Source organism: Triturus cristatus, chromosome 2_2 (genome assembly GCF_964204655.1).
Source record: "Triturus cristatus chromosome 2_2, aTriCri1.1, whole genome shotgun sequence".
Lineage (NCBI taxonomy): Eukaryota > Metazoa > Chordata > Amphibia > Caudata > Salamandridae > Triturus > Triturus cristatus.
In genome coordinates this window covers 733303618-733447796 of record NC_140582.1, presented here as the reverse complement: position 1 = coordinate 733447796, position 144179 = coordinate 733303618, and positions in this window count along the sequence as shown.

The following is a 144179-nucleotide window of genomic DNA, read 5'->3' as shown; positions in this document are numbered from 1 at the left end:
GGCCCCCAACCCTGGAAAATGAAAAAGAAAACGAAGCCAGGCACCAGGGCTGGGGTACCCAGGGCCAGAAGTGGCCCAGGGGAGGGAGACCACGCGGCCCCCTTCCTGTTTTTTTTTAAAGAAAAAAATGCTCAGGCCCTGGGGGATGGGGTCTTCAGGGCCCAAAATATACTAAAAGAATGGGGGCCACAAGCCCCTATTCTAAAAATATTTTTTTTAAAGAAAAGCCGGCATCTCGAAGGAGGCCCTGCCCCCTCCCTGCACCACTCTGCAAATGCGCCACCTGGTGCGCTCTAAATTGAGGGATTAAGTCCCCTTGAATCCTGAGGGTCCACTCTGCAAATGCACCACTTGCGCACTGCTGGTGGGACGATGAGGTCCTCTTGTGTCCTGAGGACCTCAGGACTAAAGTGGACTTCATCCCCCGAGCAGCAGTGTGCCAGGAGGTGCGTTTGCAGAGTGGAGTAAAAAGGGGGTTTGGCCTCAAACCACGCTCATCAATCCAGCTGTATGGAGCTTACTAGAGATAACAGGAGGGCTAGTTGGCCCCCAGGGACCCTCAGGAGGCAAGGTGACCTCATCCCCTAACCACGAGGGCACCAGGAGGCGCATTTGCAGAGTGATGGAGAAAGGGGGCATGGCCTGTGTCCACCTCTCTGCAATCCCACTATCTGGGGCTTACTAGAGGTATCAGGTAGGCTAATTGGCCCCAAAGGACCCCCAGCAGCGAAGGGGACTTTAATTCCCATCGAAGAGCACGCCACGGAGCACTTTTGCAGACTGGTGGTTAAAGGGGGCGAGGCCTGCTATGAGTACTTACCATGCTGCTGTGTGGGACTTATTGGAGGTAATAGGAAGGGTAGTTGGCCCAAGGTTGTCCTTGGGGGCCAACTACCCCTCCTGTCACCTCCAGTAAGTCCCACACAGTGGGATTGCTAAGAGGTCTTTAGAGGCCACGCCCTCCCTTTGTCCACCACTCTGCAAATGCACCTCCTGGCACACTACGGTTGGGGGACGAAGTTCACTTTACTCCTGAGAGAATTTCGGGGCCAAGAAGCCCTCCTGGTTCCTCCTGTAAATCCTACGCAGCAGAATATCTGAGCCCTGGTTGGAGGCCCAGTACCCTTTCTCCACCACTCTGCAAACGCGACTACCTGTTGAAGAAGCATTTGGAATGTAATAGGTTTCGCTTTTTCAAAAGTTAGAGCTATTGGCATTGTAAATGTACATTTTTTTTACTAATGTTTATGATAGTCTGTGTTGTGGAGTTCTAACTTCAGGTTTAGTATTCCTTGTTTCCATAGAAGCTAAACTATAAACTCAATGAGACAAAAAAAAGAGGAACCACTGATGAGTACTTCTGGACCTAGTCAGAGATATGAGCAGGACCACTAGAATCATGTGACTGTTTGGCTGCACCGACCTTTGCACAATTATACATTTTTCGCATTTGCCACATAATCTATCGCTTCTGCATAATCTGCAGATTTCAAGCTCAAACGGCTCAAACGTTACCAAAAATGCAGCAACAAGTGTTACAGCTTGGTGGAAGGCCCTTTGCAAACCTATAATAGTCACCTCTTACTTATTGCTAAATGTGGATATTAAATTGGTACTAGTGATGTAATAAGTGACTTCATCACCAGTGCATTGCGGGCGCGCGAGTTATAGTTAGCTCAACTAATTATAACGGGCACATTTTTCTGGTTTTATATGAGTCAAATCTCAAAGTAACTATAACGTGCCTGACCCCAAGTCCGTGGCAGCGACCACAGCAGCATACTCTCTTTAATCAGTTAGGCATATTTCCATATCAAAGGCCGGCGACACATGGTGCCACTAACCCTGTTCAACACAAGCCGATCCCACATGTGGAACTGTGTCCTGAGTCCTGAATGGCAGTGACCCCAAGTCTGTGGCAGCGACCACAGCACCAGACTCCCTTTGATCAGTTAGGCATATTTCCATATGCAAGTCCAGCGACACGTGGTGCCACTAACCCTGTACAACACAAGCCGATCCCACATGTGAAACTGTGTCCTGAGTCCTGAATGGCAGTGACCCCAAGTCCGTGGCAGTGACCACAGCAGCATACTCCCTTTGATCAGTTAGGCATATTTCCATATGCAAGGCCGGCGACACATGGTGCCACTAACCCTGTTCAACACAAGCCGAACAATCCCATATGTGGAACTGTGTCCTGAGTCCTGAATGACAGTAACCCCAACTTCGTGGCAGCGACAACAGCACCAGACTCCCTTCAGTTTTATTTGTTGTTGTTTTCTTTAAATAAAATATTTTATATGTAAATCTATACATGACTAAGATTCTTGTTTGTCCAACCGCACAGGGATAATTCTGGGCCCAAGAAGGTTGTTTGGGGTATGTTGGTTAGGTGGGAAGAGGGTGTGTTACCTGCTGATGTGAAAGGGGTATCTCTCACAGAAAGAACTCCGGTATGTTTTCAGAAATGCCTCGGACAGATGCCAGCTGACGGAGTGAATCACAAAATGGCTTTTCAATGGTTATGTAGTGTGACTTATGAACAGTTCGCACCCAGGCTCGCAGAGGGACAACTGCGGCCCGTCCAGACTCACAGATGCAATACTACGAGCCGTCCGCTCCCAAAGGAACAGCAGCGTAGTAGATCGCAGAGGTACAGGCACAGCAGCATACTAGCTCGCAAAGGTAGAGAGCTGCGACCCGACGGACTGCCTTCTGACGAAATAGCTGCGAAGTGGTGATGTTGGGAAGAGAGAGCGTGAAAGGGTTATCTCGCACAGACAGAGCTCCGGTATATTAAATTGCCCCCGGGACCTTTCTTTTATATTTTCACTCGATGCAAGAAAGTGCGCTTTCTGGACCATGACCTTTCTCCCTACCAAACTTGGCGTAATTCTGTTCAGCAGTTTGACCTGTGGCCTTGTCTAAAGTTTCCTATGGAAAATCCATTGAGAAAACATGTTTTCACACCCCCACATAGCTTCCTGATGCAGGTGTACTCACTGTTGGTGTGCAGGTCAGTGCTCTAGTTGTCAACATGTCACGGCCACTCCCTGAGGGCAGGTTTGCTTACACACCACACCCATCCGGCACATACATCACAGACCATGTGACCACGCAAATATGCATCGACAACGTCACATCCTTTATTGCCGGTGGTGACTGGATGGTCGACACTCCACGGGTCTCAATCATAAAGAGTCCATGAAAAGTTGCGCAGAGGGTTTGTCGCACCCTGAGCTGCATGGCTGTCAGGGTCCTATTACCACGTGGCGCAGACTTGACTTGCACAGGGTTAGTGCCACCCGAAACTGATGTGGCTGTCAGGGCCTACCACCACCTGGCGCGGACTTGAGTTACACAGGATTAGTCGCACCCTAAGTTGTATGGCCGTCAGCGGCCTACCACCACCTGGCTCTAACTTGCGTTGCACAGGGTTAGCGGCACCCAAAGCTGATGTGGTCTCTGCCATTGATGACTCAGGACTCAGCGATATGTGTGTGATCTGCCGGGACGCGGAGAAGCTGATGTGGTCTCCGCCATTCATGACTCAGGACTCAGCGGCATCTGTAAGATCTGCTGGGCCACGGAGCTTTGACGGGCACGTGGAGTGCCCACTGGTAAACACTCCGGTGGCAGCAGGTAATTATTTGGTCATAGATGCGCAGGGACGGCAGTATCTCTCTCTCTCTCGCTCTCTCTCACACTTCCCTCTCTTCACGCTCTCTCTCACTCTCTTCCTTCCTTTCCTTTTCTTTCTCTATCTCCCTTCTCCCTTTCTCAACTCCCTTTCTCTCCTTCCCTCTCCTTCCCTCTCTTTTTCTCTCTGGCTTTTTTTTCCTTCTCTGTGTCTCGCTCCTTTGATATGCGCATTACACACGTCCTTATTTTGTGCTTTATTTTCCAGGGTGTGTCGTCGACATTCATGCTCCCGATAGGAGTCTTCCGCCTTGTTGTTTTGTGTTCATTTTGTTAAATTTACTTTATCCTTTATATATACATTTAAGAAAAAATAAAGTTTGGAAAAAAAAAATCAATAGAGTTTTTGGTTGTTACTTAAGTGCTGTGTGACTCTTTCTCGTTCCTATTACAGTTATTTGGTGGTGTCCACCATGGTGTTAAATTTTGTGGCAGTTATCGCGGGAATACTGGTGATGTCTGCAGTTTGCACCAGCTTCTGAATAGTGTGTTAGATTTATCTCGTCTGTAGTTGCATTAAAGTGCTGATAATGAGATGCAGAGTAGGCGTTCCCGTGCAAAAACACACAAGGTGCACCTTTGCGATTTATTCTAAATACAAAAATCCTGTATTGAATTGCCCTGTGGTAGTGGCTGCATTTACAGTGTACACACTAATTCAACGAAGAAAACTCATTTTATTTAATTTGATTGTGAATAGTGGGTCAGGTGATGGATCTGGATGGGATACACTGCCCAGTTCATTTATTTTTCTGTACACGAAAAAACCAAATCACAACTTTCACAACGAAAGGCAAGAACTGCGATGTGAAACAAATTCCGACGATAAGCCGTGTTAGCACCAGAGATTTTACACCTGCTTGCTACTGGTGTTAAGCAGGACCACTACCTGCAGCATGAAAGGGAACCCAGCCAAGAGCCACACCTGAACACCCACAGGTGCCATAGAGTCAATGAGCATGATACACGGATACCCATGAGGGCCATAACACTCATCGCAACAACCCCAGGACCGCCATCGCCCCCCCGAACCCGCTTTTGAGCAAGTATGTCCGTGTGGTCATTGTGTTAGCATGATAGGCACGGGCCTGCAATATCAGTGTGCTGTCTTCAGCGGATGTTACCATGTCCCCTCAGCATTGCCAGTGAACCTGGAGATGTAGCTACGCACGCATCCTCCTGCATGCACAAGCGGCATACACATGTCCTTGTGCAAGAAGTGCGGTAAGTGTGTCTCTGTGTTTTAGTGTGGCCATCACAAGGGCCGCAGCAGTCGATGTTGTAAAGTGGCATGCACCACCTCCAAACGGCAGTGTCACAGTGTGATTGGAATCCTGCAGGACGTGCGCGAATAGCCATTACAAAGGTGTGCCATAGGAGTGCACGGGATACAACAGCACAGCGCACAAACGTGTGGGGGCCCAGTGTTGTGGCGCATTTTTAGTATGGATGTGAAGCGTAGGAAGCACTGTCTCCCGTTTAGCCATGAACGCCCTGCAGGGTTGGGGGCCCCCGTCAGCAGAGAACTTTGTTTTGTGATATTAATTGGGGGGCATGACCCGCTTGACCCACTGCAAGCCAGAGGATTTAACGGCGATAAGTGCAGTGGTGATGAGAAAGGGAGCGGAAGGGGGGTTGATACCTCCTGGTAGCAGGTTCTGGATTCAGCGCCTTAATTTTGACATTGTGCAACTGCTACGTGAACGAGTGTGCACCAGAGTTTGCCAGCAGCCATACTCACCTGTAACATCATGTCGGAGTGTGAGGTGGGATTCAACAACATTAGGACTGCATGAATATTGTCCATTTCGACTCCTGATGAATCATGGGATTTGTAGTATGACAGCAGTCCGGCAGGTACTTAACAACTATTTCTGGGACATTGCTCACGTGTTGTACCTCTGAAGAAAGCAATACGCTGAAATGCGTCAGGTGCTTCACCATAGTTGCAGTCTGCGCCAATCATAATAAAGGCCAGTTTTTCCAGAACGACTGTTGTGGCACATTTTTGGTATGGATGTTAAGCGTGGGAAACGCTGTCTCCCATTTAGCCATGAATGCCCTGCAGGGTTGGGGGCGCCCGTCAGCAGCAAACTTTGTTTTGTGATATTAATTGGGGGGCATGACCCGCTTGACCCACTGCAAGCCAGAGGATTTACCGACGATAAGTGCAGTGGTGATGAGAAAGGGAGCGGAAGGGGAAGAGAGATACCTCCTGGTAGCAGGTTCTGGATTCAGCGCCTTCATTTTGACATTGTGCAACTGCAACATGAACGAGTGTGCACCAGAGTTTGCCAGCAACCATACTCACCTGTAACATCATGTCGGAGTTTGAGGTGGGATATATATATAAATCTTATTTAAACTTTACAGAAACACACAGTCACTGGATGATGACATCAGTGATGTAATTTGAGATGTCATCAGTGATGTCACTGACCATGTCATGAATGATGTATCATGTGATGTCAACAGCAGTACATTGCGGGGGCGCGAGTTATAGTTAGCTCAACTAACTACAATGGCCACATTTCTCTGGTTTTGTACCAGTGAAATGTCCAACTAACTATAACGTCCCTGAAATATGTTCAACCTATAGACACAGTCAGCATATCACCAGAGACAAATGTGGTAAATGTCTCTCCAGAAACGAGTACAAGTACAAGGGTCGTGGAGCTGGAGAAGCACCACCCTGACATTAAGGGGGCCACTAGGTTGGAGGTAGATGTATATATATTACCTACTGGCGGTCGCCAGTAGGTAGTTATAGTTAGGACCCTGTTTCCATAGGAAAACCGCAACATTCTATTTGGAATAACTTTGGCGCCGGTCGAAATTTTTAAAACTAATGGGGCGCTACGCTCCGCTCCTACCCTGAAAGTCTCGGGGGGATTCGTCAAGCGGGGGCTGAGATAAAAGGGGGGTCCCAAAACGCGTTTTTCCCATGCATTTTTCCATAGGACCTTTAGACACAGCTACAGCCCGAAGGCTGAACAGAGTTCCTTGAAATTTGGCAGAGAGGTAGTCTACAGGTCAAGGAAGTGCCTTTTGTAGGTTTGGTGTAAATCTGTTCAGTAGATTCTGAGAAAATAGCCTTTAAATCAATATATATATCTGAGCCAGCTTACGGTGCGCTTACGGTGCGCTTACCGTACGCGCACGCCGCCGTGCGCGAACGCGATTCTGATTGGCTGTTAGATCTTAGTAAACATTCGAATTGGTCGAAACCAGGAAGCGGCGGCCGCCATTTTCTCTCTCGCAGTCTGAGAGGGGGTTAAAAAAAAAGGCCAAAAACATGTAAAGGGGCTGTTTAGAAAGCACCTAGCCATGTTCAGGGAGTCCTCAAAGATCCCCCAAGGCCAAAAACGGATTTAAATTTTTTTTGATAATTTCGCCGATTACGCTTCCCGTACGTGTACAGTAAAAATTAATGAAAAAAAAATATATATCCATACTCTCCCCACCCCATGTGCAAACGGTGCCCGAAGGGCACCATTTGTGCATGGCATATTACCTATATGGAAAATTAAAATATTACCTTTCACAACGAAGCGCATCATATGTCCTCCATGTGCGCATGGTGCGCGAAGCGCATCGTGCGTGCATGGCCCACCTAGCGTAACGTGGGCACGCGCACCGCGTGCCCACCGTGCATGCACGGCACTAACTGCGTAAAGTGGGCGCACGGTGCGCGAAGCATTAAGTGGGCGCGCACGCCACGAATGGCGTAAAGTAACTTAGCATTTAAAAAACCGTACAAATTCACTGAAAAAACCATAGGTTTCACACACGTTATAGTTAGGAATTAGCATTTAAAAAACCTTGCAAATTCAGTGAAAAAACCATAGGTTTCACACATGTTATAGTTAGCTGGACATTTCACTCGTAAAAAACCAATGAAATTCCCCCGTTATAGTTAGTGCAGGCAACTATAACTCACGTGACCGCAATCCTCTGCTGATGACATATGTGTCTTTATGAAAAAAAAATATTTGTAATATATGTATAGCTAAAATTTAATGGAAGAAGACATGGGCAAATAAGTGTCTGAATACAGTATTAGCATCAGCAGAAGATTGCGGTCGCGTGAGTTATAGTTGCCTGAACTAACTATAACGGGGGAATTTCATTGGTTTTTTACGAGTGAAATGTCCAGTTAACTATAACATGTGTGAAACCTATGGTTTTTTCACTGAATATATATATGAATAAGACTTAAGGATCTGGCTCGGATCTTGGAGACCATGCATGAGCTTGAAAATATTTGCTGTACAACAAATATCACTTAAAATATGGTAAAGTCTCTTCAAAAATTAAAAAAGTGTATTTATTTAACATGTGGAAACTTTTACATTAATAGGGCACTTTGTAGCACTGCATTGAGAAGTACTAATTAAAAGTGATAGTTTTGTACAGCTGCTGTTCTGAACTCACACATTTGGAAGAGCTTTCAAAAGTAATAATGAATAAAAAGAGTTTTGCTGAAATAAAATATTTGCCTAAGATCACACACTTTACCCGGGGAACCCACAAAATGTCCAGGTTTTCTGGTTCCACTATGTGCCAGTAAAAATATATGTATTTGTCTTCCCTTATACTAATTATTGTTTCGAGCTCATAGTACACTTTTTGAAATGTATGACAGACTCGATCCAAAGGTATTGGAGTGCTTTACATGAACACCAGTTGCATTAAACAAGATCACATGCATTGATTATATAGGCACCAGGAAATTATGTGATTTGCCCAGAATCACAGAATGATGATCCAATTTCTAGGCTCAAACCTGGGTCGCCAGTTCCCCAGTCCTAGCCGTATCACCATATCCTGGATAGAGGGAGGAAGGTGGGCAGAAGCCACATGAAAGCTCAGCTCAAGATTCCAACAGGACCTTCAGCTGAGCGAGAGCCCGGCTTGAGCCTGGCTCGAGCATTCAGTGGCTTACCCACCTCTAAATAATTCTGTGCTGTTTTGTGTGTTTAGGACACCAATGTTTTGCACGCACTGTACATATGTGAGTGAGTGTAAAGAACGCATATTCTCATGATAATGACATGTGCCCAACTTGAGTTGTGGAGGTATTTAGAGCCAATGTCTTTGTGTGACATGGGTATTGCATGCATATTTGAGCACAGGTTTATGGTGTGGTAGTGTGCAACTGTAAATATTTAGAACCTGCGACTGTTGCTGCTCTGTGGTGTGCAACTCTGATGCTGCTAGTGCAATGCAAGTGCCTTGTGTGCTCATCTTTATGCATTATGGATGCATAGACACACCCAAAGGTGGTGTGCTGGGAAGTTTCACTGTAGGGCGAGCTGTACTGGTACAGAGAGTGAGCATGTAGCTTCGTAGGAGAGGTTAGTATCATAGTGATGTCTGTATTTAATATACTCTCTTAGTATGATTATTTGTTGTGTATTGTGATGTTAGTACTGCATAGATGTGTTTGTGTTTTTTTCATGAGATAAACAGTCTGCTTTGGTGTGTACATCTTGGACCTGGCCCTTCTGGCAGGTTCACCCCTAAACTTTCTGTCGTTATCCTAGCCTTTTTCCCTATGTAGTGTTAGTGGATTTAGACCCCTAGGCACTTTAGCATTGTGTCGCAGTGTAAAGTGCGTGCGCTCTGTGTTACATTTAGTGAGACTGGCCTGCCCTCCCATAGGAATGCATGGGGGATATGTGTGTCCATGGTAATTCCTGGTGTGAGAGGAGTGCAGGGTCGAGTTTAGTATGTGCGAACTCGTGAGAATAAATGCTGTGCAATGGTGTGCGCAGATTTATTGTGGCTGGTGGAGAAGCGCCACTTTTAGAAGTTGCCATTTCTGTGTGCTGTGTGTCTGCCTGCCTGATGTGGAGTACATGTCTGGCTTGTGATTGACAGGTGCTGGATGGTGTGGGGAATTCCAGGAGCCAGGGTGAGTCAGCCCAGGGGTGAATAGAGAGATCTGAATCTAGATGGGAGGGAGGAGTTGCACCTGGGACCTGAATAGGGCTGTGTCTTCCCTCCACAATGCTGGCTCTGCCCCCTGTGGTGCGTCTGAGCACCTAACCCCCACCTGAAAATGGAGAGAGGAGCTGAGCACAACAAAGTGCTCCAAAGCTCCCCCAAACCAATTGCATCTGGTTATCCCCCAGCCCTGTGCTGGGTGAACAAAGGAAAAGTGTGTATAAAATAAGGGGCTGTCACCCCTTGAAAATGTTCTGCTGTGCCTGTCCTGACGCTGGGGGCTGCTGCTGCTGGGCTCAAGGAGGAACCGCCACAAAGGACTGCCTCCCTGCTGGAGGGCCCTGTGCGCTGGCCTGCCTGAGTCCAGCCTTTGCCCCCTTGCTCCTGAAAGAAATTTTTCTCTGGATTGAGCGCCTACTTTCAGAAAAGAGCTACCCCCTTATTGCTGAGGAACACTGTGCTTCTTGCAAGCACTTTTCTTTTATTTCAAGGAGCGCTGGTAGCCTGCAGCGCACGGCTGTAGCGTGAGGAATTTCCCTGCAGTTGCCAAATCCTGAAAGCGGGTGCCCACCCCGTGTATTTGTGCTGATTTTTGCTACTCTCTGAAGAAGCGGGTGCCCACCCTGCGTTATTGCTGTGTATTCATGCTTTTCAAAAACCGAGTGGGAGCCCATCCCGCATCGGTATCTTAAGGAGCGGGCGTCCACCCCGCATTGCAGTGCTTGGTGGCAGTAGCCCACCCCGCTATTGTCTTTATCTAGAAACGGGAGCCTACCCCGTATTGACACCGCATTGCCGAGACCTTAAAAGAAAATCACCGCCGCAGCCGGGTAAAACAGGAAGTCAGGTGCCCGGTGTTGGGACGTGGGCGGGGCCTGATGACAAAGGCGAGAGCGTCTCTGGTTCCATTTCCGCCCCCTCCGCTCCCGTGTCCGGAAGAGAGCTACAAGAGAGGAAGAGGCCGGCTTCTCCCCACGGGGCTCCTGAGAGCAAGGGAGAGCCCCATAGGGCAGCTGAGGAGTGGAGAAGTGCTGAGGTTGCAAGCGGGGCCTCCATGTGTGCAGAGAGCCCCGCAACGTGAAAGCCGACCAGAGAAGGAGGCGTTGGAACCCCGAAGTCTAGCCGGTGAGTGGGGCTGGAGACTGATTCGTAGAGAGGCCTAGTGCATAAAAGAGAAGAGCCGGTGAATAGGGCTCCTTGGTTCCTGGTTGTGAGAGGGGGTGTCGGGGCACATTGCTGGTGCCCGCCCCACCTCCTGCTGTACTGACTTTGTTTGGGCATAGCGAGTTTTAGTCCCAGAGTGGGACTCCCATGTGCCCAGTGCCCGTTGCTGGTGAGGCATTATTTGTGGCACCAGAGGCACTGTAGTGCCACAGCTTGTTTTGATTGCCTAATTTCCCCAGCTGCACCGCATGATAGAGGGCAGCTGCAACGTTGCGCATCTCTGCTACAGAGGTCACCGTGTATGCTCGTGCCCATCCTTTTGAGTTTACAGCTGCATCATGTAGACGCACAGTTCTTTGGGGGGGCAGGATTGAAGGTAGGAGTGAGACGCACTTCTTTGCCCCCATCCCTTCCCAGCTGCCCAGCAAGTAGTGGGCAGCTGCCACGTTTAGCCAGTTTTACGCACTATTCTTTTGCTGCATGCGCAGCCAGCCCTGACCCTGTTGGACAAAGGGGGTTTGAGCCCCTGTGAGAGGCCAGTTGGCCTGGGGCCAGTTTTCAGGTGTTGTGCCCCCGCTTGGGGCACACTGTGTTTATGGTGGTGATTACATGATGTGTTATACCTAACATGATCCCTAATGTGATTTATGTGTAATGTATTTATGCCCCTGAGGGTAGAGTAGGATATATTTGATCCCTAATGTGTAGTGTATGTATGCTTAGGATGTTAGGCATAATGGGATTTATGCTAAGTTGATGATGCCAAGTTCATTTCTTCTACCAGTAGCAACTGGTTGTTATTACTGATTGACTACCTTTATTATTTTATGCTACAGTTAGTATATGTTCTACATTTGCTAATTTCCCTTTGTGATTGTTCTGATAGTGGCCCAATTGGCCCTGTCAGGTGTATATAATCCCCTGTAGATACTGCCTAGTGCCAGTTGTCACAGTGTATATTATGTGATTATGTTTTTAATGTATTTATGACAATACAAAGGCTATTTTCATATATAACCTTGTGTGGAGTTCCTTTTGTGGTGTGCCTGGGGTGTTGTTGCTGGGTGCGTGCGCAAACGCTTTACACATTGCCTCCGGGATAAGCCTGACTGCTCGTGCCAAGCTACCAAGGGGGTGAGCTGGGGTTATGTTTGGCGTGTAACTTCTTTGCCCTGACTAGAGTGGTGGTTTCTGCCTGGCTTTGGCGCAAGCCTTAGCCAAGCAGAAATTCCATTTCTAACATTGGTGATCAGCGGTGGGATTAGGACTTGTCTTTGCGCAGTACCACAGCGACTACTGGCTGCACTACAAAACTCTGCATTTAGATAATCACGTGTTTGGGGATTATTGTTTCTGAATTTTATTTTATTGTTTCTCCTAAGAGTGTCATTTGTAGATTGTGTACCCTTGCTTCAGCTCAGACAGCTAGGTCCCCTGTGTGGCACATGTCTCTGAGCGTCCCGCCAAAATGGAGTCTGCTTTTAAATTCTGTGGTCTGTTTAGATACAGTATGTATGAGTTGGTAGAGTTCTGTGAAGAGAGAGACATAGCAGTGAGTGGGTCAGACACCCAGTCCAAGCTTAGAGAAAACCTAATCCAATGGCAAAAGGATGTTTGGGAACATGAGCGCAGTGAGGAGGAGAGGGCCCGGGCCGCACGCCAAAAGGGTGGTGGGTCTGAGGGGAGCACTGAAGAATCTGAAGAGGAGGATGAAAGTGACAGGACAGGGACGCCAGTAGATAGTGAAGACCCCATGGATAGGGAGTCCCTTTCTGGTTCCAGTGTCGGGGGCAGCGTCCCATCCCTTTCCCTGTCCCCAGAGGAGTGGGTAGATAGGAGGGAAGAAAGGGAGCATTAGCTGGCTTTAGAGAAACTCCAGAAGGAGTGCTATGAGCATGTGGAAGCTCAGAAATTGGAGTTGGAGCATAGGAAGTTAGCCTTAGAGGAGAAAAATGCATTATTGGCTCAAGAGTTGAGTCTCAAGGCGTTGGGCCTTGAAGAGCAAAAGCTAGAGACTGAGAGGGTCCTAGCACAGTAGAGGATGGCGGAGGCTAAGAGGGCCTTCGCCAGGGAGAAATTAGCTCTGGAGGGTGGATTATCCCCTGAGCGCAGTTGTGGTTTTCTGGATTCACCAGTAAAGGTGGGATCCAGTGGTGGCAGCAATATAGAGTCCAGTGCAGGAATTCCCAATTCAAAAAGTATGGTACCTTGTTCCCAAGAAGAGGAGTATAGGTTGAAGTTCAGGGGCAGTAAGAAACTGCCTCACCAGTCTTGGGCGGATTTTTCGGATGTATGTAATGATGGGTGACGGTTAACACAGAAACTGATTTTCACGAACTGTTCGATCTGGTGATCATAGAGCACATGCTCAGTTGTTGTGTGCCAGGGTTGCGCCAACACCTGTTGGAGAGTGGGATTTCTGATCTATTGGAGTTTATACTGGAAGCAGACCGCTGGGAAGGTGCCCAAGGTTCCGATGAGGCATGGGAGAGTGATTCCAAAAGTAGTGTCTCAGGTATCTTTCCGTCCTGTAGTGGGGAAGAGGTTCGGAATAGCTCAGCTAGGTCCCAGAGTAGTGAGAGGGGTGTAGGGGCTAATGTCCTATCTTGGTGGAGTAGGAGTAAGTGTGGGACTGAGTGTCCCCAGGTGCCCGAAACCCAGTCTCAGAACCTGGATGGTTTCTTCGGGGAACACCAGGTTGGGAGTCTAGGCTGTCCTGTTAGTCCATTTGAGAAGGATCACCTAGCGTCTGGAGAACCGGAGTGTCTGTAAATAGAGCTCCAGTGGTTCTGGTGTCTGGTGGTGCCGCTCCAGTTGGGAGGCTACAGAAGTCCAGAGAGAAGGGTGACATGGGGCTGTGTTACCCAGTGGAAGAGCCAGTGGGTCAGGGAGCGGCCGGTAGGGCTGAGTTCCCTTGGAGTGACCATGGTGACACCATGTCTGTCCTGGGGCATCTTCACGAAACTGTCAGAGGGACGTGAGCTCTGCGCCAGGCAGACTGTCACATTACACATAAGCTATGTGTCACCCTCAAGGGGGGGCATATGTACTGCCCAGGAAGTCCTGGCTTTCCGGGCAATTGTCCAACCAAAGGGTACCGTCCCTGGGTTGGGAGGCCAGGTTCAGGTGTTTTCTGACCTGGAGGGAAGGACAACTGTAAACAGTGTCCTGGCCGATGTAGCTGCTAGGGGCACCACTCCAGTTGGGAGTGTGCCGGACTCTGGAAGGGGGTGCAGAGGGAGAGAGTCCTCGCCTCTGATCCCGGTGCAACCTGAGGGGTTAAACCCTAGGTTGGGAGACCAGTTCTTGGAAAGAGGTCCTGAACTGATGGGAGAGTTGTGTTATGAGGGTGCCTCTCAGAGGAAGAGAGGACAGAACCCTAGAAAAAGAGGTAGGGGGAGGAGAGCCTCGCCCGTGACTTTTGGTCAGCTTGAGGGTGCCGACCCTAGGCTGGAGGTTCAGCGGCAGTCTAGAACTGCCCTGATGAGGGGTCGAGTGGAGAATGGCTACTATGTGCCAGGGGTTACTACCCCCACTCTGTGTATGGGCAAGGACCAGTGGCATCTGGGTGGGCTGGGGCCTGGTCCTGGCCGTGGACAGCTAGGGAGTACCAGTGGGGGAGCCCAGTTGGTCCAGAGATCTTTTACAGAAGGAACCACGTAGGTTCAGAGTGGCGTGGAACCGGAGGGTGTCCCTGCCGTTGCGGGCCCACGTCCGTGTTTTATCGCCCAAAGCCGGGAAGCCCATCACGGTGGTGATTGGCCTACCCTGCGTTCTGGCTGGAAGGGGGTCATGTTGGACCTGGCCATTTTGGCAGTTTCACCCCTAAACTTTTTGCCTTTATCCTAGCCTTTTTCCCTATGTACTGTCAGTGGTTTTAGACCCCTAGGCACTTTAGCACTGTGTCCCAGTGTAAAGTGTGTGCACTCTGTGTTACATTTAGTGAGACTGGCCTGCCCTCCCATAGGAATGCATAGGGGATATGTGTGTCTATGGTAATTCCTGGTGTGAGAGGAGTGCAGGGTTGAGATTAGTATGTGCGAACTCGTGAGAATAAATGCTGCGCAATGGTGTGCGCAGATTTATTGTGGCTGGTGGAGAAGTGCCACTTTTAGAAGTTGGCATTTCTGTGTGCTGTGTGTCTGCATGCCTGATGTGGAGTGCATGTCTGGCTTGTGATTGCCAGGTGCTGGATGGTGTGGGGAATTCCAGGAGCCAGGGTGAGTCAGCCCAGGGGTGAATAGAGAGATCTGTATCTAGATGGGAGGGAGGAGTTACACCTGGGACCTGAATTGGGCTGTGCCTCTTCTCCACAATGCTGGCTCTGCCCCCTGTGGTGCGTCTGAGCACCTAGCCCCCACCTGACAATGGAGAGAGGAGCTGAGCACAACAAAGTGCTCCAAAGCTCCCCCAAACCAGTTGCATCTGGTTTTCCCCCAGCCCTGTGCTTGGTGAACAAAGGAAAAGTGTGTATAAAAGAAGGGGCTATGACCCCATGAAACTTTTCTGCTGTGCCTGTCCTGACGCTGGGGGCTGCTGCTGTTGGGCTCCAGGAGGAACCGCCACAAGGGACTGCCTCCATGCTAGAGGGCCCTGTGTGCTGGCCTGCCTGAGCCCAGTGTTTGCCCCCTTGATCCTGAAAGGACTTTTTCTTCGGACTGAGCACCTACTTGGATTTTTGCTGAAAAGCGCTACCCCCTTATTGCTGAGGAACACTGTGCTTCCTATTGCAAGCACTTTTCTTTTATTTCAAGGAGCGCTGGTAGCCTGCAGCACAAGGCTGTAGCATGAGGGATTTCCTTGCAGTTGCCCACCCCGCGTATTTGTGCCAATTTTCGCTACTCTCTGAAGTAGCGGGTGCCCACCCCACATTATTGCCGTGTATTCATGCTTTTCAAAAACTGATCGGGAGCCCACCCCGCATCAGTATCTTAAGGAGCGGGTGCCCACCCCGCCTTGCAGTGCTCGGTGGCGGGAGCCCACCCCGCTATTGTCTTTATCTAGAAACGGGAGCCTACCCCGTATTGACACCGCATTGCCGAGACCTTAAAAGAAAATCACTGCCGCAGCCGGGTAAAACAGGAAGTCAGGCGCCCGGTGTTGGGATGTGGGCGGGGCCTGCCGACAAACGCGAGAGCCTCGCTGGTTCCATTTCCGCCCCCTCCGCTCCTGTGTCTGGAAGAGAGCTGCAGGAGAGGAAGAGGCCGGCGTCTCCCCACGGGACTCCTGAGAGCGAGAGAGAGCCCCGTAGGGCAGCTGAGGAGTCGAGAAGTGCTGAGGTTGCAGGCGGGGCCCCCATGTGTGAGGAGAGCCCCACGATGTGAAAGCCAACTGAAGAAGGAGCCGTCGGAGCCCCGCAGTCTAGCTGGTGACTGGGGCTGGAGACTGATTTGTGGGGAGGCCTGGTGCATAAAAGAGAAGAGCTGGTGAGTAGGGCTCCTTTGTTCCTGGTTGTGAGAGGGGGCGTCGGGGCACATTGCTGGTGCCCGTTTCCCCTCCTGCTGTACTGACTTCATTTGGGCATAGCGAGTTTTAGTCCCAGAGTGGGACTCCCATGTGCCCAGTGTCCGTTGCTGGTGAGGCATTATTTGTGGCACTAGAGGCACTGTAGTGCCACAGCTTGTTTTGTTTGCCTAATTTCCCCAGCTGCCCCGCGTGATAGAGGGCAGCTGCAATGTTGCACAGCTCTGCTACAGAGGGCACCGTGTATGCTCGTGCCCATTCTTTTGAGTTTACAGCTGCATTGTGTAGGCACACAGTTCTTTGGGGGGGCAGGATTGAAGGTAGGAGTGAGACGCACTCCTTCGCCCCATCCCTTCCCAGCAAGTAGTGGGCAGCTGCCACGTTTAGGCCAGTTTTACGCACTCTTCTTTTGCTTCATGTGCAGCCAGCCCTGACCCTGTTGGACAAAGGGCGTTTGAGCCCCTGTGAGAGGCCAGTTGGCCTGGGGTCAGTTTTCAGGTGTTGTGCCCCCGCTTGGGACACACTGTGTTTATGATGGCGATTACATGATGTGTTATACCTAACATGATGCCTAATGTGATTTATGTGTAATGTATTTATGCCCCTGAGGGTAGGGTAGGATATATTTGATCCCTAATGTGTAGTGTATGTATGCTTAGGATGTTAGGCATAATGGGATTTATGCTAAGTTGATGATGCCAAGTTCATTTCTTCTACCAGTAGCGACTGGTTGTTATTACTGATTGACTACCTTTATTATTTTATGCTACAGTTGGTATATATTCTACATTTGCTAATTTCCCTTTGTGATTGTTCTGACAGTTGCCCAATTGGCCCTGTCAGGTGTATATAATCCCCTGTAGATACTGCCTAGTGCCAGTTGGCACAGTGTATATTATGTGATTATGTTTCTAATGTATTGATGACAATACAAAGGCTATTTTCATATATAACCTTGTGTGGAGTTCCTTTTGTGGTGTGCCTGGGGTGTTGTTGCTGGGTGCGTGCACAAACGCTTTACACATTGCCTCCGGGATAAGCATGACTGCTCGTGCCAAGCTACCAAGGGGGTGAGCAGGGGTTATCTTTGGCGTGTAACTTCCTTGCCCTGACTAGAGTGGTGGTTTCTGCCTGGCTTTGGTGCAAGCCTTAGCCAACCAGAAATCCCATTTCTAACAGTACGTTTAAATCGAGAGCAGGTGGAGAGTGGTTGTCCATGTAACACTGGAATTAATTAATTTTCACTGTTCAGAAGTCAATAGTGTGTGTGTGTGTGTGTGAGAGAGAGAGAGAGAGCGAGAGTAGTCACTAGGCTCGGCCACTGTTCAGAAGTCAGTTATGGATGTGCGTGTGTGTTAGTAGTTATTATACACAGTAGGTGTCCAGAAGTGATGGATATATGTGTGTGTGGGTAGCTGGGTGTGTGTGCGCGTAGGAGTGTGGTGTAGTTAGTAGGTACGGTCAATGGTTAGATGTAGAGTGTGTAATTAGTAGACACAGTCAATTTTGAAAAGTCAGTTATTGGTGTGTGTGTAAATAGTCTTTAGGCATGGTCAGTGTTGAGAAGTCATGTGTTTGAGTGTGTAAGTAGTCACTACATAGATTCAGAGTGCAGAAGTCAGTTAAGGGTGCAGTTCTCAGAAGTATGCAGCAATCTTGGCCTGGAAGGATGCTTCAGATGCAGTTAGTGGTCAGGTGTCTGCATTAGGCCTGGGCTAAAAATCCGTTCCGTTCGCGGAAATTGCGATAATTCGACATTTTCGCATTCCACGAAAAGCGCAAAAATGTCAAAAATTCTGCATTCCGCAGCCTAGCGATAATTTGTTTCTTGCTCGCGCTGTAAAATAATACATTCTCGCATGCGCGCGATCGCCTTACCTGAATCCCCGCGTTCGCCGACAAGTTTTCCCGATCCGGTCGCGTTCTCCACGAGATGTTGTATTGTTGGTAGCCATTTGCGCTGTCTCGCAACAGTTCCCGCCCGCAGCAACGTCATGCGTCGCGCGATCACGTCTTTCTTCTCGCGATCATGCACCGCGAGACAAGTGAAAACAAGATGCAACCGCATGGGTAAGTTGGCGAGCCGCGACCACGCAGAAAATACCGCGAACGGGCGGGAAAAAAACTTCCGCATCTTCACGATATTTCCGCGTGTTTGCGGAGATTTTTAACATTTTCGCGATAATTTGCGAAAGTGAATTTCGCAAATTCCGCCCACCCCTAGTCTGCATGCCTTGAACAGAACTATCTGGATGTCTAACAGGTGTTCTCTAGTGATTTGCTGCTCCAGCCACAGTTCCAATCCATGTGGTATGATGCTGTCACTGAAGTAAGAATACTCCTCAGGATTGAGATGAAGAACAGGTTTCCTTTAGACATTTTTGTCAGCAAAATGGGGCACAGGAAAAAGTATATAGCTTACCTGCCACAGTTGAATCATCTGGCATTGTTTGCCGATGAGCAATGTGTAGTTAATTGCTTTAAAGGAATATGAAGTGTCAGCAAATTACAGAGTTCAGTAGATGATGTGCAAAATGACCCAGAGAGCCACGTGGCAGGTCTACAAACACAGTGAGACAAAGTTGTGTGTCAAATTCCATACACATGTGTAAAGTACCGATGCTGAAGCAGGAAGATGATTTTAAAGAATTTATTTAAATTCTTGAGCAGAGACACAGTGCATCTTAACAGGTGAAGTATTCTCATCAACTGTCTCCTCTGGAACATAGAACACAAGACATAGCACGCAGGCATGCCGTGTTCCATGCTCCAACAGGAAACAGCACGAGACTGCACGAGATAACCATGAAGCACAAAAAGAATAGGCAAAATGTAACACACTTCCCCTCCTACACAAACGAAAGGAAAAATTAAGACAGCAACCTCAACGGTAACTTTCTTTCCCTGACATTGCTCTTAACTCTGGATGCTACAGATTGTGGAGGAAGAGAAACATCAGATTGTGGAGGAAAAGGAACATCAGAATGTGGAGGAAAAGAAACATCATTTAAAACATCACAGGACCTCTGAAAAACAGAAGACTTATCATTATGTACATTATTACATTTTGCAACCCTTCTAACATTCCAGACTCTACCATCCTGGGTAATGACAGTATTCTTGCAAACCTTTACTATCTTGACAGGATGATAAAATTTGGAATAGCCTTTAACTAAGAAACCAGGTTTTCTGATTCTGACCCACTCCCCCACCACAAAATCAGGAACTCTGACCTTCATACCAGAGTCAAACCTCTTTTTCATAGCCAGTTGTTTAACCTCAACCCGTTTGGCAACCACCTTAACATCAGTGGTGTCATTGGTTCTATTGATTTTCTTTATCCACCATGGACAAATGTCAGATGAAGGTTCTCTCCCTTTCAACAATCTGAATGGACTCACACCGGTAACTGAATGTGGTGTAATACGATACATCCATAAACTCTTCCTAACCCCCTCTAACCAAGGCTCAGTAGAACTGAGAGCCAAATGAACAGCTTCCTTAAGAACCCGGTTAAATCGTTCCACCTGACCATTTTCTCTAGGCTCATACAAAGAAGTAGTCAAGTGTTTGACATTACACATTTTAAAAAACAATTCCATTTCATGCGATGTAAGTTGTACCCCATTGTCAGTCACAATTTCCTCAGGATAACCTTCATGTGCAAAAATTTCCTTAAAGAAAGTGATAATTACTTGGGAAGAAGCATTAGCCACAAATTTGACTTCTGGCCACTTAGAATGATAGTCAATCATGACCAAAGCAAAACGAGCACTTGAAGGTAAATCTCTAAAAGGCCCAGAGATGTCAAATGCCACCTTTTGCCAAGGAAAATCCGGCCATGAAACAGGTTTGAGTGGAGCAGACGAGGTATGAAGCATACGATCACTGTTGATGCATTCCTGACACTCCCTGACAGACTTATCCACCATTTTATCAAGACCAGGCCACCAAAAATTGCCTCTGATAAGACGCTTCATAGATGACATCCCTAAATAAGTCTGATGAGTAAGAAGCAAAATTTTCTTCTGCATAGACCCAGGAGGAATAATCTTGCCCCCTTTGAAAAGCAAGCCATCACTTTCCTCAATATCAGAAGATATGCGACAAAACGGGGCAAGATCAGCAGACGCGAATTTCTCTTTAGGCCAACCATTTCTGACACAATCAAGTATCTTTTGGCATAACGGATCATTACTCATCTCCACCATCCAATCATCCTCAGATAACTTCAAAAACTCATCAGAAACAAAATCTTTGATAGAAGCAACAACATCCATATCTTGTTCAACACAAGATACTTTCACGTCCTGGCATGGTAACCTAGACAGAAAATCAGCAGTAACATTGCTTTTACCAGGTACATATACCACTTCAAAATCATACTCTTGGAGACGAGAAGTAAGACGTGCAATACGAGCCGTAGAATTCCAACCACCCCCAGGAGATAAAATCCCAACAAGAGGTTTATGATCAGTCCTAAGTGTAAACCTATTCCCCCAAACATAATTACGAAAATGCTCAACCGCCCAAATACAGGCCAATAGCTCCTTTTCAATGACAGCATATCTTCTTTCCGTTTCTGAAAGTGTCCTTGACGCAAACGCAACACACCACTCATCCTTGCCAGCAGTTTGACTAAGAACACCACCTAAACCGTACAGGCTAGCATCAACAGTGATAATACACTTTTTATTAAGACAAAACGACCTCAAGGTAGGAGCATTCACAATTTCCTCCTTAATTTGCCTAAAAGCCGCTTCCTGTTTACCAGTCCAGACAAATTCAGAGGACTTCCTCATAAGCTCCCTGAGAGGTTCCATTTTAGTGGCAAAATTTTGTATAAACTTACTGTAATACTCACATAACCCATTAAAAGAAAACAGTTTTTCCCTATTATCCGGAGCTGGTGCATTGACAATAGCATCCACCAAGGTCTTCTTAGGAACCACACCCTCCCCAGAAAGTGTGTGTCCTAAGTATTCCACAGAGTCACAGAAAAACTTGCATTTGCTAGCTTTCAGTGTTAGACCAAAATCACTCAACTTAACACATACTTCCCTAAGATGATGAGAATGTTCATCCTTATTTTTGGAAAACACAAGAATATCATCTTGGAAACATTTGACAAATGAGCCCAAATCTCTAAAAATATGATACATGGCTCTTTGGAACACAGATGCAGCCGAAGCCAAACCAAAAGGCATTCTCTTAAACTGAAAAAGACCATGAGGTGTTATAAACGCTGTGTAATGTTTAGAATCATCAGTCAATTCAATTTGATGGTAGGCCGATCGAAGATCAAGAGTAGAAAACACAGAAGCACCATCCAACATACACAACATCTCATTGATGTTCGGGAGGGGATGACAATCAACAACCAAATTTGAATTAAGTGCCCTCAAATCCACACATAGTCTAATACTTTTATCAGCCTTAAGAGCTAAAACAATGGGAGAAACCCACTCAGACGACTCAATCTCTTCAATCACACCATCTTTAACCATGATGTCTAACATGTCCCTTAGTTCTGTTCTGATGCTAATAGGAACCCCTCTTAACTTTTGTTTTACAGGTACCGAATCAACTTTAACCTTTATTCTGTGGCTGAACCCTTTAAGTTTTCCCAATTTATCCGAAAATACATGAGGGAATTGATGTGAGACATCTAAACCAGACAAAGACAACGCAAGTACAGAAACAGGTTCCTTGGACCTAGGATTCAACATAATGCTAAGCTTAGCTTGGTCACGCCAGCCTAAAACATTGACACCTTTAATGGCTACATACAATTTAATAGTAGCCGTATTACCTTTAAACTCAATACATACCTCTCTGAAACCAATAAAATCAATTTTGGAACCATCAAAATTAAAAGCAACAATATCTGGCTTACATAGTGAGGTGAAATTAACAAGTTCTCCCAAACATTGTGAACAATACTCCTTGGTAATGATCGTCCAAGGAGATCCAGAGTCTGCCATAAGTTCCAACTCTCTTCCCATCACCTTAACAACACATTTGGGCGAAGCAATCTTGTCAATGTCTGAAATATCAAAGTATTCTTGAATGGAAACTACAACACCAGACTCTGTACCACCAAAGGAATGATCATTAGCAGAATCATCACCTGTAACATAAGAAATCTTCCCCTTACCACCATTAGAAGAAATTGAAAGATCTTTCCCAGTATCAGGTTTGAATTTGACCACATTCCTACACATTTTAGAGAAATGACCAGAACGTCCACACTTGTTACACTCTTTGCCCACTGCTGGACAATGAGGAAATGAAGCTATGTGATCAGGACAACCACATCTATAACAATAAAATTGTTTTGACTTGGCATCTCCTTTCGCAGTAGCATATCCCTTTGACGTGCTGGAGTATCCCTTTGACGCGCTGGGGTTGACCACATTTACCTCTCCTGAACTAGTGGTTTTAGAGTCCTTGTCGAGAGCTTTGATCCACTTATCTGATTGTTCCAATGCTTTTGCCGTGCTAATCGCTACCTCCAAACTAGGATCTCCCAAAATCCATAGTTGTTCTTGAACTTTTTTGCTCTTTACATGAACTATGATTTGATCTCTGATCATTTCATCAGTCATAAGACCAAAATTACAATGTAGCGATAAAGCTCGCAAAGCAGTAAGAAATTCGTCGAAACTCTCACTTTCATCTTGGACTCTCGTATAGAACTTAGATCTATTAAGAGCAACACTAGTAGTAGGCTTAAACCTTCCCTCTATGCGTAGAATAGCCTCGTCATAAACATTGTAATCCCCACCAGACCTTACAGGAGGAAGTGTTCTATAAACCAGCTGTCCTTCAGAACCAAGAGAGTGTAAAAAAATATTCTTTTTCCTCTCCGCTGACATGCGTTCCCCATCGATAGCCTTCAAAAAAGTGAAAAACTCCTCTTTCCACCTTGACCAGGGAATAGGCGGCTCTCCTTTGTCTTGTAAGAATTTGGAGGGTGGATCAAACTGCATTTTTTTAAATTTTTAAACGAAATGCTGGTATTAAACACAAAATATGCGACCCAAACCCAGGTCAACAGAAACACAGTAAATATAGTTGCTTTACTCGATTAGGTGCTAGTAACACAAACCCATCAGATAAATGTTAATGAAGAAAGTATGTATTATCTCTCACACGAGTAGGAACTGAGGTTAAATAGGCATGCTGTGTTAAAAAAATGTTGCTCAGAATGTACGAATACCAGAATGAGGATTATCCAGAACCTCCACTCTTCAAGCCAGTCGCAAAAGGTTAGTCGCAGCACAAACGCGTTATGCCAGATGCTCCGTTCTTCAAACAGTTGAAACAAACAGTCAAAGAAGGTACCGTAGACTTGTGTAGTATTTACTTACACAAGATGGCCGCCAGCGTGATGTCGTCACGCGTAGCCAATGACGTTATTGCTAGCACTTCACGTTCGGAGACGCGCACACGCATGCGTAGAAGATGGTGAAGCCGTTCGTTGGTAAAGACTTCGTGAAACAAGACGAAATTCAATAACTTTGCCGCTACTCGCCGTGGAAGTTTCGGGATTGCAGGCATCAATGATCCTTAACACCTGGAAGTTGCCGGTAGACCGAGAGAGACGTAGAGGTGAATTCGAAGAAATCCAACCGCACCTGTGTCTCAGTAAGTAGAAGCAGCTGGTGGATTCCTTGTAGATCGTCGCCAAATTTGTAAAGTACCGATGCTGAAGCAGGAAGATGATTTTAGAGAACCACACCCTCCCCAGAAAGTGTGTGTCCTAAGTATTCCACAGAGTCACAGTGTTACATTTTGCCTATTCTTTTTGTGCTTCATGGTTATCTCGTGCAGTCTCGTGCTGTTTCCTGTTGGAGCATGGAACACGGCATGCCTGCGTGCTATGTCTTGTGTTCTATGTTCCAGAGGAGACAGTTGATGAGAATACTTCACCTGTTAAGATGCACTGTGTCTCTGCTCAAGAATTTAAATAAATTCTTTAAAATCATCTTCCTGCTTCAGCATCGGTACTTTACAAATTTGGCGACGATCTACAAGGAATCCACCAGCTGCTTCTACTTACTGAGACACAGGTGCGGTTGGATTTCTTCGAATTCACCTCTACGTCTCTCTCGGTCTACCGGCAACTTCCAGGTGTTAAGGATCATTGATGCCTGCAATCCCGAAACTTCCACGGCGAGTAGCGGCAAAGTTATTGAATTTCGTCTTGTTTCACGAAGTCTTTACCAACGAACGGCTTCACCATCTTCTACGCATGCGTGTGCGCGTCTCCGAACGTGAAGTGCTAGCAATAACGTCATTGGCTACGCGTGACGACATCACGCTGGCGGCCATCTTGTGTAAGTAAATACTACACAAGTCTACGGTACCTTCTTTGACTGTTTGTTTCAACTGTTTGAAGAACGGAGCATCTGGCATAACGCGTTTGTGCTGCGACTAACCTTTTGCGACTGGCTTGAAGAGTGGAGGTTCTGGATAATCCTCATTCTGGTATTCGTACATTCTGAGCAACATTTTTTTAACACAGCATGCCTATTTAACCTCAGTTCCTACTCGTGTGAGAGATAATACATACTTTCTTCATTAACATTTATCTGATGGGTTTGTGTTACTAGCACCTAATCGAGTAAAGCAACTATATTTACTGTGTTTCTGTTGACCTGGGTTTGGGTCGCATATTTTGTGTTTAATACCAGCATTTCGTTTAAAAATTTAAAAAAATGCAGTTTGATCCACCCTCCAAATTCTTACAAGACAAAGGAGAGCCGCCTATTCCCTGGTCAAGGTGGAAAGAGGAGTTTTTCACTTTTTTGAAGGCTATCGATGGGGAACGCATGTCAGCGGAGAGGAAAAAGAATATTTTTTTACACTCTCTTGGTTCTGAAGGACAGCTGGTTTATAGAACACTTCCTCCTGTAAGGTCTGGTGGGGATTACAATGTTTATGACGAGGCTATTCTACGCATAGAGGGAAGGTTTAAGCCTACTACTAGTGTTGCTCTTAATAGATCTAAGTTCTATACGAGAGTCCAAGATGAAAGTGAGAGTTTCGACGAATTTCTTACTGCTTTGCGAGCTTTATCGCTACATTGTAATTTTGGTCTTATGACTGATGAAATGATCAGAGATCAAATCATAGTTCATGTAAAGAGCAAAAAAGTTCAAGAACAACTATGGATTTTGGGAGATCCTAGTTTGGAGGTAGCGATTAGCACGGCAAAAGCATTGGAACAATCAGATAAGTGGATCAAAGCTCTCGACAAGGACTCTAAAACCACTAGTTCAGGAGAGGTAAATGTGGTCAACCCCAGCGCGTCAAAGGGATACTCCAGCACGTCAAAGGGATATGCTACTGCGAAAGGAGATGCCAAGTCAAAACAATTTTATTGTTATAGATGTGGTTGTCCTGATCACATAGCTTCATTTCCTCATTGTCCAGCAGTGGGCAAAGAGTGTAACAAGTGTGGACGTTCTGGTCATTTCTCTAAAATGTGTAGGAATGTGGTCAAATTCAAACCTGATACTGGGAAAGATCTTTCAATTTCTTCTAATGGTGGTAAGGGGAAGATTTCTTATGTTACAGGTGATGATTCTGCTAATGATCATTCCTTTGGTGGTACAGAGTCTGGTGTTGTAGTTTCCATTCAAGAATACTTTGATATTTCAGACATTGACAAGATTGCTTCGCCCAAATGTGTTGTTAAGGTGATGGGAAGAGAGTTGGAACTTATGGCAGACTCTGGATCTCCTTGGACGATCATTACCAAGGAGTATTGTTCACAATGTTTGGGAGAACTTGTTAATTTCACCTCACTATGTAAGCCAGATATTGTTGCTTTTAATTTTGATGGTTCCAAAATTGATTTTATTGGTTTCAGAGAGGTATGTATTGAGTTTAAAGGTAATACGGCTACTATTAAATTGTATGTAGCCATTAAAGGTGTCAATGTTTTAGGCTGGCGTGACCAAGCTAAGCTTAGCATTATGTTGAATCCTAGGTCCAAGGAACCTGTTTCTGTACTTGCGTTGTCTTTGTCTGGTTTAGATGTCTCACATCAATTCCCTCATGTATTTTCGGATAAATTGGGAAAACTTAAAGGGTTCAGCCACAGAATAAAGGTTAAAGTTGATTCGGTACCTGTAAAACAAAAGTTAAGAGGGGTTCCTATTAGCATCAGAACAGAACTAAGGGACATGTTAGACATCATGGTTAAAGATGGTGTGATTGAAGAGATTGAGTCGTCTGAGTGGGTTTCTCCCATTGTTTTAGCTCTTAAGGCTGATAAAAGTATTAGACTATGTGTGGATTTGAGGGCACTTAATTCAAATTTGGTTGTTGATTGTCATCCCCTCCCGAACATCAATGAGATGTTGTGTATGTTGGATGGTGCTTCTGTGTTTTCTACTCTTGATCTTCGATCGGCCTACCATCAAATTGAATTGACTGATGATTCTAAACATTACACAGCGTTTATAACACCTCATGGTCTTTTTCAGTTTAAGAGAATGCCTTTTGGTTTGGCTTCGGCTGCATCTGTGTTCCAAAGAGCCATGTATCATATTTTTAGAGATTTGGGCTCATTTGTCAAATGTTTCCAAGATGATATTCTTGTGTTTTCCAAAAATAAGGATGAACATTCTCATCATCTTAGGGAAGTATGTGTTAAGTTGAGTGATTTTGGTCTAACACTGAAAGCTAGCAAATGCAAGTTTTTCTGTGACTCTGTGGAATACTTAGGACACACACTTTCTGGGGAGGGTGTGGTTCCTAAGAAGACCTTGGTGGATGCTATTGTCAATGCACCAGCTCCGGATAATAGGGAAAAACTGTTTTCTTTTAATGGGTTATGTGAGTATTACAGTAAGTTTATACAAAATTTTGCCACTAAAATGGAACCTCTCAGGGAGCTTATGAGGAAGTCCTCTGAATTTGTCTGGACTGGTAAACAGGAAGCGGCTTTTAGGCAAATTAAGGAGGAAATTGTGAATGCTCCTACCTTGAGGTCGTTTTGTCTTAATAAAAAGTGTATTATCACTGTTGATGCTAGCCTGTACGGTTTAGGTGGTGTTCTTAGTCAAACTGCTGGCAAGGATGAGTGGTGTGTTGCGTTTGCGTCAAGGACACTTTCAGAAACGGAAAGAAGATATGCTGTCATTGAAAAGGAGCTATTGGCCTGTATTTGGGCGGTTGAGCATTTTCGTAATTATGTTTGGGGGAATAGGTTTACACTTAGGACTGATCATAAACCTCTTGTTGGGATTTTATCTCCTGGGGGTGGTTGGAATTCTACGGCTCGTATTGCACGTCTTACTTCTCGTCTCCAAGAGTATGATTTTGAAGTGGTATATGTACCTGGTAAAAGCAATGTTACTGCTGATTTTCTGTCTAGGTTACCATGCCAGGACGTGAAAGTATCTTGTGTTGAACAAGATATGGATGTTGTTGCTTCTATCAAAGATTTTGTTTCTGATGAGTTTTTGAAGTTATCTGAGGATGATTGGATGGTGGAGATGAGTAATGATCCGTTATGCCAAAAGATACTTGATTGTGTCAGAAATGGTTGGCCTAAAGAGAAATTCGCGTCTGCTGATCTTGCCCCGTTTTGTCGCATATCTTCTGATATTGAGGAAAGTGATGGCTTGCTTTTCAAAGGGGGCAAGATTATTCCTCCTGGGTCTATGCAGAAGAAAATTTTGCTTCTTACTCATCAGACTCATTTAGGGATGTCATCTATGAAGCGTCTTATCAGAGGCAATTTTTGGTGGCCTGGTCTTGATAAAATGGTGGATAAGTCTGTCAGGGAGTGTCAGGAATGCATCAACAGTGATCGTATGCTTCATACCTCGTCTGCTCCACTCAAACCTGTTTCATGGCCGGATTTTCCTTGGCAAAAGGTGGCATTTGACATCTCTGGGCCTTTTAGAGATTTACCTTCAAGTGCTCGTTTTGCTTTGGTCATGATTGACTATCATTCTAAGTGGCCAGAAGTCAAATTTGTGGCTAATGCTTCTTCCCAAGTAATTATCACTTTCTTTAAGGAAATTTTTGCACATGAAGGTTATCCTGAGGAAATTGTGACTGACAATGGGGTACAACTTACATCGCATGAAATGGAATTGTTTTTTAAAATGTGTAATGTCAAACACTTGACTACTTCTTTGTATGAGCCTAGAGAAAATGGTCAGGTGGAACGATTTAACCGGGTTCTTAAGGAAGCTGTTCATTTGGCTCTCAGTTCTACTGAGCCTTGGTTAGAGGGTGTTAGGAAGAGTTTATGGATGTATCGTATTACACCACATTCAGTTACCGGTGTGAGTCCATTCAGATTGTTGAAAGGGAGAGAACCTTCATCTGACATTTGTCCATGGTGGATAAAGAAAATCAATAGAACCAATGACACCACTGATGTTAAGGTGGTTGCCAAACGGGTTGAGGTTAAACAACTGGCTATGAAAAAGAGGTTTGACTCTGGTATGAAGGTCAGAGTTCCTGATTTTGTGGTGGGGGAGTGGGTCAGAATCAGAAAACCTGGTTTCTTAGTTAAAGGCTATTCCAAATTTTATCATCCTGTCAAGATAGTAAAGGTTTGCAAGAATACTGTCATTACCCAGGATGGTAGAGTCTGGAATGTTAGAAGGGTTGCAAAATGTAATAATGTACATAATGATAAGTCTTCTGTTTTTCAGAGGTCCTGTGATGTTTTAAATGATGTTTCTTTTCCTCCACATTCTGATGTTCCTTTTCCTCCACAATCTGATGTTTCTCTTCCTCCACAATCTGTAGCATCCAGAGTTAAGAGCAATGTCAAGGAAAGAAAGTTACCGTTGAGGTTGCTGTCTTAATTTTTCCTTTCGTTTGTGTAGGAGGGGAAGTGTGTTACATTTTGCCTATTCTTGCCACAGTTCCAATCCATGTGGTATGATGCTGTCACTGAAGTAAGAATACTCCTCAGGATTGAGATGAAGAACAGGTTTCCTTTAGACATTTTTGTCAGCAAAATGGGGCACAGGAAAAAGTATATAGCTTACCTGCCACAGTTGAATCATCTGGCATTGTTTGCCGATGAGCAATGTGTAGTTAATTGCTTTAAAGGAATATGAAGTGTCAGCAAATTACAGAGTTCAGTAGATGATGTGCAAAATGACCCAGAGAGCCACGTGGCAGGTCTACAAACACAGTGAGACAAAGTTGTGTGTCAAATTCCATACACATGTCTCCATAGTATTATGTGTAAGAAGACGGCTGATTTCAATTTCACTTTTCGCACTACCATTTGCGGCAGGGAGTTTTTAGGTAGTTGTTGCTAAGAACTCAACTCTTCCAGGGGGCCCCATGCACCCCAACACTATCACATTCAGCAGAGGTGGGGCGGTCATTTTGAGTTCTGTAACTGATATGTATTATTAGAAATTAAATTTGTCCTGTTGTTTAAGGAGCAAAAAAGATCTTCCCTCTTCAACAATCGATCGTGTAAAGAGGAGACATTAGGAGCATCAAGAGGAAGCATTTTCTATTTGTATTTCACCCTTCAATGAAACAGGGGATTTTAATGGGAACAGAGAGTCAAGCAAATTGGAGCCCACAAATGCCTTCATGCCCACAAAGTCCATTAAGAGGCACTGCTCAGAGTAAGTGGTTAAGGTTGAGGGGGCATGATTCACCTTAGGAGTAGATTAGGCAAAGGAGTTTACAGCTCAGCTGTGGAGAAGTATGCAGTGGGTAGGTCAGCTGGCACCGTGGCAGGAGTAGAAATCATCCAACAAGAAGTTGAAGTCATCTGAAGAAGAGGACGAGTCTGCCCAAATTGTCAAACAACAGCCTAAAAAGAGAGTGAGCTAGAGGCAAACATACAGCAGCCATCTTATCCGTCTCTGTGTTCGTTGTTACTGTGTTGATCCTATAGACTTCACTGTAGACATAGAAGATGGCACTGGCCTGGAAGAGACCTCAAGTATCTGTCAATAGGGTGACCATGTTTGACTGTGCCTTTTGTGGCTCCTGCAAAAACGCTACACCCCAGAAAAGCTGAAAAGCTAAAGAAATTGCTAATGTTAATTTCAAACAGTAGTGCATTAATAAGGACCACTGCCTGCCCTTAAAAAATTAAACAAAAACGTTTCATTTTTATTTTTTAAAATGCATCCTGTTTTCCTTTAGGGAAAACGTGCTGCATTTAAAAAAAAAAGCTGCTTTATTTAAAAACAATCCCAGACATGGTGGTCTGCTGAGCCCAGGAGGCCACCATCCCAGGGAGGGCCTGTCATTCCCAATGGGCTTGCAAATTGTGAGAGGCTCATTAATACTCATGAGCCTCGCAATTTGTGACCCCATTGGGGATCACAAACAGTGTTAAACACACTGTTGTACATGCAGAATAGTGCCTTGCAAATTGCGAGTCGCAAAAGACTTGCAATTTGCGAGGCGCTATTTTGCACGTCGTACATCTGGCCCATACTGAGCGATTTAGTTGCATGCAATAACACTTGATAGCACACATTAAAAGCCCGTTGCCATGCAGTCCCTCTTGATTTTTCCGCAGAAATCATTTATTGTTCACCAGTTATAAATGCTGGCAGTTACTGAAACCCCAAGTAAGCACAATTTGGCTCCAGTTGGTAGTCTCGATCTGAAGACTGATCGAACACAGCTCTTCTGTTGTATGCGGGAGAAAGAAAGCCAAGAACATCCAGTCCAAATTAAGGGAACATGGGAGTTGTAGTTTCCGTTCCCGGTTTGAAGATAGCGAAAATATTAAATAAATAGTGTATTTACCGTTTGTGCTTGTGGTGCAGAGAACAGACTGCGTGTGCCATATTGTTTTGCTCGTGGAGGTTGTGGGAGCAGTAATAAAAAAATATTTCACAATAGTGGATATTAACAGTATTTCGGCTACGGGAAACTGATAATAGAAGCACATGAGGGATGAGCATTGGTAAAAGTAGGAAATATGGTACAGCAAAAAGAATTGGAGGAAAATTAAGTTACAAGCACAGGAACCAATGAGAAGCCAGAAAAGAGAGGAGACAGGATGTAAGTCCCTTTTAAGTTCATATTAAAAACAGTAGATTTCTGAAGCACAGCGCAAGTGCTGTGCAGGTATAACCTAAAAAAAGTCCCAAAAAGCCCTTGTGGAAGAATAGGAGGAGGCAATCAGAGAGGTTGTAAAGAGGCTATCCCCCTGGGGGGAGAGAGGCCTACTGGATACGCTTAAACATATAAAGCCACTGAATAGAAAGCAAGCAACTGTGAATGACAAAACACAAAGTCAGTGGTAAGCAATTGGTTTAATGCATTACTAGAGAAGTTTTCAGGATGTACTCAATACGTTTTTGTAACCAAAAGAGTCTCCAAATGTTATCATATAGACCCTATAGGCCTAATTCACGAAAAGTAGCAAATTAACACTGTAGTTGTACATCTACAGGCAAGTGCAGATCAATAATTTTTCCAGATGGAGAAATCCCTCCCTCTACACATACAACAAGCCTTTGTGTTCCCCATTGCGCTCCTGTAAGCGGAGTTATTGCTGCCCTTGGCTGGCTTAAATCTCTGATTATTTCCAGGGTGAGAATGAGACTGAGAGGAGTTTGGGAATATCAGAAAATATACGTTTGCCAGTGTATCCAAACTTCCAAGTCAAACTATAGCCTGACAAATGTCTTTTACACCCCTTCAATGATATGCAAGAGCGCAGATTTTTTTGTTACTTATGTGGAGATGGCTGCATACATACAACCATGTATTTCCACTAGGACTTCATTTGTGGATTCTTGCCAGGGAACAGTAAATTTCATTGCAAACTAACCTTTATGGGCAAAATTACTTTTATGACTCTAGCCCTATGTCATGTTTGTTTTGTTTTAGCTACAATTCTAGATACCTTGTAATGCATTTTGAATGTATTGCATGTTTCTTTAAAAGTAACATAACCTCTCTTTCTAAGTGTTGGGAGTTAAATCCTTGAAAAAACATAGATTAACAAGAAATTAATTGAAATATGTTAAGCGTGGATTGCCACACTAGAGTAATATATTAGTCACCAATTCAAAAATAATTATGATCATGTGGCTCGAACGATGAGAAATGGGTATTTAGTAATTGCAAAAGCATCTCAGTGTCGTTTTATTAAAGAAAGCTCCTAAAGTGTCTTCAAGAAGTGATTAGAAAAATAGTGCCATCATCAAATGCCTGTCAACATCTAAAAGGATCTTGGCGTTTAGATAATTGCAAAGTTAATGCATCTCATAGAATGTTAACAAATATCATATTTGAAAGTCGATTTTAGACTGTGACTGTCATTTGTTAACTTGTATTCGGATACATTAGTTTATTGACGGACCTTAGAGCTGGTAACCATGTAGCTGCTAGTAATGTAGGCAATCAAATTACCCATAAGGAAGGAAAAGGGGCATAACAATGAAATATATCAAACGCATGCAATGCCACGAAAATCCAGTAGTTAATATATAATCAAGAAAACTTACAAAGTAATAAAAACTGTTTTTCCTCTGTGATTCTTTTATACCTTCGCACGATTTCACACTAAAGAAATACCTGGAAATGCAAATACATTTATGGTTTCCAGGTTGAAATTTTAAGATATCGACATGATTTGTTACATTTAAATGACAGCTAAAAAACCTCTTCTTTTCCATAAGAGTATTCGTGCAGTGTGTTTAGAATGGCGTAAAATCACTGCTGAATGTGATTTGTAGCTTCTGAGATATATATCAATTGACCCACATTTTTATGTATCCCTATTGGAGACAGTTTGTTGCTGAATGAAATGTTATTGAGAAGCTGGTGCCTGATTTCAAGAGAGCGCTTAGATTAACCACAGAAAACGGGAAATATTGTCATGTAAAAACGCTGGAAGACATTTGGGGAAACCTGTGTTGTTTTTAGAATTGAACACTCACTAGCAAACTGTAAGAAGAAGACATCAGACAAAAATGATCAAAGTGCTTGAAGGTGTATGTTTTTGAAGGTAAGTGTTAGATCTGTCAGCCTTTGGGTGGTCTTCCCGCAAACATTTTCCTTAAACCTGTATTTGCGCAGTTCGTTTTTGTTGGCCTTAAGATGTTGCATGCTTTACTACTGCTAACCAGTGCTCATGCTTTCTCCTTAAACATAGTGAAATTGGCTTACATCCAATATGCACATGTACTTAACTTGTAAGTCCCTATTAAAGTAGTACTACCTATACCCAGGGCCTGTAAATTAAATGATACTAGTGGGTCTGCAGCATTTTTTGTGTCATCCACTTAAGTAGCCTTTTTAACTTGTCTCAGGCCTGCCATTGCAGCCTGTGTGTGCAGTTTTAAACTACCATTTCGACCTGGCAAAACAAACCTTTTCACATTAAATGTAGAGGTGCACACCTGTTTAGTATTTGTCAACAATTCATCCAAAATTAAACTACTATGCATGCAACCTTGCCAGGGTAGCTTATCCCCAAGAACTTTAGTACAATATAAATGAGTGCGGTCGTACTCGACTCCAGGATGCACAGCGTAAATCAACTCAGCCTTTCATCAAAAAGTCATCATTATGAAAAAAATAAAAACTACCAAATTATGCATGTTAAGAATATTCATTACTCATGATATGACATCATTGATTCTATTCATAATTAGCTTCACATGACACAATGAAATATGCATGTAAATACAATACAAAAAATTAAATACAAACAAGATTCAAAATAACATTTCAATGTACAGTCTTCTTTGTTTCATTAGCCCTTCCCAATGCATTTCAGAATTCGCTCAATCCCTTCTTCAGGGGCCTCTGCAAAAGTAATAAACAAATTGTGAAGCCGGCTGTTTTACAAACCCAAAGTTATAATTTTCAATGCACAGGGATAGAAAACCCGTGATATGAATATCACCATTAATGGTAAAACGAAACTAGCAAGAACCAATGGTGTAAACAAACAAAATATAACATCAAAATGTGTGTGCAAATATGAACAATGCTGAGTATGAAAGAAAGCTGTCGTGATCACCCCGACTGTTCATAAAACCTGAACCAAGCTGTACCACAGACTGTGGACTCCCGATACCAGCATGCACCATGTGCAGTTACTGAAATAATCGATACCCAGCACCTCCGTGCTTTATGGTATGATAACTAACTAAATCAGCTCACGCCATACACTTACTCAGGGCACTGTAAATCTCAACGTGATTATTCTCTGAACTCCAAAAACCGATAAGTCCTCCTGTAATGCAAGCTCAAGGTTCTTGTTTGTGGCTGAAAATTTAAGTGAGCACTACTAATATCATTAAACGCACTCAAAGTACCTCCTCACTGGAACCGTAGTTCCACTGACGACTTCTTTACTCTAGTTTAGGTACCACCTGCCTCAACGGAGCACCGCCTGTGAATATGAGAAATTTGAGCATAACTATACTGATTTCCCACTCCTTAAAAACGTAAATAACTGAAGGAAACTCATTGCTCATGATAAATGAATCTTACCATGCTTCCAACGCTCTGAACGTCATACTCCTGTCTGATTTGGAAACACTGTGCACTAATGTCAAATTTGCTTGTGCTTTTGATTGCTCCTCGCCTGAAACTGTAGATATAAAAAAGCATGTAACTCCTCTCTAGGACACGTACTCCAAAAATATAGACAAACACGCGAAACCCGCCCCAACTTTGCCAACATAGGTCTTACCGTATCTTCTAACCACCGCTCCAAAAATGATCAGAATCCGATGCTCGAAAATGCCGTAAACAAGTTCACATTGTAGTCCCTCAACCAACTTCACTAAATACCCACGCAGACAGCGAAAGAGGACTATCATAACTCTCCCCAGTGGCCATCTTGTAAGCTGCTGAAACCTCTACATTTCTCTGAATCACAAAGTGTAAAAAAACCTAAAACGTATCTACCTGAACTTTAATCATCATACGCAATGAAATAGTTTTTTAATGTTGCACATATGTTAACTGACACTACTTGTAGGTGCTACTTTCACATCGCATAAAAATAAGTCAGGAAAATGAAAAAGCGAAAAGTTTATCAACAATCAAATTGGTTTGATTGGCAGATGCAGACCGCAAGGTATGCGTTGTACTTTATGATATTTATCAGCGTTGATGCGTGCAAACGCTGACTTAATGCTCTTCGTGATACAAACTCTAACTGTTTTAATTGCTGTGTAATGGAACCTCCCTGTGCGTTGTAAGTCGATGTTTCCTGTATTAAAGCATATATCACTTGCTTATGCAGCTGTAAAAGTCTGTATATCTGCTCTATTATCAGTTATATTTGATATGGCTTCAAAAGACATTTTGTAATTTGTGTGCATTGTATATGACATTGATGTTAAAAATGGGATTTGTTCAAGCCAATATTTTATATTATATCAGTAATTGGGTCACACTTGTTCTATGTTTTACAAATTGCCGGGTCTGTAGGTCAGCACTTTTTGGGCAGGTACATGTAATGTGGTGCCCCTTACTCACAGGTGATACCCCCACAGAAGATAGTAGTCGTGGTGGTGGTGCTGAAGGGTATTTATTACGAATTTACAATTGCCAGCAGGAGCGCCGGTACGGAGCTCCGATCCCCTTTGAATCGGCGCGCTAGTCCGAATCCAAGATGGCCGCCGCCGGAAGTCCGGTGACGTCGCACGTCGTGCGCGCCGCGGACTAGACCGCAACACCACAGTACATACACTCAGATTATGAGTGGTGGTAGCAGTTTTTCACTTTGATTTCTTTCACTTTGATTGTTGATAAACTTTTCTCTGTTTCATTTTCCTGATTTCTATTTATGCGATGTGAAAGTAGCAGCTACAAGTAGTGTAAGTTAACATATGTGCAACATTAAAAAACGATTTCATTGTGTATGATGATTATGGTTCAGGTAGATAAGTTCTAGTTTTTTTACACTTCGTGATTCAGAGAAATGTAGAGGTTTCACCAGCTTACAAGATGGCAATTGGGGAGAGTTATGATAGTCCTCTTTCGCTGTCTGCGTGGGTATTTAGTGAAGTTGGTTGAAGGACTACAATGAGAACTTGTTTACGGCATTTTCGAGCATCGGATTCTGATCATTTTGGGAGCAGTGGTTAGAAGATACGGGAAGACCTTTGTTGGAAAAGTTGGGGCGGGTTTCGCCCGTTTTTCTATATTTTTGGAGTATGCGTCCTATAGAGGAGTTACATGCTTTTTAATATATACAGGTTCAGGAGAGGAGCAACCAAAAGCATGAGCAAATTTGATATTAGTGCACAGTACGACGTTCAGAGCGTCGGAAGCATGGTAAGATTCATTTATCATGAGCAATGAGTTTCATTCAGTTATTTACTTTATTAAGGAGTAGGAAATCAGTATAGTTATGCGCAAATTTCTCATATTCACAGGTGGTGCTCCGTTGAGGCAAGTGGTGCCTAAACTAGAGTAAAGAAGTCGTCAGTGGAACTACGGTTCCAGTGAAAAGGTTCTTTGAGTGTGTTTAATGATATTAGTAGCGCTCGCTTTAATTTTCAGCTACAAACATGAACCTTGAGCTTGCATTACAGGAGGACCCATCGGTTTTTGGAGTTCAGAGACTAATCACGTTGAGATTTACAGTGCCCTGAGTAAGTGTATGGCGCAAGCTGATTTAGTTAGTTATAATAACATAAAGCACGAAGGTGCTGGGTATCGGTTATTTCAGTAACTGCACATGGTGCATGATGGTATCGGGAGTCCACAGTCTGGGGTACAGCTTGGTGCAGGTTTTATGAACACAGTCGGGGGGTACACAATCAAATGAGCGTGATAACGGCAGCTTTCTTTCATACTCAGCATTGTTCATATTTGTACACACTCTTTGATGTTATATTTTGTTTGTTTACACCATTGGTTCTTGCTAGTTTCATTTTACCATTAATGGTGATATTCATATCATGGGTTTTCTATCCCTGTGCATTGAAAATTATAACTTTGGGTTTTAAAACAGTCACAATTCACAAATTGTTTATTACTTTTGCAGAGGCCCCTGAAGAAGGGATTGAGTGAATCCCGAAATACATTGGGCAGGGCTAATGAAACAAAGAAGACTGTGCATTGAAATGTTATTTTGAATCTTGTTTGTATTTGATTTTTTGCATTGTATTTACATGCATATTTCATTGTGTCATGTGAAGCTAATTATGAATAGAATCAATGATGTCATACCATCATTAATGAATATTCTTAACAAACATAATTTGGTAGTTTGAGTTTTTTCATAATGATGACATTTTGATGAAAGGCTGAAGAGTTGATTTACGCTGTGCATCCTGGAGTCAAAAACAAACCTTTTGCCATGCCTAAACCTTCCTTTTTCATGCACATAAGTCACCTCTATGGCAGGCCATAAACAATGCAGTGCATTTAAAAAGTTGGGCATGCACTTTTTTAGTGTTACATGTCCTGGTAGTGAAAAACTCCTAAATTCATTTGTCTCTACTGTACAGACTACCTCTCCCATAGGATACCATTGTGTTACCTTAATATAACAATAAGCAATAACTTCCATTTAGGAGTAATTAAGAAAGTCAAGTTTGCTGTCTAAAGAATTGTAATTTATTTATTGACGAAGTTAGATTTTAAGTCACAATTTTGAAGGCCCCTTTTAGAAAGTTGGCATTTTCTTGTTCTAACCAACTGGTGACTTCAACCTGTATCCTTGTTCACATGACTAGGTGTAGCTGCTGGTTGTTCATTGAGTATTGCACCCAGACATTGAGACAAAGGGGGAATAGTGATGTCGATGTATGCAATGATAGATGTGTGCATGAAAACAGAATCGAATCACTGTCGTTGAAATCATCCGATATGCCCTCTCCATCAACCCTGAGTCAGAAATACATGGTCAGGCAGGCCATGCAACCTAGACATAGGCAACTGATTGACAGATCACTGGTTATGTGACACAAAACCAGCAGAACAAATGTGCAAACAGGAAAAATCCAGATTATTTCAACAGATAAGCAGCGACACCGCAATGGTCCTGGAAAATTGGCCCCTATAAAGCACACATGGCTGGAGGGGCACACATTCACAAATCACCATAAAGTTAGATACCAAATGAAGTTAGAAACACTCACTCAATCAGGGCACAGCACTCACAGCACACACAGTGATCAAGCACACTCCATGCCGGACGGCTGGACATGTTACTCACTGGTCCTCGTTATGTCCACGCAAGGTCGAGACCCACCTGCATTTGCTATCACTTGGGAGAAATGCATGCCTTCATAACTAGGCCCACATTCCTCTCCCTAAAAAGGATCTATGAAGTGTTTTCTGATACTGTATATATTGGCTCTCAAATAGATTGTACTATGGGCCAGTCCTCAGACACGTTTCTGTATGCTGTACTCCCGGCCGCAGTGTTTAATGAAAACAACTGTTTCTGTTTTTTGTTTTTTTGTTTTTCCACTTTTTTTGTACAGTTTAAAAAAAAAAGAAATTCTTATCCAATAATACAAAACCAATATCAGCAAGTGTACATAAATATCAAACAAGTGGATCTAATAAACTATTTCTGTATCTGTTCCTTAAAGATAAGAAGAATCAGAGATCAGACTCGATCACTGAAAAGGTGAAAGGAGGAGGGGGAATAATGAAAAGGAGTCTCTGTGCGTGAGATGGTTCTACCCTAAGGGATCTCTCCTATTGGATAGTGGTGCCCTCACACACCCTTGCGGGTGTCATGCTTCATCATAGGGCGTTGCTCCTTGTGGGGGTGGTGCTGCAGTCCCCCTATGGGCCCCGCAGGAGGGCTCTTTGTCGGAGATCTTTTTGTAAAAAACGCCGCAGTTGTGCATGCGGGTTTGAGGGACTCAGAAAAAAGGGGAGGAGTTCGCTTTCGGCTGGGCAGGTTAATATACTTGAAGTGGGGGTGACTCAATAAACCACCCCCACTGCTGGACGAACTCGCGAGGGGGCACTTCTCCTTCCTCCTGGGGTCAAGGTTGGGACAGATCACGTACAGTGCTTTACTCTTCTCCCTACACACTTATTTTTCTTTCACTTTTTTCTTTGGTCCTGACGAAGCGCGAAGGGATCCAGTAGGGACCTGTTGAAGGCGCGAAACATGTTGACCAGTGCACACCTTTGTCACACACGGCCCTAGGAACAACGGAGTAATATCCCGTCCTCTATGCCATCTATTAATAGAGGTTCTTCTAAGGCCCTGTCTTGTTACTTTTAATTCTACCCTCGGACTGACGAATAAAATTGAACCGATGGTTCCGAAGGGTATTTTAAGACACAATCACTTACACCACCATCACTTCCCCTTTTTTCTGAGTCCCTCAAACCCACATGCACAACTGCGGCGTTTTTTGCAAAAAGATCTCTGACAAAGAGCCCTACTGCGGGGCCCGTGGGGGACTGCAGCGCCACCCCCACGAGGAGCAACACCCTATGATGAAGCATGACACCCGCAAGGGTGTGTGAGGGCACCACTATCCAATAGGAGAGATCCCTTAGGGTAAAACCATCTCATGCACAGAGACTCCTTTTCATTATTCTCCCTCCTCCTTTCACCTTTTCAGTGATCGAGTCTGATCTCTGATTCTTCTTATCTTTAAGGAACAGATACCGCATTGTGAGAAAACATCTATTTTTGGGAGTATTGGTTCTGGACCTAATCCTTTTTTCATATCCCACTCTCAGTCCCTCCCTCTCCAATTGTTGTTTGATCTAATAAACTAGCCATAATAAATAATATACAAAAATGCGGTATCAGCACAAATTCATTATACAGTCCAGTTTATTAGCAGGATCTAAAAAGCTGACCAGGGTCAACAATGTACAAAAATGCGGGAGCAGCAATAATTCATTATTGTACCGTCCAGGTTGTAAGCATGCTCAGGGGTTAAAAGTAAACACTTAATAAAATATATCCAGCCAAGTCGTTAGCACTTCCCATATCTTCCTCCCCTCCCTTTTTGCCTCTTGCCCTTACGAGTATACAGAGCCTCTTCAAATTGATATATGTGTAAAAAGCGTCCCTTCCATTGCTGAAAGGTCAAAGGTAAAATATCTAACCATGATGAGAAAATACATAGTCTGAAAACAGTCATTGCAATAAAACACATTTCCATTCCAGGACCTGAGACTGTCTTATTAACCCCCAATAACATAAGTTGCGGTGATGGGATAATTTTACATTTCAGTACCTCTCCCAAAAAGGCAGTGATTTCTAATTCTAACTGTTTTAAGCTGGGGCAGGAATAAAATACATGTACCAGATCTGCCTCTGTTGCTTGGCATCTGGGGCACCTAGTCGCTGCCATGCCACCCCATTTTGCAATCTTTGCTGGAGTTATATAAAGATCAAACAGCTTCTTATGGGGTTTTGACTGAAAATTTGATGTAAACATAATTGTTCTCCCAACTCCAGTGATTCCAGAAAGCAAGAATCAGCCAGCTCAAGTTTATCCTGCCATTTTCCACAGTGTGTCACCAAATCATTTGGGAGCAGTTCCAACAAATATCCATACAGTTGAGAAATGGAAGGGGTAGAGTTCTTAACCATCACTTCCATCAAGGGTATTTGGTCAAAGCTTGCCATTCCCCAAGTCTTTTTCATAAAAGAATCCCTGATCTATAAGTACATAAAAAAATCCAGCGGCCCAACATTACATTTTTAACAGATCACATCAAAGGGTGCGAACAAATTCCCAGTGAGGAGATCTCCGAACCTGACTAGACCACAGCCGCTCCATCTATCAAAGCAGCTGTCGTGAAATATGAAGGGCAGTTGTTCATTCTGAATCAGGGGAGTATGTCTGCTATACCTGCCTACCCCAATTTTCTTTCGAACCACCACCCAGTTTCTATATGCAGCGTACAACGTCTTAAAGCAGGTTCACTTAAAACAGTTTGGCTCAAAAAACTTCATTAAGCATTCATAGGCTGTGTTGCCTATAAATAGATCATATATGGAAGGTACATGATTGCCTATGCAGCGCTCCATAGCCTGACTATTAAACAGTATATTATAGCACTACATAGCAGCGGCAAGATAATTTAGTGTAAAAAATTAGGAAGCGCCCCCCCCCTTTACTCTTGGTAAACACATGAATATATTAGCTCTTCTAGTTTTCCCGTATGCCCAGATACAGCTTGCTACTAATACATCAATTGTCTTAAACCATTCACTGTTGAATTCCAGTGGGACAGATGAAAACACATATAGCAATTTAGGGAGGACCACCATCCTCACTAAGTTACATCTTCCCATTATAGACAATCTCAAATTGTCATACCGTTTGAAATCCTCCTTGGCTGTCTCAAGAATGGGGACCAAGTACAAATCAATTATATGCTCCACCTTAGGAGTAATGCATATACCTAGGTAAGTAGCTTCACTTGTTATCCTGCTGTCCGAGGAGAATATGTTACTGTTTATTTAGCAGAAACTCAGATCTTCTCCCAAAGTTCTCTCCAATCTTCTCAACCACCCGCAGAGCCCTTCTCTGGTTCACTGGTGACTATGGCCACATCGTCAGCATAGGCCACGGTTTTTGTGTCCCAGCCCTGTAAACTAACAGGTACAATATCCGGTGAAGCCTCTAACCTCCTGAGAAAGGGATCAATAAATAAAGCGAATAGCAAAGGGGAAATTGGACAACCCTGTCTCGTACCCCTCTCTATTGAAAAGGGCTCAGATGCTTGTCCCATTATTTGCACATAGGCTAAAGGCTTGTAATACATTGCTCGAATTGCACCACTGAAGTTACTTCCCAGACCATTGTCTTCCAGAATTTTCCACAAAAGGCCCACGACAGGTGGTAAAAGGCCTTTTCAGCATCCAATAAGGCCACCCCCATTGGTTTTACCAGAACTTCTGTTGCATCAAATAGGGATATGACCCTCTGAACACTATAAGTGGTCCCTCTGCCAGGGATAAACACATGTTGCCACTCAGACACCAGCTGTATAACACAAGCAAATCGGGTGGCAAAGATTTTAGAATATACCTTCACATCACTGTTAAGCAACGTGATCGGTCTATATGATCCCACAGCTACGGGGTCTTTACCTTTCTAAAAAAATATAATTATATTAGCAACACCCCATGACCTAGGGGGCAGGTTGCTGGTTTTAACTTAATTTAACATAACATTTCTTGCTGTATCTCTGTAAAGAATACCTTGTAAAATTCCAGAGGAATGTAGTCTACCCCAACAGCCTTCCCCGATGGTAAGGCAAACAAAGCTGTCTGTAACTCCTCAGGTAATAATACTCCCCCTAGCATCAGCCTTTCCTCGTCTGTAATATTACCGGCCTGATCTACCACACCATTATCTGAGAGCATGGACCAATGATCAGAGGGAGCTGTAACCAAGTTTCCACACAGATTCTTAATTTGACTAATACAGCCAACCGTGCTCTGTTGCTGTGCCCTTACTGCCAAAAATCGCCCAATGCGCTCATTGTACTCATAGCGGTCCTTCTCTTAAGACAAGTACTTCCCAGCAGTTTTCTCTGCACAGTGTTCATTTAGGCGTGCCTTAGTGATAGCTATCAGGTTTAAAACTGGGACTGAGTCTTTCCTGCTTTCTACCGCACTAATTATTCTAATTCCAGACCGATTCGATTTGATAAAGCTCTCTACTGCGCCCACGCTCATTTTTCTGTTTAGAAATGCTAAAACTAAGAGTTTCCCCCTTTACCCCTGCCTTAAATGAATCCCAGACTAGTCCTGCCTCTGCATTTCCTTCATTTAGCTAAAACATAAAAAACACAATCCAGGGCTTCATATGTTTGACATAGTAGGGATCCAGCAACAACCCCCTCTCAAATGTCCACTTTCTAGGTGTACGAGCCAGCCCTTTAATAGCAAACTCAAAAATAACTGGGTTATGATCGGACACCGTTCTAGGAAATAATTCAACCAGTGCCCCCTTGATCAATATGGGTGACACTTAAAAATAATCCAGCCTGGCAAAGCTGCCATGGGGAGCCGAGGAATAAGTATATCCTAGGTCCGGTGCTTTCAACGACGCCCAGACATCAATCAACCCTAGTTCTTTCCAGAGGCAACCGAAGGATTTAGACGATACCACAATAGCTTTCTTCATTATTATATAGCCCTCCTCTAGAGCCATTCAAATAAAGTCCCCACAAATGACAAGTGGCACAGGCCATGATAGAAGTTTGGCCGCCAGGAGGTTAAACACACTGGGGCATAAATTGTGCATAGTGTGAGAGAGCAACATCCGGCCTTGCATTCCATTAGGGCCCATCTTCCCATCTTATCTGCAGTATTCCGACAAGGGATAACAGAGTCCCTTCACTAGGATCGCAGCCCCTCTAGTCCTAGTAACAAACAGCTTTTAACTCATGAGTATTCAGCAACATCTTTCCTGGCAACATGGGTTTCTTGTAAACAATACACATCTGCTCTCAAAAACCTTAGCCCTTCTTGTACCCGCCTTCTTTTTACCGTATCATTTAACCCGCAGATTTAATAGATGTAAATCGCAGGCTAGCCATAGCTCTTAGAGGCTGTCAACTCCACCAAAGTGTACCACCCAAGTAGGAAATAAACCTCACTCCCCCATTCTAGCCTTTCAGGGCCTGCCAACCACTAACTACTACCCATCTTTCTCCCAGAACATCTTAAGGTCCACAGTACCTTTGTTTTTTTGACTCAAAGAAATACATCATCACTATTACAGTTAAGACTACATCCACTTGCTGTATATTGAATATCACACCATCGCACCACCAACCTTCACCCCCTTCCCAAACCTCACCCCCTCCCAGGTGCACCCCCACCCCCACCCCCACCTCACCACCCTCCCCCTTCCCACTTCCCCCTTCTCTAGTGAAGTTTCTTTGTTTTTTCAAGGTAAATTCACATAAGAGCAAAATAGGTTTTTGAGGGATGGGCCATCTCTGACTTGATGGCGAAGGGTGAAGCTGTCAGCTACCACACTTGCACATCACAAAGGCTTCCCCCCAGCACACTCACAAAGAGTTTCACACCAGTCAATTGTTCCCACAGCACAAGCTAGGGCAAGGGCAGGGAGTCAGGATATTCCAAGCACCTATAGAGGTGAGAACCTCTAGAAGCTTCTTCTACTTCAAAGCTGACACCCTAAATATTGGCTCTTCAGACCCAACTCTTCAGTACACTGCTGGACTTGTGGATACTACAGAAGGATGCCCTACTGACCTGCTGCTTCAGGCTTGCTCTGCTTGGTGAGAAGGAAGACTGGCCCTGCACCCTTCTTCCCTCACTGAAGTGGCTCCAAGGATCAGCTGACTGACCTCCTGTTTTGAGCTACAGTGACATTACAAGCTCCAGAGGCCTCCCTCCATCTTCCCAGCTGACCTGCTACCAAGAACTACATGTGGAACTGCCTAAGCCCTGCTGGCCTTTGCTGAAGTAAGTTTCTAATTCCCAAAAGGTACGCCTTAGGTCCTGGACCATTGTTGTGGCAACAATGGAGCTCCACCTTGAAGAAAGGAAAACTCCTGACATTTTGGGCTCGTCAGAACCGCAAATAGGCCTGTTTGTATCAAGCTCTTGCCACCAAGGCAAAGTTCTGGTGACCCTGACTCTTCGCACTACAGTGATCGCCAGCAAGATCTGCACTTTGCAGTACAGCATTGTGAATCTCCAGCAACGACCATCTGTGGACCCTGACAGGATCTTTGTGCTACAGCTCTGACTGTTTGTGATGCCCAGACTGCTTTTCCCACTACAGCGCCAATCATCTGTGACACTCTCCTTGCCCCTCACAACCCCCTCCACCGCGGACTGGACACTTCGCACTAGACTCTCAAGGTAAAACTTTCAGTGGGACTAACCTGGTCCCTGTATCCGGCCCACACTCCATAAAGGTCGCCCTGAACTTCTGATTTACACCCATCTTGCACCACCAGAAAGCCACGAGCAGCGCTTTGTTCTTTTCGGCATCATACTTACCTACAGTTTTTAAAAGTGCATATTTCTGGTTTTACTGATTGGATTTTTATCGTTCTGGTGTGAAATAGTTTATTAACATGTACTCTATTTTTCCAAATTGTTGTGGGATTTTTCCGGTGTTGTGTTTTTATTCTATTTCTGTTTGAAGTGCTTCATAAATACTTACACGTTGCCTGTAAGTGAAGCCTGACGGCCTCTGTGCCAAGCTTCCAAAGGGTTAAAAACATGTTAATTTGGAGTTTGTTTGTGTTCCACCCTAACAAGACCAGCCAAGGTAATAGACCCAGTTGCACATTCTAAGATAGCGTATGTCATACGTAGGTGAATAGACTTCTTTTTACCCGTTTAGATGCATTAGTGTCTTAATCATAGACAGAGACGTACTATATGTATTGGACCATCTTGAGTGTATTCCATAGGTTTGCAAACTGTAATGCGTTGCACTTTAATGCTCTATTGAATGTTGAGATTCTTGGCAGAACATACCTCTGACTCTGTGCATTACTTGCTTGTCCAAAATGGTGCTGCTTTTAATCTACTGAGGTGCCAGTAGCGGCTTGTGGAAAGAGTGCTGTGAGGCAGTGCGGTGGGGTGGGGAGGGGCAAGGTGGGGGGTTAGTAAACTACGGAATACGGACGAACAGAGGTAAGTAAACAAATAAATAAAACAAATTTCATTGCGCGCGCTGCATTGCCAAATGCGATGCAGTGCGCGCAACAAAATTATATTTATTTATTTGTTTACTTACCTCTGTTCGGCCGTTTTCTGTAGCTTACTACCCCCCAACCTGCTCCTCCCCCACCCCACCGTCCCGTAGCACTCCCTCCACAAGCCAGAAGTATTCCGTAGTTTACTACCCACCACCCTGCTCCTCCCCTGCAGCACTCCCTCCATGAGCCGCTACTGTGAGGTGCTCCCACATGTTCCAATTTTTATTTTTACATCTTTGCACACTGCACTTTACTATATATGAGGCTTGTTGTTCTCAATTGGCATCTCAATTTGGATAGAAACTTGTCACAGCAAAGCTCTTGAGTGTGTGCTTTCTTCAATGGATTGTTGATGGACTTGATGCATAAAGTATGGGTGTCTCACACCCGAGAACGCACAGCAATAGATAGGGCTGCAAGGAGGTCTTGTAATGCGACAATCTGGAAGTTGTATTTGTAAACGTGGTAACTAATACTCTGCCGTCTTTGCAGGATGATCCTTCAATCCTCGATATTATGATGTTCAACCACTCATAGAGTAGAAGTGATAGTGTACATTCATAATCAACACAAACCTTTTGAAAATGGAGATTAGTAGAAACAAACTGGTTTAGTTGTATAACAATGTATGATGCTGCACTAAACTCATAAAAACTGAAAACTTCTCCCAAGTTTTTCTTTTTACTTCTATAGCCTGCTGCTGCAAATAAAGCTTTATTTAACTCTGTATCAATAGCATAATTCTAATTATTGTATGATAATATTTAGAAAATGTATTGTGAAACAATATCTAGCAGGGCTTGACCTTGTGGATCAACACTGGATTTTAGGATGGACTGACCACATCACTGGAATGGGATTGCGATAGTGAACGTATTTTGCTGAAGAAACAAGTACAACCAGCATAGTCCTCTGGTTATAAGCTGGAGCAGATCCATGCTACTCCAAAGTATTAAAGAACATATTGAACAAATTAGCCTCTTTGTGGACTAATTCTTTCTATGTGTGAGTCCCACTCATTTAAATCAGTTATAATTAAACAAGTGAATACTGGGAATAGTTTTGGTTGTAGATATAGCATTATGAACAATAGGAAAATGTCTCTGAGAAGCAGAGACCTAGGATCACTCTTTTGGCTCATGGGTTCATCTGTTCTAGGTTGCTGCGGGCTGTGCATCAATGGTCCACTACCTTGGTTCAAGAGGCCTGACTCCGGAGCAGCCAGTACTGCCTTACTGGTACGTCACCACAAGGTGCATGTTCATTGCTGAAGGGGCACTGCTGTGGAGGGGATGGAACCGTCCAGCCAGTACACTACCACTGGGTGCAGACTTAACAAGCTTGCAGTGACCAGCTGCTGTTGGAGGTTTTTCAAGCTCACCTGATATACCACGGGGTGCAAGCTTCACAAGCTCAAGACCCCAGCCTCAGAGGGACTACTAACACTGCGTGCAATCTTCGTGGACTCAAGGGACTTGGCATTAATGCACACTCTGGAAGCATGTAAGAATGTATCATTCACAGTAATGCAACTGTTCACTTCATACCTCATCTGCCAACACTTATTTATAAAGATAGAAACCTTAAAAAAAAGAAACTCACCCTAACCTGTGGAGATCCCCAGTGCTCCATCCTTGTCCCCCAAAATCTTAAACCTCAGCATAGAACTGTGGGAGCCCTACTCACAAACAGCAGCAGCAGCATCAAAATCAATCAGTAAGCAATCAATAATCAAATGTACCAGAAAAATATCCTTTCGACCCGATATTCAAAAATTTAAATCCTGACTCAATCTAATTCCAAATTGGATGGTCTCTCACCTTGATGAAGACAGAAGGGGTGATTGATATATTGGCAGAAAAGGTACTCCATTGCATGTGGCTACACGTCCTCCAACATCCCAGTGGTGGAGTAAGGGCTGCTGGAAGTTGACTTGTATGTCTGCCCACCTAATTTTGATGAGCGGACATGCAGATCAGTTAAATATTCCCCGTCACCACCAGGAAAATCCTCCACTGTCACCAGCAGGAAACCCTTGGCAGTAAGGAGCTGTGAAAACTGCAAATTGCCTCCCAGGACATGGGAGATAACTTCCATGGTGAGGAAGTATTATAATTTTTATATTTTCAAAATAAATTCCGCTTTGGGGGATTTTGACTGCGTTACAATCAGTGGCATGAACCGCTTGTACAGAGGTTCCTGTCAAGGCACGGAATTTCCACTGGCCAGACAAAAATGTGAAAATGTGGTCATTGACACCACTGCCAGGGCGAAGGAGTAATTTACTTTGTCACCCTGGAGGAGGACAGCCTGTCTGCTAAATTCAAAATTGAGCCCAGAATTCCTTGTTTGCCAATTACAACAAATATATTCATTATGCTAGGGTGGCTCACCAAAATAAGCCTTGATGGTGTCACCCCTCAGTTGAAATCAATACAAAATCACATTGGCCAACCTCTCCTTCTACGAGTACATTGCCATTTAAAAACAGAGCATGGCATTAGCTCTGCCATCTAAAGAAAGTGACAACTTTCTTCCCTGAAAATAATTTTAGAACAGTAGTCCAGACCATTGTCTTTTTATATCTGGACAAATTTAACTCACTGATATGAGGTCTTCACACTCTCACTAACCTCACTGAAAAGCACTCGGCATGCTCCAGCATGTCTCAATAAAGGCTTGAAGTAGCTTGATAATAGCACCCCCCACACCGATAAAAGAAAATCTAACCGCCTCTACAACCGTCCACAATCTTCAAGATCAGCTGCATCATATACTGAGGACCTAATTCACAATGGTAAACTTACACTTTTGTGTATAATTTTTTTTTTCTATTCACAAACTCTGATTTAATAGTAAGTTTATGACTGTGGAGTCTCCCCACTAGGGAGCTGAGACCTGAACCATCTTTTAATGTGTGGAGTTCTCTGACTCAAAAGTGGACTCTCACCTTGTTAGAGTTCCATTGGACATGTGGCGAACAGCCAGATCTGCCTACTTTGGAACTGGGAAACCAGGTTCAGGCCCAGCGTCTGCTCTAGATACTGTGCTTCTGGGCAAATCACTTTTTCTCCTAATGCCTAAAAAATGAATCTGACCATGCTTAATGTAATCTGATGCTCACATAAAGTGCTTCATTGCCCTTGGGCTGTGTTTGAGCTATATAAAACTGCAAAAAAGGAGCAGACCAATATGGATGGGGCTTTGTTGAGTGAATGCACCTGTACTATTCACCTATCATGCTCTATCCTTTAATGCCACTGTTCACCTTTACCTTGCACAAACTCACACCTTGTACAATTTTATATTAAAAATATCCAAAAGCCTCATAGTAATGTTGTTTGCAGTCCCATTTCAGACATGTTGGCAATTGCTGTATGTGCTCCATCAAGAGGAATCAATGCCAATACTTGACCAAATGTTTGTTAGGATGAGGCATGTAAAACCCACCCTGAGAAGTTCTACCCATTTGTTTCATAAAGTCTAGCCTATTCCAAGCAGCATGCCCCAAACCCTGTTTCAACATTCAATAGATATTTAAGGCTCTGCCATCTTTTTAGGAAACATTCAATGGCAGGCATCCCTCGTATTCCAATCCCACCTGTGATGAACTATATGGTTCTCATCACCACATTGCACAAATATTGTTCTACAACCAGCAAATCCTTATATAGAGATACAACCCAAAATGCTCTGAACCCGCAATTGGTTGACTAGTAGTGCATTATAAACAAACGATGTGAACAAAATAGATACAAAAACATACATGTTTTCCTGTGCATAGGACCCATGTCAAGGGCTCCATCTACCTGATTGTATGTTTCTCTAAAGCAGAGGTCAAGACTGTACTGAACTGCAATGGCCCTCCCAAAGTGAAACCTGTAACCATGGGTGACTACAGTCCTCATAATAAAAATATGTCAGTGTTAAGTTGATACATTGGGCCAACAGTGTAGGGTGGCAGGGTGTGCAAAAGGAAAAGTAAGTACATATTCTCAGTTCCCTTTCCTGCATGCACCTCTGAGCTGCTGTATCATCTCATCCTTCCCCCACTCATGTGAAAATAGTTTTGTCAGGTGTTCTATGTCTGTTTTCAAATCACACCCTTTTAAAATGAATCAGGAAGCAGTTTTGGCGTCCACTTTTGCTGTCAATAGATCACCATGTGGGCTAAAGCAGGGGCACCTGAAACTAAAGTAGATGGCCAAGGAGATGACAAATGCAAAATGTCTTCACCATTGTTATGGGCTGTCTGCTCACCCCATCTTGTTTCCAGCTCTGCAAAGTGAGGTATCCCCTGCAGCAGCCCCTGTTTAGCTAGAAGTTGTCAGAGTCTCATACATCTACCTTGTGGACACTAGAGAATGCTTGCCATCACAAAGGCACCAGAATTACCTTGCACCTTTTAGTACACTTGAGCTGGACACGCGGGATGCAATGGTTTTGGATCCTTGCAGATATTTGAGTGTAACTGTGAAGCGAAGCATCCAACTTGTTATGGTCCAACTTCCACGGTTTCCAAATGTAAGCTGGCACAAATATAAATAAACAGAGGAAATGATAGAACTAGAAACATGAAGCTTGACTTGGCTTCTCCCTTGAATGTGAAGGAAGCATGTTACTTGAATGAGCAATTAGTCCTTCTGTTTCAGTGACCTCAAGTCAAGCATCATATGTCATGCAGAGAACCTGCCCTATTAAGGGGAGAATGACAGGCTCAAGTGCGATGTGCAGATGCTGGAGGCGGAATTTCTGTACCTCAAACGTTGTGTATAATCATTAAAAAACCCTCGCAATTGGTAGTATGGACCTCTGTCTGTCGACAAAGAGACGGGATAAGGAGCTATCATTTATCTTAGTTACCATAAACAGTGCAGTCCAATTGGGGCTTCACAGAAATAGACGAAGAGATTTACAATGAATTTAAAAGAATTTATTAACAAAAAATTTCAAAACAATCATTAGTTCAGTAAGTATTTACATTTTAGTCATCATTATTACAGATTCAAATAATCTAAAAGTCAATAATTCAAAATACAATAATATAGCACATTGGTACGGATTACAAATAGAATAAAGAACATGCAGCAAATGTGTTTCATAAAGGAAAACCCCAAATCTAAATTAATGAGGGTTGGGCATAAATAGCATTTATGTTAACCCAGTATGGAAAGGTGTCAGTTCAGAAAACCAAATGAAGGTTTCCAATGAGAGAATGGGAATGCATAAGCATGAAGCCTTCGTACTCAAGCAGTGGGGATTAACAGAAGCTAGAAAGGTCTTCGCAGTTTGCAGTCAGCAAGCATATCTCAGATCTGCTCTCTGAAATCTCTAGCAAGGTCTCCCACCTAGTCTAAGAAACACACATTAATGTACTTCAACAAAACATTAATTGTAACATTCTCCTCATCCCCTTTCCCACAAACTAATGAATCTTCAGCAAAATCTGGGAATGGGTAAACTCCCCAGTCTCTCATCTCTTTACAATGAATTCAACACATCCATGTCCTTGGTTTGCTACTACGAACAGTTGCTCTATCACTGATGTGAGGACATCTCTCAGCAAGGAGTTGTTCAAGATCAGAGACTTGTTACTATTTGCCTACACTGATAACACTATTGACGCCAGATTGAAAGAAGCTCTGACCAACATCTTCCTGACTTCCCAAGAGAAGACAAGATACATCATTTAGCCTAACCACCCAATGGCTGAGTTTTGATACCAAGGGGCAGACCACTGCCAGAGGGACAGGCTACATGATGGATTCTAGCCTCTCTCTGTGACCAGCCTTCCACATTTTGAACGTACCCCTGCCTGACACTGCTCAACTTGACAGTAATGACTGAGGGATGTCCATGCCTCCACAAACTTGTTTATTGTGATGTTGTGCAGCATTGTAGTATATGTGACATTGTGATGTGTGCCATCCCTGAAATGCTTTGATACAACCCCAGTCACCTTTTCCTAGTCAACACCGCCCTGACCATCAAGCCAGCAACTGGACATCAGTTTTGGTTTCATAAATGGACACTAAGGACTTCATCACAATTAGGGGTGGGCGGAATTTGCGGAATTAACCTTCGCAAATTATCGCGAGAATGTTTAAAATTATCGCAAACAAGCAGAAATATCGCGAAGATGCGGAAGTTTTTTTCCGGCATGTTCGCGAGATTTTCTGCATGGTTGCGGGTCGCCAACTTACCCATGTGGTTGCTTGCGGGCGCGGCCATCTTGTTTTGAGTTGTTCTCGCGGTGCATGATCGCGAGAAGAAAGACGTGATCGCGCGACGCATGACGTCACTGCGGGCGCGAACTGTCGCGAGACAGCGCAAATGGCTAAAAACAATACAACATCTCATGGAGAACGCGACCGGATCAAGAAAACTTGTCGGCGAACGCAGGGATTCAGGTAAGGCGATCGCGCGCGCGCAAGAATGTATCATTTTACAGCGCGAGCAAGAAACAAATTATCGCCAAGCTGCGGAAACCGGAATTTTTGACATTTTCGCGCTCTCCGCGGAACGCAAAAATGTCAAATTATCGCAATTTCCGCGAACGGAACGAAATTTTTGCCCAGGCCTAATCACAATGGTGGTCAGACGCTCATCGGACCACCATTGGAGCAGGATTGTGACCGCCCGACAAGTAGTGGCGGTCCCATTCGCAATATTTTGCGGATATAGTAAGCAGCCAGAAACTGTATTTTTCTGCTGCAGCCCAGAAAAGGGCGACAAAAGCAAAAGGAACAACTGATGGATGGAATGCTGAACAATGCAAACATTCACCCCCAGTCACAAAGATCTGGGTTTAATCCATCGTACATTTGCTTACTATGCCACACCAATTTGGACCTCGCCATATGTAAATCATTCTTGACCCTGTTCCTCATAGGAACAGTCCAGCCAGAACTGCCAAGCCAGGTCCTCCCTGGACCAGAAACAAGCATCCTGGGACTGGTTCTGGGGCATCACCCCTCATCAGCCAGGCTAGCTTGAATCCAGTGGTGCAGTGAGCACGGGACCCAGGACTGGGTATACCCTTCCCACTGAGGGAGACAAAAGCTAAAAGAACAATTGACAGACGGAATGCTGAACAATGCAAACATTCACCCCCAGTCACAAAGATCTGGGTTTAATCCACCATGCTTTTGCTCACCACACCAACCCAGTTTGGACCCAGCCATATTCAAATCATTCTTGATCCTGTTCCTCATGGGAACAGTCCAGCCCGAACTACCAAGCCAGGTCCTCCCTGGACCAGAAACAAGCATCCTGGGTCCCGTTTCCGGGCATTGTGTGTGAATATGTGGATGTTTCTCTTGGTTTCACTAGCATTCAGTCAGGTAATGTTACAGACACACAACTAGTAGCAAATTTGGCTCACAATAAGATCCTTTAAATGTGCGTGAGGATTTGTGAAGAGAGGTATTCTCAATACAGGAAGACGTTCCATAGGTTCCATAGGTTCCATAGGGGGCTATATTATGATTTCAGATTTTTGATAAAGGTTCTTTGTTGCACAATTCTTAACAACAATTGTACCTTTACCAACGCAAACCTCTACCTGGGTGAGTGGCTCTCTATTTTTTTAAGGTCCTAAACAAAGATGCTCCTCTTGTGTTCGTCCCAAATCATGAGGAGCACAGGTAATAGGGTGACCCAACACCAGTGCTTCATTTGTAAAAGGATACCCCAAGCTTTGTTCAGAATCCCAGAGGCAGCACCAGAGAGCTGAATGCCAAGGAGGCTGCGTAGTCTGGAGTCCACTGCATGCTGGTTTAATCTGCTACCAGACGCCCCTTTCCCTTTTAGCTGACTATGCAGGTTCCTGTGTTCTCCCTTAGTGACTTTTTTCCATCTTTCTCTATCTCCTTATTTCCCCTTTGGTCGTTTTTTCCCTCTCTTACTTCTGGGAAGTGTCCGATGAGGAAAAATAATCGCAGGCCCCACTGGAAACCCCTGTCTGAAATTAAGCACTGTCGCACACCAAAGAAAAAATGTATCCAGGGTGAAAGTTGTGTTCTGTACCTGATACAATGACAAACTGACAACATCAGTGGACTACAGATTTGATGATGTGAGTTTATTTGTCCAGACTACATGTGCAGCTTGTCTTCTTTGACACAAATGCACGGTTTGCTCATTTTGCATGAGCTGCCATTTCCATAATCACACTTTTGATTTCGAATGTTTATTTTCAAATCCCTATACTTGCCAAATATAACCATTTGTGATAATATTTCGGCGCAGAAAACAACTGTAAATTTACATCAATTTGTCAACGGTGAATAGCGAGTGATGATTTTATAGCTCCCATTGCAGAGTAATATATATCAGATTAAACAAGACTTGATCTAGAAAAGTCCTAAATCGCCACCGAGTCTATGTTTTTAAAAAGATCAGCAGTGCTACCTTTATATCAATATTATTATTCCACTCAAGGCCAGAAACTGGAATATAAGAAAAGAAATAGTCTTTTCTATCCGGCTCCTCTTCAGATCATATTCAATAGATGTTCCTCCTTCAATAAGACGGTACAATTGTCTGAACACAATAGGTGTCATCAGCCTTACCATGTCCAGATGTACCCCAGAAGTAACCCTGAGGCATAATATGTTAATCTTTAATCGAACTTCCATAGCACTTTACAATAAAAGCGATTGAAGAATAAATACATGTAAAGATTTCAAAAAGTACAGAAGAAATTATACCCCGTAGGAAACAATTAAGGTGACCGAGGAACGATATTATATTTTCAACCATAGAAAGGCATGAACAATGTTCTGAAATACACCTAGTATAATTCTGCTAGCAATTTTGAAGCTGGCGTGGAAACACGAATCCCCAAAGAATTGCAGAATTTACTAGTATTTTCGGTTCATCGCAATGCAATTTCTGGGGCAATGAGGATTTGTGAACTGATGCTTGTTTTTCCCAATACATTAGCCTGCCTGTGGGTAAATATAATGGTCCTTATTTATGAGGCCTTGCGAGAGTTTTGCGCTTCCGTTGCGCCACTTTTTGTGACGCATCGGCGGCGTAAAACATGCCTTCTGTTGCGCTCTATTTACAAAGTGACGCATCTAAGCAGATGTGTCACTTTGTAAACCCCTGCGCTACATTATACCTGCATCAGGTATAATCTATGCAGGGTGGGCATTCCCACATAAGTAAGCCTTGTAGAAGTGACGCAGTGAAATCTAAGGGGCAGATCTATGTTGGAGTTGCGCCACTTTTACGCGGCCGTTGCATGCAGCGGCGGCGTAAATCCTGCGCCACTTTGCGCCCTATTTACATCGAGATGCATCTATGGAGATGCGTCACGGTGTAAAGCCCTGCGCCACATGAAACCTGCGTCAGGTTTCATGTGGGCGTAACCACGCAGGGGGGGCGTTCCGTCGCAGGAACGCCCCTGAAAAGTGACTCAGTGAAATCTATAAGATTTCACTGAGTCACTTTCCCAACGCTGATGCGTCAAAACCCTGCGCCTGCTTGAAGCAGGCGTAAGGCTTGACGCACCATGTTAGGTATGGGGTAGGTTGGAATAGTGCTGAAGTTGCGTCGCGCTTGCGACACAACTTCAGCACTGCGCCAACCTTATGCCGGCAGATACGTCACGCATCTGCTTGTCCTTGCGCCACGATGCACCGCATTGTAAATGCGGTGCATATGTGGTGGCGCAAGGGCAAACTTGCATGACGCATCTTCGCTGGCGCATCAATGCTGATTTGCAGGGATGCGCCAGGGAACATAAAGCTGCCCCTATGAGCTTTCACTGCACCACTTCTAGGGTGCAAATGCTTCAATATTTTACGCCTGCCTCACAGCAGGTGTAAGACTGAAGCAGTCCCTTTCACATGGGGCTTGCCCCATGTGAAAGGACACATTGCTGGAGTTGCGTCACGTTTGTGACACACTCCAGCAATGCGTCACTTTTTCACCTACAGATACGTCAGAAATACTGACGTATCTGTAACTCCTTGCGACAAGATGCGTCATACAGTAAATACGACGCATCCATCATGTCGCAAGGAGGACATACTGAGAAGTGACGCATCGCTGCTTTCAGGCAGCGATGCGTCACTTCTCATAAATGAGGCCCAATGTCTTCAGGTGCCATTTTGTGGTGATTTTAGTTAATCATCTACAATAACATTGTATTCATATATTCAGGTGTCATTTTCTTGCAGTGTGTGACCGAGAAGACAGGGGTCAATGTTATATCCCTCTAAATCGGAGAAAGACTTCATATGTCAAATCAATTAATTTCAAGAGATGTATGTCGAGGTCACTGAAAAAAATGTCCTGATAATATGAAAGCTATTTTTTTTTTAAATAACAGCAGTCATCGAAAATTAGGCAAATTGATTCAAGACCATGTCATATGCATTCAATTACATTGGTTGAAATATAAAATCCGAACAAACATGAAAAAATTCACTGTACATCACTTTTTGTACGAACTAACGTAAATGTCCTCAGACAGTAATTTTTTTCAAGTGTGTCAGCGAATCAAAAGGTATTTTATAACATGACAGGCTGTAGGAGACAACTTTTTCATTTGCAACTGACGCGCCATTGAGCACCTTGTAAAAAACGGAAGCACGTCTTTTTTATTTACAATCGACATCGAATGAGAGAAACACTTCAGTAAATAGGGCCCAGAGAGACCCTGAACGAGGTGTGCCGCCACAATCTAATTGTCTCACATTTCTGCATGGCGTGCGATTTACATTTTAACATGATCCCCAGATACAATTTGAGGCTCGAATTAAACGTGTCTGTAAACCTGGATATTGTCAACTGAGGAACACTTTTTCTGTTTGTCTCGCGTATAAAGAAAAACTACTTTTAAATCTCGTGCAACATCTGGCTTTACTTATTCCCCTGAAGAGTCCCTCAATTTAAAACAGTTTGAGCAGCCTCCATACAGTCTGTGGGCTCTGGAAGTGTTCCTGCATTTGCTATGAAAGTAACGAACAGAAAAACAATGGGGCAGATTTACAAGCCACTGGCGCCACTTTTGCGTCACTTGTCCCATGTTAAAAGTGACGCAAAATTGGCGCAAGGGGCTTGTAAATCTGCTCCAATATATTATAGTGAACCATGCTCATTTTGCTCGTTACAATTTTCTGCATTTGATAAATCTGCAAACATTTTCCAAAAAAGCATAAATGTATATAGATGTGATCCATTCACTGAAAGGTGCACAACCAGAATATTGTTGTTTATATATTCAGTGACAAAATAATTGTCTCGAAATATTGTTTTAAATAATGGTGCTCCTTTGCAGGTAATAACAGAAAATGTATGCCAATGGGAGGATTTTTTTGTAAACAATATTTACAACACGTCAGACAATATTTTTGTCTATAACCTTCTGACAAACACCCCTGACATTTTTTATGTAGCTTAATTTCAGGATATCGGCAAAAATCCCCGACACATAGAAATCTTAATAAAAGTCCCATAGGGTTTGAGCCGAAATGTAACACAAAAGTTGTTGGATGGAATATTGTAATGCTATTTATATAGCTCTTACTACCTCTGACGAGGCGTTGAAGCGCTTTGTGGCGAGTAGCACACTACCCCGTAACACAAGAGGCGTGGTTAATCCAATTGTATTTGTGATTAGTCATGCATTTACTCTAATTACTTTGTGATAGAATTATATTAATATCGGTTAGGTGTGATAATTACTGTGGATATGTGTTTTTAGGTGAATGGTTTATGAGATAGATAGGCTGGCAGAGATTAGCTAAGGTTAGGTTACAGGGTTAGGATTTTCAGGAGGAGAGGTTGTGCTCTACGAAATGAGATATCAGTCAACTGCAGAACTACAAGAAGAAGGATTAAGCCAGGCAGTCAGGCCTGTGGCTGAGAGAAGGCTACACTCAGAAATTTAAGGCATGTGGAAGGTAAAGAGGGTAATTCTGGAAATTAAAATGCAGTGTAATCAAGCAGAGGTAAATCAAGTTACATTTTGTATTCATGGTTTTAAGAGTATATTGGGAGCATTCTTTCTGAGATAGCAAGCAATCAGATAATGTAAGCTGTGGAAGGATACAACATTGTACATAGTTCTCCATATGTGGGGCAGACACCTTAAATCTGTAATTCCGAGTGTGCACATAATTTAAACATTGAGAGCCCTAGCCTGTTGTGTGGTAATCTAGGACAGAGCTTCTAAACATAGTCTGAAGTATCCCAACCTTGGTACTAGGGGGCAGATTTATGTTAGACTTGCGCCACTTTTACGCCACCGTTGCGTCACTTTTGTGACGCAGCGGCGGCGTAAACCCTGCGCCACGTTGCGCCGTATATACATCGTGACGCATCTATGGAAATGCGTCACGGTGTAAAGCCCTGCGCCACATTAAACCTGCGTCAGGTTTAATGTATGCAGGGTCGGCGTTCCAGCGGAAAAAGCCTCAGAAAAGTGACGCAGTGACATCTACAAGATTTCACTCAGTCACTTTTCCGACGCTGCTGCGTCAAAACCTTGCGCCTGCTTGAAGCAGGCGTAAGGCATGACGCAGCATGTAAGGTATGGGCAGCCCCTAAACATTGCTGGAGTTGCGTCGTGCTTGCGACACGACTCCAGCAATGCGCCGCCCTTACGCCATCAGATGCGTCACACATCTGTTTATCCTTGCGCCATGATGCGCTGCATTGTAAATGCGGCGCATCTGTGGTAGCACAAGCGTAAACTTGCGTGACGCATCTTTCCTGGCGCATCCCTGCTGATTTGCAGGGATGCGCCAGGAAACATAAATCTGTCCCTCGGTCTTTAAGCTGCACAAGAGGAGTTGGTACTGAAAAAAGAAAGGTCTTCTTTAAAATTCATCCCTCACTATTCTGTAATTAAAGGGTTTTCACTCACTCACAAAAAATTATACATTTGGCACTGATTGAGAGTTCCCCAATAGTGCACAGTTAGATTTATGCTCTGTTTCTCATCTAATCCTATCAAAGTGTATGTACTGCAACTTTGTGGATGTGGGAAATGTAGGATATGCATTGTAGATATTTTATTTATTTATTTAATGCAATTTTATATACTGCGAACATTACCCGAAGGTGTCCGAGCGCTTGATAAAAGAACCAGTTGCGCTAAATAAGGACTTTGGATTACATGAGTTACATAAGAGATACAAACAGAACAAAAACAAAAAAACATTTCAAATGTACAAGTGGAGTGAAAGGAGGGAAACATTGCAAATTTACAAGTTATAAAGTCACTCAAGGAAGAGATACAAATAGGTAAACTCTAAAATCACATAGGAGTGGTAGAAAGCACAAAGGTCTACTACACATACTAGTGGTTAGAGTTGAGGGGGAAGTACATTATTTGATGAAAAGTATAATCAAAAAAGCAGAACACACATAGATAAACTCTAAAATCACATAGTAGTGGTAGTAAGTACAAAAGTCTACTACATATCCTTGTGGTTAGAGTTATATATACAAGTGGAGTGAAAGGATGGAAAAATTGCAAATGTACAAGTTGTAAAGTCACTCAAGGAAGAGATAGCAACTGATAAACTAAAATCACATAGGAATGGTAGTAAGCACAAAGGTCAACTACACATACTAGTGGTTTATATATATATATATATATATATATATATATATATATATATATACAGCTCACAGTTCCATCGGGTAATCGTACCCGTAACAGACGACAGCACTCACGGGGGAGATTTCAAAGAGATTTATTTCTAGAACTCCGGGCAAAGACGCGTTTCGGCACTTAGCCTTCGTCAATTTCTGCATAGAGACGCCACGGCCATTTCACATTAATAAAGTGCATTCAAGATTTCCGGTATAGAGACAGAAAACAGACTAATCATCATAGGACAACTAATCATAGCGCCATCTTAGAATGTCTAAAACGGAAGGAAAATAATGCAATAAATATAGCAATAATTCCACAATGGCATGCTGTTGGATTCTTATCAAGGGAGCATGACCCACTCGCCATTTCAAACCAAGGAGGAAATGCTACTTAGCGAAAGTGAAGTGGTTGAGGAAGGGATTCGGAGTGAGATGACCTTTCACTCTGATCGTGCCGGAGCTGGAGCTTGATTCACGAGGCAGACATGAAAAGTGAGCAAATGCCTAGAAATTAAAACAACTGGATGGCGTGAGTAAACTTTAGCCATTTAAACAATTGGTGCAGGAACTGAAAAAGGAAATATAAAGTGAATTTAAACGAAAACATGAACTCACTAAGACTCTGTAAAATACATTCGGATTACTTGGGAAATGCACCATGGGAATTGTATTTTTAATGCCAGCCACGTGATGTTTTTGAAGTACAAAAAGCGCGCAGAAATGCACTTGCAAATAATAATCCCCACCTGTGATCAAGGCAGAACATTGCTGAAACGCGTAAGGACAAGGGGTTTCCTTTGCGCTGCTGTGCCTGTGGAAATAAAGCCTGCATCTCTGGTATTGGGCCTCTGTGTGGTGTGTAACGGAAGTTAAATTGACGGGCTGCTCCGTGCCCGTTGTTAGAGGCCACCCTGTAGGGTTGGAGGCTCCTGGCTCGGAGGCATGCTGTTGGATTCTTATCAAGGGAGCATGACCCACTCGCCATTTCAAACCAAGGAGGAAATGCTACTTAGCGAAAGTGAAGTGGTTGAGGAAGGGATTCGGAGTGAGATGACCTTTCACTCTGATCGTGCCGGAGCTGGAGCTTGATTCACGAGGCAGACATGAAACGTGAGCAAATGCCTAGAAATTAAAACAACTGGATGGCGTGAGTAAACTTTAGCCACTTAAACAATTGGTGCAGGAACTGAAAAAGGAAATATAAAGTGAATTTAAACGAAAACATGAACTCACTAAGACTCTGTAAAATATATTCGGATTACTTGGGAAATGCACCATGGGAATTGTATTTTTAATGCCAGCCACGTGATGTTTTTGAAGAACAAAAAGCGCGCAGAAATGCACTTGCAAATAATAATCCCCACCTGTGATCAAGGCAGAACATTGCTGAAACGCGTAAGGACAAGGGGTTTCCTTTGCGCTGCTGTGCCTGTGGAAATAAAGCCTGCATCTCTGGTATTGGGCCTCTGTGTGGTGTGTAACGGAAGTTAAATTGACGGGCTGCTCCGTGCCCGTTGTTAGAGGCCACCCTGTAGGGTTGGAGGCTCCTGGCTCGGAGGCATGCTGTTGGATTCTTATCAAGGGAGCATGACCCACTCGCCATTTCAAACCAAGGAGGAAATGCTACTTAGCGAAAGTGAAGTGGTTGAGGAAGGGATTCGGAGTGAGATGACCTTTCACTCTGATCGTGCCGGAGCTGGAGCTTGATTCACGAGGCAGACATGAAACGTGAGCAAATGCCTAGAAATTAAAACAACTGGATGGCGTGAGTAAACTTTAGCCACTTAAACAATTGGTGCAGGAACTGAAAAAGGAAATATAAAGTGAATTTAAACGAAAACATGAACTCACTAAGACTCTGTAAAATACATTCGGATTACTTGGGAAATGCACCATGGGAATTGTATTTTTAATGCCAGCCACGTGATGTTTTTGAAGTACAAAAAGCGCGCAGAAATGCACTTGCAAATAATAATCCCCACCTGTGATCAAGGCAGAACATTGCTGAAACGCGTAAGGACAAGGGGTTTCCTTTGCGCTGCTGTGCCTGTGGAAATAAAGCTTGCATCTCTGGTATTGGGCCTCTGTGTGGTGTGTAACGGAAGTTAAATTGACGGGCTGCTCCGTGCCCGTTGTTAGAGGCCACCCTGTAGGGTTGGAGGCTCCTGGCTCGGAGGCATGCTGTTGGATTCTTATCAAGGGAGCATGACCCACTCGCCATTTCAAACCAAGGAGGAAATGCTACTTAGCGAAAGTGAAGTGGTTGAGGAAGGGATTCGGAGTGAGATGACCTTTCACTCTGATCGTGCCGGAGCTGGAGCTTGAATCACGAGGCAGACATGAAACGTGAGCAAATGCCTAGAAATTAAAACAACTGGATGGCGTGAGTAAACTTTAGCCACTTAAACAATTGGTGCAGGAACTGAAAAAGGAAATATAAAGTGAATTTAAACGAAAACATGAACTCACTAAGACTCTGTAAAATACATTCGGATTACTTGGGAAATGCACCATGGGAATTGTATTTTTAATGCCAGCCACGTGATGTTTTTGAAGTACAAAAAGCGCGCAGAAATGCACTTGCAAATAATAATCCCCACCTGTGATCAAGGCAGAACATTGCTGAAACGCGTAAGGACAAGGGGTTTCCTTTGCGCTGCTGTGCCTGTGGAAATAAAGCCTGCATCTCTGGTATTGGGCCTCTGTGTGGTGTGTAACGGAAGTTAAATTGACGGGCTGCTCCGTGCCCGTTGTTAGAGGCCACCCTGTAGGGTTGGAGGCTCCTGGCTCGGAGGCATGCTGTTGGATTCTTATCAAGGGAGCATGACCCACTCGCCATTTCAAACCAAGGAGGAAATGCTACTTAGCGAAAGTGAAGTGGTTGAGGAAGGGATTCGGAGTGAGATGACCTTTCACTCTGATCGTGCCGGAGCTGGAGCTTGATTCACGAGGCAGACATGAAACGTGAGCAAATGCCTAGAAATTAAAACAACTGGATGGCGTGAGTAAACTTTAGCCACTTAAACAATTGGTGCAGGAACTGAAAAAGGAAATATAAAGTGAATTTAAACGAAAACATGAACTCACTAAGACTCTGTAAAATACATTCGGATTACTTGGGAAATGCACCATGGGAATTGTATTTTTAATGCCAGCCACGTGATGTTTTTGAAGTACAAAAAGCGCGCAGAAATGCACTTGCAAATAATAATCCCCACCTGTGATCAAGGCAGAACATTGCTGAAACGCGTAAGGACAAGGGGTTTCCTTTGCGCTGCTGTGCCTGTGGAAATAAAGCCTGCATCTCTGGTATTGGGCCTCTGTGTGGTGTGTAACGGAAGTTAAATTGACGGTCTGCTCCGTGCCCGTTGTTAGAGGCCACCCTGTAGGGTTGGAGGCTCCTGGCTCGGAGGCATGCTGTTGGATTCTTATCAAGGGAGCATGACCCACTCGCCATTTCAAACCAAGGAGGAAATGCTACTTAGCGAAAGTGAAGTGGTTGAGGAAGGGATTCGGAGTGAGATGACCTTTCACTCTGATCGTGCCGGAGCTGGAGCTTGATTCACGAGGCAGACATGAAACGTGAGCAAATGCCTAGAAATTAAAACAACTGGATGGCGTGAGTAAACTTTAGCCACTTAAACAATTGGTGCAGGAACTGAAAAAGGAAATATAAAGTGAATTTAAACGAAAACATGAACTCACTAAGACTCTGTAAAATACATTCGGATTACTTGGGAAATGCACCATGGGAATTGTATTTTTAATGCCAGCCACGTGATGTTTTTGAAGTACAAAAAGCGCGCAGAAATGCACTTGCAAATAATAATCCCCACCTGTGATCAAGGCAGAACATTGCTGAAACGCGTAAGGACAAGGGGTTTCCTTTGCGCTGCTGTGCCTGTGGAAATAAAGCCTGCATCTCTGGTATTGGGCCTCTGTGTGGTGTGTAACGGAAGTTAAATTGACGGGCTGCTCCGTGCCCGTTGTTAGAGGCCACCCTGTAGGGTTGGAGGCTCCTGGCTCGGAGGCATGCTGTTGGATTCTTATCAAGGGAGCATGACCCACTCGCCATTTCAAACCAAGGAGGAAATGCTACTTAGCGAAAGTGAAGTGGTTGAGGAAGGGATTCGGAGTGAGATGACCTTTCACTCTGATCGTGCCGGAGCTGGAGCTTGATTCACGAGGCAGACATGAAACGTGAGCAAATGCCTAGAAATTAAAACAACTGGATGGCGTGAGTAAACTTTAGCCACTTAAACAATTGGTGCAGGAACTGAAAAAGGAAATATAAAGTGAATTTAAACGAAAACATGAACTCACTAAGACTCTGTAAAATACATTCGGATTACTTGGGAAATGCACCATGGGAATTGTATTTTTAATGCCAGCCACGTGATGTTTTTGAAGTACAAAAAGCGCGCAGAAATGCACTTGCAAATAATAATCCCCACCTGTGATCAAGGCAGAACATTGCTGAAACGCGTAAGGACAAGGGGTTTCCTTTGCGCTGCTGTGCCTGTGGAAATAAAGCCTGCATCTCTGGTATTGGGCCTCTGTGTGGTGTGTAACGGAAGTTAAATTGACGGGCTGCTCCGTGCCCGTTGTTAGAGGCCACCCTGTAGGGTTGGAGGCTCCTGGCTCGGAGGCATGCTGTTGGATATATATATATATATATATAAAATAAGAGATGCCGTTTATTCAATGAATTATTCGTTTGTGAGAGGATGCTACACAAATTTTATGGTAGTCAGGTGGGAGATTGTATATACATCAAAAACCCGTTTTTTTAACCTTTTTAAAGTTTACACTGATTCACTTGAAGCACTAGCACTTTATCAAAATAGTTTAATGAAGAGAAGTTGTTTACATGGAAAGCACTAGCACTTTGTAAACAGAAAAGGTATATGCACTGGCACTTTAATTGAAATCAAGTGTAAAAGTTTACATTGCTAAGCACTAGCACTTTGTAAACGAATTAAGATAATCGTCGGCACTTGCGACTAGTCGTCTTATAAAAGGTTGAGAAGTTGAGAAATTTCGAGGTTTTGATTTTTGTATATAGAAATCAATCAAGGATAAAGAAATTGCATGTAGAAATAACTGCAAGTGATTCACGCCAATGAAAATGTTATGTTGGAATAACAATTCAAAATGTCATTGTAATGATTGGGTGCCAGGCACTGACATGGAAAGACGTTCCAAAATGGCGGGAGCTTTTGACCTACCGTTCACCATGGTTGATAAAATAATTTGATAGTCCCTCTTTTATGTTTTACATGTCACATGTTTGTTTTAAAAAGAGGAACGAATGACTTTTTCATTATCGTGAACAAGGTGGCGAGAGGCCATCGAAACGCGTTGATATGAAAACTCATCAATAAAAAGCCGAATGGAATAACCCCCTGGGAGTGCAGTGTGGTTTTTGCTGAAAACGACTTGAACCGTATGCTGAATATATATATATATATATATATATATATACAGCTCACAGTTCCATCGGGTAATCGTACCCGTAACAGACGACAGCACTCACGGGGGAGAGTTCAAAGAGATTTATTTCTAGAACTCCGGGCAAAGACGCGTTTCGGCACTTAGCCTTCGTCAATTTCTGCATAGAGACGCCACGGCCATTTCACATTAATAAAGTGCATTCAAGATTTCCGGTATAGAGACAGAAAACAGACTAATCATCATAGGACAACTAAGGTCCACAAAGACATCAAGAATCCTCCAGGGAGACCCATTATTGCCTCTCAGGGTAGTCTCACGGAGCATCTCTCTATGTATGTTGACTTTTTCATTTCCCAACATGTGGTTACTTTGAAATCGTATTTGAGAGATACAAAAGATTTTTTAACACACATTGATGAAATTGAATGGCAAGCTAGTTACTGCCTTATGGTTCTTGATATTACGAGCCTTTATACATGCATTGCACACACAGACGGCCTTGAAGCCACACGGTTCTTTTTAGAAACTTGTGGCTTGAGGTTCTATGAACATAACAAGATGATTTTGGAATTTGTCAATTTTTGCCTGACTCATGACATTTTTTTGTTTCAAAAACATCTGTTTCGACAGATGTCGGGGACCGCCATGGGAACCTGCTTCGCCCCCAGCTATGCGAACTTGTTCGTTGGCTGGTGGGAGGAGCGGGAGGCCTGGGCGGAGCCTAACGCATTTTGGAACATGAGGATAAAGGCTTGGTATCGTTATATTGATGATTTGTTCATAGTGTTTGATGGTCCACCAGATTTGGCCAAATCATACATTAATGTTTTAAATTGTAACAATGTAAACCTAAAATTTTCAGGTGAAGTAAGTACTGAAGAGGTGAATTATTTGGACCTTACTGTATACGTAAATGACGGACAGTTACAGACTAAACTCTATCGGAAAACCACTGCAGGGAATTCAACCCTTTTTGCCACCAGCAGCCATCCCAAAAAACTAGTTGATAGTATTCCATTTGGAGAGCTACTTAGGCTGAAAAGGAATAACACCAGTAATAATGAATTCCGAAAGGCAGCTGCATCGAGCATGCAACGCTTTAGAGTAAGAGGCTATAGCGAAGCAGTTTTGTCTAGTGCCCTAGATAGAGTCAATAAGATCCCGAGAAGAGACCTATTTGCAGAGAAAGTTGCGAATAAGTCCAAAAATGGCACTTTCCGCATGATCACTACTTACTCTGAAAATGCCAACCAACTCAAGAGGATATTGCGAAAAAACTGGCACATCCTCCTTACTGACCACATTATCAAGGAAGACTTACCAACGAATCCTTTGGTTACGTTTAGAAAAGCTAGGTCATTAAGAGACCATCTGGTCCATAGCTATTATGACGTAGAACCCAGTAGGGCATCGTTTAAAACACTCAATGGTTTTTACCCATGTGGCAAGTGCAAAGCCTGTAAGAAAAGCAAACACACTTTAACTTATGATGTCCCTGGCCTCAGTACACCTAAAAAGATCACCAAGTTCCTTACATGCACCACTCCCTATGCTATTTACTGTTTAGTATGCCCTTGTGGGCTCCGTTATATCGGGAGCACGATTCACCCGGTGAAAATACGGATCCTCGAACACTTGAGGGCGATAAATAATGTGGATGAATCATACCCAGTAGCGAGACATTATAACAAGATGCACTGTCGAAATAAGGATCTCCTATCATATTTTTGTTTAGATCATGTACCACAAAACCCTAGGGGTGGTGATAGGATACAGAGACTTAGGCGTTTAGAGTCACGCTATATTATAGACTTGCAAAGTAAGAATCCACTGGGTCTGAATAGTGGTGAAGAGCTTGCCGTACACTTGGGATAAACTGGTTTACATTGCAAATTTATGATGATTTTCTCCTCCATTTCTTGTACTAACTTTGCTTTCTTTTTTTCGCACATAAAAATGTACTATATGTGTATGGATATTTAGTGCTGATTGATTACGTTTTTATTGAGTCCTGTTGCATAGGTAGAGCACTGGCCCATCCATGGGCATGATTTATGCATGACTCTCCTATGTGGGTGCGTTCCACCGAGTTTGGCATCTTGAGGCAGAATACCAATGCCCATCTATGGGCAAGATTTAATTCATGTGCTTTCCTATATAGGAGTGTTCATGTGGCATTAAGGATTTACATATTCATGTATTATTGTGGAATTATTGCTATATTTATTGCATTATTTTCCTTCCGTTTTAGACATTCTAAGATGGCGCTATGATTAGTTGTCCTATGATGATTAGTCTGTTTTCTGTCTCTATACCGGAAATCTTGAATGCACTTTATTAATGTGAAATGGCCATGGCGTCTCTATGCAGAAATTGACGAAGGCTAAGTGCCGAAACGCGTCTTTGCCCGGAGTTCTAGAAATAAATCTCTTTGAACTCTCCTCCGTGAGTGCTGTCGTCTGTTACGGGTACGATTACCCGATGGAACTGTGAGCTGTATATAGGAAGCGGGAACACCCCCGCTTGTCGTGCACCCGTTCGAGAGTGCAACTGGCTGGTGTTGTGGAGCAAATATATATATATATATATATATATATATATATATAAATATATTCACTTAAAAACCATAGGTTTCAGGGGTGTTATAGTTAGCTGGACATTTCCCTCGTACAAAACCCTAGAAATTCCCCTATTATAGTTAGTTCAGCTAACTATAACTCGCGCCCCCGCAATGCACTGTTGATGACGTCACATATTACATCACTCATCACATGGTCAGTGACATCACTCATGACATCACTGATGACATCTTAAATGACATCACTGATGACATCACTGATGATGTCATCCAGTGACTGTGTGTTTCTGTAAAGTTTAAATATATTTTATATATTTAAAGTGAAAGGCCTGTGGAAGAATGAGTGGGTGTACAAGTGTGTGAATGGATGATTTTCTAGGTGCGTAACTGACTCTATAAGTGAGTCACTAAATGTATCTTACTGCGGACTAGTGACTGAACTGTGTGAATGTCTGTATGTGTCTGTGTGTTGGTGTATAAGTGGCTGCATGGTTTTGTGAATAGCTATATGAGTGTCTATATGGGTTATTGATTTGTTGTCTGAGTATCTATATGGGTGCCTGAGTGCTTGTGTGGGTAGGGTGTGTGTGACTCTATGCATAGATGTGTGAGTGGGTGATTCTATGGGTGCATGGTTTTAAGAGTGCATCTGTGATCAACTGTATGGTTGGGTGAGTGTATGTATGGGTGTGTTAGGGATTGAATGTATATCTCAGTGGTACATGTGTGACTAAGTACATATCTGAAAGGCAGTATATATGCATGTAAGAGTATATAAGTGGGTATATGTGAGAGTGTTTGAGTGTGAGAGTGGCTGTATGGATGAGTGTGTGCGTGTATCAATGATTGTATAAGAGCGTAAGATTGTGGTACTATTTTTATGAGTAAGTGAACTTGAGTGTGTTTAACTGTATAGGTGAGTAAATTGGACTGTGTTTAATTACTTGTACGACTGATTAGGTGTGTCAGTACCTCAATGGATGGTTGGCGGTCTGTGAGTGTCTATATAGGTGTATAAATGCATATGATAGCCTTGTACGGAGTGACTGTAAGTATGAGTGACTGTACAGGTGAGTGAGTGGAGGTGCATGTAGACCTAAGAGTTAATGAGTGGGTATGTAGCTATTGCTATTGTAGTATCTATGGTTTTGAGGATGGACGTCTGAAATTTTGAGTTGGTGTATCAAAGGTTAAATTAGGGTGTGAGAAGATGCAGTAATTTATCACATGGATGATGTCATCAGTGATGTCATCAGTGATGTCATTTGAGATGTCATCAGTTATGTCATGAGTGATGTCACTGACCATGTGATGAGTGATGTAATATGTGACGTCATCAGCAGTGCAATGCGGGGGCGCGAGTTATAGTTAGCTGAACTAACTATAACATGGGAATTTCTAGGGTTTTGTACGAGAGAAATGTCCAGCTAACTATAACACCCCTGAAACCTATGGTTTTTTAAGTGAATTTCAAAGGTTTTTTAAATGCCAATTCCTAACTATAAAGTGCACGAAACCTATGGTTTTTTCAGTGAATTTCAAAGGTCTTATAAATGCTAATTCCTATTTATAACGCATCTCTGAAGATATCATGTTTAATGATTTTGATTGGATTTCTATATTTTTCAAATTCAGTGTGTCATTAAATTTGCTCACTTTGCCACTGGATTCAAGCAAGCCTGGCTGAAGACGGCTGTAATGCCAGAAACCGGTTCTAGGAAGCTTGTTTCCGGTCCAGGGAAGACATGGCTTGGCAGTTCGGGCTGGACTGTTCCCATGAGGCACAGGGTCAGACTGATTTGCATATGACCATGTCTGAACTGGGGTGGCAGAGTGGGCTAAAGAAAGGTGATGGATTAAACCCAGATCAGTTGACTGGGGGTGAGTGCTTGCAATGTTCAACACTCCGTCCATCATTTCCTTTGGTTTTTAATTACTTATAAGTACCAAAAACTCTCAATGAACACAACGGCTCTTTTTAGAGCCACTCAAGAACAAAACACTTAAGCTTAATCTTTATCTCCCAACAATTTCATTTTTTCCCCTTGGATCCGCGAACCCACCGCGAGAGAATCCGTGCATCCAACGCGATAGGATGTGCGCACTGTGCGCGCATTTCGCTGTTTTTTTTTTTTAAATGGAGGCCCCAGGGGGTCCTTCTAGGACCCCCTAAGCACCTCTAGAGGGTCAGAGTATTTCCACTCTGCCCCCTTTATATGTTTTACACACTTTTTCCCCTTGCTTCTTCAGCCTCGCTTCTACCGAGGCAGAAAATGGCCGCCAACAGTTCCTGGTTTCAAATGTAGAGAGACACTCGACAGCCAATTAACATTCAGCGCGCGATCGGGAGGGTGCGCGCTCGGTTCGGGGAGGGTGCACGTACGGTGTGTGTACGGTCCGCGGATCCTGAGCGGCCATAGATATTTATGTACTTTTAACTCTAATTTTCTCAGGAGCTACTGAACGGATTCACACCATATATGCAAAACGCACGAGTCCGAACTGAGGACTACCTCTTTGCCAAATTTGGTGTCATTTCGTTCAGCGGTTCGGGCTGTAGCTGCGACAACAGATCCTATGGGAAATTACATGGGGAAAACGCGTTTTGGGACCCCCCTTTTTCTCGGCCCCCGCTTGACGAATCACTGCGAAACTTTCAGAGTAGGAGCGGAGCGGAGCTGGCCAAATGTTTGGCAAATTTTGCGAAGATTCGTCAATTGGCGCCAAAGATATTCCCAATAGAATGATGAGGATTTCCTATGGAAAATAGGTCCTAACTATAACTATCTACTGGCGACCGCCAGTAGATAATATATATATATATATATATATACAAATAACAAATTCACTCAGGATTACATTTTCACAGTGATTAGGCTTGGACAATTATATATTACATATTTACAGAGCAGGAAATTCTTTCCATCGTTCAGCCAGGTGTTCAGGTGGTGTTGCACTCAAGAGTGGTGGTCTTGGGTCTGGAGGGATTCCCGAGTTGGAGATGTCCACAGGGGTAGAAGGCTGGATGGTGGTGGGGAAGCAGCATGCTGGATCCTCGGGCTGATCTTGAGGTCATGACGGGCTCCATCTTGTGGATAGAGGAGGGCGCTCAAGGGCAGATGGAACTGTGTCACAAAGTCAAGTCTCCCACCTGGCTCAAGCACCCGCATTGATGCCCCGGCAATTTTACAAATCTCGGGCAAGAAGCTGGTTTTATTCCGTGAAACCAAGGTGGTTCCACGGTTCCCAAGCCAACGGGTTTCTGCAAGTGGAATTCGAAATGGCGGCTCTGACAGTAACTACAAAATGGCGACATCTCATTGTCGGTGGGATGGCGCACTTGAGCGGAGTGTTATCTCGGATTCGGTCTTAACCAGCAGTTGTTTTGCATCACCATTTGTAGCACGAGCGAAAAACACCCCTTGATTCGTAATTACCCTCTCTGGAATGTATTCCGCACTAGCGATCTTCAGCTACCTCGAGCTCTTCTGCCTCGTCCCCCCAGCCTGTGTCACCGAGTGCTGCCGGCCCTTTTATGCGGATTACTAGGCAGCACCCGCGGGGCATTGTGTGAAGGTGCAACGGGACTCATCGACTCCGACTGCCTCGGTGCCGCCCCGGAGCGACGGAAGCATGGCGGACTTCACCTCCGATGTCCACTATAATAACACTTACTTCCCAGCATGGACTCCGCTTCTCCCTGCAGTCTTGCTTCCAACTGTGGGAGCTGGAGCACATATTGGCTTGCACGTTTGAGCAGGCAAGGGCCAAACGTATAAGCTTAGTCGCCTTGACAGAGAGATTACACACCAGGACCGGTCCCGTTTGTATGTATTGCATATAAGTGAATCAGAGTGATAGAGGCCTGTAGGTTCCATTTGAAAGACCCTGGCCTGTTCCTGTGGTACACAATGAGGTTGATGTGTTTTTTCCCAGACCGAGGAGTGTATCAGGAGAGATGTAGGAGGGAGAACACCTAGACCGTGAAATGAAGGGCAACGGAGACAAGGCCCTGATAGAAATTCAATTAGGTTCTTTTGCTGAAGGGCTCCTGATTACTCTTACAGTAGCACTGCCACTTGGCAAAGGGTGGGATGAAGGGTTCTGTGGCTCCTGTTGTTCAGAGTGAGAAGGGTCTTTTAGGTAAACCACCATTGTGTGTCTTTCCTGATTAATATCTTTGCGGCTATTCATAGAGATGTGCTAATATTTCACACTTCTCTGTGGCTTTGTTGTAAGTGCTCCAGGCTGGAGACTACCCTGCTGTGAGGAGTATCTCTCTACACAAAGGCTAAGTCTTCAGAAAAGGGTAGAGAGATAAATGAAAATTGAAGCTATCCCAAACTAGTTCCCTCCCTGCAAAATTCCTAAAAGATATCACTTCATGGTTTTCAGAGAGGGTTTTAAGAAGTTAATAGTTGACCCTTTCTGTGTGTTGGACGGCCAGGAGCCGTCCGACGTCAATCTGGGCGTGTGCGTCAGATGGCTCCCCGCCATCCTAGCACCCACCCAAGAGGTAAGAGCTGGTTCTCTCCCTGTGGGCCGCCCTTCATGCTGCCCCCAGCACCTCCCTCCATGTCATCTATTGACATCAGCACGCACCGTGCGACGATGTCATTAGGTGAAAGAGGAATTTGCTTCCAGCGCGTTCAAGGAGGAGCAGGTAAGTTTCTCTCCGGGGAAGGTGGGGGGATTTAAAAAGAGGCATCTGTGGAAAGAAAGGTGTTTTCTTTCCTCTGATGTATCTTTTCAGGATTCCTGCTGTACGATCGAGCATGGGGCGCAATCATTTAGCAGGAATGCCCACTAGAACCCAGGGATTTTCTTTTATTTTTATGTCCTTTGTGTCAGGAGTGGCCCCTTGGGCAAGGGTCACTCCCCTTTAGGGAGACATTTATTTAGCCGTTTCTGGGGCAGATCAGCACAAAAAAAATTATGCACGAGGCCACCAAGGAATTTTTGGGGGAGAATATGTTTTTGGGGTGCGGCTCCTTAGGCAAAGGTCGATCCCCTTGGGGGAACATTTATTTTGGCTGTTTCTGCCCTTTCTCGGGGGGCAGATCGGGAAAAATAAGGATTTATTTTCCTTTTTTTAAATATGTTTGTTGGGAGCGGTACCTTAGGCAAGCGTCACTCCTCTTTGGGGAGTATTTATTTTGGCCATTCCTGCCCCCCTTGAGGGCAAATCGGCTGTATAATTTTAGGCCCATCTGCCCCCGGGGGGGTAGAAGCCATTAGATACCAGTGATTGTTTTAGTGTTGTTGGGGAGCGGCCCTGTTGACAAGAGTCACTCCCCTTTATGGGGGGGATATTTTTGCCACTTCTGCCTCCCTTGGGGGCATATCAGACTCATGTTTTAGGCTCATCTACCCCCAAGGGGGGCTGAACCCATTAGCCACCAGGGATTGTTTTTGTGTTTTTGGGGAGCAGCCCCTTGGGCAATGGTTGCTCCCCTTTATGGGGAGATTATTGAATCCATTTCTACCCCTTTGGGGCAGATAGTCCTTATGCTTTTAGGTCCACTTACCCCCAGCTTGACTGGTGGATTGTGTGTGGACTAATGCATTATTTGCATATATGATTTGTTATGTTATGTTTAAATGATTTGTTGAGCGCACATACACCGGTTGGTTTCTTGGCGCTAAATATAGGAGTAGCCTGGGTCCTGGTAGGTTATTCATATGCCTGGATAAACAGCCAGGTCTTAAGAAGTCTCCTGAATGTCAAAAAGTCTGTACAAGATCTGTTGTCAAGGGGGAGAGCGTTCCAAAAGTGAGGGGTCAACACCGCAAATCTACCACCGCCTACTCTCTTCAGTTTGAAGGACGATGTGACTACGAGGTTCATGTGGGCTGAGCACAAATTGTGGGAAGGTCTATATCTCTGAATAAGATTGGGCATACATTTCAGACAGACGCCATGCAGAGAGTCAAACATGAGATACCCGATTTTGAAAGAAGAGAGTTGTGTTGTGGGGAGCCAATGTAGGTTCCTCATAAGGGGGAAAGTGTGTTGCCATCTGGGCTGATGGAATGTCAGTCTGGCAGCCTGATTTTGCACCAGTTGCAGTCTTTTGACTAGATATGACGGAAGACCGAAATAAAGTGAATTGGCATAGTGAAAGTGAGAAATGACCATAGATAAGACAGCCTGAACCAATGCTTCCCCAGTGAGGAGTCTGATGATTTTCCTTATCTTCCGCAGTTGGAAGAAGCAGGTTGAGACTACCGTCCCAATCTGGGACTTCATGGATAGATCGCAGTTGATTGTAACACCAAGGCTCTTAGCTGAAAAAGATGGAGCTGGGGAGATGCCCAGCTCAATTGGCCAGAAATTGGGGCTCAAAGGGACACTGCCTATCAAGATAAGTTTGGTTTTATCCTGGTTTAGCTTTAGATGGTTACTGATCATCCAGTTACAGATGTGCAGCATAGTGGATTGGAAATTGAGAATGGAATCATACGTGTTGTCGATGTTAAAGATCAGTTGCAGGTCATCTGCATAATTAATTGTGCACGCATTTGTTTCTTTTAGGGACAGAATCAGAGGGAGTAGGTACAGTTTGAATAGGTGTGGGGATAGTGATGATCTCTGTGGCAATCCGCAAGTTGATTTAACATTAGGGGCTTTGAAGTGGGAGAGGCAGAAAACTGGGAACGGTCCTCCAAGAAGGATGTAATCCATCTGAGAGCCACGCCCTGGAATCCTGCATCCCTGACACGGTCCACCAGAATTCTGTGGTCGACCGTTTCAAAGGCTGCGGATAGATCTAAGAGCAGCAAGGCCTGAGAGGTGCCCTTGTCAGCTTCCCTCCATAGTTCGTCTAACACAGTCAGTATTACTGTATCAGTTGAATGAGAGGGCCAAAAACCTGTGTGGTGGGGATCTAGGAATTGAGACTGTTCGATGAATGAACAGAGGCAGTTCACCATGTGAGATTACAATACCTTGACCAGGAAGGGGAGCAGAGATATGGGGCAATAGATTAGTGGGATCAGGGGGTCTGCACCAGTTTTTTTTAATAAGGGGAACTATGATAGCTTTTTTAAAAGCTCTAGGAATGCAACCCTGTATTAATGAGTCGTTCAGTGGAGAGAGGGCAGGGTCAGGGTTTGCAGTGAAAGCCTCTCTTAAAATATAAGGGGGACAGCTGTCAGCAGGTGATCCAGACTTAACTCTGATCAATAATTCCAAAAAGACTTCTCTGCTAATTGCAGGGAATTGATGCAGGGAGCACGGGTTTCTCAAAGCTGTTGTTAAAGCCTCATATACTGGGATAATGGGGATGCTGGCTTTATTTGTAGTGATTTTGTTGATGAAGAAAGGCTTCAAGGAGTTACAGAGCAACTGGGATGGAGCTAATTTTATTGTAACTTTATCAGTGTTGGATAGCTCAGTGACAATTGTACATATTTCTTTCAATATATTGGTAGAGGTCAGGATTTTTTAGGAGAACTAAGTGGCTTTAGTATGTTGGATGGATTTTTTATATTCCTTAAGTTGAGATAAGTAGATGTCTTTTTTATTAGGGGAGTAGTTCCATCTCCACCTCCTTTCAGTTTGGCGCTGGGCTAATTTTTGAACTTTTAAACCTTCTGAGAACCAACTCTGGGCCTCATGACGCCTAGCTGTTTTTCTTACCCTGAAGGGGGCATGTTCATTGCCAGTTGCTGTTAACCAAGCTATGATGTTTTCCTCACTTCGGTTAACAGATGTCTGGTTGATAGGTACCGTGTTCGCAAGTGGGCTGCAGAAGGCATTTATATCAATGTGGTTCCATTTCCTAGCCATATGCTCTTCCTACAGAATATCGAGTTTTTTCAAAGTACCATAATATCAAGTTGTAAATATCGAGGTACACGAATATCGACTGCAAGAATATCGTGGACCAGAATATCGACAGTAAGGTAAGAAATCTCTTTGTTTCTAATATCAAAGACAGTAATATCGTTTGTAAAAATATCGTTTTTAATAATACCGATGTTTATATCAGTGCTATGTATTTTAGTATGTATTTTGAATGCATGTGTTCTATATTTTTGTTTAAGTATTGTATGTATTTTGTATATATGTATCACATTTTTAGAAGTTATTAATTTATTTTTAAGTGCATTTTGCGTTTTAGTTCTGTAGCGGGTTGTGGGTTTATAGGGCAATAGGGTGGTAAGTAATTTAATTGTAATAAATGTAATCATAATTTTTAGAAGTGATTATTTTTAATTACATTTTGCGTTTTTATTCCGTAGCGAGTTGTGGGTTTATAGGGGAATAGGATGGGAAGAAATGTAATTATTATTAATTAATCATTTTTATTAATTAATAACTATTTGTTTTTAAATTGTTAATTGTGGTCAATAATGTATCATTAATTAGTTATTAATTGTTTGTTAATCATTAATAATTAATTGGTAAAAGTGTTAATTTGGTTGTTTTTTAGGAATGATTTGTGGGTTAATAGGGGATTGGGGTGGGAAGTAATAATAACTATTGTGGAGTGGAAATAGTAATTGTTACCTCTCCGCTATCCAACACTTTCCCTACTATTGTATTTGCTGGAGTGGAAATAGTAAATTATTCCCCTCAGCTATCCAACACTTTCCCTACTGTTGTACTTTGTGACGTGGGAATAGTAATTGACACCCCTCCACTATCCAACACTTTCCCTACTATTGTATTTGCTGGAGTGAGAATAGTAAATTATTCCCCTCCGCTTTCCAACACTTTCCCTGCTGTTGTACTTGCTGGAGTGGGAATAGTAAATTATTCCCCTCCGCTATCCAACACTTTCCCTACTGTTGCTCACCCTGGAGTGGGAATAGTAATTTTATCCTCTCGCTATCCAATATTTTCCCTACTATTGCTGTTAATGTAGTGTAAAATGTAATTGTAAAAGAATATTTAAAAAAAAATATTTTAATCTATCACATATGTATTTTATTTTTATTGTGTTTTTACTGGTATATGTATATATGTGTGTATTTATAATTTGTAATATGTTTATAACATTTCCTAATTTATTATAATATTTTTTATTAATAATAAGTAAATATATATTATATGTTATATACATGTGAATGTTTAATATTTTTACATCATATTTAATATTTCAAATTTTAAACATGTTATAATAATGATAACTATCTGTTTTTGCAAATTATGTGTTTATTTACTTTATTTTATATTATTTTTTAAACATTAAAAAAAAAGATATTTTTAACAACGATATTTTTTACAATATTTTTTTCGATATTTTTGTACTTACTATTATATAGATAGGATGACAATATTCTTGACTTCGATATTTAGGTGCCAATATTTTGGGACCTCTATATTCTGTCAGTGATTCATAGTTATATTGTTAATAACAAACTGAATTAGAAAGTGATCAGACCATGAGCAAAGAGACACTGTCAATGCGAACACCGTAAGATTAGATGTCCAGATTTTATCGAGAGTGTGTCCCTTTGTATGTGTTGGGGATGTCACATGTTGGATACAATTCAAACCACTGAGTAGATCAGTCAGTTGTGTAGAATGTGGGATTGTAATGTTTTATTTCTCCTTTATATTCTAGTGCAAAACTTTTGATTCTTGATTGCGGTTTCCGCAGTGGTTGATATGCAGTTTTGTGTAGTTGCATTTATTAGGTAAGAAAAACATATTTGTTGTGTTTACTCCAAATGAGTATTATTGTCATGCATGAATTAATTTTTTGTAAGTGCTGTTATAATAGCAGCATATTTGGTTAGTGTTTTGAGCATGACATTCTTTCTGATGTGTTTTGCGTTATCTTATGTGTAATTTACTTTTCTTTTTCTTTTTTTAGTGGGATATTGTTTGTCCTTACTGTGTCTGTGCAGAGTAGGTGGTGGTGAGTCTAGCTGCTTCTGGCAAGTGAGTAGTATAGTTTTGAAGCACATAGGTCTTTCTGATAAAGCAACATTTTGTTTATTATTTTACAAAGTGTTGTTGTTGTTGACTTGTTTGACAAATTACCTTTTTTTAGTAAGGATTATGGCTAGCCACAGGGTTACTGCTCAGCCGGTGGTGGGTATGATTATGAGACTGACAGTGTGTCTGAGGAAGAGGAGGGAGTGCAAGATTCTGGCAGTGAGTTTTCTGTTCATGAGGAATCACCTGATGATGAAGCTTCTCTCAGTGCGGATGAAGTGCCTGTTTTAGAGGAGGACACTGATGTGTTGATGGTGCAGAATGAGGCATCTGGATTGCAGCCTGGGGCTGCAAGGCTTCCTACTGGGTTGATCCAAATATGTTGCAGCTGGTGTTGCCTGCCTTTAGTGGTGATGCAGGGTATAGAGTGAATTGTGAACATTTCTTGCTTATACAGTTATTTCAGTTGTTTATGGATGATGTATTTTTGGCTGAGATTGTTGAGCAGACTAATGTGTATGCTGAACAGTATTTGAGGGAAAACAGTGCCAGATGTCGGCCTCGCTCTAGAACTACCTGGTGGACTCACACAAATCTAGAGCAAATTAAGACGTTTTGGGGTTTGACTTTTTGGATGGGCTTGATAAGTAAGCCGTCCCTGGCTTCATATTGGTCTACCAGTCCATTAATGGCAACAGCCATATTTCCTGCAATTATAAGTCGTGATCGGTATTTACTTTTACTTTGGTTACAGCATTTTGTTGATAATGCTTTGGCGTTGCTACAAGATCACCCTGACTGTGACTGTCTTTTTAAGATTTGGCCTGTTCTTGATCACTTTGTAGATCGATTTTCAGAGGCCTATACTCCAGGAAAAGAAATAACTGCTGATGAGTCTTTGGTCCTGTTCAAGGCCCGTGTGGTTTTTAGATAGTACATTCCTAGCAAGAGGGCATGTAATGGAACTAAGATGTATATGTTGTCTGAGAGTAGGACAGGATATGTCTATAATTTTCGGGTGTACACTGGTAGGGATTCCACTATTGACCCACATGGTTGTCCTTCCACTTTAGTAGTTTCAGAGAAAATTGTGTAGGAACTTGCTATCGGACTGTTTTACTGAGGTCACCATTTCTACCTTGATAACTTCTACACAGCTGTGTAATTGTTTAAGGAACTGTTCAAAGTGGACATTCTTGCTTGTGACACAATCCGTTCTAACTGTAAAGGTTACCCGAAAGAGCTTGTTTGCATAAAGCTTCAGAGAGGACAGTGCAGTGCCTTGCGTAGTGAGGAACTGCTAGCTGTGACAGGAGGGATGTGTACATGCCCACTACTATCCATGATGACAGTACTTCACCTGTGACTGCTTGGGGTCAGGTTTCTTAAGTGCACAAACCTGTGTGCATTGTAGACTACAATAAGCACATGGCTGGTGTCGATGGAGTAGATCAGAGGTTGGAACCTTACACTGCTGTTCGTTAGGCTTACATTTGGTAAAAGAAGTTTCCATCCATCTCTTCAATTTAGCAACTTTTAATGCATTTGTTGTGTTCAGGGAGTGTTCTCCTGCATCAAAGATGACTTTTGTTCAGTTTCAGGAGTCTGTGATAAGCAGCCTTGTTGTAGTAGAATAGGCAAGTGTTCCTAGAGTTGGAGTGGTGGAGGATGCAGCTGGATTGAAAGATAACCACTTTCCAGATTTAAGTCCTCCCGCGCCCAAAAAACACAATCCCTGTAAGAGATGTAGAGTCTGTTTGCGAAGAGGTATGCGGAAGGAGAGTCGTATGCACTCTGCTGATTGTCCTTCTAATCCTGGGATGTGTGTGCCCATATGTTTCAGATTGTGTCACCCTCAAAAGAGTTTTTGGGAGTCACCGTGAGTCTAATAGTGTACTGCCTGGTCTGTGTGGTTTTAAATTTGTTGTTCAGTTTCACGTTTGGCATTAGAATGATGTCTTTAGTTCCCACTGTTGTGTAAGTAGATATAGTTTTGTAATTGGTTTGTGTTTTCTTTCTTGTTAAAAAAAATGTGATGACAGTGTGCATGGACTAGTGCTTGGCTGGTGGTGTGAGTGGCCTGGTGCTTGGCTGGTGGTGTGCGTGGACTGATTCTTGGCTGGCAGTGTGCGTGGGCTAGCCCTGTGTGTGGGCTAGCTCTTGGTTGGTGGTGTGCATGGGCTGGTGCTTGGCTAGTGGCGTGCGTGGGCTGGCGCTTGGCTGGCAGTGTGGGTTGGCTGGCACTTGGCTGGCAGTGTGGGTGTACTGGCACTTGGCTGGTGGTGCGGGTGGACTGGCATTTGGCTGGCGGTGTGCGTGAACTGGCATTTGGCTGGTGGTATGGGTAGAGTGGCATTTGGCTGGTGGTGTGTGTGTGGACTGGCATTTGGCTGGCAGTGTATGCGTAGTGACTTCCTGCTGGTCATTACATACTCTGCTTGCCAAACACCACTGTGCAAACAAAGTCAGCCACCAGCCGGTGTGATTGCTGTGTCAATCATGTGGGTGTATACAAGTCATGGGCACTTGAATGGCATTGTCTGTTAATGTGAATGTTGGAATGTGCTGGGCCCGCGGCTGGTGGTGTGAATGGTCTTGTGTGTCACGCATGAAAGGTGTTTGAATGGCCTGTAAAGAGGTTGGTGCCTTGCCTTGGCTTTACAGCTCACGAGAAGTGAGTCATTGGTACACATTTTAACCTTTTAATTATTAACAGTGCATTTCCTTTTTGTGATATCTCTTATTAAACAAAATCACGCTCTGAAACTTTACTCACCATGTGCCAAATCCAACCAGCATGTATGTGTACTTATGGAATAGTTCTTTTTCAATAATATTTGTCCTTCCTGTCTTTCTCTGACAGGGTGTACATTATCTCTACATTGTCTGTTGATGTGAGTGTTGTAATGTGCTGGGCCGTAGCTGGTGGTGTGAACGGGTTTGTCAAGTATGAAAGGTGTGTGAATGGCCTGTAAAGAGGTTGGTGCCTTTTACATCCCAGAAATGTATGCCTTCCTCCGGTATTTTTTCTGACCTGTTGTTGGTGGTTTTAGGAGTCTGGGCACTTTATCATTACTGTTAAGTGATAAACTACATATGTTCTCTATTGTAAACTTGGTAAGATTGGTCTACACCTGTTTGGCATATTTAATTCACTATCAGTCCCTTGTACAGTGGTATCTCATACACCCAGGACAAGTAAATTAAATGCTACTGGTGGGCTTGCAGCGCTGCTTGTGCCACCCACCAAAGTGGCCTTTCAAACCTGCCTCAGGAAGGAAGCCGGAAGTCAGGCAAGGTCTACGCCTGGTTGTAGGTGGAGCAAAACAGGACCGTGCTCCAGACCACGAGGCAGAGGAAAGGATTACAGAAGCTGGGATCATCAGTTGTGAGACGGCTGCAACTTAATTCGCTCAGCCCCCCAAGAAAAGGTGAGTGGAGCTGAGCTTTCTTGTAGTATGCTCCGGTCGCCGTGAGGCAGGGGGATTGCCCCTTTTGAGTCAGGGCAGAGGAGGGAGAACAAGGTGTCAGCATCCCTCCCCATCAACCACCGAGACTGCCCTGAGTTGCTTTTGTGTTGCTTCAAGTTTGGGAGCGAGAATCACTGTTCACAGCTGCACCGCCAGATCACAGGCAGCTGCTTGAGGGGCACGCATTGGCCTGAGCCCCGACTATGGAAAGGGGCAATTATTAAGCTCACAGAGTGGGGTGGAACCTCGACGGATGCTCCAGAGTCCCTTGGTAGTTAGCCCCTGAGGGGTAGGCAGCCTGATTACCATAGGTCATATCCAAAGTGCCTGTGAGTACTGAAAGTTGCCTGATGCACATTTGTGTGCCCTGATTACTGTGGTGCACTAATTAGGATGTATGTATATTAGGCAATACAAAGTGTACTCCTACCAGGGTTACTGGGTGGGGAAGACTGCAATGTTTGTGACTATGAAATGTGCGCTGCTACTGATTATGTTGTGCATAATAATGTGCTAATTGCAATGTTACCACTAGTTACTGCTTGTCTTAACTAACTGTGATTTGTGATATAATGACAGTCGCCTTATTGGCCTGATGATTATGTGATCCCTATAAATACATGACAAGTGTCTGATGGCACAGTGTATATATGTGATATTTTCTAATGTGTTTTATGGATAATACAAAGGCTATTTTTATATAACCTAGTGTGTAATTTCTTGTGTGGTGTGCCTAGTGTGTCGCTGCTGTGTGAGTGTATTGCGCAAACGCTTTACACATTTCCTCTGGGATAGGCATAACTGCTCTGCCAAGCTACAAAGGGGGTGAGCAGGGGTTATCTTCAGCATGTAACTCGCTTGCCCTGACTAGAATGGTGGTTTCTGCCTGGCTTAGGTGCATGCCCTAGCCAACCAGAAATCCCATTTCTAACAAGTGGCTGTACAGCTCACGAGCTGTGAGTCATTGGTTCAGGTTCAGGTTTTTAACTTTTTGTGAAATCTCTTGTTAATAACATATATTATGAACCATTCACTCACCCTCGTGCCAAATCTAACCAGTATGTGTGTGTACTTGGGGGACAGATGGACAGGCAGTCATATTTGTCTTATCTGTCTTTCTCTGCTAAAGGGTAGTTTGTCTCTAGGGTAAATTTACAAACTTTAGATATTTTTGTAATCAAAATAAAAGTGAGTACTGGGTGGTGTGCCTCTCATGGATCCCAACACGTTTTTTTACTCACAGTGCCATGCAAACCTGAAAATGTGACTATATCTTTCTTGCATTACTGTGTCACAATCTTCTGGTAGCAGAAAGAAAGCATTTTCCTACCATCCAGCCTTCCCCCAAAATCTCCCGATAAAAATGGTACCTCACTCTTGTGGGTGGCCCAAGTACCCGAGACAGGCAAGGGCCCAAAACATATTCAGGAGCCATCAAATTTACCTATCACAAAACGACCTGGTTTTTAGGCCCGGGCTCGGCGGCCATCTAGGGAACCCACCAAACCCACACATTTCTGAAAACTGGCACCTGGGGGAGTCCAGCGAGGTATAGCTAGAGCAGTCTCCCCCAAAATGTTTCTACCCAGAATCCTCTGCAAAACTCAAATGTAGCTGAAAAAAATCACAGTTTTCTCACATTTCTGTGTGGGAAGGTTATGGGATTACCGGGCTGACACAAATTTTCTATCACCCAGCATTCCCCGAGGTTTCCTGATAAAAATGGTACCTCACTAGTGTGGGTGGCCCAAGTACCCGTGACAGGCAAGGGCCAGAAACATTTTGAGGAGACATCAATATTAACTATAACAAAATTACCTGGTTTTGCAAAGGCGGACACCTGGGCTTTTGGCCCAGGGCTCGGTGGCCATACTGGGAAACCTACAAAACCCATACATTTCTGAAAACTAGACACCTGGGGGAGTTCAGGGAGGTATGGGTTGTGTGGACCTACCAACATTTTCCTACCCAGAATCATCCCCTGCAAACCTCAAATTCAGCTGAGAAAATTACATTTTCCAACCAGCGGCCTTTGGTCCCTTTACTCTTTTCTCTTCAGATATCCACAAGCATGTTGTTTATTGTGAATGTGGCAAAGCAAAGCGATGTTTTGTGTTTTGTATTTGACATACTATACTGCATTGAAGATAGTGGCAAAAGTTTTCTGAGGAGCCATTACATGACATTTTATCATTGTTTCTGTGGTAAAATATGTAAAGTGGCAATGCTCTAAAAGACCTCAGAGTGTGCTTTATGTTCCACCACATTTTGTTCCTTCACTCATGTAAGGCTAATAATTTCTACTGCAGACAAACCTGTAGCTGCTTGCACAAAATCAAATTCTGCTTCTGCTGCCTTGTTAAGGGGGCACAATTAAAAATCTTGGATACTGTGCTACCCATAGTGTACTCAGTAAGGGTAAAATGAGGTCCGGAGGTATTAAAGCATAGTGTGAAATTTAATCCCATGACCTCCCACCTTCATTTTATGTTACAGCAGATGGGGCATTCACCGAAACAGGGAAAAGTCATTTGATTGGTGTTAAGTATTCTGAAGAATGAGCACCTGCAGTATGAATTGCACGCAAAATGTTGCACATCATTAATTTTGGAAAGCTTCAAGAACAGGCGAATAACGAGACTTTGCACATGAATAAGACTGACAGTGTGATAGAAGGTTGCGCTGGTAAAGGATTTCCTCTTCAATCTCACAAAGTGTTTTATGTTCGGACCCTTTATACCCGATGCTCATAATAGGATACTTCACCGTGCTTTTAGCGCAGAAAGATATCATGGTCTTGTGCCCTTTCACTCCATGAAATATGAAAACGCCATACATTGTTTAAAAAGCATAGCCTGTATCAGGTATTGCAATACACAGTTGATAGATTTGCTACAAAAATGTACAGAAAAGTAAGAGCTTAATTTCAAATAAATATCCACATGCATTTTCGTGGCAAACTGCACGTTAGGAAAGATCGGGATTTGGCATTGCATTTGAATGGAATTACTGGCCTCTATGGTCTTGACATGATTGTGCAGTCGTAGTACCAATCCTTTACCTATACAAAGTTCAAGGCTTTGGAGGGTATGTTTTTTTATTTTTGATGTAAGTAGGATATCATTCTTAGTAGGATATAAGCATGCTTCACATATTTTGAGTGCTGTGTACGCCTTCCTCTGCCTCTTTCACAGGAATACTTTAGAGTTGCCCATGTCCCATTAGATAAGATACTTGAGAATGTGTGGCTGGTCCTCTCTGCCTGTTGGTGCTGCTTGTACTTGCAGGAATGAATGCATATAAATGTCATAGGTTTGTGATTGATGCATATTGCAAGACCCGATAGCCTTAGGATAGTCTTCCCCAAACTTTTTGCCTGTTTGCTTCACCTTTTTGCAGATTTCATTTTTGTTGGCCTTAGCGCTCTGAGCACTTTACCTCTCCCAACCAGTGAAAAAGTGCATGTGCTTCTCCCCTAAAACATGGTTTGATTGACTATTCACAATTGTCATATTTAATGTATCTATAACTCTTTAGTAGAGTGCACTACATGTTACAGGGCCTCTAAAATAGATGCTACTAGTAGGCCTACAGCTCTGATTGTGCTACCCACATAAGTAGCACTTTAAACATGTCTTAGGCCTGCCACCGTGGAGCCTGTGTGTGCAGTTTACACTGGCATGTCTACTTGGCATTTGAAACCCCTTGTCAAGCCTTAAACACCCCTTTAATTGCATATTAGAATACCCATAAGGTTGGCACTAGGTAGCCTACGGGGCAGGATGCTGTGTAATTGTAAGGTAGGACGTACTGGAGACACGCATCCTGGTAGTGAAAAACACCCAAGTTAATTTTTCACTACTGGGAAGCCCACCCCTCTCATAGGTTAACATTGGGAATTCCTTGTTACAGGTATACGCTGTAATTCCTGATTGAGAAGAAGTAGCTCTGTCATATTTGATATCATTGGAATGGCAATGATAAATCTGATTGGCTGGCAAAGTTGGATTTATAATCACTATTTTAGAAATGCCACTTTTAGAAAGATAAAACACACAAGATGATGGATGGAATGTTGGACATTGGCAAAACATTCACCCCCAGTCACAGATCTGGGTTTAATCCATCGTTATTTTGCTCACCACGCCACCCCAGTTCAGACATGGCCATATGCAAATCAGTCTTGACCCTGTGCCTCATGGGAACAGTCCAGCCCAAACTGCCAAGCCATGTCTTCCCTGGACCGGAATCAAGCATCCTAGGACCGGTTTCGGGGTTTCACCCCTCTTCAGCCAGTATAGCTTGACTCCAGTGGCGTAGTTAGCACGGGACCCACATCTGGGCATACCCTTCCCACATAGGGCGAACAGCAAAACACACAAGGTGATGGACGGAATGTTGCACATTGGCAAAATATTCACCCCCAGTCAGAGATCTGGGTTTAATCCATCGTTATTTTGCTCACCACGCCACCCCAGTTAAGACATGGCCATATGCAAATCAGTCTTGACCCTGTGCCTCATGGGAACAGTCCAGCCCGAACTGCCAAGCCATGTCTTCCCTAGACCAGAATCAAGCATCCTATGACCAGTTTCGGGGTTTCACCCATCTTCAGCCAGGATAGCTTGACTCCAGTGGCATAGTGAGCACGGGACCCACGTCTGGGCATACCCTTCCCACATAGGGCGAACAGCAAAACACACAAGGTGATGGACGGAATGTTGCACATTGGCAAAATATTCACCCCCAGTCACAGATCTGGGTTTAATCCATCATTATTTTGCTCACCACGCCACCCCAGTTCAATCATGGCCATATGCAAATCAGCCTTGACCCTGTGCCTCATGGGAACAGTCCAGCCCGAACTGCCAAACCATGTCTTCCCTGGACCGGATTCAAGCATCCTAGGACCGGCTTCAGGGTTTCACCCTTCTTTAGCCAGTATTGGTGAAACCCCGAAACCGGTCCTAGGATGCTTGTTTCCAGTCCAGGGAGGACCTGGCTTGGCAGTTCGGGCTGGACTTTTCCCATGAGGTATAGGGTCCAGACTGATTTGCATATGGCTGGGTTCAAACTGGAACGGCATGGTGAGCAAAACAACGATGGATTTAGGCCCAGATCTCTGTACTGGGGTGAATGTATGACATTGTTCTGCATTCTGTCCATCAACTGTTGTTTTTGCATTTGTCACCCCGAGTGGGATGGGTATGCCCAGACGTGGGTCCCTTGCTCTCCATGCCACTGGAATCAAGCTATCCTGGCTGAAGAGGGGTGAAACCCCGAAACCGGTCCTAGGATGCTTGTTTCCAGTCCAGGGAGGACCTGGCTTGGCAGTTCGGGCTGGACTGTTCCCATGAGGCACAGGGTCAAACCTGATTTGCATATGGCTCGGTTCAAACTGGAATGGCGTGGTGAGCAAATAAACAATGGATTTAGGCCCAGATCTCTGTACTGGGGTGAATGTATGACATTGTTCTGCATTCTGGCCATCAACTCTTGTTTTTGCATTTGTCACCTCGACATTGTTCTGCATTCTGTCCATCAACTGTTGTTTTTGCATTTGTCACCTCGAGTGGGAAGGGTATGCCTGGACGTGGGTTCCTTGCTCTCCATGCCACTGGAATCAATCTATCCTGGCTGAAGAGGGGTGATACCCCAAAACCGGTCCTAGGATGCTTGTTTCCAGTCCAGGGAGGACCTGGCTAGGCAGTTCGGGCTGGACTGTTCCCATGAGGCACAGGGTCAAACCTGATTTGCAAATGGCTGGGTTCAAACTGGAATGGCATGGTGAGCAAAACAATGATGGATTTAGGCCTAGGTCTCTGTACTGGGGTGAATGTATGACATTGTTCTGCATTCTGACCATCAACTGTTGTTTTTGCACTTTTAGAAAGATGGCATTTCTTAGCTCTGTGTGCCTGCAGCCTGTCCCCAATACATGTCTGTTGTGGGTGACACCTGGACTTTGTGCATTTCCTCTTGACAGCCACACACAAAGGAAGATTAGATGTGACTGAGTGGCTATGAACATCCTGATGAGTCATCCTGGGCACGATGTGAGGGAGGAGGTGTGTCCTGTCTCCACTCAAAGGGCTACATACACCCCTATAGTGAGTCTGGAACCAGAGACTTGTGGGGGGGAGCACCTATGTGCACTTTAAAGCCCCTCTTTGAAGTCACCTCTGCTTCAAAGGCACAACTGGGTTTAAGTATTGGGTTTCTAACCTCACCATCTCAAACAATACTAGACCTGTGAAGAAACGCTGCCAGGAGGAAAGACTGCTGTGCTGCTACAAGAACTGCCTCTCTGCTGGACTACTTCTATGGAAGAACTGCTTTTCTGCTGTGTTACCTAGCTGTCTTCTACCTTCTGCCTTGCTGAGGAAGAAGTGGACTATCTTATTTGAACCCAGAGTGATCTCCAAGGGCATGCTGGCTTGCCTTCTGTTTTAAGACTCAGGAATATCAAAGTCTTCCCCCCTGCTCCGGTGCCTGGTCCATTGGAAGTGGATCCAGGTGCTTGTTCCAGTGGAACTGATGCATCATCTGCTGTGTGAACAGAATCAATGCATTTCCACTGTTGCTGGAACAGAACTGGAGCATCGCACTTGGAACCAGCACATCACCATCAGAACTGATGCATTTGAACCAGTGCATCACCACCCTTGCAGACAAAAGATCTATGCATCCCTTCGAATGTGTGAAGAAATCCAGCACATTGTCTCCAGAACCAATGCATCTCCAAACCGATGTTTGTCTTCGAAACTGGCACATCAACATCGTTGCGTGGAGAAACTTGATGCATCATCTATACTGCAGAATCAACACTAATGCATCACTTGGCTGCACCCCACATCTTGCTGTTGTGACCGGGATCAAGTTACTTTGTTCAGCGGGCCTTAAGTGGCTCCTGTATCCAGCCTGCACTCCATTGCGGTTGGCTTGAACTCTTGACTTTGCCCCAGTTCAGTGTGACCATAACCCATAGGCGCTTATTGCTTCTAAGCTCTATTTTCCACTTTTAATCTTTCAAAATACATATCTCAACTTCTACTCATTGGAGTTTTGTTCTTTTGTTCTTGTTGTATTTGTAAAAACATAATCAATTTTTCTAAACTGATGTGGAGTCTTTATGTGGTGTTTTTACTATGTTGCTGTTTGAAGTGTTGCACAAATACTTTACACATTGCCTCTTAAATTAATTTTGCTTGCTCTGTGCACAGCTACCTGAGAGTAAGCACAGGTTAAGTTATGGTGTGTATCTGACTTACCCTGACTAGTATTGTGGCTCCTGCTTGGACAATGTGCATATCGCTGCCAACCAGACACCTAATTTCGAACACATATCCACTGCTTTCGTATTTTTATGGGAGTGGTGCACAAAATCTATTAAGAATGTTTCCATCTGTGTCTTGTTCTCTCTGTAAAAAACTACTAAAAATAAAAAACATTTAAATCCAAGAATTTCAAGATACTAAATTCAATTCAGTGATTATGAGGTTCCTCATTAAGTGTTTTTTCATATATCTCTGAGGGAGCCTTCAACAAGGAGCTTTCCATTTCTTCAACTTCTCCAATCACACTATGGCACATGCAGCTAGTGGTGTGTTGGTGCCAGTGTTTGATTTGAATAAAAACATTAAGCTCTGTTGAATGCTATGCCATGTTTAAGAACACCAAGGGTGCCTAGTCTTGATTTTACCACTTTGCTTTTTTCAACACCTTTACACTTCCATTTTTTATGTCTGTCTTTGAAGTTTTTTTCCATCCCTACTTACTCCCTTTGTCACTGTTTTCCCATATTTCTCTGAATGACTGAATGATAAAAAGAGTATTCATAAAGGTCTTCAAATACTATATTGACATCACTGCACTAAGAAGGATCGAGCCAGCATGAAGGAAGAGAGTCTGGGAAGGGACTACGAAAGGCTGATGGGGCAGGCTTTCAAAGGTTTCCTGAATGTCTCATGATCATGGGTGGTTTTCAGTTGTAGAGGTGTCCAAATAGGAGAAAGGGTTGCCCCAGATCTAGAGCACTTGGTTTTGGAAACTGTAATGTTCTGAAGAGAAGGAGAATGCATAGCACATTCTTGAGTGTTGTGTACGAATTCTTTCCTAATGTACAAAGGATCTGTTTTCTAAATTCCTCAATGATTAAGTGTTTTTAAGGAAATTTGCTAATAAGTAGCCAGTGTAGGCCCTTTAAAGGTCTGCAGATGGACTCTCTTTGAGGTATATTGAGAACAAGCTGACCCAAAGAGTTCTGGATAATCTGCACATGTTGTATAAAATATCTCTCAAGAATAGTGAGTTCCCAGAGTACAATTTGGGCCTCCACTATTGTTTTCATGTGTCCAAATGGAGCACAGGAAAAATAAAATTCAGCATCCTCATAATCAAGGCATGTGATCAAAATATTATTGATAAAAACAATTGACGGGCAAAACAAAAACCAAGATTCTTGGCAAAGGAAACAGGAACGGTGGGCCACTAGCTCTACAAGCAACCACTAGGGAGACCAGTTAAGAGATTGTTTCCCAAATAGTAGGAGTTTTGGCTTTTTGCTATTAAGTTGTAGATGATTGTCACATATCCTGTGTTCAACTACTGACATACATTGGATAAAAGTCAGTTTGGTGGCCTCATAGTTGTCTAACATGGAAACTACAATTTGAGTGACATTCATGTGAGACAAACTCTTAAAGCCGAAAGACTTGACAATGGCAGCCAAGGGGGCTATATAGATGTGAAACAATGTAGGACTGAGCACAGATTCCTGTGGAATACCACACCCTATGGAGAAAAGGATGGACTGAAATAGCAGCAACTTAACAACTTGCATTTAAGCTGCTAGGAATGAGCTGGTCCAGCTCGGAGCTTGGTCACAAATCTCCATTGCCACTAACCTGGAGATGAAGATGGTATGGCAGACTGTGTCAAAATTTACCAAGAGATCTAAGGATCAGGGCAGGTGATCCGTCATGGTCCAAAGTCAGCCTGGGATAGACAGCCATGGCTAGCAATGCTGATTCTGTACTTCAGCCTGCTCTAAAGTCAGACTGTGTGCCATGGAGGAGAGAGAATTTGTCCCAAAAATCTGAGAGTCATCTAGTAATATCTTTCTCCAGGATTTGGATTTGAAGGGGAAGTAATGATATGCACCTGGAGTTGGATAGTATTGTATGATCAGGTGTATATTTGTTCTGCAAAGGAGTGATCATGGCCATTCTCCACATTAATGGAACAAAGGAGGAGAGTAAAGAAAGATTACTATCTGTGTAAGAATTGTTGCGATCGTATCACTGGCATGTTTAAGAACCTTGGGTGGGCAGAGATCCTCAGGTGAAACAGATTTAGCTACTACACACCAGGCCAAGACTGTTCAATAAGTGGAGTGCAGCTACGTGAAGACTACACTTTGAAGGTCTTTCTTGTTCCTGAGTAGCTGAGGGGGATTCCAGATTGGTAAAACATTGGTAGATTTTCTCTATTTTGTCCATGAAGAATAAAGCACAATCTTTACATAGAAGCAGCGAGGATCTGATCAAGCTGGTTTAAACCGAGGGATGATTAAGGTCTTTGAAAATTGAAAATATTTCGCTAGTGTTTTTCTTTATGTAATCACTGATTCATAGTATGAGGACTTTGCTGATTTGATTTGTTGTTTGGGGCTGTAGGCACCTATCTTATGAATTTTGGAGCAACAGGTCAAGGTGATTTCCAGAGTAGTAAGTTACTCACCGTGAAACACTTCAATGCCTCTTCACTGGTAGTCAGCTCTATCTAAATACAATTGCAATTATAATCTAGCACTTTAACGATCTATAGATGATAATTATCTACCATTAAATCAATATTTTCACTGGGATTTAAACTTCCTTTCCTATGGGCCTGATTATAATTACATGGGTGAACAATCGCCCAAGTGCAGGAGAAGTTACTGTTCTTCCTTTGTGTAAGGTTGTGAGCATTCTAGTAGCTGGCGGGGGCGGAGCCTTGGGGTGAGGGGAAGAGGAGGAGCGAGGAGAGAAGTGGGCAGTTAGAATAGGGACGAGGTAGAGATAAGGAGTAGAGAATAAAGCTCCTGAGAAATCGTAAAGGGCGTCTGTCATTATTTGTAGCACGATGCTACAACTGGCGACGAGGATGGGATGAGCAAGCCCACACCAGTTACAGAGCCCTGGAGCGTGGTGAAGAACCGGACCTGCCTGAGGCGATTGAGCACCTCTGGATGCCACCAGTGACTACGGAAATCGGGAGCCTACCCCTACCCCGCCTCGTGTCCCCAGAGTGAAGGAGAAGGTGCCTGACGCTGGAGACGCTGTCTCCAAAAGCCTGCCTGTAAGCGCTGTTGAGCGCGCAAAAAAAAATAAAAGAAAAACGAAGACCGAAAATCCCTCGCTGCCGGCTAATCTCACGCCCGATGCGTGAGCTTTGGCAGGGTCGGCGCGCAAGAAGAGCGGGAAGCTGCAGAACAAGGCGGGAGCCCACCCCGACCTCACCTGGTAGCTGTCGCCGCCGTGAATGAGCAGGGACTGGAGGGTGCCACCCCTGAAGATGCCCGCCGGTGAGTCCAACTTGTAGTAGACTGAATGAGCCGGGAGAGAGCCTCGCGCGTGTGTGCAGGGACGGCGGCCATCTTGAAGTCAGGCAATCCTCCTGGGACACCCCCCATTAAAGTGAATTGGCGGCCATCTTGAAGTCAGGCGCCTAGGATTCACTGAGGGAGAACAAACAAGCATAAGCATACCCAGGATAAGTCATCAACAAGCACAAGCAAAGCCAAGATAAAGGAACAAACAAGCACGAGCAAAGCCAAGCCAAAGGAACAAACAAGCACGAGCAAAGCCAAGATAAAGAAACAAACAAGCACGAGCAAAGCCAAGATAAAGGAACAAACAAGCACGAGCAAAGCCAAGACGAAGAAACAAACAAGCACAAGCAAAGCCAAGACAAAGAAACAAACAAGCACGAGCAAACCCGAGACAAGTGTGCTACAAACGCAGGTGCGAGCACGCAAGCCGACTGAAGTGAACTGACCCGAGCGCACGGGATTCACAATGTCGAATCAAGGATCACCGACCCGACAGGAGGCCAAACCCATCGTCATAGGGCTGTCACATCTGCGCCCTCCGGAGCCCCTGACGCTTGTAGTCGGTAGCAGCATGGGCCCTCGTTGGGAGGAGTGGATCGAGGACTTTGAGGACTATATCAAAGGTTCCAAGGTCCTCGGCGATGAGGACCAACTGATTGCGCTTCGAAACCTCGTGGGAAAGGACATTAGCAAGATAATTAAGGAAATCCCAGCTGCGGATGCAGGGACGTACGCCAAGGTACGGGAAGCCCTGGATAAGAAATTTTTACACAAAAAAAATGTAGACTACGAGAGGTATGTGTTCCAGCGGGCGCACCAAGTAAAGGATGAAGCGATGAACACATACATAACCCGACTACGACGGTTGGCACGCCACTGCAACTTTGAAGCATTCTCTACGGAGGATGCCATACGGCTGCGTGTCATTGACGGCTGTCAATCTGAGACCCTCCGAAGAAAATTGTTAAAGAAAAGTCACACCCTAGACGAAATAGAGGAACTGACGAGAGTGCATGACCAGACCGAGGAGCAGGCCAAGACCATGGAAGCAGGGCGTACGGAACGCCGAGAGCAGATATGTCAGGTGCGAACCGGTCGCCCTCGCCGAGGGTCCAGGGAGCGCGGGCGACACGATCGGCCATCATCGCGCCGGCGCCATTCTGGGCACCGTCGACCGGACTCGGGGAGAAACAACAGACGACATGATTATGTGAAGAAGGCGACAGCACAAAAATGTTACAGATGCGGGTACGACTTCCCACACTCCAGAGTGTGCCCGGCTATGGGCCAGCAGTGCCGCAAGTGTGGTCGGAGCAGTCACTTTGAAGCCATGTGCGGAGAGTATCGCCGCGAGAAAGGAAAGAAACCGCCCGTGACGTCGCGGAGTGACACTTGCCGGCAACATGCGCGAGCGGTGCATGGTCGCCCAAAGTCGTCATCAAGATCATCGCACTCCAGCAGGGAGTCGCGGACATCGCGATGGTCGAGGAGATCACCCTCTCGGGACTCTAGATCGACATCAGACGAACAAGAATATTCAATTGAATACGCGAGCATGGTTGCCGACCCGGACCAACTTAAGAAATATTCCCGACTGGACATCAGCGTCGGTGGACATGCCACAAAATTTGTGATGGACAGCGGAGCGTCACTAAATTACATTCCGGTGACGGAGTACAAAAAAATGAAACCCCTCCCGCGCCTGAGTCCTGCATTTGTTCGGGTCTACACCTGGATGTCCAGGAAGCCCCTCCCTTGCCTCGGGAAGTTTTCAACTACGCTGAGACACAACACAATGTCAGTTCCCGCTGTGATCCACGTCATAGAAGGGCCGGAGGCTGACTGTCTCCTTAGCCTGCCGACGGCCGAGCGGCTGCGTCTGGTGGAAGTTCTCTATCGCGTCAGCAATGACAATGACATCGTGTACAAGCCAGGCAAATCAGTCAACGTGGCTGACTACAAGTCGCGACACCCCAGGGCACCACACTCACTTGGACTGTCCGTTGTGGAGGAAGATGTCCACCTTGGGGAGGATCAAGCGCGACCGCCTGCGGGCCCCCTGGAGACCACCCCTCATGCCACCCTGAAAGAGTATCCACAGTGTCCAATAGTAGGGCACGGTGATCTTCCGGCCCCGAGTCAGATGACACCGCCGCCGCCTGGAGTGTGGCACGAACTAGCCCTGGACTTTTATGGCCCAATGCAATCAGGCAAATATGTTCTCGTAATAATGGACGAGTACTCCCGGTTTCCCATTGCCCAGTTTGTGCCGTCCACCAGTGCTGCCGCCACCATTGCGGTTCTAGATGAAGTCTTTGCAGCCTGGGGTGTGCCCAAGGAACTGAAAACAGACAATAGCCCATCGTTCACTGGACGGAAATTCAGCGACTTTGCGAAATCCGTGGGTGTCCGGCTTCGGCGGATAACACCTGTGTGGTCACAAGCCAATGGCACTGGTGAGAGGTTTATGGCCATACTCAAAGAGACTCTCCAGCAGGCTACCTGTGATAGACGAGATTTGCAAATGGCTCTCAACGAAGTGCTTCGAGCATATCGAACAACACCCAATGCCACGACAGGCAAATGTCCAGCGACACTCATGTTAGGGCGCCCCATCTGGACGCGGATACCCACTTGGGAGGGGGCATCAAGACCGGTGTCATCAGGTCATCTTCACCAAGAAATAGTAACTATCGCTGATCGCGCTGACAAGGAGAGCATGAGAAATTCTACGGACCACAAGAGACGAGCCAGATCTCTCTCGCCTCGGGAAGGGGATTGCGTCGTGGTCAAACAAGAACCAAGTAAGGAAACGGACTGTTGGTTCCGGGCAACGCCCCTCACAGTCACTAGACGAACGAGTACCGCGCTGACGGCTGAGTCGGAAAACAGGCGCACCACTCGCAATGCCCCCCACCTTCAAAGATGCGGTCTCACCATGAAAGAGACACTCACGCTGGGGCCTACAACGTCTGTGACTGGACACTGTGAAGGGCATGGTCGAACACCTATAGGTCAGGAACGGGACGCTGAGGGCGGCAATGGAACTGTGTCTGAAGGCCTGTCCCTCCGGCCAAGAAGAGATATTCAAAAACCGAGACGGTTGATCGAAGAGATGTGAGCACTGTCACAAGCTTTAGTAACAAAGGGGGAGATGTAAGGTTGTGAGCATTCTAGTAGCTGGCGGGGGCGGAGCCTTGGGGTGAGGGGAAGAGGAGGAGCGAGGAGAGAAGTGGGCAGTTAGAATAGGGACGAGGTAGAGATAAGGAGTAGAGAATAAAGCTCCTGAGAAATCGTAAAGGGCGTCTGTCATTATTTGTAGCACGATGCTACACTTTGCACATAAATAACAAAGTTAACAGAAACAACATGGCGATCAGTCCACAAAACGGGGATCGGTTTGTTACAGCTAACATGATCTGTGTTAGAGAAGATGAGATCCAGTAGATTCATTGCTTGATGAGCAGGACAGTTACCGTTCTATTTAAGCTCTATAACATGCATAATGATAGAAGCTTAGCAATGTCTGGCAAGGCAAAGTCTTCCAGGTGGAAGTTTAGGTCTCCCAAAAGAGTAAAACAAGAGTTATTCATTATTAGCAGTTGAAGAAAGTCCCTGATAGTCACATTAAACTCACCTGAGGATCGTGGAGTGTGACAAACAAGAGCCCTTGGAAAGGACATGATGATATTATTTTTTAGCAAAAATACAAATCTTTCTGCCTAAGAAATATTGTCATCAAGAATGGAGCAGTCTTTACAAACAATTGTGTCTCCTCGTACAAGATCATTAACTCAATCAAGTACACAGATGTGAAAATTAGAGAGACTGGTCATTGCTGTATCAGGCCCAGAGGATTTGTTTAGCTACACCTCTGTTAGCAATAGCACCACATCTGGCATGAGGGAGTCAATGTGTTTGAAAAAATCAAATTTATTTTTGGCAAGTGATCTTAAATTTGTGATGATGAATCATGTGAGCGTGGAGTTACTATTGGGTGGGTTATTTATTGTTGAAGCTGATCTAGATATATTAGAGATTTTAGTGATTCACAGTGATAGTAATGTATAGTACTATTCTTGCACAGTTCAGAGTGATGACAGTGTAAACTTGCATTTGTGTTTATTCTGATGTGTGAGGACCAACATTTCTGGTACTTGGTGCAATCCGAGAGTGGCAAGTGCAGATGGGTGTGCGCTTGGCAAGTCCTGCATGAACGAGCTGTTAGTTTCAAATAGCCCACCGTGAGTATGGGAGGTGTAGCTTTACTGGTGATGGGAAGGCGTCTGTATTAAAACAAATGAGAAAAGTAAAACACAAAACGGGAACCCAGCACCTCTGTCCACACCCAGAGAGCTCCACTTATGAAGTAGCACACAGAAAAAGCCAAACAAACTAAAAGGATAGTGTGAATAAAAACGAATAAAAACAATGTAAGCTGCCTGTAGAAGCCTCTCCCAAATGGCAACCACGTTGCTACACTGGATCGAAGCACCTCAACAAACAGAGTGCAAGTCTCTCTGCAAGAAAAATAACTTGTCACCAAAGGGGAACAGCCTTAATACAGCAAGCAGAGGTTTTGAAAGGGGAGAAAGCCAATCCTCCATAATGGCCAAGTCCTACCTGGACGCATTGTTGTTAGAATAATCTAGTTCGCCATGAGTAGGGGGCATGACTTAATAGCTTTCGCAAGAGGATATGAATAGTAAAACAATTTGGCAAAGTAAAATACGAAACATGAGCCCTCCACTCCTTCCACATTCAAACAGCTCGCCTTCTGAAGGGTCCTACTGGGAAAACAAGACAAACTGAAAGAATTGTGTGTATAAAACTACATAAAAACAATACAAGCTGCAGCAGAGGCCTCCCTAAGATGGCCACCAAGAGCCTGTTTCACTGCGCACTCATAAAGGTAATACCCATACATCACTTTTGAGAATAGCAAACAATTGTAAACTTTTACTAATGTGTGTGTTTACCTTTGTGAATCAGGCCCTGCAAGTGTAATTTTACTGCTAGTAATTTTGCTATTGGAAAATTTACTAGTAGTAAAATTATTAGTAGCAACATGACGCTTGCAGTTTGTGAATACCTCAAGAGTAACAAAGTAACTGCAGCAAGTGTAAACTTACACAAGAGTTTAGGTTTATCTTTGTGAATCAGGCCCAAGATGCGACTCTGAAGCCAGTCACTGCCAAAAACAAACAGACCTCTAGAATAAAAAGAAAAGCTCGCCAGACGTAGGTATGTGTAAAACAGCCAGCTTTCTCTCTCTTTCTCTGGATCAAAATCTGATGATGAAAATAGAGGACTCGCTGCTCATAAATGCCAAACACATTAAGAAGTTGGTTGCATTCTCTCCCACATACAGGCAGCATTGCTTTTATCACGCTACTTGTGTATGCCTTTGAAGGCTCAACTCAGCTGTCACAGAGTACTGTGTTAAAGAGACAGACACTGGATGATAATTGAAGACGCTTATTGACTTCTACTCGCACCGCCAACCTTCGCTGCCAGCCTGTCAGTTCTCCGGTCTCCAATTGTTTCAGCAGAGACATCACCATTGAGACCACAATCAACAGGCACGAGCTGATGCACATGGCACAATAAGTCATTACAACACACCTTTTCAGATAGTACTGCTACTACCACATGGTCCTTCACACTGTGCAGACAAAATACCGTGACTGACATGCTGTTTCCGTTTGACTTGTGCATTGGGCAGCCTCACTATTCCCTATGTGCAAATAAGAATGGCGATTGGGCACTCTCATACTGAAGTTGTTAATCACGCTCAAGATATTTTGCTATCCATGGTTTAATAAAAGAACAACTACCATCAAACTGGTATTAAAACACAATTCCAATTGTAATTCAGCCTTCCATGCCTATAAAAAAAATTAACTAGGAAAAACCCTGTTTTAATAAACATAATGAGCAACTAAAGCAGTTAAGGTAACATTATATAATTGCAAAATCGTTTACTAAAACTCACAAATGCGTGATTTATTACATATCTATCAAAACAAATAGTTATCATTAAGTTACCTTTAGATTTATTTGTTTAAGCGAGGAACAGAATGAAAACAAATGGAAGAATGCCCCCGGTGTAAGGAATGCACATTTGCATTTTTGAATTCCTTTCATCCTAAGTCTTTTTTTTCCAAAATCCTTTCTGTCATTTTGGTGGCTACTTTTGATAGCTTCTTTTGTCTGCGTCCTTTTGGCAGTGATACCTTTTACAGGGTGTGGTCAGCATTGCCCCAACTTCCAAAACATATTTTTACATCCTTTGTGAATTTTAATTTTTCATAATGCATCCAGCAATGCTTAATTCCACAAGCAACCATTAGTAGATTCATCCGATGCCATCATTGGTGTTGCAATGCTATGGGTACGTCGGGCATCACCTTTGACTGTAACAGTGGCAGTAGTTATCCCTCAGCTTGTTCCTACTTTTCACTGCCACAAACACTGCAGATTTGTGTTTTTACAAATGTAGGTATTTTTTCTATGTCACAAAATTAAAATGGCATACAGTTAGTAGTAAAATGCAGGTGTCTGTCAGACAAGAATTAAATGGAATGGTATTTTCTGTAATTTAAGTCAAAATCTCAAACAATGATATTTTGTCCTGATAACAATTAAGAACGCAGAAGGTAGTGCTTGCATGCAAGCTGATGAAGCTAATAAAAACGAAATCACGAGAAGATGTTCGGTAATCCTGTTCCACTGTTCTTAGAAAATCGCTCTTAAGGTCCCTCTCACAGTAATAGAAGTCTCACACTCCTTGCTTGATTTAATTCCATTGTATGCCTATGTTTTCTCTGCAGTTAAATAATTATGGCCGATTCCACCCTGTTCTGAAACGCAAAAGTCATTTGAATATGGATGATTGAATGTATAAAAATATATCACATCAACAAAATATTTACAATTCACCCCAACAAATTAAATGTCTACAATATTAGCAAAACAACCACCAAAAATATAGCATTTCCTACAAACATTTGAACACAAAACTAAATACTAATGTATCTTTCTCTCTCTCTCTCTCTTTCTCTCTCTCTCTTCTCTTCTCTCTCTCTCTCTCTTGCTATATATATATATATATTTAATGAAAAAGGGTATAGGAATGTTATAGTTAGGCCCAGATTTCACTTATTCAAAACCAGTGGAATGCAGCAGGTTGAGTTACCTGAGCTAACGATAGCTTATGCCCCCACTAAACACTGCTTATGACCTCACATATTACATTACTTATGACATGGTCAGTGACATCACTGATGACATCTCAAATGGCATCACTCATGACATCACTCATGACATCATCCAGTGACTGCAAGTGTTTTAAAAACAATATGAGTGTTAAATATATAGACGAAGGTGATTTGATTAATCAGTGTGTGTAAGAGTGTTTGTATGGATGATTCAGTGAGTGTATGTCTGGGAGACTAAGTGAGTGATTAGGTGTCTCAGTGAAAGTATGGGTGAGTGACTTGGTTGTGTGAATGTCTGTATCAGTCTGTCTGTTGGTGTCTAAGGTCGCTATATGAGTTGGTGATTGGGTACATGAGTGGCTGTATGGGTGATTGATTGGTTGTCTGAGTACCTGTATGGGTGTATGAGTGTCTGTGGATGAGTGAGTGGGTGAGTCAGTGGCTGTGTGGGTTAGTGAATATGTCTGTGAGGGGCTATATGGTTGACTTAGTGTGTGTATGGCTGTGTCATGAATGAATAGATGTGTCAGTGGTATACGGGTGAGTAACTGCATATGTGAAAAGCAGTATAGGTGAGTGTTGGAGTATATGAGTGACTCTGTTTGAATGAGTGATTGTGATAGTGGCTGTATGGGTGAGTGTGTGCTTGTGTCAGTGTTTGTATAGCTGAGTGAGTATGTGTTAGCTGTATGAATATGTGAGTGGGTGTGTGTATAACTGTATTGGTGAGTAAGCGGCTGTGTGATTTACCCTATGGGTGAGTGTGTTGGTATGTGAGTAGCTCAATGGGTGACCAACAGTATGTGAATTGTATTAGTGAGTGAGTTGATGTATGAGTGGCTGTATGGGTGATTAAGTGGATGTGTGTGTAGACCTATGAATCAGTGAATGTTTGTGTAAGTACTGGTATGGGTGTATCAATGGTTTTGAGAATGGTAGTTTGGAAGTTGCAGTAGGTGTATGAAAGGTTATATTTGGGTGCGAGTGGGTGTTGCAGAGATTCTGGTGATGATGTCATCAGTGATGGCATTTGAGATGTCATCAGTGATGTCACTGACCATGTCATGAGTGGTATAATATGTGAGTTCATAAGCAGTGCATTGTGTGGGCATGAGTTATAGCAGGCTCAGTTGACTATAACTGCTGAATTTCTCTGTATTTCTCCAAGCGAAACCTGAGCTTAAGTATAATGTCTCTATAACCTTTGTTTTTTAAGTGAAATTATAAAGTTTTTAATGCCATTTTCTAACTATAACGTCCCTGTAACCTTAGTTTCTTTCAGTTCATTTTTACGGTTTTTATAAATGCTAATTCCTAACTATAACGTCCCTGTAAACCTTGGTTTTTTCAAGTGAATTTCAATGTTTTTTTAACTAGTAGTCGCATTTGCAGAGTAGTGGAGTAAGGGATCTGGGTCTCTGACCAGCTCTCAAGAATCCCGCTGTGTAGGACTTTCAGGAGGTACCAAGAGGGCTTCTTGGCCCCCAAGGTCCCTCAGGAGTAAAATGGACTTCATCACAAATTCATAACACATTTAGAAGGTCCATACTAGTTACAAAATGAACTAAAGCAGGTGCAGTTTACTGCACATACTGTAAAGCATATCCAACTCTCTATTACTTTTTTTATTTACCCAAGCCAAAGAAACATCTTTTTAATAAGCATTTCCAAATGCAACCTACTTTTATTCACCTGTATATTCCCTACATCCAATCAAATTTTGAATTTCTTTCAAACACCAGAACACATACATTTTTACTGTCTTTCATAGTACCAACTGTAATATTCAGATGCAGACCTGTCTTGTGTGATACTCCTCCTTCCTCCAAAATGCCTAGAGTGTGCATTGTGGGCCACAGCAATGTCTATTGGGCTAACGAGGCTGCAAAAAACAAAGGTACTGATGGGGACTTGGGTTTGCTATATGTGGAGATTAGTTGGTTTGGCCAAAGAGGGTTAAAGTTGAAAATACCTACAATGTGAGAACTGATAACCTAACAGAAAATAGCAACTCCAACAAACTAGCAAAAACATTAAAAAAAGTAAGTATACATAAATTAATAAAAAGTGTAAACTCACCCAAATAACTATCAAAAAGAAACCTAACAACCTCACCCTCTACAAACTACTAACAAATTAACATTTAAAATTAAACTTGCATTTTATTTTTATCCAACAGAAAAAAGCACATGCTCCACATTAGAACGACCCAATTGAAAAGCTGCAAAACCATGTGAAACATCTAAACAGGCCATACATGTGAGTATACTAAATCAAAGTGGTTGCATTGTTTTACAAATTAATAACAAAGGTGCTAACATTTAAATATAAGATATATTTATACTATTAAACTACTTTCAGATACAATGACAGAGGCTGCCAAATGTATCACTTCACAGAAAAGAAAGCATTTACTAAATCACTTGGGCTACACCTACAGCCAAGAAAATACATCATCAGAAAATCTAAATTGAAAATGTACTAAGTATTATTCTAATGCATGTTATGGGATGGCAGCTACAAAAGATGATGTTGTAATTTATGGAAGAGGGCACAACCACCTCCCAAATGTGACAGAAATAGAAGTAAGAGAATTAGTGCAGGATATAAGAGAAGCAATCACTAGCTCCCAGGAACGCACATGCATAATCCTTAAAGATATACCACCTAAAGTCCCCAAAAATATAACAGGGTAACTACCACCTATACCCATTCTAAGAAAATTAATAGCTCAAATAAAAAAAAGCCATTAGTTATAGCCCACCTTCTCCTAGAAGATGCCTAGACATACACAAACCTTAATATTTAACAATAACACTTAGGGCCTCATTATGATGAAGCTCAGAAAGACTTTGAATGTGCCCTCAACGCGGTTTAAAAAATGACAGCCTCATTACAATGGAGGCTCTTGGTTTTCAAACATTCTGGACATTGCGGCTGGCTTCCAATGGGCTCAAGGAGCCCGTCTGCCAGTTGGAACTGGCGCGTAATCCCTATGGACGGCGTTTTACACCATCCGGATTGCAATGTTGGGTTCCAGCAGGGTTTACATGCCTGGCTTTCTGACATTGAAGCTCTGTCGGAAAGCGGATTTGGGGGCCCCTAGCAGGGCCCCCTTAAGCAAGTGGCATCCAGTTGGGGACTGAATGGGCACCAATGGTGCCTCCCTGTTAATCCCAGTTCATCTTTGTTGGTTTCCGACCGCAGCACAAGCTCCCATACAGAAAAGGGAGCTAACAGCTGCACTATATACAGTCACATCAAAATTCAGTAGTCAGGACTGCCGACCAGAGGATGCTCGGATGCTTGGACCCTTATCCTCAAACCTAAATAATGGGAAACTGATTTAAATATTCACAACTCAATAAAACTTCCCAACGTCAAACCTGGATGATAAACGACTCCTTCAAAATGTGTACGAAACCATTCACTAAGATATGCATTATACATGGCGAATATCAAAAGACAAAACAAAAATACCCCTTTTACATATGCCTTACTACCAAATAAACAAAGCAGCACTTACTAGACCTATTACCCATATAAAACATTAAACAAATTACTACCACCACCAAAAAATGACCATAAACTTTGAGCAAGCCATAATACAAACCATTCTAAAAAATTACCCGCACACAGCCATACAAAGCTGTTGCTATAATTTCAATCAGAGTATATGGCTACACCACCAAAAGAGTAAAGAAAACAATGTGCCCTCATCCTATTGCAATGTTGTGCATGCACTGTATGTCATGCACAACATGGTGCATGCTACACAGTGCACCTGATGTTCAAGTGGCGCCACAGTGGCAGTATATTTTTTCAGGCTCTCTATGAGCCAAAGCATGTCGCCACCATGGCACCTTTGACATAACACCACCAGGCCGGCGGTAATATCATAATGTGACAGTCAGGATCCCACCGGCTTGATGGTGTTGTCCAGACTGCCGTAACAGCTATCCAGCAGTCGTAACGCCAATATCCGAATCAGGCCGTTAGTCCCAGAATGGACTATTTTGAAGACACTTGGGTTGGCAGCCTGCATCCCTCTGGACACAGACGCCAGCCCAAAGTACAAATACCATGATGGAATGTCTATGACAGCACCTTGGCACATGAAGCCAAAACAAATAATGCAGTGGGAGGATGGCAAATGCCTTCCAATTCACACTAGCAGAACTTAGCCTACACTGTACAAATCTATAGAAGCATTACAAAAAAAGCAAAGCTGCCAACAAATAAGAATAGAGCAATCCGTTTTGCCCCTAAACATAGCAACCAAACAAAAAAAAGTACCCCATGCTACATTTTAAAGTCAGACTCTTCATGAATAACAAACGAGTAGATTACTTAGAAATCATAGCCAAACGTATATTATGATACAAATAGGAACCTACCAAACTCCTCAAAAATATAAAAAACTATAAACCAACACACCAACCCGTATTTTTTTAAATAATAAATATAGTATTTTATTAGATCAGTCACACAAATATTTAAAATTCCAATGTTGATAAAGACTGATATAATAAAACTCCATATCAATTATTTAAAAAAATATAATCATCACCATCCAAGATAGTTAAAACAAACTCAATCCATCACATAAAATATTTACAACACAAACCATACTATTCCACATAACAATCACATTATTTTGACATAAACAATATAATACCATATTTCCTACCCAAAATAAAAGAAAGGAAAAAAATACTGTTTTGTAGCTGCAGCTGTTTACCCATTTCCACGTAATAAAAAGTAGTACTACACCAAAAATTTAGTAAATAATATCCAAAATCCCCAAACAAAATGCTAAAATAAAACGACTCCAAAAGAAATCCCACAAAGCAATCCAGCACTACAGGTCTTATTATGAGTTTAGTGTTCCAACTGCTGTAGAACCACCCCCACCGGCAGCCCACGCTCCTGGCGGTCCAAAGACCACCGTATTACGAGTAGAACACGTGGCCGACGGTGGGGAGGCAGGATCTTGCCATGGTGGTGAGTAATTTTTCCAAATATACCAATGCCTGTGTGGCCATTTCAACTGCATATGTTTCGGATGCACACATATGCATGATATATGTGGAAAAATACCATATACTCATTACTGGGGTCCAACCCATACTTGAGCAGTCCTGGCAATGGGTATATGGTATGAAAAAGACTCACCTGTATATCGCTGCTCACAGGGTCACAATCCTCAGGGTGAAGATCCTGCTGTGAAGGGGGGACCTGGAAACAGGGATTCAAATTGGACTCTGCCTGGAAGAATTAGAAGAAAGGGTTGAGAATGCACCCCCAAAATCCTTTGTTACTGCACTTTGAAGCAAGTGGTCAGACTGCCCTGGTCCGCTGATGGATCAGGTAACTCGTAATACACACTGTGGTGCAGCTCTCCAGTACAGTTCTTTGGCTGCTGTCTTTCCCAATCGCAAAGTCAGTGGTCGTCAGTCTGCTGATGAATTTGACGGTCCAGTGGCAGTCTTTCCAAAGCCAATCCACCCAACTTGTAATACAGGGATCAGACCGCTGAGCTCTCGACGCTCAGACTGCCAATACAGCAATCCACTTGACCATTAAAGTCATAATAAGGCCCTTTTACTAGCTTCCAAACCTCCTTCCAAATCCCTCTACCTTCAAAACCCTTAGAAAATCCTTTCAAAATGACTTAACTGTTCCGACCCACAACAGCACTTTACTGCGACTTTGTTCCATGAAAATAGACTAAAATTAGCGCAGAAAGATTACAAAATAGAAGGTAGCAGTAAAAGGAAAATGAAACAAAACAAAAAAAGGCCATAGAAATGAAAAGACATAATTGTAAAAATATCAATTAAATATTTTTTAAAAATGTAAAAATATTAAGCAGTTTAAATAAATAATAGAAAATATATACAATCATTTAATATATACTATTAAAAAATGTTAAAATACTGTTGAATATATATATATAAATAGTTACAAAATGTAACAAAGTTCTCAAACAATGGAAAATAAAAGTTGAAAATGTACAACATAGAAATGTGTATACATTTAATTGACATGTCTTTATTTATAAAGACTAATGAAAACTGTGCATTTACCTAACTTTAGTTAATTCTGTTTTCATTTAAAGTACGATTATAAATGTAAAAATAAGCATAAACAAATATTGAAAACATATAGATAAATAGAAAAATGTGTGGCATCTTAATTTTACATTTAAAATCAAAAAAAGAGTGACAGAAAAATTCTGGAGAAAAGCAGTATTCAGGAATAAAACTGTGCAAGGAAAAACCTCTTCTTTTTTAAAAAGAACCCTCACTCACCAACCTAGTTGGTGATATGCTTTATCATCAGGTTCCCACCATGGAGACTGAGTGCCTCCCTGGTGTGCTTCAGCGCCTGAATTACAGCGGAGCAGGATTTGTTTGTGCAAAGGAGTGCGTGCAAAGAGTGGTGCAGAATTAAAAGATGGCTGGTTTTATCCAAAATAAATTCTAATGACGGAAAAATCAACAATCATTAAAATCAAGTGAGACGGACATGCGCTGGCTGGTTAGGTTAACCAGACCCGTCCGATTTAATAAATGAGTGAAAAATTGGTCACCATGTTTCTGCTTATAAATGCGATTGAGCTAAGCTTTCATCAGGACCGGTACTTCACGGTGGAATACGCTCGCTAAGGCTTACCCTAACCAGAGGAGGTGTATGTGTAGTAAAATTCATGGTTTTACCAATGCGGCCTACTGGGATTTCCAAAGGCCACTACATTCTGGAAAAAAAAAAACAAGAGACACACATAAAAGCACATATCGCTGTACAGTAACAACATTGGTCTCATGCTGTGAATCAATCAATTATTTAGAAAGATACTCCCACCAGTGCTCATGTTTGTGGCACCAGTGAGCTACAACACTGCCACTCCATATTTAATTCATACCAGACTGATCCATACTACAGGCGAAAACCTCTAACGTATGTAACGCTTTAAGGTGTATCATGATGAAACGCTAACAGCAGCTCTCTTTCTGAACAGTGCACTTCATGGGCTACTTTCCCACAACAATAAATGGTTCAAGTTTATTTCCTGTGGGTTGACACATGACTGTGTAAATAGAAAATTCACCTTAGGAATTTTTCTGAAATAGTTTCCATATAATCAAACACAATTGTCATTTTAAGCATTTTCCATCATAAAAAACGTATTTTTTCTCTAAATAGCTAGGCTGATGATTTGCCCACCAGGGGGCCGATTCCGATCCTGGAAAAATGTCCCCCGTACGAATTGTATCCGGATTTTTTTCCGTACGAATCGTACAAGTAGCGTACAAACTGCCAAGTACGAATCACATCGGGAAAATTTCCCCACACGTCCTCAGGTCGGAAAATGTGTCCGACACATCCCCGGACGATTTACCGTACGAATCGGAAAAATGAAGTCCGACCGCGCAAGTACGATCACTCCCGTCCTTTCGATTTTACAACTGTATGGAAAAAACACCGTACGGACCGAACTCCCATAGCAACCATGGAGACATGTGCCCGCATACGTGCCGAACACCCCACCACAGACCCCGCATGTACGCGCAAAACGCCCCCGGCCGCGGATATACGCGCCGAACCCCCACCAATGTATGTATGGAGCGTACCCCCACCCGTGTATGCATGGAGCATACCAACTCCCCGCCCGTGTATGTACGGACTGTACCCACACCCCACCCATGTATGTACGGACCGTACCCCCACCACACCAGTGTATGTACGGACCGTACCCCCACCCCACCAGTGTATGTACAGACCGTACCCCCACCCGTGTATGTACAGACCATACCCCCACCCGTGTATGCATGGAGCGTACCAACTCCCCACCCGTGTATGAATGGAGCGTACCCCCACCCGTGTATGTACGGACCGTACCCACACCCCACCAGTGTATGTACGGACCGTACCCCCACCGTGTATGTACGGACCGTACCCCCACCCCACCAGTGTATGTACGGACCGTACCCCCACCCCACCAGTGTATGTACGGACCGTACCCCCACCCGTGTATGTACGGACCGTACCCCCACCCCACCAGTGTATGTACGGACCGTACCCCCACCCGTGTATGTATGGACCGTATCCCCACCCGTGTATGCATGGAGCATACCAACTCCCCACCCGTGTATGAATGGAGCATACCCCCACCCGTGTATGTACGGACCGTACCCACACCCCACCAGTGTATGTATGGAGCATACCCCCACCCGTGTATGTACGGACCGTACCCCCACCCGTGTATGCATAGAGCGTACCAACTCCCCACCCATGTATGAATGGAGCGTACCCCCACCCGTGTATGTACGGACCGTACCCACACCCCACCAGTGTATGTATGGAGCGTACCCCCACCCGTGTATGTACGGACCGTACCCCCACCTGTGTATGCATAGAGCGTACCAACTCCCCACCCATGTATGAATGGAGCGTACCCCCACCCGTGTATGTACGGACCGTACCCACACCCCACCAGTGTATGTATGGAGCGTACCCCCACCCGTGTATGTACAGACCATACCCCCACCCGTGTATGTACGGACCGTACCCACACCCCACCAGTGTATGTACGGGCCGTACCCCCACCCCACCCGTGTATGAATGGAGCGTACCAACACCCCACCAGTGTATGTACGGACCGTACCCCCACCCCACCCGTGTATGTACGGACCGTACCCCCACCCCACCCGTGTATGTACGGACCGTACCCCCACCCATGTATGAATGGAGCGTACCCCCACCCCACCCGTGTATGAATGGAGCGTACCCCCACCCGTGTATGTACGGACCGTACCCACACCCCACCAGTGTATGTACGGACCGTACCCCCACCGTGTATGTACGGACCGTACCCCCACCCCACTAGTGTATGTACGGACCGTACCCCCACCCCACCAGTGTATGTACGGACCGTACCCCCACCCGTGTATGTACGGACCGTACCCCCACCCCACCAGTGTATGTACGGACCGTACCCCCACCCGTGTATGTATGGACCGTATCCCCACCCGTGTATGCATGGAGCATACCAACTCCCCACCCGTGTATGAATGGAGCATACCCCCACCCGTGTATGTACGGACCGTACCCACACCCCACCAGTGTATGTATGGAGCATACCCCCACCCGTGTATATACGGACCGTACCCCCACCCGTGTATGCATAGAGCGTACCAACTCCCCACCCATGTATGAATGGAGCGTACCCCCACCCGTGTATGTACGGACCGTACCCACACCCCACCAGTGTATGTATGGAGCGTACCCCCACCCGTGTATGTACAGACCGTACCCCCACCCGTGTATGTACGGACCGTACCCACACCCCACCAGTGTATGTACGGGCCGTACCCCCACCCCACCCGTGTATGAATGGAGCGTACCAACACCCCACCAGTGTATGTACGGACTGTACCCCCACCCCACCCGTGTATGTACGGACCGTACCCCCACCCCACCCGTGTATGTACGGACCGTACCCCCACCCATGTATGAATGGAGCGTACCCCCACCCCACCCGTGTATGTACGGACCGTACCCCCACCCGTGTATGAATGGAGCATACCAACACCCCACCCGTGTATGTGCGGACCGTACCCCCACCCGTGTATGAATGGAGCATACCCCCACCCCACCCGTGTATGTACGGACCGTACCCCCACCCGTGTATGAATGGAGCATACCCCCACCCCACCCGTGTATGTACGGACCGTACCCCCACCCCACCCGTGTATGTATGGACTGTACCCCCACCCGTGCATGAATGGAGCGTATCCCCACCCCACCCATGTATGTACGGGCCGTACCCCCACCCCACCCGTGTATGAATGGAGCATACCAACACCCCACCAGTGTATGTACGAACCGTACACCCACCCCACCCGTGTATGTATGGACCGTACTGTGGTAAATATTTCATTACCGGTACTATTTTTTATGCGGTAAAGTCTAGTAAGAATAACTCAGTAAATATAAGAGGCAGAATCCGTGGTATTAGAGGTTCTAAAAGGCTTTATTCCTCTACAAAGGAATTACAGTTCGAACTGCAGGCTTCAAATTCCATTACCATGGAGGTTCAGGAAGGAAGGCAATACATTATTGACAGGTAATCATTTTTATAAGAAATGCATTACAGTGAAACAGATGCAGGAGGCGTAACAGTTGATAAGATAGATAAAATATGCATACGTAACTAAAAAAGGCGGACATATAGGCGTAACTTAGAAAACGTCATTATACATAATGTCACAAGTGGGTGGATCCATAAGAGAATCCTGCAATGTCAGCAGAAATATTTGGCAGAGATGCGCGCGCAGCCGCATGACGTGTGATTGACGTGCAACTAGAGGGTGAAGGGGACTTGACATTTAGCTCTACATGTGGAGACAGAAGTCTGGGGGTCATGTCAACCTAATCCCAAATCATATCTAATATCTTATGTTTAAAGAACTGTATTATCCAAAAGGAAAGGTCTCTCGGACAGAATCTATTCTATACTGACTGTTGGTGCGTGTACAAGCGTCTAAGTGTCTACATGAGATGCGAGGGGGCAGGAATCTTCCATGGTAACAGGGGCTATGAATTACTTGCATGAGGACAGTGAGGCCTGGCCCTTTGCACGGTAGCTGGAAGAATGTTTACCTAAACTACTAGACAGGAATGCATCGGATGAGGAGCAGAGCAGATAATCTTGAAGGTGAAATACAGTTTTTGGCAGGCAACAGGCTGGATCAGGCACCGTTAGCCTCGCAGGGAGCAGGACAAAGTTCATGGATACAGATGCGGGCTCGGACTGGAGCTTTCAGAGGCAGAAGGCAGGAAAAGGCTTGATGACAGAATTCAGGGCCTACTCGCCTGAATCTGTAAAATGTGGAAAGTGAACCACATAAAGTCGGTGGCCTTTCATACTTAGGAATGGAATATCTGACCCATTCATGGCGGATCTGAAAGAGGACATGTTGACGGTGGACGCACATGTATTTGCGTCTTCATAACTGGAACTGGAGGGAACATACATGTACTTATAGCATGTACATGGAGCCGTTGGGGTCTACGATAGGGGACATAACTGATCACAAAATTCATATTTCCTCATTCCCTCCTTGTCCCCTACGGACCCTCAAGAGATATCGATCTTCATCAATCCATCGATCTGTTCATATAGCATCATTTGTTCTTCTTTCTTCTTCCGGGATCTTGAACGAAAACTTGGATGCGGGATACACGATGTGGCACACAGACCACAAATCGCTGGCCCACATTGTAGACATAAGCAGCAACTGAATAGTATGAGAGAGCCAATACCTAGGAAGGATAGGATCCTCCATCCCCAGGCTGACAACACGCTCCAGAACCAACCGGACCAAGTCCAGGTGCCTGGACTTTGGTGTATCTGGCTTATAATCTTATGAAGGCGAGTTATGGCTTTATATACTGACGGCGAATTTTCTGGTATGAAAACACAGCAACTTGATCCGATGACCCTACAAGCTCCGCCCCTATCAGCCAGGATGACGTCAAGGACAAGACGATTTTGAAGCACAACAATCCGCATAGCAGACTGCTCTTCTGTTAAATTGCCTAAGGCGGAAGTAGTCTCGTTCACTACTGCTTCAAGGGTTCTAGTTAATCTACGTATCAACTTACTATTAGTGACTGTACCTATATAGGGAAAGAAACCTTTATTGAAATCTGTGTATTGCTCCCATGCCGTTTCAGTGTAATCGACAATCGGGAGATCTCTCTGCTGTCTATTGTGTACTAAATGGGTATTTCTGTGATAATCAGGAGGGGCTAGGAAAACAGGTGGCAGAAGGAATGCTATGTAACAGGTACCATCCCAGTCTAGAGGTAGACGTATATATGCAGTCTGGCCACATATGAAGTAGGAATGACGGGAAGCTCTAAATGTAGACTTGCCTTGATCACTGAATTTTATTACAGTGGTGCATTTACTATGGCCCATGTGTATGGAACCATTCTTTTTTACACATAATTCCCCTTTAACTGGGAATACTGACATAGCGGGCAAGATTGGCGTAGCTTCGGATTCAACATTCAGAATCAGGAGGTTAAGTGTAAAATTACCTAATCCATATACTTCATTTTCTAGATCAGTTCCTGTTCTTTTGGGAAGTCCCTCCTTGTTAGGGTAGCAGACTTTAAGCAAAACTAGGTTCAGGTTTCCCCATACCCAGTTGTCTTGATAAACTACTGAATTTGAATCTAGAGAATTGATCAAACTAAACCATGCTCCACAGGAGCCATTATGAGTGAATGGGTACGGAAAGAGGGGCAAAACTCCCTTATAGTTCTGATAGGGAGGGAGTCGGCCACATATCCAACAATTTGTAGCATTGCTGGTCTGATGGGAATGATGTAACATACTAATGAATGTGTTGTTGCGCAGCGCAAATCTATAAGACAACTCATGCGGAGGTAATTCGCTAAAAGAATGTTCAGCAGTAACATTGTAAGCACGTTTAGAAATAGGGTAATACATATGAAGCAATACACTAGTTATGATGATCAGAAAACTTAGAAGAAACAAAATTAATAATGTTACTGTGCAGTGACTACGAAGTGATTTACAATACGCATGCTTTTTAAGCTGCATCTGTCGATTTCTTTCTCTATTCCGGTCTAGAGGATACATGTCAGAGACAAATTCAACCGATTCACCTTGGAGAGGACTTAAACAATCAAATTGTCTGACTTGCTAGACCTTAATTTCAGTTTATAAAGTTCCGTTTTTGTCTGTTCAACCAAGGGAAGCTTTGAGTCGGTCTGTGAGGGAATGCAGGGCTGAGTGTTCACATCGGACGGTAGTCCATAAAATTTCTTGATATGACTCGAGTGCAACCACCCTTTACGTCCCTCGATCTTCACAGCTGTCCTTGTTGTTAGCAGAACGAGTTTAGGCGATTTCCACCTAGGCTCCAGTTGGGTCTTTCGGTCGAAATTCCGCACCAGAACCAGGTCACCTGGAACCACGTCATGGGGCTTCACCTCAGTGTTATCGGGAAAAGCTGCAGCTACCTGTGAACGACAAGATTGTAGTGCAGACATCAAGGAAGCCAGGTAATCTGTCAGCATATTACAGTCAACATCAGTGATTTTGCGAGGTATAGGCGTCCCCCACATATTTGGTGGTCTACCGAAGACCACCTCGTACGGGGATAGCCCTGTTCGAGAATGTGCTACCATTCTCATGTAAAAGAGCGCAACTGGTAAGGCTACTATCCAATCGACACCTTTTTCTCTACATATTTTGGACAATCTGATTTTCAGAGTTTGATTATGACGTTCCACAAGGCCTGCTGCCTCGGGATGTCGGACACAGTGGAATTTCCATTGGTAACCTAACAAAAGTGAAACGTGTTTCATTAGTTCAGATGAGAATGGCTGGCCGTTATCTGAGTAGACAACACGTGGCAAACCGAATCGTGGGAAGAATTCTCGAACTAGCTGTTTGGCAGTAGTCGGGGCAGTGTAATCTGAAACCGGGTAGGCTTCTGTCCAACGGGAAAGAGCACAAACAACTACGAGAACATATTTGAATCCTCGACATCGTTCCATCTGGATATAATCCATCTGGAGGACTTCAAAAGCATGATCGGGAGGTTGAAATCCACCCTGCTCTACGGGGATGCTTTTACCTGGATTAAACAGACAACATATCATACAGGTACGTACTTTCTGTTTGGCTGCTGCTCGTAAGTGTTTGTTGAACCAAATGTGTTGAATACTGTCTAGCATAGCTTTTTCTCCTAGGTGCGCTGGGCTATGTATTGTGTTAATGATGACTTGAACCATGGAGTCGGGAAGAAACCATATAGATTTTTCCTTCGTCATCCATCCTTGATCCGTTTGGATCCCTCCTAATTCAGTCCATTTCTTTATTTCTTCTGGTGTAGCATGTGTCTGTATGTCAATTACATCGAGGGCGGGATCCTTAACTGTCATGCAATGTGTTGGTGTCGGAACTATTGTCTTTGTCGTGTCAGTTGTGTGAGTCTGATTCTGAGCAGTCTGTTTAGCTGTTCTGTCAGCTAAGTCGTTACCCTGAGAAATGATATCGGTAACTTTTGTATGGGCTTTGCATTTCATAATCGATATTGCAGTAGGTAAATGAATCGCGTCTAATAGGGCTTGAATGAGTGGTCCGTGTCGGATGTGGGCACCGTGAGAAGTTAAATAACCTCTCTCTCGCCACAGTACGCCGAAGTCATGGACGACTCCGAATGCATAACGTGAATCTGTGTATATGTTGACTTTCTTATTTTTGGCTTGAATACAGGCTTGTGTCAGAGCGATGAGCTCTGCTGCTTGAGCTGACAAAGTGTTAATACAATTTGTTTCAATGACTTCAGTGTCTGTTGTGACTGCGTAAGCGGCCACTAACTCTCCTGTACTTGTTCTCATACATGAACCATCTACATACAATGTCAAGTCTGGATCTGATAAAGGGATATCTGTTAAGTCTTGTCTGGGTTTCGTCGTGATAGTAATAACTTCAATACAATCATGTGCTAATGGATCTGTTCCATCTACTGGCAAAAGTGTGGCAGGATTTAACGTATTACAACGTCTGATTTCTATGTGTGGCTGAAACAATGTTAATTCATAACCGGTGAGTCTCGCTATAGTCAAGTGTTGTGTTTGTGTGCGGTTCAAGAGAACCTCTACTGCGTGTGGTACTTGTACTGTCAATTGATGTCCTAACACTATGGCATCGCTTTGTCTGATTGCTAAAGCTGTTGCTGCCACTGATTTCAGGCACGCAGGAAGAGCCTGAGCTACTGGATCTAATGTACTAGAGAAATAAGCACATGGTTTATGTGATCCTGCTTGTTCCTGAGTGAGTACTGACAAGGCAGTACCGTCGCGTTCTGTAACAAAGAGTGTAAACTGTTTACTATAACATGGTGTTGCTAAAACGGGTGCTTGGCATAAAGCTTTCTTTAAGCTTTCAAAGGCATGTGTATGTTCTTGAGTCCAAGGGAGAACAGTCGATGTGGCTGCCTCCTGTGTTGTCAACTGGATGAGTGGTTTTGCTAGAAATGCATATTGAGGGATCCACTGCCTACAGTATGAAGTGAGACCTATAAAAGCCCGCACCTCCTTTTGTGTCTTGGGTGGTGGCATGTTAGCGATTAACTGGATGCGATCAGGTGTAAGCTGTCTTCCCTCCTTGGACAGCGAGTGCCCAAGGTAAACAACTTGCTGGACACAGAATTGCAGCTTAGAAGGGGACACTGAAGTGCCCCTTGTCGGCCAGAAATCTTAAAACCGTCAGTGACGCTGTTTCACATTCATGTTCGCTTCGGGCGGTGATCAGCAGATCATCGACATATTGAAGCCAGGCAGTGTTGACTGGCATGTGAATACTGTCAAGTTCTCGTTTCAGTGCTTGGCTATAGATGCTGGGGCTTTCTGTGAATCCTTGAGGAGCGCGTGTGAATTTAAAACTTCGTCCATTTAAACTGAATCCGAACAGATATTGACTTTCCGGATCTATTGGGACGCTAAAGAAAGCATTCTTGAGATCAATTACAGTGAAGAACGTTGCTTCTGAGTCAATAGCAGTTAGTAATGAAGAGATATCTGGGACCACAGGGTATTGTGGTACAATACATTTATTTAATTCGCGCAGATCAATAACTAATCGATATACTGGTGGTGCTTTTGGATCCGTTCTTTTAAGAATCGGAATTATCGGGGAATTACATACATTGGAGTCGGTTTCTACAACCACTCCTTGTGCAATGAGCTCGTCAATGATTTGCAGCAAAGCCACAACAGCATCTGGTGGTAACTTGTATTGTCGCATTCGTGGTAGTACTACTCCTGTTTTCAGTGTGACTCGATATGGTGTAATGTTCATACAACCAACATCAGTTGGGCCTTGTGCCCATAAATGTGTAGGTAAATTCTGCAGCCGGTGATCCATGTCTCTGGACACGTAGTGACCTTTGAAATCTCGTAAAAATAATCGTACTCCTTCCGGAGAACAACATATTATAGCTCCTAGAGCTTTCAATGTTTTTATACCTAACAAGTTTTCTGGACATGATTTAGTAAGCAATAAATCTGTAGTTCGTGTCAATGGACCAACCGTAAGTGGAAGGGGTTGCGTTACTTCACTAATTATAGGTTTTCCTGAGAATCCAAGGGAAATATTCTGTGAGCCTGAGAGGGGTGCCCCTGGAACTTCACTGCGTCGTATAGTTGTTCTGCTTGCCCCTGTATCAAGTAAAAACTTTCGGTCTTCCCCTAATAGTTCACTATGTACATAAGGTCCCTCTTGATCTACAGGAACCTCGATAAGGGGTAAGCCAACTTCCCTCTCTAGGCTATTTCATGTGTATCGCTGATAATCGGGATAATCTGCTTGTGCATACTGATACATCTGTTGCGTTGTTGCTTGTGTGGCAGCAATAGGCTGCGCTTGTGGTGGTGCTACGGTCTGTTGTGGAGCTGCCTGTTGCGGAGCTAGTTGTTGCGGAGCTGACCTATGTTGTGCATGCTGAGGTATTTGTTGTTGATTCTGATCCTGTCTAGGTGGACGTGGTCTTTCCTGGGTTCTACCTGTGGCGATATTATGTTTCAGAACTGGACAATCGTGTATATAATGACCTTGTTGTTTACAATAGTTGCATGTCCCTTTCGCCGGACCTGCGGAATCACCCTTTTTATGACCATCAGCTGGAACTGACTGAGCAACAAGCATTTTCATTTTCGTATCTTTCATACGTCTTTGTTCATGTTCTTGTTCTTCTCTAATTCTATTGTGGTGATATTGTAACATCTGTAACATCTGTGACGGGGTATTACCTTGCCAGGTACTCTCAAATTTCAATACTCTATTCTTAACTTGCGGCAGGGAATTTTCAACTAATTTTGTCACAAACAGATGTGGATATGACTCACTACTTGCCTTTATGCCACTATTAATACCAAAACATTTTTCAAATCGGGAATAGAAATCACTAGTGTCTTCATCTTGCTTTTGTTTACAGGCTGAGATTGCACTCCAGTCCTCCTTTTTCGTAGTTAATAAACGTGGCAGTACCTGCACTAGTAATCCTGGTAATGCTGTAGTCTTTTCCCCAAGCCCTGATCCTGCAGCTCGGGCCTTTTCTTCGTTTTCTAATGCTGTCCAATCTATCTTTTGGTCTCCCACCTCCCATTCCTTTTCTTTGAGTTTCTCGTAAACACCGGCAGGCATTAACACTTTCAATATTTTCATAATGTCGGGGTAAGTATACTCTCCCATGAGTAACATGTCTTTTATCTCACGGTGGAAACCTGCTGGATCTTTGTCATGGCTGGGTACTACTTTCTTCATTTCTAATAGTTCAATTTTGGTTATAGGCGTGTACACAAACACGCGTGTAAAGTTATTATCTTCGCCCCTGATTGGTTGTACTTCGCGTAACGGATTCTGTCTATCTATGTGATACATTTTTCTTCCCATAGTGGGAATTGGAACGTGTTCTAGGCACACGAAAGCTATATACTGGTTTCGAAATTCTAGAATTTCTTTAATTAAATCAGTACCTGACCCTCTCCATTTATTCGTGAGTAGTTCTGTCAATATGTCAGGTAAGGGTCCAGGATCGGAGTGTTGGCTTTTATATAATATAAGGAGGTGTTGAATCATGTATATACTAGCTAAACGCTGTTCGTCTGGGGCAAGATTCAGAAACGTGTGTGCTAGTGCATCATCACTGTATTTGCTGGGACTGTCAGCCCATTGTACTGCTGACCTAGCTAATTCCTGTTCATCCATGGAATCGAGCATATGGTATCCCCTTCGATCTCGGAGTAATTTATCAGCGGCTTGGAATAGGTGTTCAGGGGATCTTGTATTTAGCATAGGGGTTTGAAAATGTCTATTACATTCTGGACGTATCGGACGTATCGGATCATTAAAGCCTCTAGCATTATTATGGGGTCTTCCTCTCCCTACGTAAGCTATCGTATCTAATTGTTCTGATTCTTGCTCCTCCTCTCCCTCTGATTCAATTCTGTCTGCTTCTCGTCTTTCTTTATGTATTCGTTCTACTTCCTTGCGGATCTTTCGATACATGGCGATTATACACGCCTGTCTATCATGTTTCTCGTCTGATATGTTCTGACCCCATTTGGCAAGTTTTTGCATGGTATCATGATCTGCCTCAGGCCTGTCTTGGTTCCTGATCACGCAGTTTATGAAAAAACGTAGCAGTTGTCTTTGTACATCCACTTTCTGGTATTCCATAGCTTCGTTAATACTTTCTGGGCCTCGCCCTGTTTGGACAAAGTGATATATATTGTCTAGGTGTTCAACCATTCCTGGTATCGTCATTAAATACAATGTAGCTCGTCTTATACGTAGTGATGATAGTAGCAATCTGTCCTGTTTACCTGGCACTGGATCGTATCTACAATCCACAAGATGTTCTTTAAACATGTCGGATGTCGCTAGTTGGGGTGTACGTTGGAGTGCTAAATCTCTAAGGGTCTGTTTATTTCGCGGCGGTGTGGCAAACATGTCTGTCGTACCTCCTGTAGCACCATCTGAGGTGCTGGGCAAGAAAGGATTCGTTGGACGTAAGATAGAAATTGTAGATGCGGGAAAAACAGTAGAAACGGACGGACCCGTGGGAATGGGCGTAGGAGTTTGTTGTTGCGGGGATACAGACGGATGATCTTGACGTTGAACACCATCAGCAAGCGGGGTGTGTGGTATGGTATTAGCATACTCGGGAGCTACGTCATCTAAATAGGAGGAAAGGAAAACGTCCTTTGCTGTTTTAGGATGTGTTTTGGGATTTGCTTTTGTCGGGAGCAATGGGGGTGTCAAGTTTTTCGGTATTTCCGGGGTAGCCTTAGGTAACCCTTCGGCCAGAAGAGGATACATACCATTCATAAGGGTATTTCTTTGTCTATCTACTTGTTCTGTTTTTACTCGGGTACCTTCCTCAATTAATAAATTTTCTCGGGTTTTATTCGAATTCTCCCTAACTTTCTCTTCCTGTCTGAGCGCTTTTTCTGTACGTCTATATGATTCTTTATGCCATAATTCAATGGCATCTTTCTGTGATTGTCTGACTTTCTTTTTCCATAATTCTTCTTCTACTCTCATGATGCAATCTGCATCCCAGGTCCCCGCTGCGGGCCATCTCTGACTCTCTGGTAAATCTTTGGTGTAGTCCACCCATAAATCAAGAAATAACACGGCATCTAGGCCATGCTTATGATACATAAAGTACCCTGGAGTGTCCCTAGGTGGGATGGGAACAGCTTCTTCGAGTACACCTTTTCTAGTTTTGATCTGTCTTAATTTCGAAAAGAGCGGCATTTTTAGACCTTATTACTTAAAACACACTTTATACAATAAACACAATAATGAACAATCATTCACACCACAATATGTAGAACGTATTAAAACAATTAACATTTAGCAGTTTAACGAACGATGATAACTAATAGAAAACTAGTTATTGACATAATACTAACACTAAATAACACTTAATTATATGCAAGACATACTAGATATACTGCTAAAACAGTACAGATACACTGCTGAAACAGTGCAGACCGGATTTGTGTACCCAAACCCGTCTTGACCGGCACAACTTATGTGCACGTTTAAATGCCTCCCCGGCAATGGTACTCACCGGGTAGCGCGGAACGTAAGGCCTCGGAACTGAACTAGACTGGACCGGACTGGACTCGACTCGACTGGACTCAGAACTTCGGAACCTGGTGGGCCTCTGTATACCTCGGATCTTGCTCTCTCAGCTAGGCTCTGGTCGGGATACTTCGCACTTCTCACCGCCTCTTCTGGGTGTTGATCGCAGCCTCAGTCACCCCCGCTCGGCCGGAGGGAGATACAGGAAATCCTGCAGGTACGCGTTTTTGTCCGTTCAGCTGTGGCAGGAGACCGGGCCTGCAACGCACCTCCGGCGCGTGAGATGAGAAAGTGTCCCTGTTCGGGTGCCAAATTCTGTGGTAAATATTTCATTACCGGTACTATTTTTTATGCGGTAAAGTCTAGTAAGAATAACTCAGTAAATATAAGAGGCAGAATCCGTGGTATTAGAGGTTCTAAAAGGCTTTATTCCTCTACAAAGGAATTACAGTTCGAACTGCAGGCTTCAAATTCCATCACCATGGAGGTTCAGGAAGGAAGGCTATACATTATTGACAGGTAATCATTTTTATAAGAAATGCATTACAGTGAAACAGATGCAGGAGGCGTAACAGTTGATAAGATAGATAAAATATGCATACGTAACTAAAAAAGGCGGACATATAGGCGTAACTTAGAAAACGTCATTATACATGATGTCACAAGTGGGTGGATCCATAAGAGAATCCTGCAATGTCAGCAGAAATATTTGGCAGAGATGCGCGTGCAGCCGCATGACGTGTGATTGACGTGCAACTAGAGGGTGAAGGGGACTTGACATTTAGCTCTACATGTGGAGACAGAAGTCTGGGGGTCATGTCAACCTAATCCCAAATCATATCTAATATCTTATGTTTAAAGAACTGTATTATCCAAAAGGAAAGGTCTCTCGGACAGAATCTATTCTATACTGACTGTTGGTGCGTGTACAAGCGTCTAAGTGTCTACATGAGATCCGAGGGGGCAGGAATCTTCCATGGTAACAGGGGCTATGAATTACTTGCATGAGGACAGTGAGGCCTGGCCCTTTGCACGGTAGCTGGAAGAATGTTTACCTAAACTACTAGACAGGAATGCATCGGATGAGGAGCGGAGCAGATAATCTTGAAGGTGAAATACAGTTTTTGGCAGGCAACAGGCTGGATCAGGCACCGTTAGCCGCGCAGGGAGTAGGACAAAGTTCATGGATACAGATGCGGGCTCGGACTGGAGCTTTCAGAGGCAGAAGGCAGGAAAAGGCTTGATGACAGAATTCAGGGCCTACTCGCCTGAATCTGTAAAATGTGGAAAGTGAACCACATAAAGTCGGTGGCCTTTCATACTTAGGAATGGAATATCTGACCCATTCATGGCGGATCTGAAAGAGGACATGTTGACGGTGGACGCACATGTATTTGCGTCTTCATAACTGGAACTGGAGGGAACATACATGTACTTATAGCATGTACATGGAGCCGTTGGGGTCTACGATAGGGGACATAACTGATCACAAAATTCATATTTCCTCAGTACCCCCACCCGTGCATGAATGGAGCGTACCCCCACCCCACCAGTGTATGTACGGACTGTACCCCCACCCCACCAGTGTATGTACAGAGCGTACCCCCACCCCACCCGTGTATGTACGGACCGTACCCCCACACCACCCATGTATGTACGGACCATACCCCCACCCCACCCGTGTATGTACGGACCGTACCCCCACCCGTGTATGAATGGAGCATACCCCCACCCCACCCGTGTATGTACGGACCGTACCCCCACCCCACCCGTGTATGAATGGAGCATACCAACACCCCACCCGTGTATGTACGGACCGTACCCCCACCCGTGTATGAATGGAGCGTACCCCCACCCCACCAGTGTATGTATGGACCGTACTCCCACCCGTGTATGTACGGAAACCAAAACCCAGCCCCCCTTGTATGTACTGTGCGAAACACCACCACCGTTGGACGGTGCAGACCAACACCCTGCCCGTGTCCGTATGCACCCTACCCCAGGCCCACACACCAGCACCCTCACCCAACATCGCGCATGTACGAGTCGTACTAAGCCATAGCAAAGGACAGCAGTGTACAACAACACGGCCCATGTACGCACCATACAGACGCAAAAAACACTCGTACTGAACCAGGAAAAAACAAAAAAACACAAGGAGAGTCAATTCGATGCCCACAACACCACAAAACATATCCAACAAGGCCAATACATCCTATACACTGACCTGCATCTGACAAACAGCTAAACAGAGGCCCAAACCACCACCACTCATTATAACACACCCACCCAAAGTTCAAACACAGCCACACCTACAAATGGACCAATAAAAAGGCCCAGCACACACAAACCATGATCCTTTGCAACATATCCCCTACTGCCAGACCACAGAGACAACGCACTGCACCATACTACATACATCAATACACCTTACACTTGCACTCCTTCACACAACCACCATCACAAACACACCCTCATCACATTCACACACACACACCTGCACAACCACACTCACACACCCACAACCATCCACACCCCCACAACCATCCACACCCACACCCCACACCATGCCCACTAACAAGAATCCAAAGTTCACAAAGGAGGAGCTGGAGGTCCTTGTCGACGAAATCGTCAGAGTCGAGCCACAGCTCTTTGGAACATTGGTCAGACGGACCAGCATTGCTGAAAAATCTGCCATGTGGGAGAGGATAGTCAATTCCGTGAATGCTGTTGGGGCCACCAGAAGGACCAGGCATGAGTGCCAAGCCAGGTGGTACGATCTGCAGAGGATGGTCCGCCGCAAAATGACGGACGACCACAACCAGGCCAACATCACTGGAGGAGGTCCGGCCCGCAGACCGGTACACTACCATCCCTGGGAGGAGAAGGTGATGGCCACGCTGCCGCCGGTGGGAGTAGACGGACTAGAAGGAGTCCGAGAGTCTGGTGAGTACACAAACAACTCACCTCACATGGGGGGAACGCCATATACAAGCCAAATACCAATCAGGCAAAGCCTGCACCGTACACAACCACACTCCAAAAACACACACATGCCACTAGCGCCTCCATGCCCCATGCCCCAAGCAAGGCCATGCCAAGTCACAGGCCACACAAAACACCAACACAAGACAGGATGTCCCCGATGCCGGGAGGGTGGGCCTCAAAACTAACATAGAGCAACTCTGCAGCACACAACAATGCCCTCAGCCCATATGGCTTAGGGCACAGCCATACAAACAGTGTGTCCCCACACAGTACTGTTTTGCCTGCTAATGGTGGCCGCGTTGCAGGATGACATGGGTATGAAGGCACAATTTGCACATAACAGCAGCTAATGAAGACGCATCACACTGAAAGAGTGTCAGCACACACCGCCACAGCAGCAGCGCAGACTCAGACACTCCGCCCAATGGGTGCCCGCAGAGAAGAAACAAACCCACATGAACAAGCCAATGGCCTTTGAAAGACCTGCAAACTGTGTGTGCCCAGGAAGCTGGGCTGAGGTGACAGAGGGTGACACACAGAGGGAGGGAGAGGGGCAGAGAGAGGGACAGAGACAGAGGTGGACACAGGGAGACAGACAGAGGGAGGGAGGAGGCTGACAGAGGGAGGGAGAAAGGGAGACGGCCAGAGGGAGGAGGCTGACAGAGGGAGGGAGAAAGGGAGACGGACAGAGGGAGGAGGCTGACAGAGGGAGGGAGAAAGGGAGACGCACAGAGGGAGGAGGCTGACAGAGGGAGGGAGAAAGGGAGACAGATGGAGATGGACAGAGGGAGGAGGCTGACAGAGGGAGGGAGAAAGGGAGACGGACAGAGGGAGGGGGCTGACAGAGGGAGGGAGAAAGGGAGACAGAGGGAGACGGACAGAGGGAGGAGGCTGACAGAGGGAGGGAGAAAGGGAGACAGAGGGAGACCAGATCACCCTTGGGTGGTGTGGCCATGTCCGCTCGTCAGCAGGTGGACTGTGTGCATGTAGACAAGGTTTGGCACTGCGTGAACCCCCCTTCAACTTTTGATAAACACTGGGCCATGTGTCAATCTGTGCACGAGTACATCCGTGCTGCAGGCACAAACAGAACCTTACACCCAGTATACCCACCCACTGTGTTTGTCAGAACCCTGTCACAAATTGTTAAGTTACCTACCTGCATTCCCAAATTGCATGGAAAAAACACCATTTGGCCACGTACAGTGCAACACGTAAGGCGGCTCTGCATGGCTTGCTACGCCCGCTCACTACACTGCTGACTGTATTCACAAAAGATGCATCAACTAAGATTGTGTCACACATAGGTAAAGTGTTGAAAGCTGTGGCCAAGGGACATACCCATGCACAAGTGCACTGTGAGAGGAATGCTAGCCAAATCCAACCACCCAGAGGAACTGTGCCTAATCAAAAATGAATGAAACATGGATGTCGCATGTAACACAATTAACACTGTCTCTCTCACACACAGGTCAACATCGTCGATCTCCCCCCAACACTGGGGGGAAAGACTCACAGGACCAGGCTCTGCGTGAAGAGGACCCCACCGGCAGCGACGACTCTCACCACTCCGTGGATGACCCAGACCAACCTGGCCCCTCTGGTGTCCAACCACCTGCAGCACCTGCGTCAGGTACAACTGTGCCAACCACCACCCCCATTCCTGCCACATCCCAGGAGACACCCAGGAGCCCTGCCCACACACAACAACACAGCCAGTCTGTCCAGGAGGGACAAGGTGCTCCGGGCACCCAGGAGGAGGCAGGCGACACCGCAAATGCCATCCCTCAGGGGTCCCGGAGACCCGATGTGCCCACAACGGCAGGCCAGGTGCAAGTGGGCAAGGGTGGTGGGAGTGGAGGACGGCGGAGGCGCGAACCTGACCAGTTGGCTCAGGAACCGGTAATGTCACACGTCCACAACATCCTGGACACATACCGGCGTGACTCCAGAGGCATCGACCAGGTAGTGGAGACCCTCAATGAGATGAAGACCCTGCAGGTCGATCATCATGCCAGTCATCTACAACACCATGGACGGATGGAGGCAAGACTGGCTGAGCTCCTGGCGGTGCACAGGGACGTGAGCCAATCACTCCGTCAGATCGCCCAAAGCCTGGCAAACCCTCCCTGTGCCACCAGGCGTAGACCAGCACCAGAAACAGGGAGGGAGGAGGAGGAGGATTCATCTGACGGAGCGTCACTAGCATCGTCAAGGCCTGCTTCTGAGGGTCCCCGCAGGAAGGTGGGTCGTCCACGCAAAAGACTGTGAGAGTCAGCGGAACATCACCATCTCCCAGGTCACCTGGCCTGGCACCTGGCCCTCTGGCCCAACAGCAGCACAGCAGCAAATGACATTCTCTGCCACATGGCCTTGCTGGTCACTGTCTGACCAATGTTGACAAAGACTGTGGCACAGACTCTGATGACTTTCAATGGCAGGATACCAACTCCCCCTGTGAACTTTGGATTCTACACTCCTGCCAAGCACCTCTTGTCACCCCCCCAAACACGTACCCCAGCAGTAATAAAATTCATCACAATCACAAGATGATGCCGTCATTTTCCATTATTCCACTACATGTGTGTGTTGTAAAGTCAAACCATGCCTGATTTCAGAAGTAACTCCAAACATCCATACCCTGGGGTCTGAGTCTGGCACAGGACACACATGGGTCACAATGTACAATCCAAGACAGACATGGAGCACCATACTCACCCGTGATGGGCCCAACCAGCTGAGGGGGTGCCCGCACAACTGTGCCTACAGACCTATTTAGAAGAGCAACAGTCATGCGCAGAGGTCAGGGATCATGTGGAGTGTCCTGGGGTGGGAGTCCCAGGTATGTGTAGACACGTGGCAGAACCATGTCCTGCATGCTTGAGTCAGGTGGATGTAGAGAATGGTGGGCCAGCCAAGGTTGGATGCATGGAGATGGCACAATTGGGTGTTGGATCACAGTGCCGCAAGGTTGTGTTGTGGTTGTGGGCTGCATCCTGAGTGTGTGCGTGGATTGAGAAGGTCATCCTGCAGCTGGCAGTGATCCACTCCCCCCATCTCTGTTGGACGCTGATGTGGCCTGGTCGCCAGATGTAGTAGCAGAGCTGTGCAGATGTACCCTGGATGTGGACAAGTATCATGGGATTTCTAACGCACATGTCCGTAGAGTGCAGGGTAGGATTAGACACGGATGTTGTAGTTGGCCGTGGGGGATGGTCTCCCTCTTGCCTTGAGGTTGATGGAACTGGGGATCGTGTGCATAATGCAGAGTGTGCTGCCGCATGACGCACAGATGCTGCTGATCAGCATAGCACATGTCAGCAAGCAATCCATGATGAACACCAGCTCGTTTGCGTGGACACTGGGTGCCCTTGCTGCAGGGCCTGCAGCAGCATGCACCATGTCAAGAAAACAATGCCATAAGTAGCACACAAAGACAAGGATCTCAGGAAGGAACTATGCAAAAGGTGTATGTCAAGGAAGGAATGTCTGGCTCAACATGGCACACACACACACAATGGATTCACATGCAGCACAGTGGCCGTCGTGGAGACTGACATGCCACAATACCTACACAGCCATGGACATCATGCACAATACAGAATCTAATCCCTGACAAACAGCTTGCATCTTGCTACTCTACACATAGACTCATATGCACCATCTCTGAGATCAATGCCAGACATGCCGCATGCACAGTGGCAACAGACCACCATTGACAGAGATGAGGCACCTTGGAGGCAGAGGGACCCCTTTATTACTCATGTGTGTCGGAATGCTAATGCAACTCTGTCAACACATACACAGGTCATGTGGATGAACACTTGGGACCAACACGGGCACCCCCCTTACCACCACAGATGCTGGAAATCCATGGCACTGGCACACAAGTGACGGGTTACAGCTTAACACCCCCTGCTGCTCACGGAGAGGCTGCTATACACCATTGAGGCCCTAATGGGGAATTCACACACCATGTCAACCCGGTGCAACCCGTATGTTTCCGAGGGCAGCGTTACACACATTGATGGCTCCATCACACTCCACAATCCCATTACAGATGACTGTCACCAAGTCTGACCATCAAGTCAGGTGAATTCAGCTCCATGTCATGTGCCCCATGGTGATTCTACATGTATGTAAAGTATCCAAACATGAACAGGAGCAGTGCACACACATTCAAAACAAATACCACTCCCAAAAAGCCGTGCTGCATCCCTTACCCGAAGGAGATTTTCTAACTTGTCCGTGCATGTAACGCTGATTCAGCACATGTTGCTGTGTTCATGAGGAATAGCAGGAGCACAACAATGCCACCAGCAGACAGCATGCGCAAGTACCTGTGGATGGGAGACACACCAGAAGTCAGCCAAAAGAAGCACATCCGCATGCATGTGCATGTACTCGACACGTATAAGGTTGTCAACATGCTAGGTGACAATGATGACTCTGGAAAAACATTCTTCTATTGCACCATCACTCGAGTGACACATCCAAACACACCTCTGACTCACTTGGCAGACATGCAGATGGACACACACATTGCAACACATGCCACACACGGCCCAATGCGTGCACACTCAGACACTGGAACTCACCACTAAGCAAAGAAGTTGCGTATGAGCCGACTCCAGATGTCCTCTACCGCCTCCTCCTCCTCCACATCACTTGCCTCGTGACCAAGCCCTTCATCCTTCACGGGTGGATGGTCCTGCTCATCTGGATCCAGGATGAGTGGCAGAGCTTTCTCCACTGCCATGCTGTGCAGCATGCAGCACACGAGGAATATCTTGCAGACCTTCACCGGTGCATATGGGAGTGCGCCACCGGTCTTGTGGAGGCAACGGAATCGGCTGTTCAGGAGGCCAAACGTCCTCTCTATCACTCGCCTGGTCCGCCCATGGGCGTTGTTGTAGCGGTGATCGGCAGCCGTGCTGGGGTTGCGGAGAGGCGTGATCAGCCATGGCATGTTGGGATAGCCAGCGTCCCCTACATGGAAACATCATGGACAACAGTGGGTCAGGAGAAGCAGTAAGACAGGAAGATGACGTTAAATACAGGACTGCCAGAGTATACCCATCAACAATACATGCTCGTTCGTTGCGCAGCTGCAGCATCATTTCAGGCACCCTGCTACGCCTCATGATGTAGGCATCGTGTGCTGATCCTGGAAAACGAGCACAGACATGTGAAATCACCATGTTGGCAAGACACACCACAAGGGCATTAATGGAGTGGTAATGCTTGCGGTTCCTATACGCTACCTCCTGTGCCTGTGGTGGTACCAAAGCCACATGTGTTCCATCTATGGACCCAATGACATGGGGCATCCCTCCCAGGGCATAGAACTCATGCTTGACACCTGTCAACTGCTCAGGAGTTGGGAATTTTATGAACTCATCCAGGTGATCCAACATGGCCTCTAAAAAATCATGCAGAACATGGCTGAACATGGTTTGGGACATGCCACCGACATGGGCAATGGTATGTTGAAAGGTACCCGTGGCAAAGAAATGTAGGGCTGCCATCACCTTCATCTTGGGCGTCAGTGCAGTAGGATACCTGTGTAGCGGTTGGAGGTGTGGTGCCAGGCGTGTCGTCAAGTCCTCAATCAAACGTTGGGGGAAGCGGTAGCGGCGTATACAGTCATGTTCCCTCAGGTCAGCCAAGTCCGGAATTGCTCGAGGGAGAGGCGGAGCCCTGCAGTGAATTAGAAGGGACAACGAAGAGTGAGTACAGTACACCACCAATGTCAATGTACTGAGCACATGCTCAACAGGCAATACACATATGCTACATACAGAGTCAGGTCTGTGCAATATGCCCTAGACACGTATGCCAGGTATGTGACACTCCTACCAAGAGCCAGCTACAAACGTTGATTCTCAACCTCAATATGCCATGCCATAAAACTAGCTGTGGGCCAGTGTATGTGAGCAGGCAGACGCATTACAGGAGTTACAGACATCCAAATATGTGCAGAAGAAGGATGTTTATTGTACAGACAGGTTGCGGAACACTAGAGGCACAGGTCACATGTCATAGAAAAAGGACAGACCACACACCTTGCCATGAAGGATTACATGTCAAGACTGATCACACATACATTGAGAGTATGCAGATATGTCCTTGTTTTGAAAACTCCGTGTCAATGCATACATACACACCTTACGTTGGATTACACATGTGTGCTGGTGTGCGTAACAGTGTGCCATGCCCATCTACACACAGACACATGTTGGTTGCAGCAACTTCAGATGCATTTGACCAAACACCTACAGCAAACCTATGGGAACACATGACACACACATGACATAGTTACAGCGTGCAACGCGGGCATTTACTTGTCAGGGGTAACATTCCATGTACCTGGCATCAGGGGACATTTGCGGGTGTCGGTGACTGTGCCATGCCAGTGACGCATGGCTCACCAAGTCTGTACTACATGCACACATGTCAAAGGAGTGAAGGGGATGTGTGGCACATAGGGCACCATCACACATGACATGTGTACACAGCTCATCATACTTTAATTAGCTTCACACCTCAGGAGTATAGTGCCACATCACAGCCTGACCCACCTGTGCCCGACACATGTAGTACTGCACAGACAATGCCTTGATGTCCAGCCTTGGCCAGGTATGACAGATCAATTCCTTCCTGTGTGCCGCCTGTCACCACTGTCAGGTGTGAAACGCACCGTACACACGCTCTGAGGGCGTGTGTAGGGTCCCTATCACTATGGGAGTGCTGGCGAATGCGTACGCCACAGTGATACGGACCGTACACGCGTGTGTAGGGTCCCTATCACTATGGGAGTGCTGGCGTATGCGTACGCCACAGTGATACGGACTGTACACGCGTGTGTAGGGTCCCTATCACTATGGGAGTGCTGGCGAATGCGTACGCCACAGTGATACGGACCGTACACGCGTGTGTAGGGTCCCTATCACTATGGGAGTGCTGGCGTATGCGTACGTCACAGTGATACGGACCGTACACGCGTGTGTAGGGTCCCTATCAATATGGGAGTGCTGGCGTATGCGTACGCCACAGTGATACGGACCGTACACGCATGTCAGATATAAGTCAGCCAGGTCCCATGAGAGAGCACTTGCCTGCACATCCTTTCATTCCACAACACTGCTGCTGCTCGTGATTCCTCTGGCACTATGTCCAGGTCTGTGGAGAGGGCCCAGCCATTCACCATGGAGGAGAACATTGCGTTGGTGGATGTGATCCTCCCACAGTACACCATGCTGTATGGTCGACCAGGGGAGCAGGTGAGTGCAGACTCCACTAGCTTAGACTGTGCCCCTGTTTTGTGACTGTGACTTCTGGCATTGTGTCCCTGTGTGACAGACATGCAATGTTGTTTGGAGTGGGTCACAGGGTGGGGAAGGCCTCATGTCTCCCATGCAGAGCATGCTGTGGTTCATGTGTGCACTCCTCACTTGCATTGTGCTTACTGTGACAATCAATGCATGGTGCATGCCACATTCTGCCTGGCTACTCCTCCTGGGAATGTTGTTGCTACAGTCCTGATGTGATTCTGTGGTCCCCCCAGTGTGACAGGTGACAGTACCCATAGATGTGTGTTTGTTTAGTGTACCTGTGCTGTGAGTGTACAAATGATGTGTTCGTCCCATGGACATTGGTGTGTGTGTAAGTCCCCTGTCATGTGGGTGAGTGCATATGGGGAGTGTTGCACACCAGCTGCATGAGGGATGGATATACCCTGCCCATGTGATGTGAGCAGGGAGCAGTGCTGTGTGACTGTGGTGCTGAGCCAGCCCCACACCTGTGACACCCCCCAGTCTAGTGGCACATGGGTAGAGTGAGGTTTGTACCCGCAGTTGGCAATGGCAGGTGATTGTCCTGTGCCTGTGTGTGTCTGTGTACTCTGCTGAGGTAGCGTCAGTGGGCTGGGACATGTGACTGCTTTGAGGTGTTGTACATAATCCTTGTGTAGCTTGTGATGCACAGTGTGATCCAGGATCATTTATTGTGTGGCACCCCTCATGCCACCTGTGTACCTTCAATGCCACGTAGTGCATTTTGCCTTCCACAGTGGATTATGTCCCTATGACAAATGTGCAATGAGTTGCCTGCATACCATGGCCTGTTCAAAGAAGACAATTTGTTAATATGTGTGTCTCTGTGTCATTGCTCAGGTGAATTAAAGTATTCTCACTTTTGCATCCTCACAGGTAGGCGTCCATGCCAAGGGGGAGATATGGAAGCAAGCCGTCAGTGCCGTGAGGAATACGGAGGGTCGGAAGCGGCGCCTAGCCCAGGTGAGGAAACGCTGGCAGGATATCCGGTGCTGGACGAGGAGGATTGCACGGGTCCTGCTGGGGGACTCACCTGAGAGCCGGAAGAACCGTGGGCGCCGGCGTCTGACCCACATCCAGAAGCGTGTGCTGGCGGTGGTCTTCCCCGACTTGGATAGGCGCTTACTGGAGAAGCAGCAGCAGGAAGGGGGTAGGTACATGTGTGTTTGTTGTGTGTCACCAGCTTTTGGAAGTGCGCAGTTGCATGGATACACTGCCAGGGTTTACATGTGCAGTGCATAACCAGTTCCCCAAAGTAAACCGGTGCTGTTCTTCCTCCCTTCCCCTCCTTGCCATGTGTTCCCTGGTCTGTGTGTAGTCACTCTTGCACAAGGTAATCTAGGCTGGCAGTAAATCCAAGTGCCCAATGCTTGCAGCATCATGTGTGGGTGTGGAGTGTGACAGGTTTTGGTACCTTGGCTGTGCCCTGGCCAGTTCAGTTATTGTGGGGTCCATGTCAGTTGGCACTCATGCTGAGGCCCAACATAGGAGTGTGTCTTTAAAGTGTACTGCCTTCCAGCATGCATGTCCAATGTTGTGCCCTCTGACATGATGTCCATGAGTGGGATTAATACATAGTGCAGGGACGGTTGCTTCAGTTGCAGTCATATCCATCCAGGACCATGGAGGTGTGTGGCCACTACCGTGCCCTGGGGCACCTTTTCCTAGGTATCATGTGTGTCATCCAACTATGTGGACATTTTCTGTGTCTTCGGCATAGGTTGGGCTCTGTGGCATTGCACCCTGGCCTCATTTGTATTGACGTAAACTGTGCTACATGTGTCCACTGTACAGTGTGACCCAATTTTGCTTGTGCATACTCACAGTGGGCAGTGCCTGTGTGTCTTGGAACGACAATCTGATGATGGTTGATTGTCAATGATATACGTGGACAGGCGCACCAGGGGTAGTTTGTGTACAATCAGGATTTAGTGCAGGCCATGTGTTTTATCCCAGAGTAAGAGGTGTAAGTACTTCCTCTGTCACAATCACATTGTCTCAGGTAGGGGGTGCTTTGTGCGGGAAAGGCCTACATGTCCAAATCTGAAGTCTCCCTGCTAGGTCTGGCCTATGTGTGATGTTTGTCTGGACATACACTCAAGGTGCAGTGACCCAGTCATGTTGTGCATGTTTTTATGTATTGGCTTTGCAGCATGTGCAAAAAGTTAATAGACATGGTTCCTGCTCATCCCTTTTTTGTCAACGCTGTGTGGTACAGATGCTGTGCACGATTGTCCCCAAAGCCTGGCTCCTCTGTCCTATTTGATAACAAGTAATTTGCTGTTGGGTCATGCTCTCCATTGTTTCTCAGTGGCATGGTGGGTCAACCAGCTGGGTGTTGCAGGGCCTACATATGTACCTTGTGTTGTAGATGTTACTCATGTTGCTTTTCAGGCTATGCACTGTGACCTATGTCGATTTGACTCATGTGACATATGTATACAGGTGTCTGATCATTTCCTGTCTCTTCACCTTGCCCACAGCATCGTCGGGGGACTCCGAGGGAGACACTGGCACGGACCGTGAGGAGGGAGCAGGCACCAGTGGCAGCAGTGCTGTTTTGTCTGGCACATCGAGTGGCACGGAGGCCGAGGGGAGTGAGGCGGAGGACCTGTCCAGTTACACCACCGACTATGACGCTGACGGGTCTGAGGCTGAGCTCCCAGAGGGGGCGGAGGCTGCTCACACAGCTGACAGCAGCACTCGATCTCTACCCGCCCCCTCGATTCCCATCACCGGCCTCCCACTTGCTCTGGTCCCTTCCCGACGTGCTAGGTCACCACGTGTCTCCTTCTTGCCAGGCACCGCACCCCCTGCCCCTGTCTCCACTGCTGCCGCCAATGCCGAGTCTGTGGACATCCTGCGCCAGTTGCAGGTTGGTTAGACTGCGATGCTTAATGTCCTCCATGGCCACACACGAGTGCTCACCCAGATGGAGGCGTACATGGAGGGCATCTCAGCTGCGCAGTCTGGCCAACGCCAGTTGCTGAGGTCCATTGACTCGACACTGACTGCAGCAGTGGGTCTCCTGCAGCGCTATGTCCCCCCCTACCCCTGCACCATCCACACTTCTCACTCCCATGCCTGTCCAAAGCACACCCAGACGTAGCCATGCACGCACCCCACCAGACACAGGCACCACACCACCAGGGAAGGCCAAGCGCACACCTCCTCTCACGCACACACAGGGGGAAGTAGGCACACCCACTGGGTCAGGGGGCAAACGGAAGACACACAGCAACAGTGGGAGTCCACATTCATCCCAACCCACTACCTCCAAATCCACTCCCCTCAGCTCTCCTGGCCAGGATTCCACCAAAGACTCCTTCATGGCCGCTCTTTCCCTGAGCCCCAAAGTGACACCACCCCGCAAGCGGTCAAAGGAGTCCCCGGTCAGGGTGGTTGTGTCCCCCCCTGTCCACACCCTCCCCCAGTAGCGCTGCGACCCATCCCTCCGACCCCCCCCCCCTCCTTGGGGCCTGTGGTTCCTTCGGGTGCAGGGGAGACACTGGGGGACCTTGCAACCGTGTGCAGCGCCATTCTGACCTCCACCTTTGGTGCTGCCCCACCCCCTGTGCTGGAGTCCTCCGTCCCTGCACCCACAACACCTACCCTTGCCCCTCCAGTCCCTGCGGTGCCTGGTCCTTCCCCCCCACATGATGCCCCCCCCTTCTGTGGATGAAATGGACATGTGAACTGTGCAGGCAAGTTAAGGGACACACGTCCCGATGTGTACCCCCTCAGGACTTTGCTGATGGCCTGGCCCATGGGCCTTGTAAATAGTGGACAGTTATAACAATTTATTTTGACTGCTGAATAAAGCATTTTGTTTTTCTTTTGCACACTACTGCTTTTCTGGTATTGCTGTTGGTGGTGCTGCTCCATGTTTGGGGTGGGGATAATGTGTTAGGTGTCTGGTAAATGTAGTGGTGTGCTGCTCATGGGATGGACCCTGGTATCTGTGTGCCATCACAAGGTATTTGCAAAATAACTTTGTTCATGTATGCTCTTACTGCATGGTGACATTGTCCCAAGGTGTGTCCCTTCCTCTGTGGACCCTGACATCTTCCCTGCAGGGTGTTTCCTAAATGTTGTGCTGAGCTGTGTCTACATATCCTTGGTGTATGACGGATCCGTTCTACTTTGGCCATGCATGCTGGGCAATGTCTCCACCTGCATCATTTGTGGCATCCTTGGTGGTCACTGTACTTGTGTGTGGAGTATATTGAAGTTACTTCATGTGGACATGTTCCCTTTTACACACTATGCATGTGTGTACTCCCAGCCTCGCACACATGTTACGTGTTCTGCAGGGTCTTTGAGCACCTGACTGACTATAGTGGGCATTGTATCTGTGGGTACAGCACCCTTTTTTTCCATGGGCACTGCTGGGAGGACTCTGCACACACCCCTCCTGTGTCTGGGCACTGCTGGGAGTGATAGGCACACAGCCCTCCTGTGTCTGGGCACTGCTGGGAGGACTCTGCACACACCCCTCCTGTGTCTGGGCACTGCTGGGAGGACTCTGCACCCACCCCTCCTGCGTCTGGGCACTGCTGGGAGGACTCTGCACCCACACCTCCTGCGACTGGGCACTGCTGGGAGGACTCTGCACACACCCCTCCTGTATCTGGGCACTGCTGGGACTCTGCACCCACCCCTCCTGTGTCTGGGCACTGCTGGGAGGACTCTGCACACACCCCTCCTGTGTCTGGGCACTGCTGGGAGTGATAGGCACCCACCCCTCCTGTGTCAGGGCACTGCTGGGAGTAATAGGCACACACCCCTCCCCTCCTGTGTCTGGGCACTGCTGGGAGTGATAGACATGTAGAAAATAGGCCTCAGCTCGGCCTACCAGTGCAAGGGGTTCGCCCTTTTCTGCACAGAGTCCTCAGACTATTGGAAAGAAGTTGGCACAGAAACTGAAATAGAAAATACAGAGTTTAATAAACCTCATGAGGTGGAACTACATTCAAACAGCACCATTCGGTATTGAGTGAAGTAGCACAATGAACAGAAGGGCCATGGTACTTTTATACCCACACAGGGGCTAAAAGAAGACGGTACAAGTATACTTGAGAAGAGTTATGCACATATATGGTCATACAGAAACTGCACAGTCGACAAGTGGGAGGAGTTAACAGTTTGCTAACAGTGGTAAACATATCCTGACAGTTACATGCTACTAGCAGCTGCAAACTCAACTGGGCATGTGCGGAAGTAGAAGATACTAAATATAGTTTGTTTCTAGGCAGATTACAAGAGCAGTCAACACTAAGGGAGGACAAAGCACATGGTGAGCACATGGCAAACAAAATGGCTGCCAGAAATACAAAATGGATACTACAACATGGACAAGATAGCCTCTAAATACCAGATGGATTCCGCTAATGCTACTCCAATCGCAGCCAATTTACAACAGACGGCCCTTTTAGCATTAGCTGAAGACATCTGTTCCTCTAGGGTAATCTAAATATGCATCTCGTACATCTGTTAACATTATTTTGGCCACTTCTTTATTCAACATTTGTTGGGCCTTGGTCTCTATAATATTCCTCTTAATAGGTATACAAGCAGAAATGCAAATGGAGCAGAGCATTGGACCACGTTGAATACATACGCAGCATGTAAATAAAACAGTAATAATTATACACAAGATAGCTAGTAGCTTCCAGCCCCAAGCAGAAACGAGAGTCCAGAACCATCCAGCTAGAGTCCAAGTACCAGTCTCTGGGTGAATTTCTGCAGCAATCTTATGCAGTTTTGATATTGCGTCATACACTGAAGGCGAGTGATCAGGTATAAATACACAACAACTGCTACCGATGATGCGACATGCACCACCTCGATCGGCCATAACAACATCTAAAACCATTCGATTCTGGAGAGCTACAATCCTTGCAATTTGCAGCTCCTCTGTAATACTCCCAAGCGCCAAGGCTGTCTGATTGGTAACAGCTTCCACAACTCTAGTCAATCATCTAATTTTCCTACTGTTTAATGCAGCTCCCACAAAGAAGAACAAACCCAGATTAAAATCAACATACCGTTGTAGAGTGGTATCCGTTTGGTCTACTTCGTCAACACTTATTGTCCTTTTATATCTGTTCTTAGAGATATCGGTAAATAACTTAAGGTCTCGGTGGTAGGATGCAGGTGCCAGAAACACAGGGGGCAATAGAAAAGATACATAGCATACGCCTGACCATCCAACAGGTAGGTGATAATATCCGTGGCTACCACAGATAAAGTAGGTATTGGGTGAGGCTTCGAAAGTGCTATTATTTGTACCCTCAATAGGCAGAATCACAGTACATTCACTTTTCCCCACTGGAATTCTTCCAATACTGCTTACACATAAATCTGCTTTAGCTCTAGTAACAGAAATCACAAATTGTTTATTAGTAGGAAAAGTTCTCATATTTGTGAAAATATATGGCGTTGAAATATTGTCCGGTTGATACTCTTCCAATTTCCATTTAGTCCCGTTGGCTTGAGGATAACCATCTTTATCTTGATAACATACTTTATTGAGGCAAAAAAGAAGCCCGCCTACTGTACGTTTCCCAGATGCAAACAAAAGCGCATACCAAGCTTGGCAAGAACCATTATGAGAAAAGGGAAGAGGAATAAAAGGTGTTTCTCCTTTCTTCTGATGTGCAGGTATCATCCCACACACCCAACAGTTGGTAGTATTCGTGGCATTGTGAGTGTGATGCAACATCTGAATGAAGGTATTATTTAAGTAGGATTGTCGATGCTTCCGCTCATGATAGGGAAGCGTGAAGTAGTGGTGTTCAACTGGTACCGGAGTAGTGGTGATCAAAAGTTCTCGAGCAGGAGCCACCCTCTCAACGAACCAGGTTATTACTGCTACTGCCACCATAGCAACAACAAACCCTATAGTACAAATGATCTTTCTCTTAGAAACAGTGGATCTTATTGTGGACATGATCAGCTTATTTGTCAAAGCAACCGTTGGAGCTCTTATCCCCGGGCAGCCGTTGATTTCTTCACCGAGGGTCAAGACGGGTGTCGCTACACTACACAGAACTGATCCCCCCCCCTTGCCACATCGGCATTCCGTTTCACTAACCCAGGAAGGTTGCTCAACCAGTCTCTTTCAACGATGCAGGTTCTTTCCGTGGTCTCAGTTGGTATCGAGATACCCCAGGAATCGTGTGGTCCGGGAAGACTTCCTCAGGTTCGTCAGGTGATATGGCCTGGCCTTTCTCTGTATCCAAGATGTCCCGATGGTCGATCAAAGCAACAGGATCCACCAAGGTAGACGGCACTTTCATGCAGTGGGTGGAGTGCACCCAATTCCTCCTATTCGTTACTCGAACCGCAGTTCTCGTCGATAGGAGCACCTGCTCCGGGCCGCGCCACCTCGGTTCCAAGCTGCTCGACCTCTGGAACGATCGGATCACCACCTGATCTTCAGGCCGAAGTCCATGGCCTTCACCTGCAGACCAGTCCGGAAGAGCTTCTCGAACCTGTTGATGAATAGAGATCAAACTGTCAGTCAATTGTGCTAAATAGTCACTCATCAATACACACGGGACGTGGCTTAGGAATTCCTCAAATGTTCATAGGCCTGCCAAACACCACCTCATAGGGTGTGAGGCCAGACCGCGAATGTGGCACCGATCTAATGGACAATAGTGCCAAAGGTAACGTGTCTGGCCATTTCAGGGATGTGGAGGCTAGTATTTTCGCCAATTTTAATTTAAATGTGGCGTTATACCTCTCCACTAACCCTGCTGATTGCGGATGAAAGGCGGCGTGAAACTTCTGTTTTATTGCTAACCCCTTCAGGACATATTCGACAACTTGCCCAATGAAATGGGGACCGTTATCACTCCATAAAAATTTACAAACACCAAATCTAGGAAAAAATTCCTTCAAAAGCACCTTTGCAGTGGTGAGAGCTGTATTGTCCTTCGTAGGGTATGCCTCGGTCCACTTACTGAAGGCGCATACCACTACTAGGACATACTTTAAGTTATTACCGCGCTCAAGCTGGATGTAATCCATTTGCAAAACTTCAAAAGGTGCAGTTGGCGTAGCAAACCCTCCTGTTGGAGTTTGTGTCCCTTTTCCAGGGTTATGCTGAAGACAAATCAGACAGGACTGTACCATCTTTTTAGCTGTGCCGGCAATTTCTGGATGCTCCCAAACTTGCGTAAGCAATTTCGTTATCGAGGAGGCTCCAACATGTGCCGGCCCATGTGCCATATGAATCATAGGTTGTAAATAAGCTGTCGGCAATCTCCAATTACTCATCTCTTTATTCCTCCAACAGCCCTCATCATCCAATGTTCCTTCCTTGGACCATTGCTCAATTTCTTCTGCAGAAGCAGATCTCTGCATATCTAGTACTTCCTGCCTGGTATCATGCCAGCGTTCAGCCTGTGACTTCACTACATACATGGACGTGATGCTTCGCTGCATGGCGGTTTCACAGGCTGTTTGGTCTGCAAAGGCATTGCCTCGTCCTATCTTATCAACTATTCTCTTATGTGCACTACATTTAACAATCGCTATTCTCTTCGGGTATGTTAAAGCAGTCAAGAGATTATGCACTAATTCTCCATGCATTATTTGCACCCCATGGGATGTAAGAAAACCCCTCTCCTTCCAAAGTAGCCCAAAATCATGAGCCACTCGGAAGGCATAGCGACTGTCTGTATAAATGTTCACAGACAAGTCAGTACTGAGTTCACACGCTCGTGTCAGTGCTATTAGCTCAGCTGCCTGAGCTGACTTCTGTGGAATACGAGCTGTCTCAACTACCGTCTGAAGTGTTGTAATTGCATATGCAGCTGACGTTGTACCATCTGGTAACTTCAAACAGGACCCATCAACCCATAGCTCCCCATCAACACTTAAAAGGGGCGTGTCTTGCAAATCAACGCAACCCTTTGTCTGTTCCTCAGTAAGGAATATACAATCATGAGATTCCTGTGACTGAGACTGAGTCACCGGGTATGGCAACAAAGTAGCTGGGTTTAATGTCGCACATCTCTTTAGTGTAATGTGAGGGGCCAACAATGTCAATTCATATCCTGTCAGACGAGCGCTAGTTAAATGTTGCGTCTTTGTCTGATTTAAAAGGGCATCAACCGCATGGGGTACTAACACCAACAGCTTATGTGAGAAAACTATCCCTTCACTCTGACGTATTGACACAGCTGTTGCTGCAACTGAACGGAAGCACCCAGGTAACGCACGAGCAACAGGATCAAGAACTGCTGAAAAATATGCACAGGGACGCTGTTTGTCGCCGTGTGTCTGCACTAAAACTGACAATGCGCATCCATCTTTCTCGTGTACATATAATGAAAAAGACTTCGTATAATCTGGAGTTCCTAACACTGGTGCTGAACAAAGAGCTTGTTGTAACTGTCGGAAAGCAGTCTCACACTCATCTGTCCATGGAAGGGGCATTGGGGTGTCTTTGGTTAAAAGTGCCTGCAAGGGTTTAACAATATGTGAAAATCCTAATATCCATTGCCTACAAAAAGAAGTAAGGCCAATGAATGCACGGACATCTTTCTGAGTACGGGGTACTGGTGTGTCTAAAATGGCTTGAATGCGATCTGGTGTAAGTGCACGTCCCTCCTTAGACAGAAGGTGACCTAAGTAGGTTACCTTCGGTCTACAATATTGCAATTTCTTCCGTGATACTTTGTGATGATGGGAAGCAAGAAAGGACAGCAAAGACAAAGTACATTTTTCACACTGTTCAGGGGTGTCAGCTGCCAGCAAAATGTCATCGACATATTGAATGAGAGCCACTCCTTCAGACAAAACAAAAGAATCAAGTTGTCTTTTCAATGCTTGACTGTAAATACTAGGACTCTCAGTATAGCCTTGAGGAACTCTACAGAATCTATACGATCGATTATTCAGGGTAAAACCGAACAAATATCGGCTGTCAGGATGAATAGGGATCGAAAAGAAAGCATTCTTCAAATCTATCACAGAAAATGTAGTCGCTGTCGGGGGAACCAGAGAAAGAAGTGTGGTTATATCAGAAACCACGGGGTATTGTGGTACTACAATCTTGTTAACTTCTCGTAAATCAAGAATGAATCTGTAGACCTTAGTGTCAGTATCTTTTTTCAGAATAGGAAGAATCGGACTGTTACAAATATTGTAGGGAACTTCCTCAACAACCCCCACTGCAATAAGATCACGGACAATACATGTGAGTGCTTCTTCACCTTCCTGTGAAATTTTGTATTGAGGCAAACGTGGCAATACAGCGCCCTCCTTGACACTAATGTGTACTGGTGGAGTAACCATTTGCCCTACATCAGTATCTGAAGTAGCCCACAAAGTACTAGGAAGTGAGGCTAATGCAATTTCCTCTTTAGCAAGACAAGCTCTCTCCGCCACAGGATGGTTGTCATTCAAGATAACACGGACACCTTCTGGAGAACAGCGTATCGTAGCCCTGAAATACTTAAGCATATCAAGACCCACAATATTGTCTGGTGTATTCGGGGAAAGCAAAAATGGACATGGAGCAGTAAATTTATCCACATGGAATGCAAGTGGTTGCGACAATGGGCTAAGGGAAGGGGTTCCATCGAAACCTATCGATGTAATTGTTAAGCCAGACAGGGGAGCCCTTGGGACCAATTGTTTAGACAAGGCACTACGAGTAGCTCCTGTATCAACCAGAAACTGATCAGTGGAGTCCAAGATATTTGCTGTAACATAGGGACCCCTCTGATCTACTGGAACTTCAACTGATGCCTTACCCCATCTTAGGCAATCCTATGCATGAGCAGAATCTTGAGAATCAAATGGCACATAATCAGACATTTGATATTGGTTCCTTCTATCAAAATTGTTAAACCCATTCTGCCCACGTATATTAGTATCAAACCTAGCACGATCACCTGTGTTTCCTCTAGGCCCTGAATATCCTGGTCGATTCCTCATTTGTCCCCGACCACGTGTATACTGCGGAGCACGTAGTGCTGGGCAATCCGAAGCCCAGTGGCCAAATTTCTTACAGTATGCACACTGGTCAGCAGACAAATTCGAACGAGTATAAGAAGTGAAAGACGAACCATAAGACCCACGTCCACCTCTATCACTACCTCTGAAAGACGGACCATAAGCCTGAGCCAACATAATATTCGTTTTCAATTCTTTAGTCTTTTTGTCCTCATTACCCTTTGCCTCTAATTCCTGGCGCTCATAATACTGGGCCATAGTCAAAAGGGAGACCGGGGAAGACGTAGTCCATGAACTCTCACTGGCCTTTAGGCGACTAGCTATTCCTGGCAACAGGTTTGCAACATATTTATCGACAAACAAATGTCTGCCTGTATCATCTGTCAAAGACTGGCCACTAAAATCGTGGAATGCTTCTTCAAAGCGTGTAAAGAAATCAGAGACCGATTCATCTGCCTTTTGCTTACAAGATGCTAAAACAGTCCAATCTATCTTTTTAGGAGGAATAATCGTTTTTAACTTAACTAATATAGCTGCAGGGAGATCTAAAATTAACTGACATGGCTTTTGTGCGGGTTCCCTTTCGGCATCCATTCGTTCAAAGTCTCTCCATAATGCCCCAAAAGCTGCATGATCATCAATTTTACGAACAGTTCTCCACATATCAGGTGGTAATATCAATCCGAAAAATAAATCAATATCAGGCAAAGTCATAGTGCAAGAACTAATAGCACCTTCAACTTCCTCATAAAAAGCGGCTGGATTTTTTCGCGGATCAGGCAGTGCAGTTTTAAGTGCCATAACATCCGTCCTATTCCAAGGGGTGTAAACCCAATTATAAATAAAATAACCCTTTGCATCAAGAGAGGCCTTATCATCGCTTGTACCCTGTCCTTTAGGAGGAACATACAAGGGCGCGGCCTCCCGCATAGGTTTCGCGTGAACTATCATAATCTTATCTGTTCCGGAGGCAGGAGCTTGTGCCATGCTGGTCTGAGATGTCTGCACAGCCCTGTCTGCAGCCTTTTTCTCCTCTCGCAAACGGACTGCATCAACACGCAGCTTTACCAAACGCCTGATTGTATCAGCCACCTGGGAGAAAACAAAAACACCATCACGCATTTGCTTATATTCATCTGATATATCCTTAGGCTCTAACTCCTCAGAATATTTCCTAAACAACTCAAGGACCTCTTCGGCAAATACCTCAGTAAAATACAAATGCTCCCTTTCATACCACCCTCTCATACTATCAAGAATTTCAGAGACAGTTCCATGAGCTGCTTTACGAGCAGCAGATCGGAGCTGAGACGAACGCGCAGCAGTTAACATAGAACGAGTTTCTCGTGTCTTAACTTCCTACAAACTAGAGTCCCCATCTAACTCATGGGGGGCAGAAGGAACAGTATACGGAGGTGGAGGATGATCTAATAATAAGGAATCATCTTGTGGTTTATTAAGTATAGGATAAAGGGGCCTCCGAACAGAGTATTGGCCAGTTACCGGTAAAGCGCGCTCCCTACCTTCTCTCTCCTTCAACTCTTTCATTTCTTTGTTCTTTAACTCTAATGCTTTCACATAAACGTTTTTTCGCTGTTCTTTTCCAATCAAGGCTTGCTCACGCTTCAGCCGTTCACGCACTTCTTTCTCCCACATTCGTACACAATCAAACATATCATGCCTAGTCTTATGTTTAAACATACATGGCTCCACATACTCAATCTTTCGTAAATCAAATGACCCATACATAGGCCAACGCAACTCAGGATCCTTACGCGTGTATTTATTCCATAATGCGCTGTACATTATAGAAGAAAGACCATACTTAATATACATATCCCTATTATGCGTCCCCTCCGGGGGGGCCGGTTGCGCTTCATCAAGTCTCAAATTGGTACCATTACAAAAGCAACACATCCTACGAAGTGTGCTAAAGACAGGCATGCCAAAAATAGTGCAGAATATGCAGTATTATAATCAAAGTAGCACTTAAGGTACCTTTAGTACGATGTGCCGTTCAAATCAATTCAGTTAGAGAAAATTCTCCTCATTACCTGCCTATGTGAAACCAAGTTGGCCAACACAAATATACAATACTCAAAGCCACAGTAAGCGTTACTAAACTACCTTACCAATCCCAGGCATCAAAACCAACAGCAAGCGCCGCAGAAGGACACGTACCAATCACTTGGTGTCCAGATTCATCCTGCCGAGTTCTAAAATCGACCAAATGGTCACTGCACGGCGAATCAACAGAAGAGATCTCAGTCGAGGACCGGCGCCACCTGGATGGTCAGATCAGAAAGAAAGGAAAAGCCGCCGCGGATGCCAAGACTCGGGTCTTATCGGGCAGTGATCACGTCCAGAGCGAGATTCCAATCCTTCGTCGCGACCAATGCTTCGGGCATCCGAGTTCTCGATGAGCCCCGAGTTGGGCGCCAATTTGTAGAAGATAGGCCTCAGCTAGGCCTACCAGTGCAAGGGGTTCGCCCTTCTCTGCACAGAGTCCTCAGACTATTGGAAAGAAGTTGGCACATAAACTGAAATAGAAAATACAGAGTTTAATAAACCTCATGAGGTGGAACTACATTCAAACAGCACCCTTCGGTATTGAGTGAAGTAGCACACTGAACAGAAGGGCCATGGTCCTTTTATACCCACACAGGGGCTAAAAGAAGATGGTACAAGTATACTTGAGAAGAGTTATGCACATATATGGTCATACAGAAACTGCACAGTCGACAAGTGGGAGGAGTTAACAGTTTGCTAACACTGGTAAACATATCCTGACAGTTACATGCTACTAGCAGCTGCAAACTCAACTGGGCATGTGCGGAAGTAGAAGATACTAAATATAGTTTGTTTCTAGGCAGATTACAAGAGCAGTCAACACTAAGGGAGGACAAAGCACATGGTGAGCACATGGCAAACAAAATGGCTGCCAGAAATACAAAATGGATTCTACATCATGGTCGTGCAACGCCCACCCCTACGTCACCCCAACAATGGCGGTACGGCCCGTACCCACTTTCTTAAGGCCTGGGTACGGGCTGTACCAGCATTGTTGGGGTGATGTAGGGGTACGCGTGGCACGACCCGTACCAACGCTCTGATGGCCTGGGTACAGTGCAGACCCCCAATGGGGTGTCGTAGGGGTACGCACCGTACCCAGGCCTTCAGAGCGTGGGTACGGGTCGTACCACGCGTACCCCTACATCACCCCAACAATGCTGGTACATACCGTACCCAGACCTTTAGAACGTGGGTACGGGCCGTACCGCCATTGTTGGGGTGATGTAGTGGTGGCCGTGGTACGACCCTTACCCACGCTCTTAAGGCCTGGGTACGGTACGTACCGGTATTGTTGTGTTGCCGGTTCGCGTCAACATCCACTTCCGTTGTGGCGGACGCTTGCGTTGCTGGACACGCCCCCACCCCCTCAAGGTGACCAGGTCCTGCAGGTCAGGTTTGTCCAGGGCATGTGTAATTTGTGACTTGGGTGTGGGTTATGTGTCCTGCCCCCCCCCCTTTGCCCCTGGGTGTTAGTCTGACCTTCTGCGGCATCTGCATCAGTGCCTGTAGAGCAGGTAGACTGCTATGAGGGCTGGGAAGACACGTAGGTTCGGGTCCATGGCTGTCCGTCGCGTACAGGTGCTCCTTGTGCGCGTTGTCCAGGTTTCCCGGCAGTTTTTGGCAGGCGGATAATTTTATCCGTGCGGGGTGACGTCGGTGCGGATCGTACTTCCTGGTTCGTGAACCGCAGGCTGAATGCGTCCCGACGTCACGTCGGCGCTGTCTCGGATCACATTGGTATGTCGGAGCGTTTTCTCCGTCCGACTCGTACCCGGTAAAAACACCATACAAATATGCAAGTACGATTCGTACGGAAACACCATTTCTGTACGATTCATCCAAAACACCGGCCGACACAAAAACACATACAAATGGGATCCGGGACGGCGCGTACGCGACATGCGGACGGAGTTAGGCAGCTTTGTACGTACCAGCAAGTACGATTCTTACCGACAGCACTCCGGACGGCTATATTTTTACAGCACACAAAAAGTGCCGGTAAAGCTAAGTACGCCGCGAAGTGTGAGGAAAAGGGGGCCCGGTACGTGCCGGACACCCCCCCAGCCCCCACGTATGTCCGTGCCGTACCCCCAGCCCCCCGTATGTCCGCGTCGTACCCCCAGCGCCCCCGTATGTCCGCGACGTCCCCCCAGCCCCCCCCGTATGTACGGTGCGGACCCCCACCCCCGTATGTACGGTGCGGACCCCCACCCCACCCCCCGTATGTACGGTGTGGACCCCCACCCCCGTATGTACGGTGCGGACCCCCACCCCACCCCCCGTATGTATGGTGCGGACCCCAGCGCTTAGCGCTGGGGGTCTGCACTGTACATACGGGGGG